Source organism: Ischnura elegans, chromosome 1 (assembly GCF_921293095.1).
Source record: "Ischnura elegans chromosome 1, ioIscEleg1.1, whole genome shotgun sequence".
In the NCBI taxonomy this organism is placed as follows: Eukaryota; Metazoa; Arthropoda; class Insecta; order Odonata; family Coenagrionidae; genus Ischnura; species Ischnura elegans.
Window position 1 is genome coordinate 109,157,825 of NC_060246.1, and position 144,179 is coordinate 109,302,003.

Consider the following 144,179-nt stretch of genomic DNA (forward strand, 5'->3'; position numbering starts at 1 on the left):
AACTTAGATCTTTTGTGGGAAGTCCGTTCGAAATGGAAATGAAAAGTATCTCTCAAAGTCTGCCAACGAAACACACCCATTCATTGAAGTATTTTCGAATATATATTTTCAGTCTGATGCAAAGCTTTGCCATTGAAAAGGACGAATATTATGACTCCCAGGAGACTTACTCATGCGCCAACTGGTGGTCGTTAATCTCTTGAGAGAAAGGAACCGCCGAGAACAAAGGGAGGCGGAGGGAGAATTAATCACGCATGTATAAGAGGAGGATGCAAAGCATGGGCTCTTGAATGTTTTCCTTCCTTGTGTGTGCTGGTCCTGCTTTAGCGAATCCGAATGAGATATTTGAGAGAGGATATGGCACATGTAGGGCTAACCATTCGTAAATTAAAGCCTAAGGGAATCCTTTAAAGTTGATTAGGTTCTTATTACATGCGGTGGTTTGCATGTATGAGCTTAGATAGATGGGATTTATATATTAATTCCTTACCGTTCTTGTAAGGATTCAATGAAACCTCAGCCATCAAAGATTTAGAAGAAGTAATATATTTTACGAAAAAATGTAAAATTAATGATTTTGCACGACACAAAGACGAATTAAAATGATTATATGTATGAAATCAATGGCCGAGAAGCTTATTTTTTGTGGGAGAGAGAGGCATAGAAATGAGAAATGAGTTGCATTCCACGTTTAATCAAGGCATACGACCGGTTTCGAGCACTTCTGTTAATTATTACCTATCGAATGATTCTGGATTTTATTCATGTCAAAGGGTTCTTTATAATCTTTAAGAAATACTTGTGGAGTGCGATATTTGAGATCTGTCTTTAGTCGGCCAATGATCTCTCCAGGGGGAATATGGAGGTTATGGTTGGTGAGAGGGAGAGAGTGAAGGGGAGATGAGAAATTGAGGGAGAGAGAGGGAACAGTGGGCTGTATCTTTCGATGTTTTCTCTTGTCTGGAATGCGCCATTGCCGTTTCCAATTAGGAATGAGAAAGAGGCATACGGAACAAAGGGCAGAGCAGTTGTTGCCAGGGAACAACGCGCAGCGGCATCGATATAAATTCAGCGACTGTGATCTTTACCGGATCTCTTAAATGCTCTCCGCTCGGATTATTGCGAGGCAGGCCAGGAAAACCCTCCGCATTAGGTAGGCGGATATTCCCAGGAATTCGCTTCCGTCTTGGTGCACCTACGTTGAACATGCTTGGCGCTAAAAAAAGAGATATTTTTCGCGGATATAGAGGAAAGGGTATTCATTTTAATTTCCAGGGTCAAGTCTAAGGAGGACTCTTTCATGCATCTATCTAAAGGTTATTTAAATACATACGTTATTTTGAATGCCAAATTTAAGTTATAGGTGGTTTGACTCGATCATCTTGAATATTAATCAAAGTTTGTTAAGACAATTTTTCATAGAAATAAAACTAAGCTACAATTTTAACTCTGGAAACTAATATTCAGTGATGAGATAATGGCGAAACTGATGAATAGGTTTTCACCATCATAGTTAGCATTTCAAAAAGGTAATTCATTATAAAGTCGGTAATTTCCATTTTCTAATCGCCTCACATCCTAGTAAAGTTTTTCATTGCTGCCAGAGAGCTTGCTCAAGTCTCAGAATTAAAACTGAAGACATTCTAAGAAGACTGTGGAAGTTATTCGATATCATTTCTTGTCCAGCCTGGTTATAACAATTTATGTGTGATACGAAAACCTGGCGAAAGTTTCGTTAAAACCATTAACTGTTATATTCCTATTTCGGCTCTTCTAAACACTTAAATTTGTCTAAAAATTCTGACACTTTCCATTCCCCCAAAAAGGTTTTATTTATTATCTTAAGTAAATATTTACGGTATAAGGAAAGGATTTTCATTTGAGGTAAAGGATAGTCCAAGACATATTTGCCCATAAGGTGGTGACTGAAGGTGGTTCACGGACTGATGAAATATGCATGCAGAGGAAATGTATGAGCAGGTAAAGGCAGCCTGTACAGCCGGACAATGCAAGGGATTACAGGGTACATAACATTCGGAATTGGAAGGGGCGTGGAAATAACAGATGTTTTGATTAACTGCATCGATTGAGAACAGTTCTCTTAAGGATCGGAAGGGCATCACCAGAGTTCTCGTCCTGACAAAGGTTGGAGTTTTATGCCTGCGGAAAAATTTTCCTGGAGAACCAAAACAGGATGGGCATCCTTTTCATTTGATTTCTTTAATCATCTTGGGAATGAGAGAAGAATATTTACCGTCAATACCAATAGAGGACCATCAATAACGGCGCTGAAAATCATCAGATTTAATGAAGCAAGAAAGAGTTAGTGGCATAAAATTTGAGATCTCTCACTTCGAAATTGTTTGTGTTACAAGTTCAGATATTTTAAACTCTCCCCTTGAGTTGGTGATTATGTTTCAGGGTTTTGTTTTAAGCTCTTTAATGAAAACGGTGTACTCCTTGGAGAATTTAAAAAAAAAACTTGTAGTCAAAGCTAATAAATGAAGAAAAAGGAGATTAAAAACCTCGAAAGGGACACAATTGGTATCGATCAGTATACTAGACAGAAGGGGTATAGGGCTAAAAATCCTAGCACCCAAGAAAAGATAGTCAATAATATTCTTCAATTTTTCAATCAAGTAGGGGGATTAATTGACGTCTGGCCTTTTAAGAAGATGGTTGTGCTTTTCGGACGCTGTAAAATCATGATTTCACATCAACTCGACGCTGTAGAATAATTAATTGCCTAGAAAAATAATTAAAATGTAAAGTTTTGGAAATTCATATTTTTTAAACAGTTCGCGCAGTCACGTATGAGTCTCTAACAGTCAATCGGACAACTTATTACTGTTAAGAAAACTTTTTCGGTACATTAGTGCATCCAATATAGCAATATGTATAACCTCAAGGCAGCAACGGCATTGCTAACTCCAGATCTCCTATAGCAGTAACGACATTCGTCATCTCTACGCGTATGCTTTTGCTTCACTCCAATGACTTCCACGGATTCCCTAATGTCGGTAGTTCGAGAAAACGTTTTAGCAGATGGGCCATGTATCATCCCACTGGGGCTCAACCTCCCATCCGAACCCTCGCATCCTCCCAAGAATTCCGCCTCTCGTTCTCTTTTTCTCTTCATCCGTTCGTCGCCCTCCTCCTTGCCATATGTTTCGCGTTTTTCTCATTCCTCCATTTATCTTCCATTCCATATCCTCTTCTCGTACCCCTCAAATGATCCCTTTATCCCCGGTACAAATATTTCGCTCACCTTTCTTCTCTCACCCTCGACCAACCCACTCCAACGAAATTTCCTCATGAATTCTTTTACGCAAATGCAATCTCTGAAGAATCGCTCACTGATGGCGTATTCTCATTCGTCATGAAAATCTCTAATCCAAGCAACGAGGCGGCATTTCAGCCCCTTCGAAATCAAAATGAGTGAGAACATAATGAGGTTGGATAAATTAGTAGCCAGTAAAAACTTAAAAAGCGGAATTAAGTGGCATCGAGCTGAAATGTTTTAAGAGCCCCTCGCAAAATTCTATTCCCCAAAGTTTGGAACAGTGGTAAGTAATTGAAAGTATATGTAATTGTAAGTGTAAACAAATATCAAATGCGGTATACCTTATGAAAAGTAAGTATAAAAAAACATCTTACGCGGCACGAATTACTATAATGAATGTGTTTTCAAGCTTTCGCAGTAAAGATGAAATGAGGCGGTAGTTTGATTTCCCGTTAGGTCAGAGTACTTTTACTACTATTACAATACAAACTAATTAGGTGCTGTTTTCAGTAAAATGGGAAATATGTATTGATATATATTTAATAACTTCACCCATCTCCTCTTATTCCCTCCATCATCTCTTCGCTTTGGAATTACCCTGTGCATTTTTTAAGCAAACCATTTTCGGATGAAACGCGCACTGATGGCGTATTATCATGGGTTGCGAAAATCTCCAATTCCAGCATTAATGCGGCAATTCATATTTCTCAATATGATATTTAATGAAATCATACCGTGCTGTAATATAATATTAACTAAATAAAATTAAAAAGAATGAAGCAGAAGTATTGAATTTCAAGCTAAAATATTTTCAGAAGACGTTGTAGAAATCTGCTTTAAGAAATGAAAAACAGAACTTTTATTAACGGAAAATATGCTGATTGCGAATAAATTCGAAAAAATGTGGATGTTTTTAAGCGTAATGAAATCAATAACTACGACTGTTAAATTTCCGATTGTCGTCGCAATATTTTTACCATTTAAATAAAATTAGGAATAAGTATTAGTAAATGTATAATTTCAACATTTTTAATTTAAATGACAGCTGCATAAAATCATTAGCAATTGAACTCATAAATTATGAAAATTTGCACTGAATATCATCAGCTTGGATAATACTCTGCTTTTAATTCTTTCATTTCGGGATTATTCAGGTGATTTTTGCACACATTTTGCCAAAAATTGCAATTTTTACACAAAAACGTGGTTATCATGGGTGAAACAAATGTTTTACGGTTATATGGCGCTGGTTTTAAACCACAGCTGAAAGGAAGAAATTGTCTCTGAGGACATTCCCTATATATCTGAAAATCTATATATCTTTTCAAGACTCATTTACAATTTTTTTCACCTGAAACTCGAAATAGTATTTCATATGAGATAAAAAACAATTAGTGAAGGTAGTTATAACTTAAAACAATTAGAAAATCTAGCGAAAATATTTAATTTGTTAGGAGAATAAAACTGATTTTTATATTTACTTTTCGCAAATTATTCCTTATAACTTTTTCTTCGTGCATACCTATATCTATAAAATATTAATATGCTGAGTGTGAAAACTGTGTAGGATCCATCAAGCAATTTGTTTCAAATTAGAGACTAGGAAATTTTTATAATTCAAGCATTTCCTTTAGAATTGCAGCGTATTAATTGTTTTTATCCTATTCCCTTTCATATTTCCATGTTTGGTTTAGTGAGTTGATAAATGTTTATGCATACACCATCGTCCTCATCCCAAGGAATAAAGTTAAAGCTATTCTGAGGAATGCATGTGATCAACACTATGTCCCTCCGATTTTGCAAATTTGCTGTCAGAGCTTTTACTAAAATACAGGATATTGCCCGGAGAATGTGAAAAACGTTTTGAGACGTGTTGGATCCAAGGTGAAAAGGAGGCTCAGTGGTGCAAAAACGTGTTATCATACCTAATGGCTTTGGATAAAATAGCTTTCGTACCTCACGTGAAAAGTTAGAATCGACGAAAGAGTATTTGAAATACGAGCAACGACAGTGGAAGCTTTCGCAGGAACTCCGATAGATGGCGGCCCACCCTCCCACAATGTGTCACGTAGCAAAATTAGATGAATTCCCGCCAAGAGCAGTCAAGTAGTGATTCTCCACAAAAGAGTGGAAGATGAAAAGCAACCAGCGGGGACAGTTTTTTTTATTTCCAGGCTTTTTGCGATTGGATGAAGAAGATACCAACCAGAAATACTGTAATAGGCGTCAAGCAAAGAAACTAGCTGAAAATAAACTTAAAATGGTGATTGTTTTACTGATGTCTTAATTAAAAGTAATAATTTAATAAAATCACTCTTCGTGCATATTCTTTGACTGAGTGGACCATAATCCTTCTGAAAAAATCTTTTTCTTTAATTGAAATATATGCCCAAGTTAAGAAGAATGTAGAAGAAGAAAGTGTGCTTTCACGTGAAATATTTATTCACACATTTACACGAAAATGGTTTTACGTTAAAAATTACGTTGAAACCATAGTCGTGTAAATTTGTGAATTAATATTCCATGTGAAAGCAAAGTTTCATCTTTTTTATTCTTCAGGATGAATCGCTTTCACAAAGATACGCCTCAAACCATCAATTTTGCCAAAGTTAAATTTCGTCGCAAAATAGTCATATAAAATAAATATTCCTTTGAACCGAGATTCGAAATGTATGCATCATTTTTTTTAAGAAGAAAGAAATATTCGAAGAAAATTCATCCTAGCCCTGTCAAAAACAGAGTGGCTGTTGATATATAATTAACTCGAAAATTAATCAAGGATGACTAGAATTTCACGACGTCATTGCAAAAATAATAATCAGCAGCATGATTTTCCGTGATATTTTGATCTAATGAATTGTAGGAATTTATTGGGGAATTATTCGAATCCTATGAGTTGCTAAAAAATAAATGAGATTTAATTCGAGAAATACTTCATTGAATGTGAATGCAATTCGTAAACAATGAAATTGAACAAATAAAAGACATTTTACTGAGAAGGGAAAAACAGGCTTTCCATTTCATGATCCCATTTCAGTCACGATCACATTTCGGTCACTCATCAATATCTTCTTGAAGTGAGGGGCTACCTTTTCCAAAAACCCATTTTTCTCTTCTCTATTTTGAGTACTTTTTTATTTATTGTATTTTATGAGAATAAGTCTTGTTTTTAAATGGAAAGATTTTTACGTGACGCAGACTTCGCTATGCGAAAGAAAGCTTCACGTAATCTAAAAATAAAACAAAATCCTCTCGGGAGGCTGAGTTTCTTTAACCGTATCCGATAGAGAAGGTAAAAAGCTGGCAGTTAGTTTCTGACACTGGATGCCTATTTCGTTGAGCATTCAAGGAATGTCATGAATGTAAAAGAGGCCAGAAAGTTTTCCTCTTCAAAACAAACGCGTGAAAGTAAACTGATGAAATGCTCTGAAGGGGTCGTCGAAATTTCTCAGGGTGACGGCTGGAAGAGTGAGGAGTAACGGTGGTCCCCGATCGAGATAAAAAAAATGAATGCGTCAGATGACAGCGAGTAGGTTCAGTCGAAAGCCATTTTCATGCGCACATCACGAAGAGAAAAGGGAAAACAAGGGGTAGCGGACGTGAGATGTCGCCCTGACAGGGATATATGGAAAACTCTGCAGAAACTCGTCGCCTACTCTACGAACTGTCAACCCCTGCCCGTCACCTTGCTTTATGCTCCTTATTCCTCGCATCCCTGAAGTAACCAGCTATTTTAGTCCAACGGTATGGGTGTATTTCTAAAATAATATCACCGATTAAATTTTTATCACTACCAGTTTCATAAAACGAATTCCTTCACTATGCCATTGCTGATATTTGATTGTTCCACCGTCACAAATTAAAAAAAAATTAGAAAGATTTACTTGATTCCTTGAGCATATAATAAAAAAACCCTACACATTGTCGATGTTTTGATGAGTGACATGATTTTCGCGGAATAGAAAAAGCATTGTACTACCTCGCTTTTCGTCAAATATTTCTACATATTTCTGTTTTAAATGTCGTTTGCCTCATTATTTAGGGATTTTTTTTGGTACGCGCAGGTTTAGTGGAGCAGAGTCGAATGAGAAGGCTTTCACTAGCGCGCCAATTATATTGATTCCAAATGTATTCAGTTTCCTTCATCATGCATCGATGTTTCGAAAAATTTTAAAAATATTCTTATTCAGCAATTGTTGATTTACGTGTTTACCCTTGAAAAAAAACCTGTGTTATTGTAACTGCCACATGAAAACTAGAACAGTATAGAAGTTCACAATAGCTATACTAGATCCATATAAAATGACCTAGCATAGTCTCCAAATGTGGAAAAAATGTTCTTTTTTATTTCATGCTTTTGTTTACTAAGGCTAAATTATGTTTTGTTCAATGTTTTTACTCCAAGAGCATCACACGGACACGGAAAATCTCGCGATTTGGCCATGATTCTCGCTATTGTGTCACTACAAGCAACACGGCTACAACCGGTTAAAAACACCTCCAACTAAACCCACATCTCAGCATTCTCAAATCCTTCCTCCTGCGGTTCCAGAGATCTTTCAAAGTCACCGAAAACAAACTGCTATCTCCCCTATGGGATTATACCCCATCACCCTCATCCAAGCACCAAGTCCCGAAAATCGCCCTTCACCATTCCCATATTCCCACCCCATCTAATTAATTAATTATCGACACTATGACATGATTTCACTGTGAATTTCAAACAATCTTGAATCCAAGCAATCCAGAGTCACTCAGTAGACAGCTGCAAAGCTGGGAACCTGTGTATCACAATTGAGAATCGAAGAAAAGGTAACAACCGGTAGCCTAGCAAGGTCCACCTGGGTGCATAGCACACCGGGCTGGGCTACCGGCTGGCTGAGACAAATGGAGGAGATGGTGTCATTGGGTTTTAAAATACTTTATTTATACTTGTATCATAAAATACTTTCTTTAAAATTGTTATCTTTACGATCATTATCAATTATAATTACAACTAGTGAAGACTACATCATTTACATCCAGGCCGCAGAGTTCTAACATTTTAAATTACAACTATTGGATAGATTCAAGGTGGTAAAAACTTGAGATAACGTAAATCATTAAAAAAAACCTACATTTTTTCCCTTGCTAATAAGTGAGAATACTTTAGTAATGAGTTAATTACAATAAACAAGTCAATTTTTCCCATGGTATTTTGGCGAATTTCGTGTCCAATGAGTTCTCACATTCAGGAATATTTAGATATTTGGCTATATGATACTGAAAACCATATAAAAAGTAGGGGAGGCATAAAATTGGAAAAATGGATACATTAGGGAAATGAGTGTACTCAGAATATTGTGAAGGTGACAGTAGGAATATATGTCAAATTGGCCTGGACTAAATTCTAGTGAAATATTAAGATTTTGATGGCATCAATGATCGTTAAATGCATTGCGCGCTCTTCTGATTTTGTCTAGACCCTCTACAGAATTTCCCTACTTTTGATAGGTCATAATTTTGGTTCAGTTTAACCTTCCTTTCAAGTCCACGCATACGACTCCTATCTCTCACCACCCTGTCTGCACTCTCCCTTCTTTCCATTTCCGTCTCACCAGATGCCTCTGCTATCTGCGCCCTGAATCCAATATTCACTTCAAGCCATGTGATCCGTGCAAAGTTTACGCTGAATACGCACTCTAATTGAGTTAGTTTCGTTATTGACCCTCTTGCGTGTCCATTCTTTTTATCGCAATTTTGACTTGGTTATCTTTCCTTTTCCTTTCCGACCAACCAGCATTAACTAACGCAGATTTTTAACCCTTTTATCGCCAATGTTTCTCGCGCGACTCAACCTGGCTAGAATGACATATCTCCACGTATTTATTTGAACTTAGTGCGATTTATATCGGAAGAAATATTCATATTATAAAGACATAGAACACTACCGCCATCTCTTGGAGTTCTCGCGAAAAAATATTTTCATCAGTGTTAAAGAATATTGTCATCTCAAAATTTGAATTATTGACCGATTTAGGGTTAAGGCAAGACAGTCTCATTTTCACATGATGGAAATGCAAAGACCGACGGACGCGCTATTCTGCCGCTTCAAATATAACCCCAATTGAGATCGATTTCTGAATCTTTGGTGAATCACTATTTGTATTATTCCAGAAAGGTCTTTCTCTGTCATTTCGTATATGCTCCGTTACAACTGCATCATCAGTAATAAATGAGGTATCTTGTTAAACGTTGAATTATCGGCTTCTGATGAAAATTACAATCTCTATCTCTTTCACCAATTATCCATTAATTTGACTTAAAAGCTTCGATTTTTCCATGTCAATTACTCGCTCGAGGTACATTGACTCCACAAATTTTTTTATTACAAACTTCAAGAAAGTTTTAAAACTCGTTAAATCCATAGCTAAACCAAAGAAACGTTACATTAGTAGGTAAAAACATTAAAAATAAAATCCACGAAGTAAGAAAAAAGTTAAACGTTCTTTAAAAGAGACATCGTGTGTAAGGGACTTAAAAGATAACTCATGTATCGAATAAATAAAAATATCATGTTGAAAGTATTCACGAATTATTTGAAACGGGAATTGACGATAAAAAATGAAAACAGTAAGAAATTGATATAGTGTTTATACATGGGTGAATGTTATTAAATTGTTATGAATAAGATGCTATTTATTAAGCTGTAATTTATTTTGAATATGAAAGTTAAAACTTGTGTGATTAGGAGCTTGGGAAATTCAGGAACAATGGTTCCAAACCTTAGTAATATTATGTGTAAAAGGCACAAGCTCAAACTCTTTCATGAGAAATAACAGAGTAGAAAGAAATCAAAAGAAATTCCTTGATGATAATCAATTCAGGCGAGTTCCTTGTTTCCGTCCTCAATATAAGTGTATTCTTTTGAAAATGGATCTTGTTCGCCTTGGCAGCAATGTCTCCGTCTTTCGCTCCCCGCAGTGTCTTTGATCTTTTCTTATTAAATCTCGTGCCTGACATCGCAATCCTTCCGGGTAATTTACTCCCACGCATTTTTCTCGACGCTCCCTCCTCATTCACCGCGCATCACATCCCTGGCTCATTTTCCGGTGCAGCCACCCCAATGACACCTTTCCCTTACTCTCGCACCCCATGTTTCGGCATGCATATTGCTTTTTCAGGGATACCAGCTTGCCGAGGCAGCCGTCTACCTCCTACCCTGACACCCTCTCCAAAAACCTCCCTTCTCCTACCTGGCTTCATACTCCTTGCAATAAGCACATCCTAAGGACGGTGCCATTTTTTAAGAACCCCCCTTCAGAAATTGTTCCTCGGAAATTTACCCCCTTGGACGATTTACCATCCGTGGAAAAAGTTACCCTCCGGACTTCAGCGAGAGGAATTTATGTTAAGGACATATATGAGAGAAGAGTTCTTGTTCTCGACTGGGCGAACTTTAGTAACCTCCGGTTCGAAAATATTACGCCGCTGGACCCTAGTAAAGTTTTATCAATGATGGTGGACGGTTTCGAGTGCTCTGTCTGTACCCTGTCTTCTTTTCCTTTCCGGTTCAAAAAGCACGCGCCCAACATTGACACTGTGCGTATGTATCGCCCGCCGCCGCTGTTGTGCGTTTTCGGCGCGTGCGCCGGGATAAAGGGGAAGGAAGGGGAATGTCGGGAACGGGGATGCCTTCGTCCATTTGGCTGCTCACTCACTCGCCCTGTGTCGGCCGAGGCGAGCGGTGGCGTGTTGAACCTCGACCTGTTTTCATCGAAGTCCTTTCGCTGCGGCGCGGTACTCCAGCGTAACAACATAGGAGGAGACGACGAGCAGTTAAACAACTTCGCGGCGGTAATTGGGCTGGTTCCCTCGGGGTGACAACCGGTGCGAGCCCAAAGAAACAACGTAGCATCATCACTTTGGATCAAATTAATGCGGGTGCGTGTAAAACTGAGATCGAGGTGGAATCGTTCGCGCGACCGGTGTGTTGTCCTTAAAAGAAGTGAAAGCTAAACTCTATTAAGGCTGAGTGAAATCGTTGCGTCCTTCTTCTTAACTCCCTCTTATTATTTTGCGCGAGAAATTACTTCAAAGTATATGTATTCGCCCTTTAGGAAACCTCTCCACGGTTCCTATCCTCCTATCCACGGATGCGATTTCTCCAGGGCGAAGAAAGTGAAGAATGCACTACGTTCTGTGGATATCAAACGAGAAATTGGATACGAGAGTGAACTTGTGGTGCACCTCACCCGCACGGGGACTCCCCTTTTACGGACCAGAGATAACCGTCTCTTCTTTGCTGTGGCGATACGCTCCGCCGATCACCTGGCAAAGTTTCGCCGCGCCCAGCCGACAACTGAGCGGAACCGCTCTCCGCAAGTTAAAAGGGAGGAAGATAATCCCGGGGGACAATGCGCCGGCGCTATTATTAAACTTAAGCCGTTTTGATTTTCCTCTTTGGACCCTCCGGCGCCGTCTGAAATCACACGTCCTTCATATTTCGCGAGGCAAACAAAATTCCCCATCTAGAATAAAGAACTATTTTTCAGCTACCTCTAACAGCAAAAGCGAAGTAAGTATAGTAAATCGTGACTGGTTCACACAAGAGTGTCTGGAAAATGGCAGGCGAGTATAAGTGGAGTGGATAAAATATTCATCACGCTAAGGAGTGGGAGGTAAACATCCTTCCGGGGCTCGTTCTTGGCGCCGGCGATTCCCCGCGTGGTCGCCAGACAGTGGACACCACAACATCCCCCCCTCTCCTTCGCCATTTCCCCACATCCGTTCGCTGAAAACACAGTGGTGGTGATGACGGGAAAAGGCTTTTGTTGGCCGACGCACATGGAGACCAATGCCGCAACGGAAGGGATTCGGAGGACTTCTCGTGGTTTGTGCAAACGGTGAACAAAATACGAGGGCGTGCAAAAGAACCTAAGCGATTTCTGACGATGAGTGGAGGACTGGAAAGTGTTTTGGTCATATCATGGAAACCATTCGACGAACTCGATCGAGGTTTTTTGTTTTAACGAGATTTGGCAGGAAAAATAAAAACAATTCTCAGGGGAAAAACTAAAAAGAGGAAACACGACTGTATTCTGGGGCACTCTTTCGCACGCAGGCTGCTGTTTACCCGCCACTTTCGACAGTCGCTGGCGCTCTTGCGATCTCAACAGTGCTTCGTGCTTCGCCACATGATCTATAGAATTGAAAAGGAGAATGAGAAGGAGGAAGAGATGGCGGAGGATGGAGGGAATGGACTGAAACTTTGTGATCAGAATGGAGAGGCAAGCAGTCTGGGACTGGTGTAGTGACAGTGATTGAAGAAGCAAGCTGAGGATAGAGGGAAATATACACTGTGTCCTCCCGCTGTGCTGATTGCGATTGATCGGGGTCTTCTGAGCGGAAGTCCCCTCGATCCTCGGTGAGGGATATTCTAGGCAGGCGGTGGAAAGAGGCTGTCGGCGCAGTGGGCGCCTACCCCACTGCTCTTCCGGTGCGGCGAGGGTGAATGGTGGACGGCTTCTGGCCGCTGACCGTCCCTGCTGCAACACAGGCCCTCGCAATGGCTCGCTTAGACTTGTTGGACCTGTTGCTTCTGATGCTGCTTCTCACTGTCAATGTGCGGCCCTCAACTGGAAGAGGTGAGTCGAGACCCCGGATATCGGGCTGAGGGGAGACTCTCATGTTAGGCACATACATGATACAGACATTTAAGGTTGTTGATGTTGGATATCAGAACCAATATTCGCTCGGAGACGATTTTGACTGGTCAAAGAGGGAATTGCGAGAATATTTTTTCCTTATACATTGCTCCAGATGGTTTCTTTGATGATATTGGCCGTTTCGTTTCAAAAATTCATGCTTTGTATTGCGTGTTCCCTTATTCAGCAATTAGTAGCTCAATGAGAGGGTAAATCTTCCCATGAAAATTTCATTATTGGTTCTCTTTAAATTAGTATTTTACCAATAAAATATAGTAATCACCTATTTTTTTACTTTTTAAATAATGTTAAAATTATTGATTGATAAAATAAAATTAATATCAGGGAACAGGTAAAGTTTTACTATGAAATTCTAACTCTTGACGCTTAAGCGATTAAGGCGGCAAAGGAGTAAAAATACCGGCAAAAAGTTGGCGCCAAAAATTAATAACGCCGCACAGTGGGCGGAAATCGAAAAAAGTGTGACAAAACCCTAAATTTTCACTATTTTTTTGGCAAACAAAAATGGTACAGTCCGATAGAATAATGTCCAAGGATTAAGGAACTATGGCTATTTCAATATTTGGTTCACCCATTAAATCATTGGAATCCGTTAAAGACGAGAAAAAATTATAAAAAATGTCAATTCTGAATTTCTGCAAAAATCGAGTATTTACTTTCGCTATTGAGCCATTAATATGGTTTTCCATAAATTTCAACCCATATTTTGTAAAAGGGTAAACCTTTCCTAAGAATTACATGGGATAGTTTATTTATTTTTATCAATTTTTCATATAATAATTAAACATTCAAAAGTGCATTGTTTTTGGACTATTTTTGACATAAAGTGGAAAAAAACTTTATGAGGGTGACGAGACTCGATCTTAAAATTCATGTGGAAATAAAGACCTGAATCTTGACTATATGATCCAAAAGAAAAATCTTGCTCCAACTTGCTACCTTGCTTGTTGATGGGATATGTATAAAAAGTCAACGCTGCCGCCCGGCCCGGCCGCGGATTACCCCGATTTGGTTTTTGCTCCAGTTTAAAGCAAATAATGGTTCCACCACTATTATTTTTACCCAATTGTTAGGAAAGATGTGAAATCTAAAAGTAAAGGCAATATTTTGTCCAAAAATATTTCGTACTCTCTTGTTGCACATAGAAAGCAGAAAATTCACCGCTGCCGCCGGTCACCCATGAGCCCTATGAGGACGTGTGACCATACGTCGGCAGAGTGCTTTGTTCCCTTATTCGTACTTATTCTCACACACATATGTACAGGGGATTTCCCGCACTTTAGGTCCCTTCAAACTAGAAATCCCTCCGACCTTGAGGAGAGGGAAAGAATCGAAGCAGGCGCGGTCAGTGCACACGACCGACAGACCGCAATTGTTCCTTGGGGCGGTAATCCGCTTCCACTACTAGTAGTTCTCTAAGTAACACCTCTTGACTACTCCAGCTTATTGTTCCTTCAAAATGTGGGGCTCTTGAATTTGGTGTTTGGGGCTAGGTTGTTTCTTTGAAACTCGCCGCTATTTGTTTTACCACCGCAGCGCACGTGCATCGGTTATTGCCATCCAAAAGATCGCTTCTCTGGAACACGCTAGTGAACGAGTTAGCTGGCGATTTACCGGGCGGTTTTCCCAAAAATTCACACGTTCTATTGTCTTAGATAATGTCTTACTTCCTCAGTTTTACTCATACGGTCAGTCTAACTTAGCTGGTGAGTGTTGAAACATCGACGTCTTTTAGCCACAGTGACTACTGACAGAGGAGTTCTCCTAGGTGAGCCCATCGATTGGTTACCGGTTGTCGAACTTACTCTAATACAGAGAGGTCGCATACGACGGAGGGAATACATGAATCGGTCACAGGTATGATTAACACTACTAGTTGTCGAAATATTTTATGTCGATAAGGCAACGTTAGAAAAAGTAGCAATTTTTTGTGGCTTGTAGATTTAGAAGCTTTTATCTCCGACAGGGGAGAAAATGAAGGGGAGGAAAGTGACTCGAAAAGAACTGCACGATGCTATGTGCCAAGGAATGGTGTAGACGGTAGAGTCGAAAAAACTATTGGCATTCAAATTTCTATTAAAAAAATTAGTATTGGGGGAGATGCAGAGATAAAGGATTTTTTGGGAAATTAGCTACTTCTAATTGATGAAGATCGTTTCCGCGAGTATTGCTCTTCCACTGCCGCCCTTTATGTGGAGCACTCTGAATGGTATTATATACCCCCAACTGTGCATAAGATTCTAATACATACATGGAGCGTTTATTGTAAACGCAGCAGTGCTACCCATTGGACAATTGTCGAAGGAGGCCCTTGAATCGAGGCACAAGGATATTAGGAGGTTCAAAAAGCAGCACTCCAGAAAAATTTCCAGTGCAAAATTTTATTTTTCTAAGACTTCTTCTATCTTCGGACGCAATAGTATCCTCATCAATCGATTCGAATCACGGAAATGTGAAGATACCTAAGGGAGCGAGGAACCTCCTTCTGATTGACGAGAACGCAGAGTCAGATGGAGACGAGATTGATTGACATGACGAAGGCCTATAACTGTATTTACTCAGGTATGCATTATTTCCATTTCATTAGTCATTCATTTCAGAAACAGAAATATGGTTTTAACTTCTAATGAAAATAATCGAAAAATACTTGCATTAATTTCCGTGGAATACATTGGTAAAATCCATATCCTTAATATTACATAGATACCACGCATCTATACATTCTATGATGTATCGATACATCACGGTTAAGTTGTTTAGGGTTATGTATCAAAGTTTCTAAGTCAGTGATAGTACTTGTATGAATATAATAAGCATCTAACATGCAGCGCTTTTAATATTAAAATTTGGGAATTTTTACTGTTTCCGCCATTTTGTTTTAGAGAGGCCCCTGATTGTTCTAGAGCAAAAATAACATTAGAATCGGATTAAGGAGGTAAAAATAATTCAAAATCGAAAAAATCGTGGATCTACGTTGAATAATAACGGAGATATTAGTTTTGTCAAGCTTTTTTCGATTTCCGCCCACTGTGCGCCGCTCCTAGCTTAAAATATCGGTTAAGCCAGTATTAACGTTTCAATAGGCGTTTCAAAATGGCATATTTCTGATATGTGAAATCAACCAAAAATCCACTAATCTATTTTAATGAAAAATACAGAGATGGCTGAGGAAATGATAAAATCTAGCTATCCCCCATATACTTGATATCAAATGCGTTAATAACGTATATAACGTAAAGATTTCTTTTTCTCAACAAATAATGCATTTTCTTTGATATAACGTGATGATAATGGCATTCTGACGAGGTTATTTATCCAAATCCGAATGTGCCCTCTTGCCAGCCACAAGGTTTCCGAAGGTCAGTCTGTTAAGCCTTTATTAAGTCCCTGTTAATGAGAGAACCAATAAAGTTTGTTATTTATATCCTGATAAATTTTAGGTGAAATATTACTGACCAGCCCCCATTAGTTATATTCACACATATTACCCATTAGGATAATTTTTCAATCGATAAGGAAAATTTTTAAATCATTTTGCCAATATGATGTTTTTTAATTGGTTCGTGCGCTTGAATACGCAAACTTAATATTAATATGGGTAATATAAGTACTTAATATTAATAATTTTGCTCATTCAAGTACACTAATAAACATATACTTGGCTAAATATTTTATAAGTTTTCTTTGTTGATTGATAAAGTAGCCAAATGCGTCGTGTGTGTGAGTAAAACCAATTGGGCCTGGTTTGTAAAATTTCATCTGAATTCCTGCTTTTCTCCATTTTTCCTAACATCGGTCAACACAACATACCACTCAACAACTTACCATTGATCTCTTGTCTGCGTCCCTCCCATTTCCTGTGTTCCCCGTGATCTTAGTCCCCATTAGGACATCCAGAATGCCCCCCTTTTCCTTCCATACTTTCCCTCACCCATTCCTCCCTCTTTCCACGCCCCTAAGTTCCTCTCATTCCCCTTCTCATTTTACGAACACTCAACCACCCTACGAGGCATTTTCAATCACTTCCACCCCTCTCTCTCTCCTCCCATTCCCCCACCCTCCAAATTTCCTCCCCTCCTCCACAATACTTCCCTCCAGCCTCTTCCCCCCACCCCTTCTTAAACGAAAGAAATAATAATAATATTATTCCAGGAGTACGAACGTCCCTGATTCCCGAAGCCATCGATGCAACTATTCTTAAAATTCCTCCTCCATCCCAACTCCCCGTGGAGATTGATCGGCCCTTTGACTTCTTGCTCACCCTCCAAAAATTTTCCCCTTCTTTTCCCAACGAAGCAGAAAACCCCACCTGGGACGGACCCACCAAACTTTTGCATTTTTAGGTTTTAGGCAAAGGTCTCAGTCGAGGGAGTAAAATTTGGGACGAGTTAAAATTCTCTGCACGTAAAAACAAAAGCGTGCTTTGATTATGAAATATTGTGGCAGAGAATTTGTCGGGAAAGCAGGCGGTAGGGGAATGAATTGGGAGGAATGAAGACTGGAGAAATGGGGACTCAAGAGACTATAGGGGTGGTCCATGAACTTATACTCGGAGGGTGGGACAAAGAGTGAGTGGAGCAGAGAGGGGAAGGAGGGAGACAGTTTTGTTTTGAAGGGAGGGAAGTGTGTGGGAAAGAAAGGGAGAAATAGGAAAAAATGATGTTCAATCCATTTCCTGGCCGGGAGAGCGATGGCTAAACTTCGGCCGGCTCAGACGAGCGGAAAAACAGTGACGACGGATTCGCAAGGATAATGGACCTGGCTGACTGCTTTTTTCGGCCATAAATTTGCAAATGAGCGCCACGTCAATGGTGATGGTGGTGGCCTCATAGCGACATTGCTAGGAGTTCTTCCAAAAAGGTACGTCTAGACAAAAGCGATTCTCCCCTTCATTGCGAACGCTGTGAACATTAATTTTGGTAAACAATCGCCTTAACCGTGGACACATTGGGTCGGACTACTGGCCCTCGGCATTGTATTTGGGGCTATTGGTCAGTCGCATAATCATGGGAGTTAATTGGTAAACAACATTAGAGTACGACAGGCTCATAATTCTATAGCTTGATCGGGATCCATGGAAATCTATAGATAGCCCTCATGTTATGTTCTAGATTCTGTATTCGATGAAGCACAGGGGGAAAAGGCGTCATCATTCATCATCACATGAATTCACTAGCTCGTGTGACACTTCTTTTTTAGTTGGTTATTACGTTCAAATGAAATGTTTCGATTCGAAATCAGCATGGTTTTGAAATTTTGATTACAGTTTTAAGCGTGAGGCACAGTAAAACTTTTGATTATAAGCCGTATTAGAAAGTTGGAATGATTATTGCTTGCCATTAAAATCATGAATATTTGCTTTTTACTCAACATTGGTTGCCTGAAGCCCTGGCTCCCCCAAAAATTTTCACATATTTGCCTACCTTTCGTTTTACTTGTAAAAATATTTTCGTATAATATGTATTCTGGAAAGAGCGTTTTATAACACTTTTGAACGACTATATGGCCATTGGCTCTCATAACTCCTCTATATACTGAAATAAATATATATTTCCAAAATAACTTCAGTTGCCAAACAATAATGAAGGCAAGCGTTAGTTTATTTAAGCCGCTAAGGCCTTTTATTTAAAGCGATGTCTATTCGCGATTAGTCCTTTATATCCTATTCACTATCTATTATTTTCTCCGACATACAAATTTTTTTCTGGAAATATGAAAGCCTCTCGGTTAGTAAAATAAATCCAATAAACGGCTGACTTATGAAGGAGCAACGTTGCATAAAATGGTTTTCCGTGATGTTTTTCTAAGACAGCAAACAATATAACTACATATGTGGGTTTAGAAACTATAAAAAAGGATTACCGTGCATAAAGGTAAAAATAAGGTAATTTCATATAATTTTTTTTCGGAATGTTCGGAATTTCTTCGGAATGACGCACAGCGCGCAATTAAACCACATTAATATTTTTATTTAAAGTAGTATGATACTTCTTCTTTCTTTTCGAAGCATTTGAGGTCCTTTATTCAATGCTTTCTCGAAATGCGATTGGTCCAATGTACCCTATTGCCTGCTAACTGTACTTCTATATATTCGATTAATCGAGGAAGTAATCATTCAGAAGAATCATTTATATAAGCTCCAAATCGATAATTTAGTTTCGTTATAGCCACCATATTTGTAAGAATGGACGCGATTGGATTCATGCTGCATGTTATCGATATCAAAACTGTGAGAGGCTCACGTTTTGCCGGAAATACGTCCGGAGGCGGGAAGCGAAAATGGAATTGGTATTTATAGCGGAGTTTCGGGTGTAAATTAGAAAGATTTAATCGCGTAAAATATTTCCATTTCGCGGTTTTCGCATCCCAAAGGAAAATGCTCGGACGGCATGTTTTACGATGTCCACTCACACCCCACACATCACACGACCGTTTTGCTACACACCCACCCCTTCATTCCATACCCACAATCCACCGCTTAACTCGCGCTCATTGCCTCCCCGTATCGACGCCGCATGCATTATTACATCCACGCATCTATTTTCGGCATCGGATTTCCGGTGGATTTCCGATTAATTAGATGCCTTAATCCACTGTGTCCACACGCGGAAAAGGAATTGCTACAAGACGGGGATGTAGGAAAACCACTCGCCAAATGCTATGCCCTCCATTTTTAATTGTACTGAGTGCCCTTATTTTTTCATCATATGCTATCGTATCGAAACGGAAAAAAGACCACAAAAGAATGAAATGGTGGAAAATTTAGAAAACTGTTAGGAAATAATTTTTTGTAAGAAAAATGAGGAAGTCGCTAAATTGGCGATGAAATGATATTTAACCTATCACATTCAAGGTTAAATATGTAATTGAAAACAATTCCAAATTCAGTGAATCAGCATAAATATACAGATATTCATCGCTTATAATAAATCTTTCAGCCTTTCGCGGGAAAAATAAAATTGCAAAGACGATGAAAAAGCTCATGGACTAGTTGAAACTTTTAGAACTACTCACGCAAATATTTCATTGATTTCACTGGTATTCTTATGTCTACCCTCTTATTCCAATGTATAATATTTTTCTCAATGACTGTCGGCAGTATGCGAAAAACCTTGTTATTTGGAATTTTCAGTGTGAGTTGTAATAAGCACAAGTAATTCAAAACTTTTACGATGCCAATGAAATTAATATGCATGCAAAAGTCATGAATAATTGCAGATTAGACAACTTCGGTGTTGTGATTTCAAGTAGACGTAAAGCAAGAGAATAAGCCTTCAAAAGATGAGAAAATAAAATGATAGAAGTCTTAGAGGGCATAGCGAAAAAACTTTAACATTTTCGAGGGCTGACAAAGGATGTCACGAAGGAAAAGTGCCACTCTATTAATTCTCGCTGGCGGTTGAAGGGTTAACGACACCTCTAGTTGAGGGAAAAAATGAAGGATAGAAAAACTGAGGTCTGATTCTTGGCCATAAGCGAAAGAAAGAGATATGGATTGGAAAAAAATTCTACGTAAGTAGGGCTTGAGGGGTGTGAGTTAAGATTCGATGAGACGAGGAAAAAAAGCGACAAAGGGTAATTTATTCGGGGAAGGGTGTGTGGTGGTAAGGGTTGAATTGGGGCGGAGGGAAGGAATGCGCGACCGGAATCTTTGATTTAGCATCTTATGCGACAAGGTGACGTCCGAAGGATTCCCCTGAGTTATCCTTTGGGATTGAATAGTGAACTGAAAAAAGCGCGGAGTCACCTGATTTTCTGGCCAAAGGGATTGCGGGAATGTACACAGGAACATCTACGTTACTTATTGCCGAGCTCGCTCGGAGAATTCAATCGTGTCCCAGGAGACCCCCTCTGTTTCCTCTCGTTCGATTTTTATTTATACGAATTATTCCTTGGGAAAGCCTTTGATTCCTGCTTTATTTGGTAAAATAATTATAGGAAAGATTATTAGGTTAACGGAACTGTAGACTAAAATACTAAAAGGAATAAAATATTATGCACTTGAAAATGATTTTGTAACTGTAAAACTTGTCGGGCGAAAATAAATAAAGTGGAAATATCGCATGCCTTATTAAAATAATAATAATAATTTCCACCCCATCGTGCCACTTGTCATAAGAAATCCTCGATGGCTTCGGAAGAAAGAATAGTTAATGAAATGAATTAATTAAGAGACGAAATTAAAGCTTAAAAAGATTATTATTGACCAATTTGGTGTTTATGGACGATAAAAGGGACGACTTTCAAATATCTGCTGTCAGCAAGGTTAGACATTTGTCCCACCAGAACTAGAATTGATCTTGTCATAATTCATTTAAGATAATCAATTCATAATAAGGACGTCGATGCTCATTGAACTTACCAATCACCCCCAGTTTCGGTATTTTTTTCATTGAGAACAATTGAACACAACAGAAGAACTTATTTTTTTCATTACAAGCTCGGTAGTGTGATATTTGTAGCATATTTTATTCTTTCGTTCGTACAACCTACACCAAAAAGTAGCTCTTCCTAATCACAGTTAAAATGAAATTATCGATAATTCTCTTTTGTTAAACTATTGCCAAATCATATTTCATTCATTTTATGGATAAATATTGTTGTCAGTAATAGTTGACTGAATGGATATATTTGCAGATTTATAATTAGGTAAAATATATTTTTTAATTCAATTTCGAAAATGAAAAAAAGAACGTAGTGCGCTTGACCTGAGCACACGAATCAACTTCTGAGAATGATTAAATAAGGGATGATGAATCCATATTTTTATTTGAAAGCGATAAATGAATCATTCCTTACCGGTGAAAGTGATGCGGATCAATGGGAAAAAATGTCTCATCTAGGTGCAAGGTGGAAAATTACTGAAGACAAATCTCAAAAAATGTCAAGAATGAGTGAGAAACTGGAAGTCTCTCGTGGAAGAAGGATTAGAAATAAATTCATGGAGCTTTAAGGGACTAAGATGGAGGCAGAGAGGGGGAGGTGTGTCAGTCCAAGGCCATAGATAGAATAGAATAGATCTATCTATGGCCTTGTGTCAGTCTTCGCCGAGCATTTGGCGCTGAAGGAAGAGAGTTTTATTGACGGACGCGAGCCAAAAGGAAAGACGATGGTGGGGAAGAGTGGAAAGGTGAGGAGAGGAGATCAAGGGTGCTCTCGATCGACTTCAGCTCAGTCAAGTTTTTCCTTTGTGGCACTTTGAAGGATAGATTTGTGTGCGGCAAATCGTTTTTCATCAGCGTGGGAAGGAAGGGTTACCATACTTTCCCTAACGAGAGAAATATTCAGGAATAGGCCGTACATCTCTATCAGATTTTAGTCGTTATGAAAGTAATCAAGTAATTTTTTTCTTTATGTCATTGGAAATTAAATAAAAAATGGCGTTCTGTGTATTTTTTCAGTAGACAGTATTCAGTTGTTAATTTTTTACATTTATCAGGTAATATTATCAATCACGATATAATTAGGCAAACTAATACTTTATAATAGTGTCTAAATTTATATTCTTGCCGTATAAAATCTCAACTGGTGTTTTTGCGGCAGGCATGTGGCGATTTTGAACAGTATGATTTGAATACAAGAAATTGCAGCGCATTAGTATTGGCTTATCTTCTTTGTGTAACGGAGGCAAGGAACTTACAGAGAAAAGAGCGCTTCTCCCCCTTCACCTTGCTCGTCTCATATTTTCTGATTCCCCAGCTTCCCTTTTGGTTATCTCGACGACATTGCCATCTTCCCCTCCATGAACCTTTTTATCGTTTCCAATTTCTTCCGCGACGTCTGGAATTTTACAGCTCCCATCATTTCTTCCGTAGACCCTCGGAACAAAACCACTCCTTTCCGACTCCACTCCTTTTCCTCTCCTTCGGGAGAAAACATCCTATATTTCAAATAAGCGCGCGGATTTTTCCCGATTTGTGATACAATGTATTTTGCCATCCTCTTCCTTCACGTCACGACCCTGATCTTGCCTTGCCTCGTGGCCCTCTATATACAAAATCTCGCCTCTTATATCCCGAGCCATGTTCCCATTCGTCGAAATTCTTTGAACGAGCATTCAAACATTTTGGTGCTGTACCTCAAGCGTTACCTGAAATTACCATTGCGTAAAATTCTCATTTTTTCGTTGCTTTCATAAGAAAAGTTAGCTTATATCGTATATAACTGATCGAATCAACTGGAAGTTCATTTTACCTTTATCTTTCGAGGTGAGACAGAATTTCTTGGCGAACTAGATTAAAATGAGCAGGTGTAGTTTGAGGTATTTAGACTATTATTTACTTGGAATTGACTCTTAGGGAAAAAGGATTTTAAAAACTAAATTCATGTAAAATATTGCGTGATGATATGTTTTATAGTATAATAGGAAATACACACATGCATAAAAGTAATATACTTTCAAGGAGTAAAAATATTAAAACTAGGCGTGGGTCTACATTTATTAAGCTCGAACAAAGATGCATAGAGATATGAAAGAAACGGAATTTTCATTTGAGAGCATTTGGGTGCCTCGGAATTCATCTATGACATTAGAATGAAGATCAGAAACTTTCAAACATTCATTGGTTTGGCTTCCGGAAAGACGTTGCTGCAACTTCATAAAATTGGCTCTATGTTGGACTGATCGTCTGGACTGTCGACGCTTCTTTAGAGAAGTCTTCCTGTCAGATAGTAGGTTTTTATTTATAACATGAATATGCATGTCAAGTGCCGTGCATCAATTCGTCTCGGAATCCGGTTTTAGAAAGAAGCGAACATGGAACCATATGGTTCTTTGAGTGGGCCTTAGGCAAGAAACATTTGAGTGAGGATAGGGTATGAGAGTGACGGTGTCTGAATAGGGTGAGGAGGGGTAGTTGTGGCAGAGAGAAGAGAGAAGATTGTAGGCGGGTTCTATCTCCCCCACACCCTGGAATCATTGATAATTCACGGCGAGGTCCAATCAGAGCGTGTAATAAAGGGAAGGCAAGTACGCAACCAGAGACTACGCAGCGGAAGGCAAGGCTTGGAGTCGAAGGAAAAAGCTTTACACCGCTGAATGTCAGGAGTTGTAGAGAGGTTCAGGAAAGGATTGTGAAGTATAATGGCGGCGTGGGATTTCTCGTTCTGCCGAGATCGGGAGTAAATGTGTTTCCTGGTGGTACCAACGGACTGAAATGGGATCACGACTCATGGGAGTCATACGTAGAACTTTTTTTCGTCGCGGAATCACGTATTTCTTCGTATGTTAATCGAGTTTTCCCGCGCTATATCTGGATTTATCCGTCCCACGTTCCTTACGCTCGCTCTTTGTCACCCAGAATACGCACGGTCTTTGTCGCTTTTCGAATTCAGGTGATAAGTATTTTGTCAGTTTTCCTATCCCATCTCTAGAACAGGCTACATATAAGGAAGCAGAAAAGAGAGCAGTTTTTGGTGACTGTGTCTTTCCCCACGCTCTTCCGGTTGGATGAGTGCTAAAATCGTTAAAGCCCTCAAAATTGCTCGTTGTGTATTCACCCATTTGAAATCGAAGACCCTATGTACCGATTGGTTGAAGCGGGCTAATGTTACAGCGGGACTTTTGGGAACAATAATGACGACTGTTATTTACATCATTGGTTGTGTTAAAGTAACTATTTTCATTGAGAAAACAGCAATGTCACGTCTATATTTTTTACTACATGTATTTAACTATACGTATATGTACGGGCGACAGGCTAAGATAAAAATTAGGATATTTACTTATATATAATATTGTGTAATTTATTCCCTTATTTTTATCCGTTAGAATTTTTATAATTATTTATGTTCATAGGCGTTTCTTGTTATTTTCGGCCTTTTTCGTATTTGGTTGCTTATTATAATGACAAAAAATTCGATAGAAATTATTCGGTTATACATACTCCTAAATATTAATGCTGCATCACTTTTGAACGTTTTCTTAGGCATCCAATTAATTTAATTGCACAATGTTCACACCCACTTTTGATTATTCAATGCATGTAACTCATTATGCGAAATGGATTATAAGAAAACGAAAATAATGCCTTGTGGTGGCGATCAAGTTCAATTGAAATAGCAGCTGGAGAGATAATGCATATCTCACCATAGAGAAAAATCGGGGATCATGAATAAAATATGTTTATAAGGAGAGGAAAATCAAGACCTCCAGAACAAATAACCACTCCTTACAATACATTAGTTTTTACTCCGGCAGCGTAGACTTTTCTTGGAAGACGATAGCGACATGTGCATAATGCAGTACTCATTTTTTAATAGTATTTTACAATGCGTATAATTATATTGTTCCGGTTACAATTTATCTCGCATTTGTGTCCCTAAATATCATTTGTGAGAATTTGTAACAGAAATAAATGCATAAATTTTGCTCATAAAGGACTTGTTCCCCCAAGCAAATACCCCCCAGATGTTAATTTTACCTAAATCTCTTTTCTATCATTTAACTAGTAAAATATAATGCAATGGAATGGTTGGACCCAGAGCAATGGAATGATTGACGTTCCTGTCGCATGCTACGAATCGGTCTCCGATTTTAATCACTCGTGAATCACTGCATTCCATGCACGGCCACGACCTTCATTAATTTCCAGCATCAATAATTTCTCCACAGCATTCGATGCTTATATTTTATGTTCAAAGGAAGCTGTGATTTTTGTAAAAAATACCACAACTGAGTAAATCGTAAACGTATCATAAAAAGTGGCACTATTGACGGGATTTGAAAAAGGAGAACGACATACGCGTAACCACGAGGGGAACTTGTCCCTTGCGCGGACTAAAATTTAACTAAGAACATCCGCTCGTTCTCGCCAACAATAGTCATACCCACACCCAGTGTCGATGTTCCTGCCATCTTCTGCGCGCCAGAGGGTTCATCTTTGGTCGGAATCCCATATACCCTTTCCAAACGCTCTCAACGTTCCTGGCGACCGCTACAAACTAGTACCCGATTTTAATCACTCGTGAATCACTGCATTCCATACACGGCTCATGCCACGACCTTCATTAATTTCCAGCATCAAACTCTTTTTCCCTATCCGAGACAACTGAAATATCTCATCCTTTCTACCACATTCCTAAACCCGCTAATGCGACCGCGGATTCTTTTTGTCGGACTAAAAATAAAAAAAAAACTTGGGAAAAAGTATTTTTTCCTGAGCCCACAATAACTCCCGCGTTCGGCTCACTCATGGAATGCGTTTGTCTCCCTTAATTCACCACTTCACCAGACGCTCTCTCCCGCTGCAATGCATCAAGCCGTCTAGATTGCGAAAACAAATCATCGTGATTCGAAATAGGATTCAAGGAGCACATGTTGATCAGTCAAGATGTCGAAAAGGGCCTTCGGAGGATAGCTTTAAATTTTCTGTGCCTCATACATTTTGGGCGGCAGAATCTGAATCCGATGTGTGTTAAAACAATTTCGTAACAAAAGATTGCTAATGATGGCATAGAATTTTGTTTGTAACTTGAAATATATCAAACACCAAAATACGTTATTGAATGGAAAACGTTTTGAACACTTGGAATTTGCATAGTGTATTTACTTTTCGACTTTTCCAACTTTTTAGATTTATAATTTGCTAACTATTCATCATTTTGGAAGAAACAGAAGTTAATATTAGGATAAAATTATTTTAAGGTAAAAACACAGCCATCGTCGGGTTTTATAGGCAAGTGCGGAGAATTTGTTATTTTGTGGAGATAAGGGAAAAAAAAACATTTTTGTAATGCCGCTGGAGTTTTAAACTTTTGTCGTGAAAATGTTCACATGGATAAAATTAGTAGAAAATGTATATACTTTAACTTATAACTAAAAGCTGTTCTAAATAGTTGATAGGTTCCGACTTAAAAAAAGCTACAAAAGCAACAATTTTTTATATATTTTGCAATATTGCGTCTTGAAATTTTTGTTTACAAGCATCAGATTTGGATTCAGCAGCCCCAGACGTATGAGGCATTGACAACTCAAAACTATTTCACATCCTCCTGGCGAAAACATCTTGACTGGACTAATAAAGGCCTCCTTTTCGAAGGGGGAAAGCCGCAGCCATTCGTCGTATCCTGAAACATCTTATGAAGTATAAGTTGGGCGAACATGCAGCGCGTAAAAATAATGCGGGTTTCTTAATTCCAAGGGGAAACTGGAACTGTTATCGTTGCATTCGGTCTCACGCGGTTGATGAAGAAAACACATTAATTGAATGACAAATCGATGGCCGAAATTTATTTCGCAGGTCATCACGATTATCTTATCGGCTGAATATCCTTTATAACTCTAAAATTGTTGAAGTCAAATCATTAACAGTGAAAAACTTTGATATTTAAAACCATAATTGCAGTCGATATTGAAGTATTTCCCCTCCACTTAAGATTACAATAGACCTTGAGATTTTTCATTGAGATTTTTAAAAAATCGATGGAAGTCATTTCTATTTAAGTAAAATGCTCGTGGAAATCGAAATTACGTTGTTCTTTTCAAACTGTATAAATATGAAATTTCGTTTTTGTATGAAGCGGGATCAAATACACGTTAGAACATTGTTGATTGATTATTTTATTCTATAATCCCTTATTTAAAAATTTTCAGGCGTCAAACTGGAAAGTTGCGAAGTTTCGTGGGAATTTTAAGCAAACTTTGAGGAAGCGTCATGTCAACCTGCTTGTTCACTTCGATTGGCGAGAGCACAAAATAAAGCCGAAACCTTAACGCTGTTCCAAATTCACTCCGATACAAGAAAAACTGGGCCACATGAGCAAAAGCCTTCCTCACCAATGTGCGGACCCCGACCTTCCTACCACCACTTCGCACAGCACTTGCTCGACCTAATCACCCAATCCACTTACCCATCATGCCCTTCGGCTGCTCTCTGTCGTACCAGGGAGGAATCTGTGATGAAGGCCTGCGTGGGTGGGTGGGAGAGATTGTGAGAATCCGCCGAGATCCGGCGAACCCCATCTCACCCGCCGTTCTCCAAACCCAATCGCACAATTGACCGGAACTGTGCGAGTATAGCCTGACCAGACAAAAAATGAGTCCTCCAGCATCCTGCTGTTTTCATTTTCTATTTGTCTGATTTTATGTCGTATTATTTTGGTATTTTACTCAAGGGTTCAGCAACTTTTACGTGACTGCGGCTTACATTACATTTTATTGGCTGTAAAACATGTAAATGCTTGGTTTTCTCAAGATAGGTATTTCGATATATTACCAAAAGACGCTCAAAGTAAAGCTATTTACTACCTCAATCTCTAAGTTTTTAACCTAAATTTCGAATTGTAATTAGCTAAGTAGGCTGCAAAAATATCTGGAGGACACATGTGGTGTACCGCACCATTTATTTCATGATGGCGATTAAGTTTAGTTTACCGAAACAGCTATTTAAATAAGGTTTAGCCTGTTAATAAATATTCATTGATTGTGTCCAGTTGTAATGTTTAGTTTTGAAAGTTCTCAAGGGAATTGACTACATTTCATCTTCATTCTGAGATGTCATGAATGGCTAGAATTTAAATGATAAATGCCCATCCTGCTATAACACAAAAGGATTGTTTAATCTAAACTCGAATATTTACACACCGTACTCTTCAGTCTTTTCATCAAGGCGAGGAAGAAGAAAAGTAAATCACCGTTTTTATGCATGCTTCCATTTAAAACCTAAACTATAGAACTAAATTACTTTATTGTTTTTTTTATTAGAACTTGAGAATTCTTAGAACTCAACACCTCCGTCCTCCAAGTTTCTCCCACCAATTCATCCTCGATCCGCCTCCGCCTTCTTTTTTCCCTTTTTCTCTCATAATTACGTGGTAGGAATGAGAGTAAAACATATTATAATTCTCAACCCCACCTTTAATGGCGGTATTTTTCCTCAATGGCGTCAGAAAGAGAGAGTGGGTGGAGTAGTTTTTGGTGTGAGTGAATGAGTATGAGATGTAAAAGTAGAAAATAGAGGTGCGGTTGTGGATAGATCCGATGCTCCTAAAGATAGACACTGCCTATTAAACAGTTGATGTGTAACTTGGCGGGGAACAACAGAGGAGACAATAGTACACTTTGCTTCATACTGCCCATTCACGTGGAAGTAATTAAAGAAAACGACAGGCAATGAGTAAACAATTATGAATGCTCTACTGAGGAGCCTCCCTAATCTTCCATGGATAATTCATACACATGGAGATAACCAAATTAGATAATAGAGCGGGAAGAGTAATGGGAGGGAGAGCATGAAAAGCGATTAATTTAGCCTTTAACTAGACACAGAGAACTCGTGAATACTTGCAGCTGCGTGAGCAGGAAAACAAGGCATTGAAAAGTTTAGTAGCGTGCCTTGAGGGAAACTTTAGTGGGTTCCTCTTTTCATTTTCACTATTGCTTTCCATTTCATTTTGGAGTTTTTAGCAGCTTTTTGAGCATTGTGGTCGATAACTTGAGAGAAAAGAAGCCTTCACGCGATCTTATTGTTTTCTCAAAAAAGAAGCGGTTGAATTATCGCTACTTTTCCGGCGTAAAGAGATGAACCAGAAGAAACTCGTCCTTTCATCCCGCTTCTTCAATCTCGTCCTTCGCCTCGATTTTTTTCGTCCCGTCCCTCCACATTCGTCACTTTGAAACGACGAAGCGGTAGGGAAAGAGACGGAAACGCCGATAAAAGATTGCAGGGCGATAAAGATGATGGGTGTTTCCCATCCACAATAAAGTTCCCTCCAGGTAAGTTCCACATATATCCGAGCTGCTCCTCCGGCGCCACCCTCGCTCCCTTCCCCCCCCCCCATAGTGGATGGACAAGGATGACTGGACGATAGCGTAGACCATTCCATACGTTCATCGTCATCCGCTTATAGTTGGATTTTTTCTATATGCGCATCCACTCGTTGTTTTGCAAGAATACCACGGGGTTATCCATGCCGCAATATGGAGTTCTAAATGCACTTCTTTTACTGGTTATAGCCTTCAAGGACCCTTAAATATCATCAGCGAGAACAAATGTCTACTTACTTGAAAACGAAAAGAAAAATATAATAATGAATTATATTAGCAAAACACTTTTCATCAACTCGATAAAACCTCATCCGCTTGAAAATAAATGGCCCTACCTGTATCTTAGGGCTTTGTGCAATAAAAAAGCCGAGGTGTTTAAATAATTTTGTTTTGAAAACAACGCCTTGATTAAACCGCGAGGGGCACCCAAGTAAACGCGCGAGAGTGGCATAAAATGAGCCATTCCGAGAGTGCAGCCCCTGTTTACAATCTCCCACGGCCGTTACCTTTGGAAGCCAAGGAGAGCGCAGCGGCGTCTGGACCCTTTATTTCCCCAGGGCTGCCCCTCGCCACACCCCTTCTACGCTCCCCAATGAATCCCTCCACACGAACCGAAAGAAAGAGATGGGTTGCTCCTATCCTCGTCTTCCCTTCTCCAAATCCTAAGCCTTGGTGAAAAGTACCGAGTCGGGGTTCAAGATTTAAGTGAAGTTGCGTTGGGGACGTGCAACTGTGGGAAATTTCGCGTGTAGAGGAAGGAGGGATGCGCCCATGCATCATATTTTACCAGAGACTGCTCCCTTGCCAGAGGGGATTTACCTCCTTGCATTCACAGGGGATGTTGCGTGGGAAATAGTGGGGTAGTTGCGTGTGCTATTTAAGGGGATTTAAACGCAATAGAGAGGGCGCAGTGAGGAGAGCAACTCTTCTTTGAGTGGCCATCCTATTATCTCATCCAATTATCTCCATAAAAATGCACCATTCTCTGCCTTATTACTCCGCGTAACCACCCCCAGTGTATATCTTTTCATTATGGCTTGAAGTAAAGCGCTAGATATTCATCCGAGTAGAATGTTTTTATAATCATCATCCATGGAACACAAAATAACCTTTGACTATTCATCTCTTTTCTTGCTTAAAATAATATAATTTTTTGGAATGAAAAGTATTTCGGCCAGTGAAGCCAGCTTTCAACGATGCCACGAGTAACAGTTCTTTCGGAGATGAAAAGGAACTCATCTGAGGGGCACTAATATCATACACTTCTTCCATCAAGTAAGCTTTCTTTTTGGTATGTACTTATCGACGTTATGGATCGTAGATTCTTCCAGTAATGGCTATAAAACTACTCCAGTCTGGCATAGTAAATTTAGTTAAGCGAATGTAATTTGTTTGTATAGGAACGTTTTCAAAATTCCCCTTTAAAAGATCATAGAGAAAGCACTTTTTGTATAAAATAATGCCGTGGAAGCATCAAAGCTCCGTGCGCCATCAGCGTGATTACGGCTCCCAACGGCAAACATGATTCCGGGCCATGTGGGGATTGCACGCGATATCCTCCTCACAGCATGCGTTCCATTCTTCGGTGAGCGAGCGGCGAACGATCACTTTTGGGCCCCTTTCGAAGGGAAATGTAAGCAGGGAAAAACGGAGAAATGGGGAGATGTGCGGTGTTAAGTGGGAGATGTGTAAAGTGTGTGTGTGTATTTGAGTGCTAGGGTGGAGGAGAAGATCCTTTGGCTGATGGTTGGCGAATGGATGTTAAAGGGGATGGAGACGAAAGAGGGGACAGAGTTAGACGGAGATAGAGAGAGAAGGGGCGAATACAAGAGGAGAAGAGTTTTCTCTTGAAAAGAAGAATTTGAGAGAGGTTGGTTCTTCTTTGCGTGAATGGAGATGGGGAAGGATCAGGCGAGGTATGAAGGGTGAACTGGGAAGGATAGATAAAAATGAGAAGGCGTGGGAATAGGTTGCGTGAAGAGGGGGTGGGATGTAAGGGTGTGGGGCAGTGAGTGAGGGCGAGAGGAAGAGGGTGGAAGGCGGAGTTCAAGGGTCAAGAGGAGGGGTGGCAATGGAGGGAAGTGCTCTCTTCACCACGGACGAAAAAAGTGTCCCCTCGACCGCTATCCAGCATCAGCGAGGAAAAAAGGGGAATGCGAGCAAGGCTCAAGAAAATATTTGGCTTAATACCACTCGGTGAGGAGACAGGTAACTGACGTCACTTGCACCGATGAGGGAGTTCAATGCGAGTAAACAATAACGAAAAGTCGATTTCGTAGAATTATAGTTACATTGCATGGCAATATCTGGTAAACCGCATGCATTACTAGAAGGCTTTGAGGCATTCTTTTTCTAATCAAATGAAGACGATTTGCCAATGTTGGTCGAAATCGTTGACCAAGGGAGCAAACACCTGGTCGAATATGGGTGGGAGAAGACACATAAATCACGGGTATGGCAGATATTATTAATATTGTCCTTGTAATGGTAGCTCTGAGACTATTTTTAATGGTAAGCAGATTGAATGACTTACGCAAAAGCTGATAAATGCAAAAAATTAAATATGAGGACCATTCATCACTACTCGTGATAAAGGTCAGAGTTATTATCTAGGATGCTGAATTTCACACTCATGGTAATTGAGAAACTCTTGGGTCCCTTCCGTAGGGAAGAAAATATTCAAATGCGTGACATGAAAAATCGCAGTGCTTCATTTTGAATTCAAGTGCACATTTGGCAGTCTATCCAGTTTCACATTTGCGGCAGAAACATTCTCGTCTCCCTTCATATAGCTCAATTTGGGTGCTCAATGGCCGCTTGGGCATTTCAATTTCTATGCCAAAATAAAATTGAGTGAGGTATTTTTCATGTGAAAGACTTTCTCTGCCTTCGATGGAAAAACATTCCATAATCATAGGAACGCGAAAAAAAGAGGGACATTAAATTGTGAGACGGATCGGCTGCGCCCGCCTAATAGGTTTCTTTTTTATTAAACCGGGCGGGCGGGGAGGATGCCGCTATCGCGAACGAGTGGCATGCGCTGATAGGGTTTATGTATACAATATTTATGGTTGCGATAAGTTGGCCTACCGATGGGATGGTAGCTCCGGGAAGGGTGATGGAGGCAAGAGGTCGGCCAGCGGCAGCTACAGCGGCAGTGTTCTCACCTATTATCTGGCGGTCTGAATGCGAGTCCGTTCCGTAGTTTTTCTTCTTCTGCTTATGCCCTTCCTGAATTCCTTGTCTCTCATTCTACCCTTACAGTCCAGTCCTACTTACTAAATTCACTCCACTTCTATATCCCGATTCCCGGTGATGAATGGGTGAAACTTACAAAGACTGTATTATCGGAACCCAGTATTCTGAGGGAATCACTCCCTTTTCCTAATTCCCTTTTTCTTATCTTCCCTCTTCCGTGTGTGAGCGGGAGTATTCCTCTCACACCCTTCTCGCACTGGCGCCCAATTTTTCTGTGCTTCCGTTTAGTCCTGGCTTTGGCTAGTCTCCGGAGGCGTCACCGTCATAATAATAGTCATATGAGATAAGGTGGGGAAGGTGGGGTTGCAGACGGAATGAAACGAACCGATTCGAAGATGAAGAGAGGTTGGAATGAAAAATAGTGGAAAGAGATTGGCAAGGCCTTGATTTGACAAAGATAATCAATGTGTAATTTTACAGACGGGGATGTAAGAAGGGGTTGTAAGTGCATGAAGTAGCAAACTATGGGAGTTTTGAAGGAAATGGGAAGGGAGGAGAAGTGGAGGATAGAGGCGCCGTCTACGCCGCACGGCGCCAAGAAGTGTGAGATAAAGGAGGTTTGGTTGAGAGCCAAGCTGGGGAAGAGAGCTTGCGAACGTAGTAGTGGGAGCAGTAAATGGTAAGGAGCTCTGGGAATGTGTTTGGGATGGAGTATAGAGGAAGGATGGAGGAGAGCATTGCTTTAAAGAAAGAAGTGCTTTTCGTTTGAATTATTCATTACCTCTTTCATCGGCGCCAAAATCAAAAAGGGTTTCTCTGTAACTTGACCGCTCGCTTAGGAAAGATATTGCTTCTTGTCTCCAAATACTTTGATATGCAATATATATTACAGTAAAATTCTGTAACGTTTTTAAGAAGCTAATTTGCACACCATTCTCTGCCACAAAAGTAAAAAATTGGCCTCGGGGACGCGAGAATTATCTGTTAATGATATTTATCGTCTTCATCCAGTAGTATAGAATGCAATTATTTTTTTCGAAACAAAGTTAAGAAGTCCTGCAGTTTACAATTAAAATAATTTTTTTTTAGACATTATAAAATCCTTCCTCTATCCTAATGCAACTTCAGGGTAAATTTTTTACAACCATTTCTCAGCTTGCATTTGTAAATGATCTATTTATCGTTCGAGATCGTTTGTAAAAATAAGTTTGGCGTGAATTTCATTTCTATCCATGAAGGTACGAATTGTTTCTGCTATAACTGTTTATTGTGCTTTTAATATTATTTTAAGAAGTATTCAAGCCTCAAAAAACAGATGAATATGAAATTCTTTCATTGCTAAAAATGGCATTATTTTCCGAACCAAAGGCATTTTCAAATTAATCCTATTCTCACAAATTATTTTCATTACCTAGGCAGTTTTCGTTGTACCAATGATAATTGCAGAATTGATTAAATTAATGATTCATAATTGCGCATTGACAAAAATTGTAATCCGTCAAATTCTCCATAAAGTATGAGATAAATCTCAGTTCAAAATTCGTCGAAGTCTGACGTTTTATTTTTCCGTGGGAGTCCCTAGTCGTTGGATGGTGAATTGGGGAGTGCGTTGGAGGAGAAGTCTTTATGGCACGCAAATTTGAAAACCGTCTCTTCCTCTGGTATGCACTTAATCGAAATGACAAGTGTGAGCCCTCCTCTTCCCCAAAGCGCTGTAGACTTCCCGATGGAACAAATGTAATGCTTTCCATCGCGCCGTGTCGCGCCTCGAACAATGGTGTTCGAAGCGACGGCGGAACAGCTTTGGAAATTGCAATTTGACTCAATGGGGAGAAGTCGAGTGAGATGCTGCATTGATGGGTTTTCAACCGGGGGAAGACTTTGGTAGAACAATTGAGAAAGACTAACAACGTAAGTTTCAAGATTGGCATTCATTGTCTTGCTGATGATATGATTACTAGAGAAATAAGAGAAACACAAAACATAAGTTGACTTTTTTTCCTTTCTTTGAAAGTTGAATTCTATCTTAGAACTTGAACAAAAAATACATAGAAAAACCATATTGGTACCCAATTGATAGCTCATAACGGTTTTCACCAAGTAAAATTTTGCAAAACCTACCAAAGCAATAGAAAGCATGACAAAAGTTTCAATGGCTCATCAGCTTCATATTTCGACGATTATATGATGGAATGGCGATAAGATTTTGTTTTTATTCCAACTTTTGTGAACGTGGTAAAATCGAGAAAGAGATAAAATCCCTCTAAGCATCAAATCCTATTCATTTTCCAATCCCAAAAATTAGTTATATATCCGCTGATTTTGATTTTTGTCTACAGATTTAAGTAGTTAATACACATGACACTGGAGTACAATATATACGTATGAGATGATTCTCTTACTATCCCAAATTGCTATCCTAGTTTTTTTTCGGAGAATGGATTCCAAATTCAAGTAACGTTTGAAATGCTTATCGGGTGGAATCTCTCCAAAATTTTAATCTTCTTCTCTTTTCGTTTCACATTTAAGTTCATCCGTTAGTTTTTTAGAAAAGCTACATTTATGTTTTCTGGACTAATACGGCAATGCCTTTAAGTATGTTCATAATTATTTTTCGTTACGTCTTCTTTTCCTTCATCATCAAATGCTTCTTTCTGGGAACATGACATGCGTTTACAATAGAATTTGACTCACAATAGCGAATACACTGATTAATTGGACGGGAATACTCAATGTCACCATGGAATTGTAGAACTGATTTTATTAAAAAATGAAATATAAAAAATAGAAATAGTGAATGAAAATGGAATGGGCTTTGAAGTACTAGATTCATTATAAAGGATGTAGAAATCAGGTGTTATTTTACGAAATAAGTCTAATAGATCAGTATTTACTTCATATTGCAATATTATTTTCATATGATTTAATGTAGAAAATATTTATAAGGAGAATCAGAGCAATACATTCTTTAAAAAATCATGGTAATCGGGGTCATATATGGTGATTATATCTTCATTTTAACTCTTGTCCATGAATTAAGAGAATGTTGAGAATCACGGGTTTATCCTCTATTTAATACACAACATTTTCAGAGCCCATTCGTTCATCCGTTCCAACCACTCGGTTTTCTCACTGTTTCTCTCTCCTCGTCACCTCCACTCGCATTGCTATTCCGCAAACACACCCAACATCCATCCATCCTTTTGCCTCCATTCGCATTCACACACCATATCAAAACCCCCTTCCATCATCTCATCCCTCCTCTTCCCCTTCTCTCTTCACTCTCACCTCCCTCCTCTCCATTTCCTCCCCCTGCCACACCAAATCCCATTCCACCCGTCTTCGTCGTACTCTCACTTCTACTCCCCTCATCCACACTCCTTGGAAGTTAGTGGGTGTTCTACTCTTACCCTTACCACACCTATAATCAGCTCCTCTTTTCCCACTTTTCTCGTTCCCGCCCCTTCCCACAACTCCAAATCCCCCTTTGGCACATAGGGGGAGTCACTTACGATCCATCATCCCACCGCTCTCACCTCTAACGGAATGTCCGAAGTCACCTCCTCGCCCCACCTTCTGCGTTCACCACCTCTTCTCCTATTTCGTCCTCTGGGCATTCTTCGCCCCTCTCACCCTCCCTCGCAACCCCATACCTATATGCACCTCTCTCCACACTTCATGTGTATCCTTCTCTCTATATTCCCACACGTCCGCTCCGCAGTTCCTAATACGCCCCATCCCCTTTCCGAATGCAGCCCGAACCTCCACCCTTACAGTTGCCAACTGTCTTCATTGCTCACACACAGACACACATCACCTTGCCCTGCGGAGCAGTTCCTTCTCGTGAGACTCACAGTGGGAAAGGGGAGAATGGTAGAAGGGGCGGCTCATTCCACGTTAGTCTCCATGTAAGATCGCAATTTTGTGTGGCGTCGTCCATTCGAGTGGGTCCTTACACGCCCCAACGACAATGGGGAGGAAAAACGCCTTTGCGAAAGAGGTGACTACATGCAGCTGCTACCCCGTCTGCGAGTAGCTAAGGAAAATAAAAAAAGAACCTATAGTACTTTCAATCGTTGGAGAGATATATGGCTACTAGTTTTGTAAAGAAATACGAGGCGACTAGAGATTTTTTTATTTCGAAGTTAGAATATTGGTTCGGGTAATGGACTGAATCATCAAGATTTTAGAAGATGGAGAAGATAAACCAGTGTCAGAGATAACGTGAATAATAAAGTGATATTTTATCAAGCTAAATTTTATAAGAAAAATATGAGGTAAGAAGGTACGGGAAATAAAATTATAGGAGAGAATACTGAGAAATCCCGTTAGCTAGAGAAATTTCGACGAAAGTAATTAAAAATAGGCTAACGGAGCCCTACAGCTTGGAGGAGAATAAAAATCTGATTTTTATTTTCCTCCAAGTTCTCCACCTCCTCTGCTCCATGTTTTCATTCTGAAAATAAAAATATGATTTTTATTTTCAGAATGAAAACATGGAGCAGGAAAACAATGATGGTAGCATTTGAGCGGAGGCTTAAGGCTGCAAAGTTGGAAATCTTATGTCAAGACTCGGGACCTGATGAAACGCAGGAGAAGCTCAGCTTTCGTAGTATTTGGCTGGCGCCTAAAAAATGATCTTACAACGGTATAACTGATGCGTCTCTTTCACATACTCACGCCCACGACTACTTCCTCTCCCTCTCTCCATTTTAACTTCCTTGGCGTTCCATTACTGCTCCCCCTTTCTTCGTCGACAGCTCTGGCGCCCCGCACTGTATGTGACCTAACACACGCACCTACCCGTATACCTTTCCTCCACCCAACTGCGCCGTGCCCCCCCATTAACTGCTTTCCTGAACATTCTCGAAAGCACATTCGCCCATAAGTCACTGAGGCTGCTCCATGGGAATACGTATCTATGGACGCCGAGTCCAGTACTGAATTATTAAAAAGCATTCCTTCGCTGGAGAGAAACAACTTCCTAAATATATTTACCTACTCACTGTCCTGAATAAATGCTCCCCCTGATTAGGTACCAGTTTCTTGCAATTGAAAGCACGCATGTCAGAGTCAACAATGATTGAAATTTCAAGCCATCAGTGGCCGTGTTTTTTATCGGTTGATTCCTTTGTTTCCCCCAGGAAAGAGAAATTATTATAAATTTCCGAGAAAATAGATTTGAAATACTGGACTGGGAAATAAGAAAATATGGATCTATCAAGGTCTCTAAAGTTTGCATGAAATTGTTTCCACCGAATTTTATATATCTAACGTACCTTTGCGATATATTTTATGATGTGCATGGTTGGAAATTATTTGATTTTGAATTTGGTATCCTTATTAATAAATCTTACAATCAGAATAAGAAAAAGAATATTTATGACGTTTTGAAAATAAAAGGAAAAAATTAGCTAGTGGTGTACTGGTTGAAAGTTGATATCTAGTGTAACAATACATGTAACTATTTTTTCACATTATACATCATCATGAAGGTTCACCAAATGCGACAGCCCCTATTAATTTACAAAAATTCTGCACAATATGCTGCAATTATCGATTACAAGTTTCTTGCCAATATTAACTTAGTTTTATCATTTCATCACTGGCAATCCATAACGAATGATTTTCAAATAATAATGAATACCACTTGATCATAAGGAATGAACGCATTGTTCCATTCTCCGTCGCTCCATTCCACTTAAAGTTCCACGTGACTCCTTACGCCAGGATATTGTTTCTACACATCAGTCTGACCAGACTTTCTCTGTCCCTCTTTACCCTCTCTGGCCATCTATCCCCTGATCCCCCGAGCAACCCCTAAGTTCCTCTGAATCACCATCGTCTTCCATCCAAACGGCACGAAACAACAACCCTCCCCATCATCCTTCACTGTCTTCAACTTCGTAATCTTTTTCTTCACTGATATTCTCCCTTAGTGTCTTTTTTTCTCCTCAGGGCCGGCTTCTGACCTCTGGCGGCCCTGTTGCTAAAATTTTTCACGCCACTACCTTCCATCATTCAGTTCCGTAATGCTGAAGTAAGGAAATAAGATTTATTCTCGTAGTCATAGGTAAATATCGAAAATAAATTGTTCTGATTTACGTGCAAAAGCAAATAGTTAACTTATACTCGCAATTGTCTGTTGTTTATTCATAGTTAGAGAATATTAAATGCATCTTGTTTAGTACACTCAGCTAATTTCTACTTTCTGAGGGCTAAAATTTGACCACGCGCCCGATCGAAGAACTAAATATGCTTAATTTTCAACACCCATTCATCGTTTTAACCTGTCGATGAGGATAAATAATTATGCATATATGTATATTTGACGTTTAGTTTAAAAATTTTAATTGATATAAAATTTAACAATGCATCGACATTTTTGACTCCATGATTATTTTTCTCAGTGGTGCATCCTTCATTATATCATCGCCACTAGCGGGGGCACTGAGCCCATCGTTCAATATTTCCTCCCTTCCGTTTCTCGGTTTCATTTCCATCCCCTGGCGTCGCCTCCTCCTCCGTTCTCCGCCTCAAACTACGCCCTCTCATTTGCAACGTCTCGCCCGCTTCCTCCGAATCCCGTCGAGAAATCATCCAAAAGGGAATAGGGTAGTTAGGCTGAAAACGGCCTACCGCAATTCGGGCCCGCTCCATAGCACTACAACTCCTCCTGGCCGGGAGAATACCCTCTCTTCCCTTTCCTCATCCCTAAAGGAAGCAAACCACCAGAAGGGAAGGGAGCCAACGAACTCTCCACGGGGTGAAACAACAGCGGGTAGTCGACATGGACGTTAAACAACGTGGGAGAGACGGAGTTTGGAGAAGGAGGGAATTTGAGTATTTCTGTCAGTTAATTCCTGGGGTCTGTTTGCTTCTCTTCCGTTCCAGTCCGGTCGAGGACCCGTCGAGAGGTTGGAATAAGAGTCGTTGCGCAGTTCCCAGGTTATGTGCGGTCGGAAAGGGATATAATTGATCCTGAGAAATGGACAATTACGCAGGTGGCCCCTTCACCACTTGTGGTTACGCACAAATCATACCTAGCTTCGACCGCTCGAATTCGTACGGAAAAGGAACGAGGACTCTGGCCGTTAATACCCTCAATGGGCTGAATAACTTCTCATATAAAAGGAAACAGTAGGAAGTATTGGGTGAGCTTGAACCATACATCCTCATAAGTGATCTTTCGGAAATATCATTAAAAATAAGTAGTAGAGGTAGAAATGAGCGTTTGGGTGCGTCGACGGCTAAGTTATGCTGCACCACTACTCAATAATTTGGTTCAAATAGTATAATAAAGGAACCGTCACTGTAAAATTTATTTACATAAAATAGACAGGAACTTTTAAATTTTATTAATTAGACCTATTTACTTGAGAAACAAAATTGTACTATTTAAATTAGTAGGGTGGTCTCCAAGAAGGGATTCAAGGTCTCCCCTACATTGAACCATATACGCAATTCGCGGTATTTGTCGCACTCTACCAGGATATGTCATTAAAATAATTAATAATAGTATTTTCGTTAAAGGTAAATCCTCTAGACGTGAAACACGCTAAAAAGCTTCATTATATATATGAGATCCTTAAAAAAGTTTTCACTTAAATTAAGATTGTCTCTCTATCAACGTAGGCATTCAATGAATTAATATGAGCAAAATAAAAACTCTTGGGCCCCTTAGATATATTTCTTCCTGTATCAGTAAATTTTATTGTAAGAAAAATAATGGAATAATCATTATAAATTTACGAAACAAAAGCAAATACATACATCTCTCTAAACGAAAGACTTTAAAAGTTAATTATAATTTTTACCTTAAATAATAATCGTAAAACAAGATAAGATTATGAAACACCTTTAAATTTGAATTTTTTAAAATACTATAATTTTCGGAGGACTAATATTCAGAATGCTACGGTAGGAGTCCCTGGGATCCTGCAACAAAAATATTGGAACAAATTTTCTGTGCGACTATTGATAACCCGTATAAAATATTCTCTTCAGTGAAGGATTATACACAATGTATCTTGTTCGATTAATCACGCAAAGCTCTCTCTCATACGTCATGCGCATTGGAGCGCAGTGCCGATTCAATCTGGGCGATAGAAGGTATTCATCGTAGAGGGAACGGAGAGGAAACTTATTTTTTGCCCACGGCTGACTTTGATATCCTCCCGTAAGCCACTCTTACCTCTTTCATGGAGGTGTCAGAGACTCTGAATCCATTCATTCCGCCTCTGCGACAGCAAGAAATTACTTTGCCTCCGGGTATCCCCCCTCCGTGTTCAAAATTCCAGATCATTCGAAAAAGATACGGGAGATATCATTTCTGGCTCCCGGGGTTTGCAATCGTGTGAACGAAATGGAGCAGATGAAGGGAGAGGAAGGGAGCAAAGACTTTTAAATATGTCAATCTTCGGCTGGCGGCAAACTCTCACGGATATTTCACGATATCCACCTCCTGCGCATATCCACTAAGTATCCACCATCGGGACGCCCTGCATTGCGAAGAGGTGGAAAAATTTTCCCATTCATTCTTTGACATTCCCCCAACCCCGTATCCGAACTCTTAATGCATCAGGCCTTCTACCTTTGTCCCTCCACACCCTATTTGGCTTCCTCTTCACCCAATCCACTCTCCGTCCACTCCCCACCAACACTTCTTGCATTGTCCTCTCTTTCGCTCGCTCGCTACTCTCTCTCTCTTTCGTTCTCCGTCTCTTTTTTAACTCCCCCTGTCATCCCCATTGTCTGCCCTCACTTCACACGCGTACACATACAACCCTTTCCTACCCGAAAACCCTGATTACTCTGTTGCATTACTTTGGAATGCCTCCAACAGAGTGTCCGTTTCAAATCCTCGACCGGGCGGGGGAGTCTAACAGCGCGAAGGGAATACTTGCCTCGCGTGTGAATGTGTGTGGTGTGAAGTTGATATCGGAATATGTTTGCATTAGAGAGAGGAAGTCGGATTGAAGTCATGGGGGTTTTGGAATGGGTAGAAGAGAGACATGAAGTGTGCGAAGGGACCCATCGGGAAGGGAATGCGCAGAATAAATCGGACTTCTCTCTTACAGTGGAAATTGTTTCTAAATCGGAATCATGAGTGAGTCCCCTCTCCGGCTCCATCGATTTTTTTCGCCCTATTTCCGTTCTTCCCCACACAATTCTTCCGAGAGCGTTTAAAACTTCAACTGCGTTTAAGGAGAAGATCGGCAGGGGCGGGATGAAGAGATTTACAGGCACGGGGATGGATTAAAGTACTTTTCATTTAACTTATCTTGGATGGTTAAAACTAACACTGATCACGTTCTCATATTATGGTATGCAACATCCTTGTTTTTTTCGACATATTTGGTGGAAAATTTGTTCGAGGTAAATGGGATGGAAATTACTTATGCTTTCACTTTATTGCCAGTTATGATCATTTTTCTAACCGGTTATTTTGTTTAAAAAGCTATGCGTATGTTTACAGCAAAAAAGTTTTTCTGCGTATCAAGGTTTCTTGCGTGGTAAATTTTCTTTTGGGCAAGGAAGGTATCGTTATTGATACCTGATATGTCTATATATCCTGGGGACTAAAAAAGAATACTCCCCTCTCGTTGCTCCAGATGGACGATGGCTAGAACAAGGGAGTGCCACTCAATATTTGATTGGAAACCTATGTATTAATCGAAAACATGTCACAAACAAATAAATTTATTTTATTTGCTGTTTTCAACAGGTTCCGTATTGATAATCTCATTAGTTACCAGTGCTGAACATTTAACAAGGCATTTATTTATGTAATTATTTTCTGAAAGCCTTGTTATATATCTAATAATTTTCATTTCAACATATCCAGAGCTGTATTTGAAAGACACTATGCAAATTCTGCTCATATATATTTGCGTAACCACTAATTGTTTTGACGTCGTGATATTATTTCAGAAACAGTGCAATTCTCACCGAAAATTTGTTGGTACTACCAGCTCAATGACAGTTTCCTTAGTGGTTTTTGAAAGTACGACAAGTTCATTACAAGATTTAAAACATTTATTTTTAAAGCCATGTTCAAACGTGTAGTGCGTAAAATAAAGTTTTACTAGTGGAATGCTTACAACATTATTCATTTATGATCGTACGGTTCCACCAGACCTTATAAAAACACCATGAAACCGGAAAAAAACAAGTTATATTGATTATGTAGCCTTCTATATGCTTGGAGTTTTTACATATCTGTACGGTATGTCATAGGCATTTTTCACTGTATAATTCTGCATAAAGACTTTATAGATATTCGTAAGCCTGAAAATATCTACTTTGCGCTCAAAATCGCACCATAACGTATTTATGAAATCACATGTGGATATCGGCCAACGCGACGTCCCATAGTGTCCCATAGTCTTTTATTTTTTAAGACATCGTTGGGACTAGGGTGGCGAGTAACGTATGAGTGGGAATGTGGAGATTGCATTCCCAAGTTGAGCCTCGTGTCGGTGTCTCGGCATCCGATGATGCCCGATGGGAGTGGACGGAGACGCTCGGGTGGCCCCGAGGTATTGGCCGAGAATGACGCCGCACTGACATAGTATTTGACTCACGGCTCAGAGAGACTGGCGTCTCGTGAATGCGTTAACCGATCCCCATTCCTCAAATATTTACTTGGCTCCTTCACATTCTAAAGCTTTCAATACGCCAATATCTGATTTGCATTACCAACCATCGTTATTTTCGTTGGATAAATTTTCACCATCGCCTAAGTTTTCAGCCAAAGAACTTCATTTGATCAACGGCCAATCAACGGTTTCCTGAACGTACATCACTTAGAGCTCAATGAATGACGTATGTGTTCGCATTTGGCTTTCTTACATACTCAGTGTTCCATTTTGAATGCTGCTTAATTTGCTCTTAGTTCACCCGTTTTAATTATGCACAAGGGAATTTTTAAAAAATGGTTAGTAATTTTGTTAAGTTCGGGAAATCTTAATTTAGTCTGTAGGAAAGCTGGAATTTTTTAATCACAAAATGTAATAAAATTGAAGCAGGTCTGGAACTCACTTGTTATTTTCTTTTTAAAATGGATATCTAATTTGTGAAAGTGCACCGAACGAAGGATATACTCAATGAAAGCCATTCTAATTCGAATAATACTTGATAAGTGTAAAGGAGTAGTTATTATGCTTCTATAGAGCTCAGAACAAGTCACAGTGGTAAACATAAACTGATTGTATAATTACAGGAAGAATCTGAATCTACCCATGTCACCCCTCTCTTTGATTGGGAATCCATCCTGTCATTTCACCCCTGGCTCTAAAGGGTTTCAATAATAAGCGCCCGTTTTACGCTTGCTCTGATGCCTGGGTTCAAGATTTTCCCTTCTTAAGGTATCTTTTAAAAGACGTAATTTATTTACCCTCTCACAGGGTAGGCGAGGGAAAAGGAAGGATGGAAGAATGGATCTCCGCTTTAGTTTTCTTGTGAGATGAAGTAAAGAATGATACACTCTCGTTGAAGTACTCTCTTCCTTCTCTTAATTATTCCTCTCCTCGCCGTTTTATTTATCTTCCCTCCTTAAATCTCGTTAAATGGCTATAAAAACCCTTTTTCTCAATCCCGAAGAGGAGGATTGGACCAGGGAAGAGGAAGTTAGGGTCGCGGACTTAGCTGGGATGGGAAGAAGAGCAATGAGGTAAGAGAAAGGGGATAAAGAGAAGGAGCGAAGAGGGTGTGGAAGGATAAATAATGAAAGGATATATGGCTCGTGGGCGAACGGGACCCCCCCTCCCCCCGCGCGAGAGCGTAAACAAGACGGAGATATCGGCGGGAAAACCGAGAGTTTGCAGGGAAGAGGGAAGGATAGGAATTAAAGAGAGGGAAGAGACACAATGAGAGGGTTGGCGTTTAAGTGTTTGGTTTCAGGGATGATGGAAATCGTTGTTTAGAAATTGCAACGGAAGAGGATTAGGCGTCGGAAGAGAGGCATGTAGGACCAAGGGAGATGACTTAAGAGTGAAAAAAGACGTGAGATGGGCTTGGGAGAGAAATGCAAGTCAATTTCTTCCTCTTTAAGAAGAATTAAACTTCTCACCCTTGCTGGCCTTTAGTTGTTGGTGCGGTGTTGCCCGCTACTTCAGCGCTGATAAGGTCACTGGGCTGGCTGTTAGTGAGTGGCCATTCCCGCCGGAGAAATTGGCCGGTTGTATCGGTCCCACCTGTTTGGGTCGTTTGATGCCAATATAACGATGGTTTCGAATTCGTTGGTCGCTGCTCTCTCGAATAACGTCGTCACCACATCTTTGAGTCTTCTTTTAAGCGGCGGCTTTCCTGTCATTTATTGGAGGACGTCAATTCCTGCCCATTTTAGTGTCTTCGTGATGAGGAGAAGAGTATTCCGGATGCGAACTTGAAGTCTATGGATTCGCCCGCGCTTGCTTACTCCTCACTAGACTGGATGAAGTGTAGTTTTGAAATCAGGATTTTTCGGTAGAGGCGGAGACGGTTTGTGGTCGAGATGGATGAGACGAGGAGGAGGCGATGGATTGGCTGGGCGGTGGCGTTTGGGGGAAGATGGTGCTGGTGCGCTTTGCAGTCTGGGAAGAAACGATATCTCTTGTTGATGCGTTCGCGAGGGGATGATGAGAACTGTGATGGAGGAGGGGAGACACCCTAGTGATGGAAAATTAGCAAACGCTCAGTGGAAGCTGCGATTCGAAAGGGGTGGTAAGAAGACACATTGAATAAGCTCCACGGATCTTTGTTCCTGACGTGTTCATCATTATCGGTAGTCAGCAAACCTAAAATTTCTTTGTCGCATCTCTTTACTAACCTTCGCTAATATTTTAACACTTGCACATCTTTTACTCCATCATTTTCCACTTTCTTTATTTGTCTCATTTTGGACTCTCCTTCTGTGTTATTTCATTCTATTTTGTCTATGAACCATTTTGTATATGAACGCATGGCTTCGTATCATCATTACTAGCCATGTCACATTTTTTACCGTTTCTATATTACTCTCTTGCATTCAACACTTAAAAAAATGAACGGAAAGCGTAATCAATTTATTTTAGATTGATTTATTAACGGAAATTTATCGCTTTCTCTGTCCATTGCGTTGAGAACTCGTGAAACTTAATGGCTTCGATGCTGTGATGTGCAATCAATGTTCTATCTAATTCCTAGGTAATATTCAGATCTATCTGATTCAATTTTCTTGGGTACCATTCGTGCTGCAGAAGGAAGGGGTTTACTAGGAAACCTGTGGATGAGGTTCTCAAGCGCAACCACCCCAACTGATCCCCAAGGACTATGACGCCGCCAGTACTAGAGGAGTAGGAAGCAGGGTTATGGGTGTGCGAGTAGTACTCTTTGATCGAGTCGAGTTTGGTCATTTATGGATCTGGCAATATGACTACATATGCCACAACTTATTCCCCTTTTTCTAATCCTCTTGGACTGGCAATGTCCACTAAAACCTGAGAGTTACATATTTTATTCTAATAATCTAAACAATTTTTACGTATTGTCTCGATGTTAGAGCAAAGAAAGTAGGGTAGGGTATAATATTATTGCACATCTAAGTGATAGCGACGCAGACGTTCACTTCGATATTCCGAATATGCCGCCTGGTTGGAAGACGGTCGGCCGCCACGGCTGACGGAAAGGTTGGCGCAATGTGATGTGCAATCAATGTCCTACTGATGTTCAATGGCTACTAACTGCTACGTACATAGCAAGCTGAAAATTCAGGGCCAAGGCATTAGAACGACTTATTGATTTTGTAAACGATATTATTCATAAAGGTTCTATGATATTTCTTTCTTGACTTTCATGATAGCGTATCCTATCGGCATATTTCTGAACTTACTGGCCTAGGCATCTTTGTAACCGAAACTACTCGACTCGACTCGATATTCGTAATGCTACTCGAATCACTCGAGTCGAGTACATGCTACTCGATTCAACTAGAATTTTCGAGTACTCGCACATCGCTAAGCAGGCTACGAGTGATTACTCCATCTCACGGAGGAAGCAGGTTGATGGACCTGCTTCCCATGGACGAGCGAATCCTTAATCACTAAAGCTCTTAGCTACTTGAAAAGGATGAAACCGTGAGGCCTCCTTCGGATTAGCTGCTCTTTCGTGGTGATGACTTCGCCCTACTTCACGGTATAAAAAACCTCATTCATTCCGTGTTATTCTTTGGCAGCAATGCGCTTACTTAAGCTACTCGATGTAACGATCGGGGGAGAAGGACCTGTATCAACTCCGCGTGATTACGGCTTCATTGCTACCGGTGACTGTCATCAATCACTTAATGAAACGTTCCCAAGCAAAAGCAAGTAATGGAGATGGTGAATATCGTGAAAATATAAAAATCTGACAACTCACCCTTGGGAAAGCTACTTCGCTTATCGCAAGACTTTCCATAATGATCCGAAAATTATTCGTATTCGAATGCAAGATATTCTGAATATTATTTGCGATAGGTATTTGGGGCCCCATCCCTGTGTTTTGGAGTCTATAACTTTTGCGCTCGAACAAAAAATTGGAAATCCCGGTGCGAATGCCGTTGATTGATTTGCGTCCACTAACTCTCTTTGTAATGAGTACAACTGGAAATCGAAGTAAACTAGCCTTCAGTCATGAAGTGTCGCATGACGCTGGCTCTTCAAATTCCATGCACAAGTAAAGGTTTTGTGGCTAAACACAAAATGGTGCCTTTATGGAATAAAATTTAATTCCCTAAGTATTTTTGCTGGGGCTTTTTATGCTTTCGATAAGGCGGATAGAACAACTGTTTCTATTATTCCCTAGGGTAGTGGAGTAGGTAATTTCTACAATCATATTACTAAGTAGCAAACCTGAGCTTAAGGTGATGGCGTTATTTATAAGCTTTAAAGTTATAAAGGTTCATCGTAAGAATTACACAATATTCCTTTCAAAAATAAAATGTATTTAAAGACGCTGATAAGAACAATATATTTTTTCTGTTCATTTGAAACTTTCGCGGTAGTTTTTTTTATAAAATAAAGATAATGTGCATAAAAATAATCATAAAAATATAATTAACTTATTCAAAACCATTTTGAATTATAAATAACGCTTAAATTTAACGCTTACAAACATCAATGGTATAAAAACACAGCGGTATTACAGACCGCGCGCCACTACCTATGTTAAAAAGAAGAGCGCCACTCTAGGAGTATTGAATTATCAGAAGATTGAATAGTTATTTCCCAAGGAAAATTCCTTTTCAGGCCTTCATTGAATGCTCCATAGATAATTCTTTGCATTGAATGTTTTCGTCCAAATGTGAGGTCTCGTATGCGGCTAGCTTTGCTTCCATCCGTCTCCATCAAGTCTCCGCACAGACCCCACCACCTCATCTTCCAAAGCGATGAAGTGTGGAGTCCCTCTCGCTCGGCTGCTGACCTCGCCCAACCTCGCTTAATTCCACGCTCCACGGCGCGGCGTCTCCTTTCCTCTCCTTCCCCTGTCCTCAACTCCACCCCACTCTTCATCTTCCTTCCCTTCATCTCCTAATGGCGTCACGTACAATCAATCGCCCTACTTTTCTTTGTGTCACTTCAGTAGACCAATCTACACATTAAGTAGTCCTCCTCCTTATCTCTTCACTCCCCCTAACAGAGTTCCTGGACTCAAATTCGAGTATCTCATCTCTTCTCCTCAACCCCTGATATCTCGACATATCTCATTTTCTGGCTCTGGTACACAGCTTATTTTTTACGAGGTGAATGATCGTTTCGGTAGTGAGAATGGTTCTTTTTGGCTATAGATTGTACCTTTCCAATAAAATTTATATTTCGTTTTGCTTCAGAATTTGGACAAACCATAGCGGCTGTCTTACGTAGAAGACAACATGTATTCGGAGTTATGACTTATGAAGCTTGATCCACCTCTATCCATCTTTGTGAGACGTAGGATAATAGACTGACAATGAGAGTTTTTTCTTTTAACTAGGCTCAGTGATAGAATGATTGCTTTGCTCATCATCTATTTCTCGTTTCATTCGAGCTTCACCAGGCATTCTATTATGGATGCAATAATTAATTTTTTAGAAAAATTAATTCTCAGGCTATCTCGAGCAAACAAAAATGTCAAAGGTTTTTCGAATTCATTTTTTCATGATTGTTATCAAATGAGTTGTATTTACTCTGGACGTTCTACTTCTTCTATTTATTTTCGGAAAAAAAGAATGTATGATAGATATTATCATAGGTATTTATTTAAACCTTTAGATATGATTTTGTGAATTACACGCAATTAATTTTAGAAAAAGTACGATTTTATGATCAAAATTATGAAAACTAAGGTTTCGAGAATCACCAAAGCTAAAATGAATTAAATACCCGCCAGTATGAACAAATAAATCAATGCTGCCTGTATAAAATAGGGTGAAAATTAGTGAAATGACTCCGTAATCAGAGTATCAATAATAAAGCCGTAAAGGTAACTATTGAAAAATGGCTTATTATCTTATTATCGTAGAATTATTCTCTGATGGTGAACACTCAGTCACTCAGGAAAGCGTGGATATCAATTTGTTTTCCCTTATTTGTATTCCCTGATTAATTGCTCTCGGCATTGTTCTCATACATTCAATGCCTATAGCCGAACAATACCATCACGCTGATGAGAGATATCTCTGGGACAGAGTCTCTTCTTCCATCAGTACGTAATCCCGGATGCAAGATTGGCAGCTGGAGGAAGAAGTAGTCTCCGCGATCCTTAAGAGGCATGCGAATGCCATTCATCAGCCTTTCGCGTTCGTCTCCTTCCCTTGATTACCTTCCGGCCCCAACGGACGCAGCATGCTTCTTGGTTGATAACCCCGTTCAGCAGACTCGCCAAAAAATCGCGTCTCCTTCACGACCATCATCCTCAATACCCTCCGATGCAAAATTCTTAAATTCTACCTCTGAATGCCAACTCTTTCGCCACGGGATTAACTGCCTTCTTCTCACCTCCATCCCATACCTCATCCGTTTATTCCCCCACCCTCCCTTTTAAGCATTACTTTTGTCAGATCCCCCATTTTTACCTACCAGTCTCTTCAACTCCCCACCATATCTTCCAGAACTTTCCGAAGACGCCAGGTCTTTTTTCATACAACGAGGCAGGAGTGAAATGAATTTCGACCCTCTGCGGGCTTTTATTCGCGTCGTCGACTCGGCCAATCAAAATTCATTTCGTCCATTTCTTCTCGATACCCGGGACAAAGTCGATCCCCATCTCCATCCAACAGGATTGAAAAAGATTTCCCAGGCACTCTACGGGTATTTTGAGAAAACGAAAGCCTCTTTCCGATAGAGAAAGTGCCTTCGTTTTTAGGTAGATTTCTTGAGGTTCAATTTTTTTGCGCCCGTAGATCACCACGTGGAGAGCGACCCGCCGCATCGTAATCCGATGAGTTTTTGTAAGCGGAGATTATTGGCGTTTCCACCGCTGACATAACAAAGAGGCCATCTATAAGTATCTGTAGTTGCCTCCACAGAAAATCTGAATGACTGCAATGATAGCGACTGTCATTATGGCTCTCAGAATGAATGAAATGACATCCGTATGCAATGGATTCCCTTGGATGTGGTGTAAGGAGTAAAAAATATTCTAGCCTGATCTCTGACACTGCATGATAAATTTAGGAACCCTATAAATATCTTCTGACCCTTAGAAATATCGTAAAAGATAAAGTGAATCACTCATCATTCTGACAATTTTTTTGGTATATGAATCAATACATAACTGGCAAAATAGATGATAAGTTATAATTGACTTGATTGAAAACCTGAGGATACAAGGTATTGGAGACATTAATGGACTCTTTTATTTAAATATTTTAATGTATTATCAAAGAGTATTCCGTTTGAGCTATACGTAATCACAATGTGTTTTGTCGGAACCTTGGTATAAAAAATAGTGATTTTTTTAAACAGAAAAGAAATGTGTTCTCAACATGTAAATTAAGTTCCTTCTAAAAGTGAACCGGCTAAAACATTTAAATTTGTGATGTTAAAAAGAGTTACAATTAAAAAATGATAGTTGAAGAAAAGAAACAAACCATAAATCCCTGAAATCTGCTTTATTTCCCGTTAATGCTCACAGCCATCGACCCTCTGATAACCGCTGGATGAACGATCGCTTGCCATGAAAATTGATGAATGCAGCAGCATCGATATATGAATAATTGTGCGGCCATTTTTTTCCAATTTGTTGTTTCTTCGGCTACTTTAAACCAAGGTGTTTCACTCCATTCATCCGGCAAATCTAAAAACTTACCAAAGTATTGGGTATAACAAGCCTATTTGTAAAATTAACAAGGACAATGGAGAATAGGCATACATATATGATTATACAGCGCTGAAATGATCAGTTAGGTTGGGCCAGTCAGAATTATTTTTCTGAACTTTTGCAGGGATGAAGAGTCTTTGAAGGGAAATGTTGAGGAAGAATGTTCTCTATTTGTGAGGCGGCAACGGTTGATGATTTGTGAAAATTAGTTTACCGATAATGTGTAGTTGGATTCATATATAATAACAACACGTAGCATAAATTAGGTAAAGTTGTTCTCTTGGGATGGAAGACAATGATGTACTACGGTTCATTTTTTTAAATTAAGTAATTCACGAAAAAGGCCAATTTTTAATATTCCCCTTGTATTTTATCTAAAAGAGCTAGTTTAAGTGAGGTGTTACATTTTAATCCTTCTGCAAGAAAGAAAAATGTTGTGGGTAAAAATTCCCAGTTTAAAAACCATGCTAAGCATCATGTTTTCTATTACCATATTCAACTAATTGTAAAATAACGTTTCACAACGTTCAAGTCTTCGACCGCTCAACAACCAACTTCAATAAACGGTTCATTCTGGGTTCAAAATAGCTGGCTGCGAGAAAACAATTTACACTCTTATACGCTATTATCTACATTAATACGCCAAACTATTACTATTATTTTCATGAAATTTTTATTTTAAAAATTAATTTCTCGATTCCAAAGCTCTAAGGGGCAATACTGACCTAGTGGGTAGAGTCTTTGCCTATACTCAATTCGGTACCCTAATAAAGATTTCTGACACCTTAGCCGCAAATTCTCGTTGTGCGATGTAACCCAAGGAAAGAACCCGCCCCTACCTTGAATGCGCGAAGTTTATAAGTCCTCCCGTAGCCTGCCTCTCCGTGGTCTGATATGATCTCTTAACTCACCCATGAAAGCCGACCAGATTGATTAAATGGCTATGGTGCCCATTTGATTAGTGTTTTTTCGTTGAAATCTATTTTACGTTTTGGTACTAATCTACATCTTTTAATCGCATTGATAATGCATACCTTCTATAAGAGACATGAAAATAGAATAAATCGGAATACAAAATACTTTTCCTTTGAAGTTATTGTTTGAAGTCCATATTTTTAACAAGAAATGACAATTTATCGTAAAAGACTACAGTAAGAAAGACTAATGTCAGAAAGTGTCGCATTTAATAAGTGCACAATAAAAAATAATTTTTATAAAAAACATTATATCTTATTTTCAAATATTTTCATTTGCATTACCATCACTCTCACTCACTCAGTGATTAAACGGGAATGGTTGTTTGCATAGGTGAGGGCAGCGCTCACCTTAAACTAAGCCATATGCGTGTGAATTTCACGCATTCAGGGTAACCAGAGGGTATTCAGGAGGCCAGTGCTTTTCCTTGCCTCCCCTATGGTACCGTGCACCCATACATTTATATATTTTTTATATTCATATTTCATAAATTCAAAATATAGCAATGAACTTTGATCCACGGCTTTGCAGTGTCATTAAAGTAAACGATCGTTAAATTTGGGAGATTCTCCCGTCCACTTATAGCGCACAATGACTTCGCCGATGTATTTCTCAGTGGACACCGCGACTTGTCCCAGTCATTGCTTTGCAGAATACATACAATCGCTTACAATGCCACCTTCCATCCTCTGCCACCCCTTACACCCTATAATACACTATACCACACACGCACGACCCCTTCCTGTGCTCCACGGAAGCTTAGTGCACTCTCCCAACACATTAACCCAGTGTTTCCCAAACTTCTTCGAGCCACCGCCCCCTTGGATCCATAAACCTATACTCAGCGCCCCCTGATCGGTAACTTTAAAGTAATAATTAGAATCATAGACTAAATAACCAAATGAGTAACATTGCAATAGTGAAATTAAAAACAGTGAATAAACGAATATTTATTTAAAATTCAATTTATGTATAGATTTCATAGCACATTTATGCAAAAGGCTTAATGCACTATGAAAGGAACTTAAGTAAGATTATACTTTTAACATAAAAATATTTTGTCCCCCTGCCGCCTCCTTAGCTCTTTTCGCCCCTAAAGACTAGAACACCGCCCCCCATGGGGGCAGTAGCGGCCACTTTGGGAACCACTGCATTAACCCTTTGCCACTCGGCTACACTGCGCCCCGCCACATCCCCGCTGTTTGTTTGGTTTGGTCCCCAGTGAAGCGGAGGCCTTGTCATGCTCCCGCTGATGAATAAATGCGACCTTCCTGCTGCTCTTTCGAGGGCATGAGGGGGCTTACTTTGACAGAGGGTGAACCCAATTAAAGGAGCGCTGAGTGGCAATCGACTCTGGAATGCTTTTCGCGTGATTTTAAAGGGGGCGTTTCGTCTCCACCAAAATGTCTCACTATCTCTCTCACCACTCGTATCTTCTTCCCTTCTGCTCTTTCTCTTTCCCCCCTGACATGAGACGTAGAGAGAGAGAGAGAGTCTTTCATGCAAAAGCAGAGGAAAAGTTTTGCCGGGCGTCGTGTGGATTACTCTCGTCTGCCCCTCCCCGAGTTCCTGGAATTATTTTTTCCCCTCGCTTGCTCATTCCGCTGCTTCCTTTGAGGAAAAGGCTAATGCCAGGCGGGCTATTCCCATCGGAGGTTATGTTAAACATTGAGCCGAGAGAGCGCTGCTTGTGTTGGCGAACTCCGAAAGAGACGCATCTGCTATTCACACGCTTTGAGTCGATCTCTTCCGCATCACATGGTCAAGTACTCCAGATTTCGTGGGAATACTCTAGTTTAAAAAACTCAAAGTGATGGAAATAACGTTTAAATAAATTATACCCTTTTTTATCTGCTCTTTTCTTCTTTGATTTAGATAAGTTAAAAGTACCATTCCATTATTTTCTGAGATGTACATGCTCTGCAGACGAGAATTTCAAATTTTAATCTCAGAACATTAGATGAGTATTGGGAGTGCTTCGATGGCTTAAGTCATTACCAATAATGTTTTAATGAATAATTTATTACTTTCTTTAACCGTTTCCTACATCAGTGGCGCAGTGTTTGTGGGATAAACCACCCCACCAGAGCTCAGAGAATTTTTTAATAAAAATATTTAAGCATGACAAATTTTGTGATTAATATTAGGGGGACGGATGACTCACAGACAAAACATCAAACTATTGAAACTGCCCTAAAACTCACCATTTTTGATCATTTGCTTTAAAAAATTTCTGGGGGAGGGTCCCCCACCTCCCGCTTACTCTGGCGGGTACTCAATACCCCCTGACTCTTCAGTATTAGTTGCGCCTAAAACCTCCCCTAGACTTACTTCCTTACCGCGCTGCTGTCTAGCTTAATTAGGTAACAAGCAGAGGGAAACTAGCGCGAGGCGAATATATAAGTACGCACGATTTTATACTTTCCTTTTGCATGGTATTTATTAAGTTCACTTAAGAAGCTAAACATTGAAAAATGTAACTAGAAATTCGAAATGATGACTACAATATTTCATGTTCGATTTTTACATTTTAACTTATTTTCCAATATAATCAGGATTTCCAGTAAAATATAGAATTATTTGAATAAAATGATTGATAAATATATTAAAACTTACGTTTATAATAAATGTCTTCAAATAAAATTGATGTAAAATCTATCACCGCGCAAGGATGATGGTTTTTGGCGATGCATTTTACGAATTGGTAATGAAGCAATTAACAAATTATTACCCATCCAAACAGTGTAATTTGGTTTCTTGGTAAGAAAAAAATGCAGATAAAAGTAGAAATCCTGCTTTTTGACTGCAAAAATTTATTTTATGTAAGATTAAACAAGTTTAGAGAGGAAATAAATTATGAAAAATAAAGTTACAAGTTATTGAATGTAAGATTAAACTAGTTTGGAGAGGAAATAAAATTTGGTCTTGTATAACTGCTCTATTTTTTTATAACCGGTTTTTATAAATCTCAAAAATATCAGTCTCCAAAAAGAAGAACTGAAATTTTTCTCATTATTGGTGAAGATAGGTAAATAAGAATCTCTTTTCCTGATTGTTTACCTTGTGAAAACATGAGCGTAACTCGGTTATCCACACTAAAAAAGTGTGAAAAAGAAATGCCTGTGTTTCCGAAAATAATATAATACCCCATTCCCTCTTCCCCTCTCACTACCAAACCCTCGTGTTTCCTCTCAAATCCCTCTTCCTCCGTTGTTTTCCCTCCCTTTGCTTTGCATCTTTGTTTTCCCTCGCAGGGAATTCATTTGATCTTTCCCTCTGAGTCAGCCTCGACCGGCTTTTCACGCGAGTGTCAGTAAATTAATCGACAGCCCTCAACAATTTTTTCTTCACGATTCTATTTTTTTTATTTTCCCCATTTTTTCGGGAACCCATCCGCAATTTTTTTCTTCCGAACAAAAAATGTGCCCCATCTTTACCTTTTTATCACAAAACCTTATCACTCTTACTTGAAACGCCATCTCTCATCAATGAAATTTAAAAAAATCCCTTAACGAATCTCTTTCGTTCGGTGCTCTCTCTTCTTTTGTTGTTTTTTTGTCCTTGAGCAGAAGTCAGGAACAAGAATGTAGATATTGGATTCTCGACACCGATGGTACTGAAATGATCGGTCATCTTGAAGTATATCATTTAAATAACTTGTATAACTAGTTAACGCTGCATCACCGGTATAAAACTAAAAATCCTCATTCGTGAGCATCTATACATGCCTGAAACATGGTAATAATTTCCGAAACTAAAAGAGTAATAAATTTTTTCACAGGTGAGATTTTTATTCTTCATACATAACAAACGCTGTTTGTTTTACGATTTGCGTGAAGGCAGTGGAAGTAAGAACATCGTTGTGAACATCTGGAAAGGAATGTAGGCTAAGGAATGAGCCGCACATGTGATGCGTTACCTGCAAACATAGGTTCGTATATACATTGCCTCTAGCGGTTCTCAAATGTCTTCCATCCGCTGCTATAGCTTCCATTGTTTCATTGTTCACTTGAGTAGAAAGCGATGACACTTGGGAGTGGATGAGGGAACGCCTTTCGCTTCGCATATTTCCTCCCATCATCCCCTTCTTCCGCCTCCTCCACTTCCGCTGTTCGCCGATTGATGGAGACGACGCAGCGCTCGTCAATTTGTCTTTTAGTCGCGTCGCTCGGTCACCTCGGGTCGCCGGGAAAACACCGGACAGGAGCCTCCGCTGACCCAGAAGGAATTCTTCTGAGAATCTTCCCTTCCCCTCTCCCACATGACGATGTCATTAGCACTAATAACCGTGAGAAAGCCTTCCATCACATCATCGCATCTGTCCAAAAGTATTCGTTTCGACGATTACTTCCGGTAAGCAATGCGTCCCGCTTGATCTAGCAAGCAGCACCACGTATAGAAAATATCTCGGTTCGTTTCAGATAAAGCTGTAATATCTGGAAGTTGTTGAAATAATTATTGGATATGGTGTCAAAATAACTATAAAAGAGAGGGATTGATAAAAGTAAAATCCTTTATAGTTTAATTGAAAATATGATTGATTTTGTACGGATTCGAAGACAATCGTTATAGGATGACTCAAAGCTTAGGGATGAATGAGCTTTAACGATGTATTTTACGTTACGATGTGAAGTTGTTCAAGCAGTTAACAAATTTTAGTGAACAAAACAGTATAGTTTGGCACCTGTTTGAGAAGAAATGCATACAAGTTAGTACAAAACCTGCTTTTGAATTGTAAAAATATATGGAGGGTAAGACTCAGCTAGTTTGAAATGAAAAGAAATATGTGAGGTTTTTTCCTGCAGTATACATCCAAATTTTTTCCAGATAAATTCGATACCTGACTTCATGAAAAAAATGAGTATCGTGATGACTCCATGAAAAAATGAGTGAATCATGACTCAAACACGTCCACCGAAAAAATCAAAAGTAAACTTAAATTGCTCATATTAGGTGGAGAAGATTTTAAGTTAAGCTTGTGTGTTTATTGATTATTTGGTGTAAATATAGAGGCAACTCCTTAAGTTATACTAAAAAAGTTTCATAAAAGGATAAACTCTGTTTATAAAAATAATTTCATTCTTTATTCCCTTTCTCTTTTACATTCCCCCGCGTTTCCTCTTTCATTTTCCCTCCCTTTTCATTGTGCCTTCGTCTTCCCTCGCCTTAGCATTATTTGGACTCCTCCTTTAAGCCAGGAACGGACGATTTTTCACGCGAATGTCAGTAAATTAATCAACAGCCTTCTTTTCCTCTTTTTATCTCAGTTTGTCATTTCATTTTAATTTACCTCCTTTTCCGAGAATCCCTCCGTTAAGTTTTCCTTCGAGCAAAAAATATGTCTGATATATACGTTTTTTTGCAAAACCTCATCACTCCCCCTGGAAATGTATAAGATAAGATAAAAAAAAATCCCTTATCACTTCTCTTTCCAACGGTGCTCTCGCTTCTGCTGTTTTTTGTGCTTGATTAGAAGACAGGAGCACAGAAAGAGACCCTGAATTCTCATCACCGATGACCCCGAAATGGTGGGTGATCCTGAAATCTCATGAATAGTTAAACGCTAAATAACTCATGCATAGCAACCCTTGATAATGAGTATTTATGCTGACTTTAAACCTAATAATCATTCCTGAAAGTTAAAAATGTAATGAATTTTCTCTCAAAAGAGATTTTTTTATTCCAAATGATATATTTTTTCTACTAATCTGCTGCTTTTTTTGCCATTTGCGTGAATTGCACGAAAGTTTTTAGACATATGGAAGTGCTGGAAGTTTATGAAATGAGCCGAAAATATAGCATATACATACATATAACCCAACGGTTCGCCATTATCCTGCATACATACTACTGTTGTTTTTTTTTGCCGTTTTTATCATCAGAAGGCGACGACGCCCTAAAGGAAGTGAGCAAACGCTTCGCATTTTTCGTCTTAGCATTCATTTGTCTTTTTCTCCCCTGATCCGCGATTGATGGCGACGACGTAGTCCTCGCCAATTTGTGTTTCAGTCACGTCTCTCGGGCACGTAGGGTCGCCTTAAAAACACCGGACAAGACCCTCCGCTCAGACAGAAGACACTCTTCCGAGAATCTTCCCTCCCCTCATTCCTCACCTGACGATATTATTAGCGCTAATAGCCGTCGGGAAGCCTTCCGTCACATTCGCGCGTCTCTCCATCGCCGTCGAAGGCGGCTAAAGGATTAGTTTCGACTTCCGGAAATCAGTACAAGTGGCGACTCGGAGGCTAACTAATGATGGCTGTTTTCTCTCCCGAAGAGATCTTCTCCGTGGTGGCGGTGATTTGTTTAATGACACCCCATTTCCCGGCGAATTTCCCGTGTCCTCATGGGGAAAATTAGGCATATAAACGTTGACAAACCTATAGAAGAATGAACTGGTTGGTGTGAGTCCAACGAAAATGTCGCAAATTTCGCCTTTAAATTACAAATATTAGACATATATATGTTGAAAATTTTAACAGCTATCATTTTGGAAAGAAATGTTTTAAAGGAGGTTAGCTTCTAATGAAATGAAAAGCTTCGAAATCTGCTTTAGAGTCTGGGAATGCTTTAGTCATATGCTTAAAATATTATTCACATTAATGTAAAACATACTCATATTGTACACTCGACGTTAGGTAATGATGTAGAAGTAACTTCATTATTGATGTGAGAAAGGTCAACAAGGATGTATAAATCTTAACAATGGTTCTCTTTTTAATTTTCTGTAGGCGATTAAATTAAAATTTGAGGTGAGCGTATTTTCCTGAAAATCAAAATTTATAATCTTTCAAACAATATCCGTGTACCTGTTTTTTACTCAATATATTTCAACAAAAATTAATTCTGAAATTTAAGAATATGTTGAATCGCGAATTATTCACACAAAATATTTTGTCTCAGCAAATATTTGTGACAAAATGTTCCCAGCACATTGTTTTAGGACCTGATGCATTCATTGAGATATAGTAAAAACTGGGAATCGAAACCTTTTAGAGAAAATAGGTTATATTTCGAGAAGTTTTAACAAAATAATTAACTTTAATTTCCGTTGTCTTGTGTTGAAATAAAAACTAAGGGAAGAAATGGTTTTTTGTTGTTTCTTGTAATGACTTATGCATGCATAATTATGTGACTCATGGTACCATTCTGACAGTCATTGTATAACTGGCATTTTGCACCCATGATTGGGTAGTAGCGGCGAGGTTTTGTCCATGGTACTGTTGTATGCAGAGTGCATCGCGCGCATCAATTACCGTCACTTCCGCAACGCATTTCCGATTCGTCGTAATGCCCTCCGTAACGACCTCCGACATTCAAAAGAGCGTGCAAGTGAACTGAATGATGAGTATATCTCCATGACAATGCCGCAAGAAAGAAGAATAATGCCGATCCTGGTTAAGGCTCATGGGGGACCTCTTTAAGGGCGAACCATGCGTGATCTGAGCAAACTTAGCAAACCCATTTTCTCACACCCCAGCGGCGATGGTCCATTGTGTCCCTTTGGACCACTACGCCCCTATTCGACCCTTTCAAAACGAACCGAGTGCTCGTGGCGTCCGAGATACATTTTTGATCTCACTCACCCCCGCTGTAACGCCTATTTTATATCACAACGCTCGCCCTCCTTCACAACTGTCACCATTCATTACTCACTGCCGACCGTCCGATGTCCAACCCCTTTAACCGTCTCGCACCAACAGCGACCCTCGCCCCCCTTACCCAATTCATACCTCCCCCTCCTTACCCTCGACTCCACACCATTTACGATCCTGCCACTCACCTCCTCCACATTTTTTCAGCCTCCCTCCCAGTTTATCAGCACAATAGCACATGCCATTTCACCGTTCCGCGTGCATCATTTCCTCCGCTTATTTCTCCTATTTCTACATAAATATTTTGGTTAGGAATTAGCTCATTCCATCCATTAAAAAATCTCTTTCTAGCTCCCGGAAGTGGAAACTGTAGGATTAATTTGGCAAAATGAAAAAAAATGGTTGTTACTTTCGATATAGAAGGACGTTGAAGAACAAAGAGATCGCATCCCACGCAAGAAAAGTTTTGTTTAAGAATAAGAGGCGAACGTAAAACCATTTAAAGACTCCTGATGAGAAGATATAACAAAATGCGATTTTTATGCAATCATAGAACGAGGGAGTAAAGTTTATCCAGGAAAGTTTTAGCTGGAAGACAGCACTGTAATTGATATCGAACGACATAAATAATACGGTCAAGGAATTATTTTGAAAAGCTAGAAAAAATTACGCATAAATAAAGTCATTAAAATATCAGCAGGATAGGGGTTCTCCGCCGAAACCAACCTTTGGTTTAAAACCAAAGGCGATTATGACAGCAGTTGTGCAATTAATACGAACGAATATACAATTAAGGAACACGAGATGATTTCACAGCCTTTGAGACAATATTCTCAAACTCGTTTGATAACTTTTTATTCTCTCCTTGTTATTTTTTTATTGACAAAACTGTTTATTTTATTGCGAAATTATCTCCGTCTTTGATTTAATTCAGTTCTGCCACGCAGTTTTCGGATTTATATTTTAGCTTGCAGATGAGAGTTATTCATAAAAAAAACCTTACGCGCGTCCCATGAAATATGAATGAAAGCAGTGGCACTGCGCCTTTGCAAAAGTTTAAAGTAATCAAATGAAAGCTAAGTAGATACAAAATAATATAACGTTTTGTAACAATTTGTGTTCTCCGATCTTAAATTCATCGCTGTTAACCGAAAAGGCTATGAAAAAGGAAACATTTTCCTCTCACTCACCACTTGTCACCAGCAGTCTTTAGCGCGGACGTGAGGATAGGAACAAAAATGGACTGTATCTCGAAGAGGATGTCGCATGCGTTGGGAGTAAGAAAGTGGCTACGGAGGAAGTGCCATTGTCCCTTGTTCGCACGGCTGCTAATTGGCAGTGCGCCTCCTTTCCCCCCTCGTCACCCTTAGTCACCCCCAGTCATACTCTCACCCTTATTAAAAACTTATTTGGGTTTTTGTTAACCCAATTGAATAAAAGCAGAGTTGATTCAGAGTGTGTTTATGAAAACATTCACGCGTTAATATAGTTTAATTTTTTTAAAAAATTTCTCCATTTGCTGTTAAATCACTGTGAAGAAATTTAATTCTTACTCCGATAAAAAATAATCAGTTACGCCTTGCAGTTTTCCTGTTTACGTTTTATCCTATATGAAACTTAAACTATCAGGAAGAGGTAAATAGCAATTGGAATCAGGATAGGCAAGCTACCAATCCTTGTGACCGATTCTCGATTGAACTAAAGCTAAATTGATGAATTAAATTTTAGCAGTGGAAAAAAGTTTCAAGTTGAAAATTTATCTTTTACATTAATTTTTTCGAACCGGAAAAGCTACGAAGAAGAGATCACTGTCTCCTCTTTTCCTCTCACTCACCTTTAACACTGTATTTCGCTGCAAAACTAGATAGAGGGCTAGAAGTGGACCGCAGCTCGAAGTGGAGTGAGAAATTGGCTTTGCAGGAAGTGCCCACGCCCCTCGATCCCAGGCAGGCAGGCTGCTAATTGGTAGTGTGCCATCCTTCTCCCCCTTCGTTCCCCTTTGCTGCCCCAGACTCACCCAATCTTAAACCCCGACGCCCCATCCCGAAGAGAATATGGAATACGTGCAGTCCCGGGCGCGATTCCAAGGAAAACCGGAAATCAGCAATCCTCCCTCCTACGACATCATTTTCCAGCCATCGTGCTCAAAGGGTGAAACCCCCTCTGCCCTCCCTCATCCCTCTCTCCCCTCTCCCTCTTTGAGGCTTGACTTACTCTTCAGGGCCAAAGTTCTCTACTCACGACTGCACTTCGTTCAAGTTCGCTGCGTTTACGATTGTAGTTTTCACTCCGTTACGTCCTCCATTACTGAAAAACCGTCGAAGGGATTGATTTTACGAATCAAAGGAATGGGTATAGATATTACTCTATTGAGATGAGATCAATAGAAAGAAAAAGGTAACGCTTTGAGAATTTTGAATAGGATTTAGAGTTCCAAGGATGCGAAGCTGATGATTCTGTAAGTTCAAGAGGAAGTTACTTGTTAATATAACTTGGAAAAGATTGAACTAGAAAACTTTTTGTGACGGGTGCTCGTGGGAAGAGAATTCAATTCAGCATATGTTAGATTTAGAAATCATTATGATTGGAAATGTCTCCGATATTTGCAATTATTCAATAAAGGTCGCTTTTTTCTCTCACGAATTTTGCATTATTCCTACTCACAGTGCTCATTTAGTTTACATATAAATAATCCCAAATATCTACTCATAATTTACTGCTTAAGGAGACGATTGTCTTTCGGCTTTTTGAGCTCAACGCCAATTTTCCAAGCCTCTTCACTTAAATATCACCTGCTACTACTAACATGCTAGCATAACTTTGAAGTTTATTTAACTGGGCAAGGCATATTAATCTTGAAACAACCTTGAACTACATCCCCTGAAGAAAGCTTTTCAAAACTGTTCAGATAAAACCTTGTGACCCGAGTGCGATTAAATAACACCTTGCTTACATTTATTCTGAAACCATAATCGACAATGAATGACATATTAAAATACCAATTCTTAGAAATTCCACCGTCTGAACGCGTTAGTAAAATCTATTAATAATTATTTCAGCATAAAATTTCAATATATCAAACTCCTCGAGAATTATTCTACAGAGTGCTTACCTCCACCATTCTCCCCAGCACATCTCTCGTACCCATGGTGACCAAAATCATTCCTCCATTGTAATGGCACGCTGTCTATCTTGGGACTTCAGTGTTCCTCTCACTCCTTACACCTAGTTTCCCTTCACTCCGTTATAAAGTCTATGGGGCATCATTAGGAGGGGAGTGGACGCCACACATCCTCCTACCTGTCCCCTCTCGGGGTCCAATCCTTTCTAGATTCATCCTAGTCATCACCTGCCTTCCTCCTCTGTTCCACCCAAGTTATTCCCCTCCTTCCATGGAACCAGTCCAATCGTTTAAATTTCTGCTTACCTCACGGCCTCACAATGTTTGACAGGGCACTTTTTCCTTGGCCTATCCGTACACGAGGCCGCGAAAAGGCAAGCGAATAGCTTCTCAGCTTTTTGAAAGTCTGGGAATTGGTAAGGGAAATATCATAAGAAATAATTTTCCTCCAGCCGTCATGACGGCCTCCTCTGGACAGCTGTTCTGAAAGCCTTGCAACAAAAAACATCACCCGTAAGCGCATGTTGCGGTGTGCATATGATATTGTTTTAATTTGACACGGATACTGCTGGAAAAATGTATTATTAGCAGAAAAAATATCATGCGACATACATAAGCATAACGGAATTCCTGATAACTATTCGCAATTTCATGAGACTCGGTAAAGGGATATTGCACTTTAAATCACTGTCAAGGTAAAGGGCCCGAAGGAATGCGTACACAATCAAAATATTTGTGAGAACTTTCTCCAGAAGAATCAATTGTCAGTATACTTTATTTCCATGACTTCTATTAATATTAAAAACTGTTCTCTTAAAACAATTGAGTTTTTCCTACATGAGAACAAATATAGTGAGATAACACAGGATTTAATCGACAAATGGCAGGTTAATTTCCGCTTAAAACGAAAAGGGTGGGCAACGGTTGCAGAAATAAAAGTTTTCAATTGTACTGCATTAATCATTTCAACAAAAAACAATATTTTTGCAGCACGCCCGCTGATCGCCTCTACAGGTCAAACGTTCTCTATATTTTTCCAAAAGAGGAATATCAGAATTTTTCCCCAATCATTCATGTCCTTTGAACGTGATCGCCCATCTGTTTGTGTTCGTGCGTTCACTTCGGTGGGTGCGTGCGTGCGGATGAAATTGCGGGGTCACTCCTACGCGCGGTCTCCACCGATGAAATATGGATGAGACAAAAAACAAAAAAAAAGGCGAAACGCTCTCCGCTGGTGTTGAAAATGGATGGTACAGGCATGTGCGTGGGGCACTTTATCGTCATTACTCTTGCGTTTTGCTCGTTTGTTTTGTTTCCCCAGCTCGCCAATTTTTTTAAATTAATAAGGCATTAAATCATGCCGCGTATTTTCACATTCGAAATCAGAGGTAAATCAACAGAGAGTACCCGCCATATTAAGCAATTCAGACCGGTTGATTCGTGAAAATATACTTATTTCTTCCCTCGCCCCCACAAATAAATCGGTGGAAGACTATTTGCAAAGATTCTCTGATGGAGAAGCAAAACATATTATCAATCCTTATGTAATGTAAATTAAAAAAAAACGAGAGTTGTTCATTTCCCAACACAAAATGACAATATAGCTTAAAAATTTCAAATGACGACGCAAATACTACACATAACCACGTTATGCGAATGTAATCCTTGAAAAAAGATATAAGGACATTTACTATCAAGTGAATATACTGACGACCGATTAAAATCGAGCAGCATCCATCCTAATAGCGAATCAACGCTGTTGCTAATTTAGCTTCGTGAAAGAAAATGTGCATTTTAATATTCAATATCACGCATTATTTTTACCTGAGTAGTATTTGAATAGACTGTCGTTGCCCACGTACAATAGGCCAAACGTATTTTTATGAGTGAATGATAAAAGCAATATGTAAACCCTTATCTGATGGATTTAGACATTTAGGGGTTCTATTAATATTACCATCAATTATATCACTATATTGCTATTATTATATTCTTAACATTGTTATATCATAGAACCATCCAAAAATTGTCGATAGAGTGTAATTCCCCCATATCCATCAGACGACTATCAGTCATAGCCTTACAGCTGCTGCACTCTCAGATAATGTACTAGATGTGTTAACTTATGATTCAGTTTCTGGTGACGACAGCTTTGAGCCTTTAGGTATCGACGAAAGCTATTTACATGCTTAATTACCAAATTGAAGCAACCCAATTGGATCAAAGTCATCCTCTTCTATCAGTGCCGCTCAGTGTTCGCCTCATAAACTCACGTCTCTCCATTTGGCCACGCTTCCTCTCGGCCTCAATCTAAACTCTTCTCCTCAAGTGCCAAGCCAATAACTTCCCATCTTCGCACCATTTACTCCTTTCAATTTGCCTCAACAGAAGTTAATTAGCCGTGTAATCAGTGGTGCGATCACCGATACCCCCGCAAACATTGCCTTGCGGGAACGCCGCCCCTGGAAACGCAACCTTCTCTTCTTCCCTCGCCGTCGGCCCTCAGTGAGGACACGCAGCGGTGGGGAGAAAGTCAATGATAGTGGGGAAGGGCCGAGAGCGCGCGCGTCTTAATTTTCTCCTAAACTTTTTTTATTTTATGTTAAACTCTTCATGTTATCACTTTCGTTACTTTAAAAAAGAAGGTGTCAGTTGCTTTGATGATTGAAGAGCAGGATTTTCGCGCGGAGTGGTCATGAATGTCCGATTCAGAGTGCCAGAATGATAAGACTAATCAATGTGAGAATGACGCTCCAAGGAAGCCTTACTGTGCAGCATTAAAAGGTGATGTTGAAATAAGATAAGTTTCGTGAAAAAGTTGACACATACCTCCCTAATTAATAATTCTTAAACTAAAATTTACAAATTGTAAACAATTTAATTTGTACATTTCATGGTTTGGTCAGGTTGTAATGGCATTCCATGAAATAAATATTCCGGATATTTGATACTTAATACTTTTTAAAGCAAAATTCCAAAAGAATATATTCTACAGTTCTTTTCTCAGACACAGGCTATTGTATTTTCCTATTTTCTCCTTGAATAGACTGAGGTAAAGAATACATGACTCCATTTAAAAAAAAAATTCAACTGTGAGTCCAAACATTGTTCCCTAACTACTCCTTCATCCTTCCATTGTCAGCTTTCACATCACTTGGCTTGGCATAAGGAAGCATTTGGGATGCGTACTCATTCTCACGCATCCCCTCGCCCAACACCCCTCCTGACGATTTCCGTCGCAGTCTTCGTTAAGGACCCACGCTCCTCCCATTATCCTCTTCATCCCAATAGAGAATATCTTTCCGCGCCACCCACTGGTTACTCCCTCTATTCTCAAATGGCAAATACCACTGCCCAATATTTTATAATGACTCCAAGGCTTCTCGCCGTCACAATGCCGGCCGTTAAACTTTCCACCCCTTGCCTCCTCTTCCTCCTCCACCGTCTCCCCACCCTCTTCAGCCCTCGTGCACCATACACCGCCCCCTGCGATTTCGACCTTGCGTCGATCGTTCAAGAGATGGGAGCCAAACTCTCCCTTCCTTCCCAGACGGTCCTCCTCCAAGGGATGCTCTCTCTCTGTTTCCCTTCCTTCCCGATCGCCATTTCCTCACACTCCAAACTCTCTCCTTCACATCCCGTCCTCCTCAAGTGTTGTGCACCCAAACTCCCATCTCCCATCTCATAGTACTCTGCAAACCTCTCTCACACACTCTCTCTCTCTCCCATACAGCGTGGCCAACTTTTCCTTCTTTCCCACTAACAGCCTGGGGGACGAGTGGCTGGATAAGTGGAAGGGATAGTGAGAAGATAGGAAGTCGTATCATTGACTCTTCGTGATGGGTGGCATTGCTTCTTGTTACGGGATTCATTTCTGTTAAGTCTCCTCTTCCGTTGAACCCCTAAATTGCTAATCCCATGAACGCCATTTTTTTTAAAATTTCTATTTTAGCAGCGGATATAATGGGGACTATAAAAGTAGGAGCTATGGAGGAATAAGGAAGCTTTGTGATTATAGAATTGTAAATTCTTATATTTTCATGATCGTACCGAGGAGCTCATTATAAGAGCCTAAGGAATTCAGTTTTTGCTTTCCTCATAAAAGCTATGACGAAAGAAGAGGGTTAAAATCTGGCGATTGGACCCATTAAGTACTAGGTGCAGCGGAATGATTTGTCCATTACCATAAAGCGCCTTTTGGTATGAATCAGCCTTCACCACCTATATTCTCCACACCTTCTCTTTGAGGCTGATAGGATACTCTGTTTTTTTATCACGTAGGTACTTATGAAATACGTTCAGTATAATTAAGTGCTGCCACACTAATTAAGTACCATGCGTGCTGAGAGGTTCATATTCATTAACACTGAGATGCTGAGTTTTTTAATTAAGTAGGGAAATTAATCGTTGGATACCCTCGTCTGGTGTTTTTATTGACCTATGACAAGTTTTTCAAATACTTCCCAGAAAAAATGCGTTATTATCAATGATTAAATGCAGATTTCCGATATCAAGATAGATGAACGCTGATTTGTAGGACGTAATGTTTTGAGGATATTATATATGCCACACTAAAATGAATGCTTATTTCAACAAGTATAATCTATAGAGGCAATCAATTTTCTTCTCATGCGCGCTCTTTTCATAAGACGTGGGTGCGTTTTCAGGGTGACAAGAAGGCTTTTTTTAAATGTGGCAATAAAATGAGAAGTCAGTTGTTAAAGAAATAATGGCAGCGTTACCTATGTTCACAGACTTATTGACGTGAGAACATCGTAAGCATAGAGTTTTTCTCTGACTGATAAAAATATTTTTCAAAATTCAAATTTTCAGCTTAACATATTTAATAATAATAATAAAAATAATAATAATAAATGCCTTTATTCGGGCGAGGTTGAGACTAAGAAGTCCCCTCTTCCACCTAACCCCTCCATAGCGTCAATGCAAACGTATTAAAAAATAGTAGACAAACGTTTATAATACAAAGGATATACAGTATATAATATTTGTGAAATGTCAAAAATATGAACAACTGTAGGTATGTGAAAATTTTGTGGAAAAAATATTTCTGTTTGTGGGAAAAAACATGAGGATAAGGGTGTACATGAAGGGTGTACAGGAAGGAAGGAAAAAACCCACTGCAGGAAAACACCCACACAAGAAGGGGGGCGTGAAAAACCTACGAAAACCTACTGAGTGAAAGCGTGTTATTTGTGTTTGAAATTCGTGTTATTTGTAAAATACAACATAGTCAATGAGGTACAAAGTATACACAAATATTACACATGCAAGTAAGATATAAAATATAACATATATATACAAGCATTCAGTGGTACATATCACTTTGTCGTAGGTGCTGCTCAGTGTCATGTATATTCACCAGCTAGTTGTGAAGTGAAAAGTGCTCTGTGTAGCCACCTCTTAAAAGATGCCAATGATGATGAGTTCCTAGTTGAAAGGTTAAGATTATTCCATTCCCTACACACAGTAACGGTAAATGATTTGTTGTAAATGACAGTTCGGTTTAATGGTTAATATTCACGTACAATTATAGCAATTCCAAATTAAAAACGTTTCAATGACTACATTGTAATTTACGCTGAGACTTATAAACACAATTACCTACGACGAGCCTCGTCCTGCCGCGAGCTCGTCTCGCCTGTTGATGATTGCGTGTAAGGGTGCCTCACCATAACCTGTATTTGTCTGCTATCCACCGATTCCGTGCTCCGCCAATATTGGACAAAACTGGCCAATCTTCACCCATTAGCCGGTAAACATTCACGGGTGAGCGGATACAGTTACTGTTTCCGAAAGGTGGAAGTAATCGGCGAAAGTGCGTGTCCACTATGGCTATCGCCTTCCATCCGGATTAACTGAAAAATATACTTGCCTGAAAAATCACGTGAGAGCTTTCTTTTTTTCGGAGTTTTCTTTGGAAAAGGTAATGATGCAAGTGCCTACCAACTTTGGACGATATTGTTAAATTTAGGAACCCTAGCAGATTCGTGGTTACCCTACTTGATGCTTTGATAAGGAGTGCTTTCGCATGAGGGCGAGAAGCCAGTAAATTTGCGGCGCTGGGAACTTGGAAACCCGGAGTAAGGTCTTTCGTGTCCCGATTAACGAGCCGAGAAAATTAAATCCAGTTCGGTCTTTAAAGGTCAAATCGTTTCTCTGCCGTTCCCTTTAAATTCATCTCTATCGCCTCTTCCCTTTAAAATCCTTTCCGGCCCGTAGTTCCCTCATCTCATAATACCTTTCTCTTGCTATCTCCATTCTATTCAAGCGAAACTAAAATGAGAACGAAGAAATAGAGGGTGTCTCATGAGGAAAGTAAGAGAAAATAGAGAGAAAAGATGACCAAATTTCATTCAGCCCTTAAAAAAGAGATGCGAGTTCTGTTCCATGTGAGAGCAGAGAAACTGTGGAAAGAAGCGTCCATAAGCCGAGTCGTGGTGATAAAAGGATTCTGGGGAAAGTATTTTCTTCCCCCTTTCACAGATTGTTCAGTCTGCTTCCTCCCAACACCCACGGTGACATTACCCCTACACAACCGCCAACACCTCTGCGGTGTGCCGGCCTCCTCAGACTACAGACTATACCATAAGTCGCACCCTTCCACAGTGGTCCCAATCGCTAATATAGCGGGAAAAAAGTCAGTTTTGCAACTTTTAAAAATAAAGTCACCGTAGGTGTAGCGATATCCGCAATTAAGTGCTTCATCAAGATTGGTAACTTTTACAACGTTTATATAAGTTATAACAATGTTATGCAGCTGCAAAGTCACGCGTTGAGATTGCCTACCCCCCGCCTACACCCAGACGGTGGCTGACTCGCTAGCATTAACACGTACCTGCTAGATAGCAATAACGCAAGGAACGACAATTTCTAACGGGATATGATAGCCATTGGTATATAGCATTATTTAGAGTGATTTTTCTTCAAATATAATTGCTTTCAAATACTATATTTTAAATGGCAATCTGTCAGTCTTTTAAACCTCGATTTTTATCGACTTCAATTGTTTAGTTCACATTGGAACGCTTTCCGCAGAGGCCCAAGAAGTAAGCATATTCGGAAATTCAAAGAAAATCTCGCGCTAGAATACTCAAGAAAGGACATAATGAGAGATATGGTTTTTTGGGAATATCCCGCGTCAGGTTATTAAAATGGCCGACGTTTCTTCTCCTATGCCGGAGACCTCACCAGGGCGAATGACCGTGTTGTCTTTATTTCGCATCAATTGAAATGCGAATTAAAGACAACACGGTCATTCGCCCTGATGAGGTCTCCGGCATAGGAGAAGAAACGTCGGCCATTTTAATAACCTGACGCGGGATATTCCCAAAAAACCATAAATCTACAAACATGGACCGCGAAACCTTTAGTAATTTGATAATGACAGATGTTTTTAACCTACTAATAGTCACATCTGATCCTTATGTTTCCAGTATTAGTTCGTTGCACCCAAGGCATTGTTATTCCCTCTTGATGTATGTCAGACAGCTTCTCAGGGAACCAATATTACCTGTACCTAATGAAATAAGTAATGTTAAAGAGATGGAGGATGTAGAGTCGGTAAATTTCGGAGATGAAGAGAATTGGGAGAGTAATAATGATGAAGGTGACTAATATTCCGCAGTTCACATTCTGTGAAAAACGATTTTATGTGTAAATCCTGTGTTTAGGAGTATATTTTTAACGTAATTAGTTCATTAAATTAAGAAAAGCGCATTACTATAGATTTTTTAATGATTTTCTGCATATTTTTCTAAGTGTTGAGTAACACGAAATTATTTTGTAAATTAAATTTTAAATTTTTTTCATAAAAAACCACCTTGAAAAAACCTATGATAGCGTTATTTTGTATTTTTGTCTATAATTTGGCAATTCTGAATGTTTTCACAACAATAGCTCTAAGTTTTTTGGGAAAAAAAATTTTGTCCCGCTAGATTCGCAATTGGGACCACTGTGCCTTCCTCTGTCTCACCCGCTTTCCGAAGAAGTCCGGCCGTTCCATTTAATGTACGCCCTCCTTCGCCAAAACCACCGCTGTTTCACCACTTGAACAGAAGTATTGTGCAGCAACCTCCCTCGATATAACAAGATTCTCGAACATATCGTTATTAGCAATAATATTAGAACTCTCCTGGTCAGTCGTAACTTCCTACTTGGCCGTCAGCACGGCATCCGGAGAGGTAGATCATGCGAAACAAAGCTCGCTCTATTTATTTTAGACTCCTTCAATCTGGTAAATTGGGAAGTCAAGTTGACGCATGATTTAAAGAAAGTTTTTGATACGGTGCCTGAAAAAAACTTTTATACAAATTACTGTCATGCGGATGAAACGAAACAGTAGTGAATTTGATACGTGACTTTCTGAGTGATCGTAAAGAAAAAGTAATTCTTTGGGAAATAGCTCTGATGTAGCGAAAATAACATCAGGTGTTCCACAAGGTCAACTGGGGAGGGTTGCAGGATGCGGTGGCGCAGCGAGGGGGGGGGGGGGTTGGGGGATAAAACCCCCCCAGCGCTCAGAGAAAATTTTAAGTTTAATCTATTTTACTATTTGGATCAGTATTACTAATATAATAGTGTTAGGGAGTTAGGAGGGAGTAGTTAGGGAGAGAGAATTTGTCAAATATCCCTCAGAAAGCCGTAAAACCCGCAATTTGGAACCATTAATCTTCTAATTTTTCTGGAGTTGGGCCCCCGCAACTCCTGCTTACCCTAATGGGTATGCAATACCCCCACACCCGTAAATATTAGTTGCGCCTAAAACCCACCCAAGCCTTAATTCCTAGGTGCGCCCCTGGCAGGATGTATATGAATTACCTATTGCTCACTACTTTCTGAAGACCCACCGAGTCAACAGGACGAACCCTACCACCTCTTCCCTCACTTCCCCTCCCTCCATAAGTCTCCGCTCAACTCTCCCGGGTCCATTTCGACCCCTCATAAAATGTTGAGACCGCCCATTCGGCTTTCGTCGTCATTGCCACTCAGAATTGCACCATCTTTACTCGAGCCTTGACCTTCACGAGCGGGAGAAACATATTTTACGACATAATGCCAAGTTTGGAGAAGAAACATTCTATCCTTGTCCACTTACCGGGTAAATGAGGAAATATCTTCCACATTGCAGCGAAAGTACACAAACACATATCTAGTAAACCAGGAAAAAGTGGCTGTGGAGAAAATATCCTAGCTTCTAAACAATGAAAGATCGTAGGGTCCGTATGATTAATAATTTAACTGCGAGTAGAATGGCTCCATCTAACCCTATTCTATTGTTGAAAAAAATATCGTTGAACGAAACATTTTCCTACGTAGAAACATTGCTAAGCTACTTTCCCGGTGAAAATTGAATGGCTATTTAAAATGAAGGCCATAAAGTAGTTTGGTGGGATTCAGGAAAAATAATCTTATCATACGGCGAGGTTATTTAAACCAAAGAGTTTAAATTATTCAAGCTTTAAATTGTATTCAAACCTTTAAATCAGAGATAAAGCGTGGCAGAAACTTATAAAGTTAGCACATTGTGCTTTTTTTGTTAAATATTTCAGGATTTATGAATAAAACTAGCTTAAAATTGAGTTCGAGACCGTGCGCATGAAAAAATCGCAGGTTGCAATTCTATGGAACACGCAATCCATGTTCTATTTCGTTACGTGGAATGTGTCAACCAAAATTTTAGCCAGTCATTAGACAAATTTCCATAGGTGAATAAAATTTCCCATTATAATAAACAATAATGCGCTACCTTGGCACCTCTAGTCTGTCTCAGCGAAATCTCCTTCCTTCCATTTCTTTCCTTGAATTTGACTTTACATCGCACCCGATTCAAAGTCCCTCCTACCATATTTCTTTAAGGAGATTCACAATTTATTCATTGCTACCGCCCCCATATCGACTATTCAAACAGACTATCTCTTCTCGCCGTCATTCATTAACCATCTCCCTCTGTCGTCCACAGATATCCCAACTCTTCCGTTTTCCTCCATCTTTCCGATTCTTTCATTCTTCTCCGCTTATCTTCACTCCCTTCTGTGTCCCCAACACTCTTGATTTTTTGTGTGATAAAAGTGCTGTAATTTTTAGTACATGCTTCATGATTCTCATAAATTACCTCCTTACATCATCAAATGGGAGGATATTTGAAGAAAAAATAAAAAGAGGAGTAAAAATATTATGCTCTTCAAATTTTTATTATCCTCCTCTTTGTTTCAAGTGCAGTTCCCTCTGTGTCGCTCTCAGTCGCCGCCAGCGGGAATACTAGGTGTCTGTGACTTACTTGATTGCTCGACAGGGGGACTTGTTAGAGAACAGAAGGGGAATTTTAGGTAATAGTCGTACGAGTGGAACGCGTCTCCCGTTACTATGGCCTTAACACGACGGCGGCTCCACATTAACTTCCCCTCCCATTCGCATAGGGGTTGGACTGATACCGCTTTCTCACCCCACCACTCCTCATTGCCAGGTTGAGACTCATCGCACGTCCGCTTGCTCTGGAGGTTGCCGACATAAGTTGGAGATTGCTTTCCTGCCGAAGGGGCAAAACGATCGCTTTTGCCGACGAAACACGGGACACCGTGTATGAGTACGGCTTTATGGTGGATATAGAGGGGAGGGGAGGAGGAGAGGTGTGTGGGGGACGGAGGAGAGGGGGTTGTCATGGAGATGTACGATGTAAGATACTGTAGCCATGTAGCTCATCGATTATAAAAATGACCCATTGATTTGGTCTCTCACAAACATCGTCTTATTAAGTGATTAACTATGCCTCATTTTTTGCAAGTTTTCGCTGACCGTGGATTCTACTTTTTACTGCTGCTATACAGCCGAAATATCTTGATAGTGACATTAGAGCCAATACTATGAATGTCTTATTAAGGTATCGAATAGTTACTTTCTCAGACCATTGAAATTGAGTACATTGATTAATGTTTTTGCGTTGATAAAATGAACCGCCAAAAACCAAAAATAACTTTCAGAAATGATATCTATATTAGTCAATATATCTCAGGTTTCACACCTGGTGGGGTTTTCCATCTCTCCCTCCAACGTTTCGCCGAACGACACACTCATCATCTTCAGGCTAGAGAGCCGTGTCGCATACTCGAGATATTCCACCCCTAACACTCTACCTTTCTCGCACACCGCGTTGTGAGCTTTAAACGAGGGACATCATTCTTCGAAGGGGAGACTCAAACTGCTTCACAGCCCCGGGGTCTCCTTTCTCTTACGAGGGCCGGGCCTCGTCACCTCCCCTGCCATTCACCACGCAAGACAACCTCCCCCGTCTTCCAACTCCGCGCACCCCGAGCGGTTTTGCGACACGACACGAGTCTGGGGGTGGATGAGAATGAGACGGCATATCTCATCCGTTTCCAGCCACCCCTTTCCCCCCATCACCAACACCCGAGAGACAATGAGTAAAATAGCACGGCCACCCGCCCCTGAAAGATGTCCTGTGTTTCACTCCCACCGCCTTGTGAGTGAAACACGGACCGCCATTCCGATAACAATCGGAAGTTTTGAAAAGGAAGAGAATGGGTGGAAAGGGAGAGAGTATGTCTTGCAAGAGAAGGAGAGAGATTTTGTATGTGTGTAAGAGTGGAGCAGATTAAATGGTTTTTGTGGAGAGAAGGAATTTTGGAGGTGGGATCGAGTGGTGAGGGGAAGAGCTGAAAATCTCATTTCGCCATCGCTATCGAAGGAGTAGGTACTCTTCGAAAATGAGTTTCAATATTTTTTTCTCCTGGCCAATGAATTTTCTCATCAAAAGTAGTGACTATGTTTCTCTGAGTGCTCAATCCGCTTGTTTTTACGTACCTCATGTTATTATTTCCAATTGAAAAAATAAATTACATAATACTAAAATAGAATATTATACAAATAAAATGAGGGAGCCATAATAGTCAACAATTTTCTCTGGATAGGACATGATATAGTGCTCCAAATTACTTCGGCAACGCACAATTTAATCTTTCGTTGTCATAATTTTTTTTAAACAAAAAAATAAATTCATTGTGAAGCATTTGTATACGAAACTATGCGGTAGATTTTCCATAGAAATCGAACGTCTCACGGTGGATTTTCCAATAGAAATATTGTGAGGTATACTGTGATAATTTAGTATGTGAGGTGAAGTAATGGACAAACTTTGGATAGCGAATCTATGTGAAGTTTTTAATGTCTCTCTTAAGGTCATGAAGATTTGATTTCAGCGATTAATACAAACGCCACGGAACCGTAAAATTATATTTTTTCGCAGGAGAGGACATAATCTAGAGCTCCAAATTACTTAGGGGGTGACTTTTTTAATCACTCGTTCTCATAAATTTTTCGAAGAACAAAAATACTATTAACAATGACGCCTGACATGCCTTTACATTCAAAGCAAGATGGTAGATTTGTTGCGGAACTCAAATTTTTCTCTCCAAACTTTGAAAATGATCGCTCAGTAATCTTTATACGTGACACTTTCATCGATATACTGCCGGTGTTTGTATTTCATAGTTCAAACTTACCGGTTTTTAATCAAATAAAAATTCAGGCTGTTGTTTTGCATGTGCCAGGGCCGCAAATACGCTCCCGGAAAAAAACGTTTTAAGCCTCATCTTTCTCTTTGCATCTTCAGTTCCTCTTCTCTGATTCGGTTGAGAAGATTTGAGTCGTTTCCTTATTTTTATTTTCATTCATCCCGTTGCCCACGGCGGTCGCTGTTAGATTTCAGTGAGAGAGACGAGACACACGGAGAGAGAAACACCAAGTGGACCGTAGAAACCTCTCTTGATTCCCTGCCTCGCTTCTTCTACTCATTCCAATCCTTTTCCTCCTTCAAGCCTCTTCTCTTTCTTCGGGTCCCCACTTCTGTCCCCGACGCGTGCGTTGAGGCGAAAATGTCACAAAAAGCACGCGCGTTCCCTCGCCTGTGACAACGCGCAAGCACCCTCCAAGTACGAGTTATTCCTTTTAAACGTCTCGTTAGTCTCTCGAGTGCTTGTGGGTTTTTGAGGGAAAATACTCATTACGCGCTCATTAAACCGCGCGGTCTTTGAAAAAGATAATTTACGCAATGAAAATGGAATGAGGCCGGATTCCCCGACGACGATTATCAACGAGAATTAATGAGGGGAGAGTCGCATCAGCGAAATGAAATCGAGATTTAGAAAGGAGATGGATGCGCGAGGAAGCGCTTCTTCTCTTTACGCCGACCACTTCAAACCCCTCCTCTCCTCTTTCCTGCGCCTCTACCCCTTCACCCCCCCCCGTTCCTACCACCCTCTCCATTCCTCAAGCGCTTTCCTTTCCGAATGAGCAAGCCCAAGGCTGTCTCTCTAAACCACGACGTTTGCCGCCGCTCTCGACAGGACAGCCTCCGTTTTACATATTTCCTCATCTCTCTTTCTCTATGCCCTTCAACCTCTCTTCTACGCCTTATATTCTTACTCATCCTCCGCTATTTCCTTATCTTACCCATGTGCATTCCTCTCTTTCCCTTCCCGTATCTCGGCGCTATCCCGATCTACTTGTAATAGTGCAGTAATCCCCTTGTAAGCCTTTTCAAATGTGGTATCTCGCTGCTCTTGTTTCTTAAATGAGGCGTGCTATGTTATCGAGGAAGTCACATCATCCCTGTGCTATGTCTTAAGCTAGGATATTGCCGAGGCATTACAATGAATGCGTCGAGATGATCAAACCGTAGCCAAACAGAGAAATAGGGTAAGTGAGGGATGATGTGAATAGTTGACGACAAGAGAATAATATTACCCCCTACAATATTGATTTCATGACTAGTGATCCAATTTGTAACTTGTATAAAGCTGCCACATTCAAAAATAAAAAAAGCTAAAAAACGGCTTCATACTTACTTGGCGCTGTTACAAAATCTTACCCGCTTTGAATCCCGAGAAAAGTTTTTACATATTTCGTACAATTTGGTGTGCATAGTAATCGAGCTATCATAACACACGAAGTTTAGAAACCGTTTTACATGAATCACAATTTTTAAAAACTTGCTATTTTGTACATAAATAATAATAGATTACACTTTCATCTAGAGAGTACATCGATCGTCATTATCTTTAGATTTTATTGAAATCTATACCTAACTAGAAACAATCTCTCCACCAAAATCTCACCATCACTTCCTATTCGAATTTTTCTTCTTGAGGCAGGGATCAAGATAAGTGAAATGTGATTTCCCTCTCTCCAAGACCTTCCTTCCGTCTGCGGAATATCTCCACCCCGTCGGTACAGGCATGTTGGCCCTATCTCCCCTATATCAGGTTATCTCCCCTTAATCCACACACCTCCGATGTGGCCTGTCACCTGTCCAGTGGGCGCCTACCCCTCTCTCACCGCCACAGCGCATATCTGCCATTTCCCCTAATTAACCGTAGCGTGCACAAACGACTAACCTCAAAGGAACCATCACCAAGCACAACCCACTACACCAAAATCTCACTTCCCCCAAAAAATCCGTATGTGCACTGTCCGGCTTTGCCCACCGCCATATAGTTCTCCACAGAGTCAGCAGTCATCCCCTCACCACCACCCTGCTCCTTGCTACGGCCGTATTTCATTCCTTTATCTTTGAGCTTCCTCTTTAACTCCCCCTGCACTATTAACCCCCCAACCCGCCAAACGCAATCCCTCTTAAACCCCGTCCTCTTTCACACCCGCTCACAAGCCTCTCTAATGCCCTTACCCCATTCTTACTTCTCTTATACTCTCTACTCCCCCCATTTGGGAATCCCCGTGTCTCTCCTATTTATCCTCCCCGCCTCACCCACTCTCAGCCCATCACCCCTTTAACTCCACAGTCCCATTAAAAAAAACTCACCTTCCCTCCGTCTGCATAACCCCTCCACCATCCTACCCTTCGACTATATCAGCCCCCACACTTTCTCTCCCTCTTCTACCCCATTCTCTTACCCTTTACACTCAATATATTCTAATTTTTTTCAATTTCATCCATCCGTCAATACCGAAGTACCTGAACTTTTTATCTAAAAAGGCACGATTAACTTTCAAATGGAATTTTCAGATCGTCGGCGTTGAGAATATTTCTCGCTCAGAGCTCGGCCTCGAGCGGCCCTAACCGTCACTGTGATTCCAAATCCCTGACTCCCGCTTTCCTCTCTCTCAAAATAGTGAGAGTGCGGGATTAAAGACCAGAGCAAGGGCCCTGGGTGTTGAACATAGGCCAAAAATTGGCTTTAAATGTATGGAGAAATCTTCTGCAGATAATTGTTATTTAGGCATCCTTAGCCAATAGCAGCTTCTAAATGCATAAATATGGGTATTCAAATAAACAAACACTTTCCCGAAAAAATATTAATTTAAATTTGTTTTTGCGGTATAGAGATTCCAAAGCACTCCATAGAATCTATCTCGGACAAAAAAGTGCCCGCAAGACACAGAATCGCATGGAGGATATGGAAGCGTGGCAGTTCTTTCCCACGCGCCTCGGAGGCACGTGTTCCTCTTACAAAGAAAAATAAATCACCCTCTTTTATTTTTCCTGGAAAAAGACTGAATTACGGCTTTGCTGGCCGTCACGAGGGGTGACGTTAATCACTTGCGGGACGCTTTCCTCCCCACGCTGCTGCCGGGAGCTCGGAATCCACCCACGCTCCCGTTATCTGCTCAGCCAATCGGATATCGCTACATCTCCACAGCTGTGGAGCCAAGGCTAGATGGATCCGATATTATCACACAATGTCCGGTTGAAAGGAAGAAGATCGCCCCCACTTCCCTCATCTCCCATCTCAGGCGTGGGATTTAACGAATGAATAACGGCAGGTATGTATGGAAAGGGGAGAAGGATAATATCGTACATTTACCATAGTTGATTAGATATTTGGGAGGAGATGTATGGGTAAAAGCTCGAATAGAACCTTTAAACGTTGCAGCCTATGGAATAAAAGCTGAGCTCCTCAATGAAATCCTGTGACCCTGGAAAAATGGTGATATTGCCGATTAAACTAATAGGGAAAAGAGAATTGGAAGCCCAAGTTGAAGAAACGCTTTCACTACTTTTTCTAAAAGCAATAAAAAATGCACTAAAAGAAGGGGAAACTTAGTTTTATGTTTTTAATTTCGACGGCGTAGGCAGAGTTATTGTTTATCCATTTTTCCTGTTCCTATACTGAGATATATGGTACTCTCCCATTATTAAGAGTAATAAATACCGTTAACGTAAATTAATTTTTGCATTGAAATAAATTATAATGGATAGCTCACAATGTTATAATGGAAAGGGAAGATGATCTCCCACAACTCATCCATCTACCATCTCAGATGTGGAATTCAATAAATGCGTAGCGGTAGGCACACGTGGAAACGAGAGAGAGGATAGATGTTGCGCAGTTGGTGCAAAACTCGGTACCTACGCTCAAGGTGATCATTTTCCATCGGTGGTATACAGGTTCCCATTTTTCTCCGACAACCGTCCGTTTTCGTACACTAATTCTGTTGATGTGATATATCCCGTGCCAGTTCCCGTACAACTCATCTCTTTGGCTCTCTTTCTCTAAATCCAAAAATTTCCTCCTCCCTTGCGTTTTGGGATAAAATCACAAAGTGCAGCCTAGTCCTCATTAGTTTCCATTCATGAAATCCGTCTCGGCCCTTCGGCTGAAAACGAAGAGAGGGGATCAGGGAAGAAAAATAAACACAATGGCATTGAGTCTGAAAAATATGAAGGCGGATGTTGCATTTCAGGGGATGATTGATCTGGCATATTGACGTCTTCCACGAACGCAAAGGCTAATGAGCCTAAGACATCAATAGCTACAGAACCCATTACCGGCCGAGTAAAGAAATACTTGAAAACATGTATTTTTTCTCTTCATTTTACCTAATAACATGCTAAATAAGATAAATTGAAAATATGGGCCTTCAAAAAAATTTGCTTATGGTAGAAAAAATGTTGCGTTTTCGCAACGTTGGCCGAATCCGTTAGCTGTATGCAGTTATGCAACCCGCATTACAATACATTGCCGTCTCATAGGAATATGCTGTTTTTACTGTCGGATATAATCCTCTACCTTTTTATGCCACGTATATGACAAATATTGTCATATTGGATAAATAAAATCCTTAGATATTGTGTTTCCAATGAGATGTTGTTGTTATTTGACCTAAATCCACTATAAAATAGACATGCTTTACGGTTTGAAAGAAATAAGTCGGAGCGAAAATTTTCTCAGAAGAGCATGTATTTCACATTTTTTATTGACTTTAATTTTATCATTGCAGATTAAATTACAACAATTAATGGCTAGTAATGGAATAATTAAGCATTTTGGGTGCAATGGAACATAAAATTTCGTACATTCATACATGGTTTGGCTTTTACACTGTTTCGGCAACTACTGAATTTTTTTTAACTCTATGGCCAAATTCGTCCTTTCATGCTTCACGAATCCGCGATGAATTACATGGCCTAACTTTTTCTATGTTTATGGAAGCGAATTCTATAGGGGCACGTCATCTACTGACTGATTCACTTCACTTTTTAGATGCGTCCCTCCTAGATACGATTTGAAGTCTACCAGTGAAATTTACATCCGTTGCATAACCTGTACAATCTCCTGGCGTTAGGGCAAACGCTGTCCAGTAAGTTGATAAGCTAGGACCTTTTCTACCCTGAATTCTAGTGCGGTAATTTGCATTTGCGTTTTCAAGTAGGTCCACACCTCCCATGTATTTACCCTACTCCCCAATAACACGAATAGTATTTTCTTTTATTAACATATAAAAGTATGTGAAATAGTATTTTCTTTTTCCTGCTGAAACTTTTCCCTGTGCCCAATGGAAGCAAAAAACTTGTATTGCTGTCTACAGGGACAATCTAGTTATCATTCCATCGAACAATACTAAGACCTTCGACTTTATCAAATGTTTGTTTTCATGTTCCTCTCGGTTTCACGTCAATGGTTTTATTATATTCTATCAGGCACTCCTCCGTTATATTTTCACGGATGGCTTCAGTGACAAATAATCCTATTTCTTTCAAAACAATAAATAGTCTTCAAGATGAAAAGAAGTTATCGAAAAACATACGATGATTCGAGGGATCAGGGATAATCTTGAGAAATTCCAGAATAACACTTGCTTCCAAGCCTAAATTTCGATGGAAGTAATTTTCTATCGCCTGGTTGAACCCTAAAACCGTCTGAATAACATAAGCACCATAGTTAAAAGCAAAATATAAAAGGCTTGTTTTAAAAGAAAATTAATGCACTGTAGTGACAGAAGTAAGGTAGCATTTGCTCATTATTTCAAAATTTATGTCCAAATAATTCGAATTGTAATAATTTTTACTTCAAGTCGTCAAATTGAGGTCATAATTTACAAATCTGTCATTTTTTTCCAGACAGGAATTGTCTAAAAAGTGTAGATTATTTTTTATTTATCTAAATATGTTTTGGTGCAATCATTTCCGAACCAAATCTACGCCTTATCTTCTTCATTCACCCAATATCCAGTTGCGGAAGTTGGTGATGTCGCTGAATAGTGAAGTAAGGAAGGACTAATTCGGATTGAATGTACAAAGTTTTGTGTTCCATTGCACCCGAAATGCTTTCATGTAATTCATAAATAGTCATTATTTGTTGTAAATCAATCTTTTGTGATAAAAATGTCAATTAAAAACTGGAAAATACGTTATCTTCTGTAAAAATATTCGCTTTGACTAATTTCTTTCAAATCGTAATGCATCTCTATTTTATACTAAATTTAGGTAAAATAATGCAGCATCTCATTGGAAATATAATATCTAAGAAATAGATTTGATTATTAAATATGACGATATATGTCAAATACGAGGCATAAAAAGGCGTAGGAATATATCTGACAGTAAAAACGCCATATTCCTACGAGACGGAAATAGGTGGTAATGCGGGTTGCATAACTTCATATAGATACCGGTTTCGGCCAACGCACAGTGGGCGGAAATCGGAAAAAGCCGGACAAAATTACAAAATGGCTTTTTTTGAGTTATAAACTTGAAACTTCGCAGGCATACTCAGAAATGATTGAAATTTATGGATATGTACTTCATTTGACATAGATCCTACCCGTTACTGAGATACAGAGGCTCAAACGTGAGCAAATTTCCATAATAACGCCCGTCTTCAATTTTCTCTGAAAATCTTCCAAAGTAAGTGGATGGTGAAGTTATGGGTGGATTCTTGCGAAATAAAAAACCACATAATCTGTTGGCATGGTGTTTTGTCTTTAATTTTCCGTAATCTTAAAGAATACCGTCCAGAAATTATTACCGTGCAGTAACAAAATGGCGGATACTGTTTTTCGACAAAGTTTTACATTTAGGTAGAGTTTCAAATAGGTTTTCGGCACGGTCGCGCGGAGTAACTTATATGAGAGCATTTTTTGAAGATTTATTAAGGTTTTTATGCAGTTTTCTTTTGAAATAAGTTTGCGTCGCCGGAAATGACATTGATTTTTCGACCGCGCGGCAGGGTTCGTCACCGCGCGTCGGGAGTTGGATTAGCCGCGACGCGGTAAGGTTATTGAAGCTGTATGGGTTTTAACGCTCACCATTCACCGTTTTTATGTTTTTCTTCAAGACACCGGTTCTCAAATGGTCTATGGTGAAGACAGTGGAGGTTTTTCATGCGATGTAATTGCACGTTTCATCGAAGTTGATTCCGTTTTCTTTGGATACGATCGAAGACCATACTTCTATTAAAAGCGTTCAAACCTCGAAAAAGTGAGTTGTTTTCCTGGGACTCATACACAAAGACCTTCCAGAAAGATACCAGCTGAGACCCTTATACCTTCTTCACTCTCCGATCCCTGACCCTCAGGATTCTTCTTCGAAAACGGTCGTTTTATGACACCGCGGAGTGGAGCCTTTGACCGTCTTAACGTTTGAGCCTCTGTATCTCAGTAACGGGTAGGATCTATGTCAAATGAAGTACATATCCATAAATTTCAATCATTTCTGAGTATGCCTGCGAAGTTTCAAGTTTATAACTCAAAAAAAGCCATTTTGTAATTTTGTCCGGCTTTTTCCGATTTCCGCCCACTGTGCAACGTTGCGAATACGCAACATTATTTTCCGGATCTGATTTTCGCTTAATGTTGACTCCCTGACGAAATATAAGCTTTAATATCTATTAATTGACATTTCTACGTCCACATGGACGAATAAAAAAAACTTAATAAAGGGAATAGTTACTCTTAGGAAAAATTATTTATCTTGCTTAGCAGGAGACTAGAAAATTGACACATTTTGAGTATTTTTTTTAAATATCGAAATACTTATTGAATGTAATTATAATCTCACTAAAAATCAGTTTAAACTTATTTTTATCGAAAAAAGCGAATTCTACAGGAATAAAATTCAATTGGAACATTTTTTTTGCATTTCTCAATAATGTTGCATTTTCACAACGTTGGCCGTAAATGGGTTAATCAACGCGTGGCTTTGGCATATCACTTTTAAACTCAGCAGCGCCTCAACCTGATGTCCTTAAGATTCCCCTTTGATGACTGGATCTTTTGTATCATAGCTTAAACGAGTCAACCAATAAAAATTTTTAAATAAGCGTACATCCATGCCTACATTGTGAGATAAAAACTGCGCTCATTATAATGTACTTGAAATTTATATTTCTTGTAAATTTTATGTGATTCTATTTCACAAAACTTGCCCTAATTGCACTACTAGTTTGCTGCGCACTATATGTGAGGCTTATACATTGCAATTATATATTTAATATTATTATGTTTTACATTAGTTTATTTTCAGCTTCCTCATCACGTCTAAAGTTCTGAGGGGCCAACTGTTTTCTATAGTGTGTCCTGACAATTTCCCGACAAAATTTCGGCAGTCACCGATCAATATGCCTGAATCAATGTACCTATTAAGACTGCGTTCCAGTCTATAAAACGCAAGTTTGCGGGTAAAAATAACTTAAGGGAATAAATTGTTGCCTGGGAGTCTGATGTTGCTCAATTAAGGCAACTTACTCGCAAATAGGTATTTTAAACGTGCATGCTATGGAAAGAAAAGATGGCAGATATTACTAAAATAAGATTTAAAATTTTCCGGGAATTCATTGCATCCTGGTTAGTCAACTTTTCATTTCTGAAAAATGAAGCAAGATAAAGGCCATAGATGTTCACTGTTGTTACCAGTGTGAATAGAATACAGGGTTTCCATTTTTAAATGTGGTTGCTGGAAACATTGAATACAGTATTTTCATTACACAAATCATTCATAGCTAAAGTAAAAATCGATGGGTATTGAGCGTTGCTAGTTCGCCTCTTGTCTAATAGCATGACTCTAAAATACCAAATATTTATTATATTTTTGCGTAGTTTGATTTATATAAATAAATTACTGTCATCATAACGTCAATTGTGCCCAAACAACCTTTAAAAGCATCTTAAACTCTTGAATGTCCTTGTATATCCTGGCATAATTAATCACTAAAATTAAATTTAAATATTTTCGGCGAAATTTATTTATTGGATACCATATTTTCTTCTTTCGCAGGCTGCAACAAGACTATCCGCACCTCCAAGGTAATCGGCAGCCCTCGTGTCACGATAAGCAACAAGGGAAAGCCAATTCACTGCGTGTACCGCCTGGAGCCTCCAACGATCGACCCCCGGGACGTGTTCGAGATCGCCTTCCGCCACTTCAACATTCCCACCGTCTCGTCCGAGACCCCCGTCGACCCCTGCTTACCCGCCGCATATCTGCGCATCGCCGACGCCGGACGACCGCCCGACCAAGTGGGCTCCTACTGTGGCAACCTGCTCTCTTCATACACCTCCCACGCATCGCACCACCCTGGCCGAAGGCGCTTCTTCCTCTCGCCCGCGAGGTTCGGCCCGATCGTCATCGAGTTCTATGCAGAAGAGTTCAGCCCGGAGACTCGCTTTGAAGCCGCCATATCGGTCTTACCGCGTCGTCTTGCAATCGAACGGCACAAAGAACTCGCCCTCCCGCAACCTGGAACCCCGATGTCCCACGAGAACGGCCAATGCGACCGGATTTTCCTAAACTGCCGCGGCCCCTGTGACATAACATCTCCGGGGTACCCAGGGTTCTACCCAAGGAACGTGACCTGTCGCCACAGGGTTATTTACAACGAAACGTCCGAGATGGGAGGGAGGATAGCGGTGGGTGGGCAGTATTTCGATGTGTTTGATGTCGGGGCTCCGGAAGTGCGTCACCTGCAGAGGCCCAGGGGATGGCGGCGTAGGCGGAGCGGGGAACAATCCGAAGAAGTCGCGGTGGACGCGTGCCCCGGTGACTACGTGGCGGTCAGGGATTGGCTGGAGGGCACTTCCTCCTCGGATGAGATCGCTAGGTTCTGTGGGAAGGGCCTCTTCCCGTCTGTGGTCGCCAGAGGCAGATCCGTCATTGTCGAGTTCCACTCATCGCCTCACGGATCGATGGACCATGACGGTTTTTACTTAACTGTGGGCATCGTCAGGCCGGGCCCTCGACCGCGGGTCGGCGAGGTCATGCCATCTTCTGGATGTTTCTGGAAGTTCACGGCGATGAAGGAAGGCTTCCAGGGTGAATTTCACTCGCCAGGCCACTGGTATCCTCCGGGAACTGAATGCACCTATCTCATTGAGGGTAAAGTGGGACAGAAAGTGCGAATTTACTTGTCCTCCTTCCAAGCGAAAGGGAACACTTGTGATATGGATCGCCTAACTCTTTATGACGGCGGTGACCTCGTGGGTTCGTACTGCACTGGTGAACGGACATCTAAGAAGAGACTAAAGGGGATGTTCAGGGATTCTTCGAACAATTCCAAGGGCAAGAAAGCGGAACAGGTTCCCTCGTATGGAAATTCCCTCTCGCCAGCGGAACCTTACGTATCCCATAGTGATGTAGTGAGATTAGTGTTCCATAGTGATGGGGGGTCCTTCGACGGGCGACAGTTCATTTTCAGCGTCTCGTACGCGTTTTTGGAGGAGGAGAGGTTAGGAAACCAAATGCTAGTGGGTTCCAGTGGTTGCCAAATGTTGGTGCGAAGCGAGGACGCTATTTCGGGTCCTTTCTCACTGTTGGCAGATAGGCTTCCGCTGCTGTTGGCAACCAGGACCAGGTCTTCCAACTTCGATGGTAGCGCAAACGAAGGTGATGGCGACGAAAATGACTCAATGATGGCAGATACAAGTGGCTCGGTTGACTGCTACGCCCGTTTCGTCGGTAGGACGGGTGAGAGGGTTAAGCTCGAATTTCACAAAGTGACATTTGCCCACAACAGGTCCGCCACAATAACATCCTGCGATAGCGAAGACTTTCCTATCACGGACGACGTGATATATGTAATGGACGGTGGTCAGCATCATCCGTCGAGGCCACTAGGCTGTATTAGGTCATCCACTTTCTTCGACACGCACGACGCCCCGATTGTATTCTACTCCAGTGTCAACGAAATACGACTCCGTCTGCAGCTACACCGGATCTCGTCTTCTGCCCACGCGGATCCTTCTACATATAGATTTGAAGGTCTGTATCACTTCCAGAGGGCCGATTCCGGCTGTGGAGACTCCTCCGAGTTGTCTCAATCTGGACATCACGGAGTGATCAGATACCCCCCGTTTTTGGATGCCACTGATGCCGACGACGTCGAAGCAGATGGACCCTTGCACTGTTCTTGGTCAGTGCAGGTCACTCGGGGAAGGCAAGCAATTTTAAAGCTACAATACTTGTTCCTCCCATCGGACTGCCGCCTAAACAGAATAACGATCAGGTTCTTTGGTGAAAACCCCGTGACCGAGGGCGAAGTCGTTCTCTGTCGGGAGAACGCCACTTCGCTAATGGAGATACTTCCGCCGGATTGGGGTCGACCATGGCCAGCGGGCTTAGAAAGACTCGGTGCCTCAGTGGAACTCTGGTCGCAGTCTTCTAGGGCCCGTGTCCGCTTCGCTTTGAGGTGGAGCGAGATCTCTCCGAAGAAGCTTATCGTGGTGCGGCGGATGAAGAAAGGGGGCCTGGTTTGGGAGGAAGAGGAGATGCTTGACAACCCAGACTGTGATTTCGAGTGCCCCGACGGCATCTCCTGCCTCTCCTCGAGGGCGTTATGTGATGGGTCAATTGACTGCCCCCAGACGAACTTCACCGGACTCCCGCTGGACGAGCGTTGCGACGGGGGATCGAACCCAACGAACGGAGAGGTGGATATCGGAGCCACGTTCGCCGCCCAGTGGGTTCTCTACGTTGCCGCTTCAGTTGGAGTGGCGTGCGTGGTTCTCTTGCTTGCGCTCTCTATTGTCATGGTGATACCCAAAAAGCAGGGATCACAGAGTTCTCTCCTGAGGTCCTCTCTCAAGGGTCCTGTGAAGTGACGTAGGCTAATCGACGACTTCCACGTGCCTATGATGGTAGTGGTGATACTGATATAAAGCGAAATGTTCTTCCTCTCTCCTGAGTCATGCGTGGCAGTTTAATGACTCGTAGGTCAATACGGGTGGACATTGCATTCTGGGCTAATGCACGCTAGAGTGGCTTAAAATATCATTTCTTGTTCTCATCTCTGAAAACTTTGACATCCAAGAAGTCCGTCAAAGTGAATGGTATTCTTTGAAAGGAACGTTGCTGTCTATCAAACGACTTGTGAAGTTGTTTATTTTTTCGACAATTTCTACAGTCAAACGCCTAATTTTTACAATCTTGGAATATTAACATTCATGGTAATGGTAAATTAAGTTCCATTGCACATGGGGAAATACTGGAATTAGTTGAACAAGGTCTGTTGCAGCATGCAACGGCGGAAAAATAAAATAAGCATTCATCGAGTCATCGATGAATTCGTAATTGTCATCATTTTAGTGCTGGAATTTTTTTATAGCCACGGCATTGGATTACTCAGCGAGCATTTCTGAAATGATTTCCTTTTTATTACCTTCTTTGGAAAACATTGGCATCCAGGAATGGTGCGGAGGTGGTATTTGTTCATAATGGTCACAACTGTATCATAATTCAAGTGGAGTAGTTCGTTTCTCAAAATCTTTTTCAGACAGAGGCAAAAGTTTTTGCCGCAAAAGTTGTATTTTTAGGGCGAAAAACACACCAAGTGGTACATGTATTCATAATGAAGAGTGACGACCTACAGCAGTATTCACCTGATGCCACTGCTGATAACTGATTCATTCATATCACATTATTTCTAGCTACCAAGCCTAGAGTAATTTTCAAAAGTCATAATGGATGTAGTATTCTTCTGAAGTTTTTGATAGTTTCTCTCGTTAAACTACTGCAAGTTTTCAAGCGATACTTGGTCTTCAGAGGTGGTGCTATCCTTCACTGCCAGCCTTGTCATTTCATTCAAAATCAAATCACCGTCGTCAAAACCGTCAAAATCACCCGTGATGAAATGGGAACTCATTTTATCTGTCACTTAACTTTGACGGCATGTATGCTTCGATCCGGTTAACTCTTGGGAATACAATGTGCAGGAGGTCGCCATGAGAAACCCTCTTCCATTTTATAATTTAATTATTATGCATTTTTCGGTACTGAGTTTATTTTTTTCTGTACATTAAAGTTACTACGGACGATAAATAAAATGTGTTAAAAATAGCCCAGAGAAAATTTGGAAAAATACGAGTACATCTCAATAAACTTTAATGTTGCGCATTTTCTCTCATTACCTCAATAAAATGAAATACTCATTGCTGCTGGCGTGAAGTGAAATTAACTGCATTTTAATGCTCAAAATAATACGAACTCAGGCGATTATGGTATTTATGCGCGTTAAGATACTTTACGGGGTACAGTTGTGTAACGTAAGCAATAAGTTATTCTAGCAAGGTTAAAAAAAATGGAAACAGTTTTCCGTGGTACCATTGAAAAATCGCCCAGACACAAGAATTTTGGTGACTTAAAGATTGCGAAAAAAATATTTGGGCCAGTCAAATCTTCGATTACAACAATTTTCGTTATTTTATGCATCGCATTAGGTTAATATATTTTGGATTGGATGATTATTTCTCCCATGTTGCACATCTTCTCCATGACAAAAACACAAATGGTAATTTCCACACTTCAATTCAAAACTCAACCATGGATTCATTTTCAAGGTAATGAACCTTTAAAATGGGTTTTTATCACGGATATAAGGAAGTTCTACAAAATGAGGCGTGGAACGGTTTTAGAGATCTTGATTTTATATTGCTTTAAAATTGTGGGTGTACATTCACCAATGTGCACGGGTAAAATACGGTGGTAAGATTTCGAATTGGATGATTGTCAAAGTGCCAAATGAATAAACTGTCCCTAAAAATATTCGAAAACGGAAAAAGTTAACTGAAAAAATAAGAGGACTTGTTACTGGAGAACATATTTGAATTACTCATTGCCACGAATGATATGAAATATTTGTGTTTCCATGAGATGCGAGCTATTATTTTACGTGAGTTACGCTCTTTATTGTACATGAAAATTTTTATCCAAATGTTTGATAAAAATAAATATAATTTATGAAATTTTGTTTAATATCTTTTTCAAATGAAAACGTTTTGTTGACGAGCTTTATAGTGGGAAATGAATACATCCATTTCTCCCTATTTCATGTTCTTGATAATATAAAAATTCTTTACAATTACATCAATTTTTACGTTTGGTCATCACGTTGGATTATTATATAAAATGTGACGTGTTACGTGAATGTTAAGCTGCTTAAGAAGTTTCGAAAATAAACATTTTTTTTGGCTGTTTTGAATAAATAGCCATTGTTTTCCCTGATTCTGGGGCAGAAAAAATCCTGCAATGGTAATAAATGAAATTGCTGCGTTTGGGTATACATCCACCACTAGATTATCACCCTTTAACAACGGTAAGTACCATTCATTGTAAGCAAAGACTTTATGCCTGAATTTAGATGTAATGTAAGGAGTGGCATTTGACGGCCGTGGTTGTTGCGATGTACTTCCCGTCTTCCTTGATCAAATCATATCCTTTCAAGTATTGCTTCAGGTACATATTTTCCCTAAAATATCATATCTATTCTCTACATAAAAAGCGTTTAAACTCGTAAGTTTCATTTACGATTTCGCTACTTAAGCTACCATATTTTTTATTCAGAGTGAAATTATCCTCAGTAAAATCGGTCACACCACATTATTTACAGTAAGTAATCAATCGTTGTGAAAAAAAATCGCAGGGTATGTTTGTCCCACTGGATCTTTTTTATTCCCTAATATAAACTCCAGAGCACCCGTATAAACTCAATGATCGTTTCATATACTCGTGGGTAAATCGAAAACTTCACCCACAAAATTTGGAGCTCTCTCTTTCTCAGCAACGGTAAAAGGGGCATCAATAAAGTGCATTTTCCATACAATTTTCGCACCAAATTGATATCATATGTTCTTTCAGACATGAATATTTAATGGTTTTGTTTAATAAATTTTAAATCTACTCAAAACTTCTTCTTGTCCACTATATTATGGACCTATATGACATTAGGATGATTTATACATCAAATACTCCGTAATGAAGGAAGTTAGGATTTCTCTTTTTGTGATGCCTTTAATTTAATGAGTTCAAAAATAAAATTTTTTTGTTCTGCTTTGCAGTACCAGGTAAGGGGAATGAACTACGGCTAATGATAATTTCGCATAAAACGTAAAAAAGTATCGCATAAGGTTGCTACCAAAAACTGGAATCCAAGGAGGAATTGATGCAGGTATAATATTCCGAATAAGGGTGGAGTGAGAAAAAACCACCCGGTGAAGTGAACTATCTTATCAAACTGATTATTATAACGCGCCACTACTACGGTGTCTTGAAGTATAGACAACAGAATCACGGGTGTAATATTTATATTTCTCTCAATGGAATAACGATAACAGTTTTTTTTTCTTTTCACGATTTATTTCAGGATAATAGACCAAAAAAATGTAATTTGAGAGAGTTAGTTGTCTAGTTAAAAAATATTATCCCGATAATACCTCAGCATATCAAGGAGTCCTAAGCTGAAAGAGCACTTTAATTTTCAAATGCCATTTGGTAACATCCGAATTTTTTATGTATTGTAGTACAGTACTTTATTTTATGAAAAAATGACTAAAATAATGAAGTACGCAAGCCCCCACAAAAAAATGTAGCGAAATCAATAATGGAACATCTGGAATAGAAGAGAAGGAGAAGTCCTTCAATGCACAGCGATGTAAAACTCTCGCTTAAAATCTGAAACAATGGTAGATTCCGTAGTTTTTTTATTTCAAACCTTAAATGCAGAAATAACTGCAGTAACGCCGGGTAGCCGTCACTGTAATTATTGAACCGATGGAACTCTCTCCCTCAGGTCTTACCTCGTGCTTACTCCCCTACTATCCATCCCTAGATGACGACAGACCGCTTCGTTCACGATCGCTGGTGGCCGTGGCTATTATCTCGACTTGAACCTCGGCCTCAAAAGCCCGCATTGTTGCTAAGGGATTTGGCTCGTACGTTGCCTCATCCATTTTATCGCTCTCTAACCCATATCCTAATCGGGAAGGAGGCGATGGGACTTACTGCCTTTGGGTTGGTTCAATCCTCAAAGCCTTGAGAACGCATGGTGCACGACAATATGAGCTTTTAAATCCGCACGGATATCGGCCCAGGTCGTCGACTACTACGGGGATATGTATACCCACACATGAAGGCCGTAGATCGTATAGATCAGAAAAGAAAGATCTACCGTTGATCGAGAGATTTGGGCAGGATAAGAATCCGATATGTAAGACCATCAGGGATGTGGGAGAGTTCTACCCGTAGCTCCTCACGAATATGAGTTTTCCCTTATTGATTATCATGCTGTTTAAACGTGCTTTTCAATAAGTTCAAAACCAAGATACACAAAATAAAAGAAAATCGAACCCCGCACACGCAAACGCAAGACGAAAATTCTCGTTTCGTCTTCCTTAATCGTAACACTGGATTCCTTCGGCATTTACATGAAAAGTCAGGGCTTCCGGCTTTCCCGATAAACAACGTCGTGAGGAGACCGTCATCGAGATAAAGAAACACGGATGATGTGGGGATGAGAGCCCTCGTATTGAGACGGTGAGGGAACGAGGGAGAAAGAGAGATAGGTGGAAGTGAATGGGTTGGAGAGAGCGGGGGAAAAGGGGTCCATGGGAATAAATCATCATCCGGAAACCAGAATCCCTTCCGATCCGAGCGGGATCGATTAATACCAACGGAGACGAGGTTCGCCTACCTTACATATGAGGACGAGCGACGGAGTAAGACGAGAGGGATAGCGGATATTGGTGTTTACTGGAGAGGGAGTGGATGTAATGCGGTCGAGGCATGCAAGAGGGAAGGGAGTGAGTTCAATGGGAGATGAGATTTGTACAGATCGTGAGACAAGGAATGAGGAAGTTGGGGATGAGGAGTGTGGTAGTGGGTTGGATGAGGGGATAGAGGGGCCACCGTATGTACACGAAATCGAGCCAAAACTGCCGATTTTCAGAACCAAAAGTTAATGGATTCGATTATAATGTTTGGTCACCATTACCATCTCTCCTGAAGGCACCACCAAAATTATAATAAAAATTTTGGCCAATATTTCACATTAAAAAGGTAAATTCAAGTAATTCATTTTCCGAAGAATCGCATCCAAAATAATAAAAAAAATAAAGACATATTGACAAATATCTATTTTATACAGCGTATTTGAAAATGTATTATTTTTAAATTGTAAAACGCAAACATATCTCTTTTGCACTTTACAGTTACCAAGAAAACTGTATTTCCTGGGTAACCTGGAGCCTTTACGGCATTTTATTTGATGCAATGGATTTTAAAGGACGTATTAACGTTTGACGAAAATGCGCTATAATAATTGCCCCATGTACTTTTGCAGATTCCTCCTAAACACCCTTTATGGATCTGAATTGAATCGTGGCGTTTTCACTTTTCTGTGAAAAGTATACATTTTCGTGAAGATTCTTTGAAGTAATTATTGGTTTAAAATTTAATGTATTGAAGCAAACATATCTTCAATGTGTTGCTGTTTGTATCGACGTTTTAATCCTTTTTTAATCGCTTGCTGATAATGGGAGGCAGGTGGGGGAAAGAACAATGGGTAGATAACGTTGCGTTGGCAACGTGTGGGAGAGAACGGCAGAAGTCAATAGATGTAGATTCTAATTGGAAGGGAAAGGGTTGAGAGTGGAAAAACGGGAATTGGGAGAAGGGTTGGAGTAATTAATATCAGTGATAAGGCGGGCGTTCTGCATTAGGGTTGGGGCTCAACTCTTAAACGAGTAGCTATAAGGTTCAAACACGTTGGGGGAATACGTTGGGCCAGGAGTACGAGCCCCCTTACCACTATTTATCTTCATATCCAGGATTTGCCTATCCTCCGTTTTTGCTCTGAAAAGCATTTATTCCTTGGTTTTACGATAAGGACACTCCAGGGTAGGCAGAGACGTGGGGTTTTGCCGTGGAGTGCGAAAGACAAAACACTGATAACGGATCTGATTCTCCAGGAGCTGAGCTGGTAATCTCTGAAATCAGACCCTAATCGGAATCTTAAGCATTGCCATGGAAAATAGGATGGCTAAAGAAAATTTGTTGTCCCATTTCTTCCAGAGGAACCCAATTAAAGTTGCCAAGTGGTCTAAAAATGATATTGCTATTTAAGTTTCAACTAACATGATAACGTTAACACCTGACTCATTGAAATTGAAATTTTGGTAATTCGATTGTTTAGAAATAACAGAAGTTTTTCTTCATTAATGAAGACTATTTTTAATAGAAACTTAAATAATATACAATCAAATACAAGTGAAAAAATAATATAAGTTATCCTTTAAGATATGCAATACACGTACAAAAACATTCTCCAGAAATGCTAATTGGTACGCAATCAGGTTTATCAAAATGTATTTTGGACAAAACTTAAAGATAGTAAAAATTACTAATTAATGGCATTATATTTAGGTTTCTATGACTAATTGTTTTCATTTCATGGAGGTAAACCTTCAGTTTTATGCTAACAATCATTGGTATTTTTTCCAGACTTTGTCACTTTAAACCATGTGGAAACATAAATGGGATCCGTCAGATATTATGAAAATAAATATGTTTCCCATATACCTTGAACCACCCTAATGGTAGATGCATAAAAAAATAATTTCGGCAAAGGTAAAAAACAATTTAAACCGTTCCCCGATCAAATGATTATGAATGCTTTCCACAAAGTTGTATTTTTGAGTGGTGTAGGTAAATAGCCTGGAGAGTTTAGGCCTAAAAATTAAGATTTTTATGTTTTTGTACGTGATATGCTCCTCTAATATGCTTGTCATTCTCTTATGCGACACAATGAAGTCCTAGCTAAAGCATTAAAAGATGACGAACGCAAATATTCTTTTTTAAATAATTATTTATTTCTGAAGGAAGACCGAGAAATTTAATTGAAATAAAAAAATACACAATAATCTATATATATAAAAGAAAGTCGAAAATCGTGTTAGTTAGAACACTTATAACTCGAGAACGGCTGCACCGATTTCAATGAGATTTGGTTCTTTGGATTCGTCACAGGCGGGGTTAACATATAGGCCATTAAAAAAAGGATAATTTCACAAAAAAAATTCATCTCTTTCCTATGGACATGCATTTAGGAGTTATAGTAACACAACAATTGATAAGTCGGTCAAAACTACAAATTAAATAATTAGTTTTGTTTTTACCACTTTAATAACTGAATTTAGTAACAATATAACATTTTAATTACTAAATATATTCAAAATATTAATTAAATTGAAATTACATTTTTTAAATTTAATTCGAGCTGATTGTAAGCCCAGCCGTGGCCCAGCTCGAGTTGACACTTCACTACTGTGTTTGTAAACAAATCTCCAAGCAATTGTTGACAAACGGTAATGTCCGTGTTCCTGTCGAGGAATCGAGTAGTTTGCTCATCAACAAAGAGTTCCAGAATATGATTGATCACCAAAAGAATCAAAGATGGTTGATTTAGCGAGCAAGAACGAAGATGTGGATGACTAAAACGAGGTAAATTCAAATAGTTCGTACTCTGCATGGATTCGAATCTTTTAAATGTGTAACAAACGAAGACGAAATCACCAACTATCTATCTGAATATTTTAAGTCCTTGGACGTACCTGGCTTACCAAGGCACGATTTACAGAAAAATGTAGTTTCTGTGCTCATGATCTTTCGAAGCCTAAACCAACCATAACTATCCAACGGAACGTGTTTGATCATTAAAAAAATTGGTGATGAATGTGATTCACGCAACTTTACTCAAAGGAAAATTCAAAGGTTAGGAAGTCCTCATTCCGTTGATTCCATGATCTCAACTCATATGCCCTTTTAAGCTAAAACGTATTCAATTTACAATTCGTGTTGCATTCGTGATAACGATTAAAAAATCGCATGGTCAGTCTTTCAGTTTTTGTGTTGTTCGTGCTCATGTGCTAATGAAAACCCATGATTTTCTCATGGTCAATTTAGCGTGCTATGTTCACGAGTCGATAAACCATCCTCTGTATTTCATCCTTCGCTTCATGTGCGTAGCTAGGATAGGGGGTTTTGGGCGCAGCTAATACCACGGGTCTGTAGGGTATAGAAAACTCGCTAAGGTAAGCGGGAAGTGTGGGGGCACTTCCCTCAGACATTTTTTGAGATAAATGGTTCAAAATAGTGGGTTTTGCGGCTGTGTGAATAGTTAAATATGTTTTGTTTGTTAGTCACCCGTCCCCCTAATATTAATAACAAAATCTTTCATTAAAAAATTCTCTAAGCTCTTGGGGGGGGGGGGAGGGGGTTATCCCCCAAAACCTCCCCTCGCTGCGTCACTGCTTTGCTTCGCTATATTTATTTAGCTTCATCCGCTTCATCTTGCGCCTGATAACAAAACAAAAACTGTTGTTTCTCAGAAGGTGCTTGACGCAAGACATTAAACCCGAATGTGTAGGGCTCACCGTGGTGCGTTTACGCATGCAGTACGTTTACGCAGTGCATTTTTTCCAAACAGAGATACTAAAACTGGCGCGCCTTAAGTCATTGAATGCGAATGCTGCTTCATAGGGGCTTTTCTTGCACGATTTTGAGCATCAGTCAAGCGTCGGTCTGGGGTCGTGTCAACCTGCCCCCTGAATGGGCCAAGTGTATGCAACAGACTTGGACCTAAAAACATTTTTTTACAGCTAATAACGCAAATAGCCAACAACTGAATGCGTATAATTTTTATTTCATGAACTGCTTTATTAAACCACAATGCCCAAAATTTCTTAAGCTAAAACGTAAGAAAATTTGTTGAAAAAATCCGCGTAAACGTGCTCCGATTCACCCTATGTAGATTCAATAAAGAAAATGTCTTTCTGACAAGCAATTTTGGTACTCATTTACGTAGTTTTATTGAATTTGTACCCTTATTTTATTATAATAAATTAAACATGATTAAAAACGATACAGCCGCTCCTGATTTATAAATGGCGTAAGTAAACTGTAAGTTCATTGATTGTTAGGCGGTACGAAGTTCGCCGGGTCAGCTAGTACATAATAAAATGTAATTACTACGTGGTAACCTCATCGTGACAATGCGGTACCATTTTCCATGATACATGTGTGATACGGCAAAAGAAAAACCTTTTACAGGTTGAACAGTTAAACGAAAAACTTAAAGTTCTTAAAAGAAAAAGAATAATTTTTGAGTTACTATTGTTCATCACAGCGTATTGTTGATTTTAGAAAGGATAAATAAGTGCAATATTCTGTTTTCATGAATATAACAGCTACACACTAATACTAAATGATAGTCAGCAGATTTAGTTGGTTGAAAAGGACTGGCTTTTACCAGCAATAACATTTTGTAAGGAACTGTGACAACACCTCTTATGCAGTTCGAATGAATCTCGGCGTAATTGATCTTTAGCATCACAGGTTATTCAAGTATTGCATTGCTCAAACTCCATTTTTAAAATTATTATTTCTAGCAAAATTGCTTTGCTACTTCCTTCCCTGAAGCCATGGGGCCAATACGTATATGACACTGTGATTTTCAACTACATGATGAAACCAATATTTCTCAGTAAATAATAAATGGCAACAATAGTAAAAAATCCACACAATGCTTTACGTTTGGATGGGTTAACACTAGAATGCCGGGAAATTTGTATCCCCTAGAATGCCGGGAGGGTGTCATTTTGACACCCATGCTTTAATATGCATTTAACGTTGCAGATTAGTTTTATTTTGGAGTAGATAGGGTCAACTTTTGTTTAATACTGATTTTTTGCCCTAATATTAAAAAAACTTAATGTTTTAATAGAGTACCACTGAAGTAAAAACTTTTTTACAAAAAATACTCTCCTGGAATGCGGCATCCATCGAAAACATTGCGCTGAAACGTCGGAGGACGCATGAAGGTGTAATAATACCTATATTTAATCATTGAATACTTTTTTATAAGTATTTGTTGTTCACTGTAATTGGTTAAATTTTATGTGCATAAAAAATTAAAATGAATACGACAGGATTGAATAGATAGAATAAAATGAATAGGACATTGTTTTTCTTTTTATTATTATTGTTAAATTTTTTCATTAATTTTTCGTCATAGAATGTAGAAGTGTGCTTCAAAAGACGAAAATTAAAATAAAACCATTGCGTTCACAAAACTACGAAATTTTAAAAAATAAAATACAAAAACCTCGTATGAACCCAAAAAGAAATCGAATGCTTTTTCATACAGACTTACGAAAAGCTTCATCAAAATAGTAGATTCTCTACATTCTCGCACTTTTGGTCTGTTTTGTCCTTAGGTTTACTGACTTTTCACTAAATTTCAAAAAGCAACAGTTCTGTTTTCATTGCATTTTATCTATACTTGACAATCCCTAGTCAGTTCTGGATTTGGTTGCCAGATGTTCGTTGACTCAATGTAAGGGAAAGCAAGCTATTCTGATAAATTTTGTAAAAATAATTCGGGACATCTTTTGTGAAGTTATTTCCTTCTATATAGTATTCAGGAATTTATAGTGACCAAGTAAAAAGTATTCTGGAAAGAAAAAAACAGGCAATTGCCTGTTTTTGATCAATAATATTTACTTCAAAGTTGATCTCATTACAACACCTTACAGTTTCGGGCGATTTGTTAGAGTTGTAACTAATGTCAATATGAGGGCGAAGAGATCATAGAACAAGAACACATTTTTTTCTGTTTGCCCTGATGAACAGTAAGTGTTACGTCACCATTTTTGTTCAATTTAGTTGATTACAACTCTTCCCGAGAAGCTTTTATTTCACCAGGTATTTCCTTTCTTCCCTTATTTACGGTTCCCTAAAGGCAAGTACCCTTTTGTATCGAGCAGAGCTAGCAAAAGTGATGTGAAACAAATGCTAGTGGTTACATTCCTGCCCTTGCTCATGTAGGGTTGCATACGTTTCAATACAACATGATCTGAAACGCGATCGCCAGCTTGACGAGAGCCGTCCTTGACGCCTCTGGTCAATCTGGAAGTTATGGAATCAGTTTACCAAATGCATGCTGTCTTTATATACTACAAACCAGTATTTATGGCCATACTTATCAGGCTTTGGTGCCATGAATTGCTTGAATGGACATCTAGCTTTGCTTGGAAACAGCTGTTCGTCAATGGTTATGTTAGGCCCAGGTTATGATTCCTCAGCATGGCCATCTTCTTCTTACGATCTTGAACAAGGACTTGACGTCGCCTTGAAGTCTACCCAGCGCCCCTTCCACGTCGGCACACCATGTCACGACCACGCACAATTTCTTTCCTGTCCGATAACCAGTGCAGATCCAGTAATTCAATTATGTGTACATGCGTATTGTAAAATAAATATGTGTATCTTTCGTGATTAAATTACTAAACTGAAATATACAAAACACTGAAACTGACCGTGCTCACTATTTTCATCATTCTTGGATGATCTAAATTTCACCTCCTGTGCAACCCAATCGTTGCCCGACTCAACATCTGCATCAGACGCTTTCTGCGACACGTCTCCAGAAATATCGTTTAGTATTTCAATACTTTGCTCCGTCGTAACACGTCTATGCAGTGCCATTATCAAGACAGAACTGCCAAGGCAAGTCAAGCCGCTGGTCGCGACCATAGCGACCCAGTCCGCCAAACACGCGCGCGAGCCAGGCAGCCGAACACAGAGGCTCGGCAGCAGCTAACTGCATTGACGCGCGCGTTACTTTACTGCAATTTTTCAGGGCATAAAAGTGTCACCTCGGTAAAAATATTAGCTGGTTTCAAAGTGAATCATTTGCAAAAGGCAGCGGAATATACTTACCTTACTAGCTACTAAACTTTTGAAAAAAGTAGTATACAGCCGATGCTCATTGAAATTATGTAAGACAAACAATCATGAAGGTAATATACTATACTAAAATATACTATACTATACATAAAGGTACTACACATGAAGATAATGTACTAAAATATACTAATTTGACAAATAATTATTAAGCCGCATCCTACGAGACACCTAAACCGAAGAAAGAAGTGATATAATATACTGGGTGTCAAAATGACACCCTCCAGCATTCAAGGTAAATTTGAATTTTTGAGACGAAAAAAATTAGGGGGGGTATCCCTTTTACTGTCGTTTTGTTAAGATCTAAAAATGAATAAAAGTCACGAAAGATTTTTTTCTGCAACACTCTCTAAGGGCCAGCTCCGTAAAAAATGTACGCGTAGGGTGTCAAAATGACACCCTTTGGCATTCTAGTGTTAAGCTACGTAAGATTCCATCAAGATACTGGAAACCTATGCGGTCGCCCATCCCGTTTGTTTTATTGGAGCATTTAGTATGATAATAAACCATTATTTACAACTTTGAGGCACATACTTGCGAACAGCTCCAACCAAATGTATCATTAAACGCTTTTGTTCTTTTTGGAATAAATAAACCCACTGCGAAAAGAAATACGTATTTTCCGTAGCAGTAATTTCGTCAAGTTGGTTCTCAACCTAAAAATCTCTTCTAACCTGTCCCGCACTGGGATTTCTAAGGCTAAAAAAAGTAAAAAAAACAAACTCAAGCTTCACATTAATACTCCAAACGCTTCCTCAACTTTGGTTAGACTCCAAATGAGAAGCGAAAAACTGTGAACGTAAGAATTGAGAGACGGAATGTGGTGGATCGCGGCGAACCAGTCACAAATCCCCCCTCATCCCACAGAAGAGTACGCCACGCGATAGGCCAGAGGTGAATGTAATAACTAGGCAAGGAATTGCACGCGAGCGAAGGAAAGGAAAAGTATGAAAAAAAGGCTCTCGGAAACGAGAAATGAAGAAGGGGGATGACGGATGAAGCGTGCCTTTAAGGAAGAATGTGTCGCAGGGTGAGAACGAGGGAGGTAGCGGGAGGTGGGGAAGGGAGGGATTGGGCGTGGCGGGCGAGGTGGCATTGTCGCCGCGTGGCTGCGGATGGAGATGAGGGGGAGGAGGCTTTGGGGGTTTGGTTCCACGGGGGCAGTTGAGATGGATTAGGCTGGGATAGGGTCTGGCGGCAGCCAAAGCGCTGACTGTGAGAGGGGATGATATTTTTTGGGCGAGAGGATGGAAATGGTCCGTGCCCGAGGGTAGGCGGATCCGAGTAGGGGGAGAGGAAAAATCCTGGTAGACAGGGGTGCAAAAGGGAAGGGAGACTCAAGAGTTGCATTCATTTCCTTTGGGAGCATAAACTTTAGCCAGTAGATACCTTCAATTAAAATTCTAATTTTGCTTTTTATTTGAGTGCCAAGGGAAATGAATAACGTTGATATTTTACCAGAATAAAGATTATATATGTGACACGTAAGTTGTATTCCTTTTTACAAAGTAAATTGCTCAGATTGTTTAAATGTAAGCTACACCTGAGTCAAGTAGTTTGTTGCACGTGCCGTATACATTGACACTCCAAGCATCATTTTACACGTCAAGTAAGCTCATTTTTCATTTGGCAAATATATTTCGTAAAGCTTAAGTTATATCTACTCAGAATTTATTGAGGTATTGTTATTTACATTTCAGGATAACTGTTAAAGAATGGTGAACTTTGACTCCTATTCTATCGTCAAACACCATTATTAAATACATTGTATATAAAATTATTGGTGGCCACCACTCCCACTTCACGTAAAAACGGAGGAAAAAGTTTTTCCTCCGTTTTTACGTGAAAAAGTTTTTGAAAAGGTTTTAAGACAAACAGTGACGACTGCTCTTCAGGAAAAGTCATCACTCACTCAGTGATGACATCAATTCTCAGTGATTCACTCCGAAGGATAGTTTGGTTAGGTGCGGGTAGATCTCACCCCGGAGTAGCCCAGAGGTATGAGAGCTTTAAAATTTCAGGAGCTTTACCTTTCCATATTTCAATTTCTGTTTGGGGGTGACCGAAGGCGTCACTCTGCATTTGAACCGGCGACCCTTCCTTCAGCAGTAAAATGATCCATCCACTAGTCCATCTGGACAAGTTATAGAGATAGTAAAATTTGTTGAAAGATACGAAAATATTTTTCGTTAGCTTTAACTTTTTTGTCTGAACCAGGAAAAATCACTTTTCATACAATGTGTCTTCAAATTATTGCAGAATATTATTATCAATTAACCAGATCTTTAAAATAGTTACAGGCTTATTTACGTTTATTATAGTTATTATTAATAGTTACGGGCTTACGTTTCCTGACTCCATTTTACGGAATATATAATGAAATAAAATGCAGTAACAACAACAACAGTAAGTAAAAACAGTAATGTGGAAACAGCGAGATGTATGAGAATAAAGCAGAACGGAATAATTGCTACTTCAGGGCGTGAATCCACGATAAATGGTCATTGAGGAAGTCTTCGATTAATCGATGGAATATATGGAGTGAAATAGATGAAGTAGTGATCCACGAGTTCATACTTGCGTGCAATGTGTAATACTGTATGTATAACACCCGGTTAAGGCACATTAGCTATTAGGAAATTGTTAAGGAATCGTGACATTGCATTATTTAAATCTGGAGCTGAAGCAGCATTTAATGGATAACTAACAAGGGGAGTCTCAGATTTCAGTCAAATTTTGTAGTGTTGTAGTCCATCGGGAGCTGTGCACGAATCACCTCCCATATGGGGTTACATAGTCAATAGTTTAAACAAAAAACTCTGTTAAACATTTAAAGGTCTATTATATTCCCTTTGTAATGACTATACTTAAATCATATATGAGCGATGGCCCATTTACGTTCATATCTTGGAAGCGGCGTTTTTTTCATTATTTGTTTCTACTATTCATTTTACAAAATTATATATATTTATACATTTCCATGATTTTCGATGAAAATTTTATTTTGTAAAAGAAAATGTAGAAAATGTTTTTACGGAAATAACTTAAACTAGGCTTCCGTGTGAAAAAAGGACAAAATATCTGACGATTCCGCATTCCAAAAAGATTTCCACGCAGAAAAATTAATTTTCAAAAGATTTCTTTTGATTGTATGATAATCTTAGATAAATTCTGTCGAGCATATTAATAGTAAGCTCGATTGGTAAGAGATTAAGAAAGCCCATTCAGCATCACTCTACCGCTCAAAGCTAATATGTCATTGGCCTATTGACACTGACACAAAAAGTCATACGAGAGAAGAATCCAGACACTACGCATTGCGATAACTAATTCTTACCCCATAACTCCCACCTTTTTCACGAAGTTAAATACGTTGTTATGCATAGTTGAAATGATTTTAATGCAGAAACATATGGCATGCATGCGAATAGCTGATTATTTACATTTACCGTGATCAAAATATTTACGACAGGAAAAATGAAGTTGAGTGAGATTCTTGAAATTAAAGAATTAAAGTTGAAGAATTAAAGTTGAGAGAGATTGAGAGGCCTGGCTTACCCATAACCAAAGAAACAATCAAAATGCAATAAAGATAAATTTAATTGAGATATTGTGTAAGGGCATTAGAATTTCAAAAATTAGGTAAGATTTTTGATCCTTTCGTGAATAAAATGCCTAGATAATCTCATAAAATAGTAAAACCCGTTGTGAAATGAGTCAACCGTAATAATTATTTTCAAAAAGCAGGAGTTGTGGAAGTCCACTAAGAACTACTGTTGAAAAAGTGAGTGGACAAGGGATGAAAAAATTTGTGCCTGTAACTTCCGAAACTAGTGTTACTTCAAATGAGGCTGATGTATCTTTCACTCATTTTGGAGAGTTCAGAAGTAATTTGGATCTGGGATCACGAGTTTGCTTTCCAGTAAGAGACAGGGATGAAAGGTGGTGGGATAGGCTGGCCGAGAGACAGAGAGGTAAAGGGTCGCTTGGGCGTATGTGCTGGTTTCAGTCAGGGGGAAGGTGAACTAAAAGGGGGGGAATTTGGCATACTTTTCTCAGGAATCCTTTTGTCACCGAGAGGGGACGCTGCCGCTAATGGACCGCCCACACCCCTTGGTTCTCTTCCTCTTCGGCTACTTCACCGCATCCCCATCCACCCCCTGGGATTGTGGGTCTCGCATTTCTCCTCTCCGGCGGACTCTGAATGAACTTTGTCCTTGCCTCATCTCCTTCCTCCCACGCACGCTGCTTTCCTTCAGCGCCTCTCCTCTTTCAACCCTTCGTGCACCCTCCAAATACCCCTTCTTAGAGCGCGTGGCTGGGTGAGGAATGGGTGCGGCTAATGAGCCGGAGGAAAGGCGACACCCAAGAAAAATCGGGAAGAGTTCTAATATAAAGTTTATCATGTTCATAGTTAAAATCAATGCATAGTCAAATAAAGGCTATTCTTTAGACACCAGCAGTTCACTGCTCTTCATGGCGACTAGACGACACGTTGGGAAGCCACGTTTGTGATTACCATTGTCAGGGATATCGACATTTTCAGGTGGGCGGAGGGCGATTTCTGTTCTTTCCTCCGCGTTCCCTCTCCGCGTTTAAGCCGTCAGTCAATGGATGGTTTCATGGCCATGCTGATTTAAAAATTCTTTCGGATCGAGATTCGATCGGATAAATTAAGGATCGAGTGGACATTTTGCAGTCCAGATAATATGTTAATGTTTTGAGCCATTTTAGACGATTTAATTATAAAAAAAGATTACGCAATAAAAGCAGGCAGTCTTGGGATAAGTGGACAACGGGTGCGTGGAGCGTGCGAGTACATTATTATTCCTTCCCTTAATCATTCATTCTCCAAATTCCTCCTCCCTTACATCAGTGTCTCAGATGCACACTCTCTCATTACCATTGAAGCGAGGCATTTTTTCAAAATATTACTGGAAAGAGTTCTCCCACGTAGAGTTTCTTGAGGAACTAAAGGACGCAGATACGGTAAGTAAATGGATGTTTCCCTTGGAAGTCTCAAGGATGCGTAAGCCTTCGCCAGGGGCTATCCAAGATTTCAAAGCTCGAACCCAGTAACTACTAAGTGTTAATGTTTCATTCATTGAAAGAAATTCTAAATCTATGGGAAAGCTGTGGCAGAGAGCAACAGGCTGTTAAATTCAACCGGTTGAGGTATGTTTACATGGATTCATAAAATAAAAATACTTTGTTCTATTCCACACTTTATTTTAAATGGTACGACCCGGGTTTCCGCATATCATGCCATCACCTGATGATAGTATGATATGCAGAAACCCGGGTCGTACCATTTAAAATAAAGTGTGGAATAGAACAAAGTATTTTTATTTTATCATGAAGCAGTTCCACAAAGTAACACCGGAGACCGTGTCTTATACTTACATGGGTTCTTTGAATGCAGAATTATTACCTCTCAATTACAAGAGAGCTAGGAGAATTAGCTACTGTGGTAATTTAAGTACCAAGTACTAATTTCTGTCATCACAAGTGTCAAAAGAGGCTGCTATGAATTTTTACCTATTCTCTCGAAAAAATGGTGATGGTCAAATTTAAAATATTCCATGGCACAAACCTTATAATGCCAAAAGGATCACTGTTACAGTTACACCGATAAGAGTTTGATATATTTTGAACAGTCACTCGGAATAGGTTCATAAATGTTTCACAATATTTATAATTGATGCTTAATCAACAACATGGAAAAAGCGCAACATAATTGCGATAGAGATTTGAGACTATCTTCGGGTAATCATTAATTTTCTTAACGAAACATATTATCGTTGATAAAGAACAAGAAATACCCTTTAACAGAGAAATACATAAAATTAACGATACTTAACGCTGACTATTCACGTGAGTTAACTATGTGGTAATGAACTGAAAGACGCTAAGCAGCGAACAAAACTAAATTAAAATACTTTTTTATTACCTCGAAATAAACGATAAATTAGGCGAAAAATTAATCCAGCTATTATAAGACATTCGAGGAATTAATTAAGGTGCGTTATCATTCATTTAATAATAGATTTTCAAAACTCATATTTAGATATTTTTGGGGGAAATACCTCCGCGACTAATTTTGATATTAATTAATTGAAATTATTTCGTCAATTAAAATTAAAATTTTTATTCAGATTCCTGAGAAAAAGTGTGTACGAAAGGGAAAGGCCATACAAAAATCATCTTGCATCTATAACAAATGTGCCAAAGTACCCAGCAATAGTTGGTATTTTCTTAATATTCTTTATTTGAACAATAATAATAGCCTATCGCTGTTGCTATTACACTAAGTAACTTTACTATTTTCATCTATTACTGCTAACGTTGGTACAGAAAAAAAGCTGCAAATGTGCAACCTAACATAATCAGATTCACAGGCGTCATGTCCGTCCTTGAAAACAAGAAAAGTAAAGATTCTTGACCAAATTTATTATTATTTTCTGTTAGTCTAATATTCAGAAAGCCACTGGAAGATATCATAACAGATAGCAGTCGTAGCTTATATTTATCATTTTTTATTAATCCTGGCAACCAACCGGTCCTTTTCCCTTGTTCTTATGTATGTTTTTTTCCATTTTTTTGTAAATCACGCCGCGGCAACCCTCCGCCCTTTAATTCCTTCTCTCCCTCCACCGTTGTACCTTTTGCCCTCCAAGCCCACTCTTCCTCAAAAACCACCCTCTCTCATCTTTATCATCTCTCCTCCCTCCTCACTTTAATAACACTTTTAATATTTGGCAACACTCTCTTTAGGCTCTGGTGTTCACCAGGCAAGGTATGCTGAGATGCTGCGCTAAATTACTTCGTGGAAAGGGATGTACACCCAAGTCCCTCTTCCCTCCCACACATCGACCACCCCCCAGGGGGAGGGGGAAACAGGGCAAAGGCCAAAGGAAGAGACAGGGAAAGAGAGAGGGCGGTTAGGCGTGGACGGCAGATTACATTCCCTGATGACAAATAGAAGTGCTTGTAGAACGTGACCTCATGTCTTCCCCGTTCCATTCCCCCCCACTTCCGCCCGCGGACAACTCCCACTTTCGACCTCCAAAACCTTCTCTACTCCATTTAACTTTTCTATACACGTCAAGCATTTGGAGCCAATTTTTTGAGAGGGTAATATATGCATGTCAAAATAAATAAAATAGTAACGACAGAAGATCGAGGAGGGTGATTTTTTCACAAATATTAAAAAAATTAAACGCGTTGTCCCTTGTTTGGAAAAAAGTATAATAGAAAATAATTATTTTTGATATGATATTTTGCAGCTCAAAAAATAAGCACAAGAGCTACATCTACCGTAATGTATTCATAAATGGCATTCTCTGATATTTTTATTCCTTGATGTATGCATATTTATTCATGGCTCTTGAGGAGTTGTCCGAGATGATAAGATAGACCTAATACATTTCACTGTTTAGCGATTCACGGTTCTGCACCATTCGGTAATTACTCCAAAAAATAATTTAGTAATTAAGGCCTATATAATTCATAAAAATAATGTATTATAACCATCTCAGTTCTTTTATCTACATATTTTAACAAAAGATATTGAATATTGCACGTCTAATCATATTAATGTGGAGTTTTATTTAGCTTAGGAAGTTTTGATTGACGATTTAAGCATGAAGATTTACCGGATTACAGCTATGAAGGTAATTCTAAACCCAAGCTAAAATTAATTATCATTCATTCAATTATCGGAGCACCGTAATTTCTGTGATATACTTCTACGCTTGAAATAATGATGGGTGGTTTAAGCTGAAAATATTAAATGGTTAAATTCCATACCACTATTGGAATACCTATCTGCATTAAATAACGTATTTATTTTCCGGATTTCTGCAAAAACAAAACGTGTATGCTTCTCGGGGTATGTGTGGATGAAATTTAATCATATAAATGCAGAAAAAAATAATGACACAATTTTTTTTAGCTGTTGGGTTCGCCTGGTCAACAAGTGCGCATTTTATTTGGCCGTATTACTTGGCTGAACTTAACAGTCTTCAGGGCATCTAATTTTGTAAAGCTTCATGGCACCGAAATATTTTTTCTAACTGCAATGAATCGTTTAATCTCATTTCCGATAGAAATTAAAAATGTTTTCGATGAGTTAAATGAATAATGCGTACATTTCCAATAAAAGATTAAAAATCCATCAGGCAAAGAAATTCTTATAAGCAGTCAGTTACTCAAACACCCAGGACTATTTTCGCATCTGTAACTTTATTTTACATTTACTTTTCTCATGACCGTTAATAGCCCTGTTAGTCTGTACTATTGGGAAAGAACCAGTCCAGTTAGAAATAAACTAAATTAAAGAATTAAATTTTCTTATTGAATCCAGAATAAGCATCAGCTACTTTTAAATAGAATACTATAGTTCTTTCAAAGTTGTGAGTAATTGAAACAGATTGAACAGGGTTATGAAATATTAGACCTGCACTAAACTGAAGAACAGTTTTCCCGATGCACATATTAAAATAGCAGTTACTGAGAAAAAAACTGCCCCATCAGCCTAATAGAGGGGTTGAAATGATATTTTGATATGGTAATGCTTCAATTTTAACCTGATCTCTAAAATATTTATTAGCATTTTGCAAATGCTGTGAGAATAATAATTTTTTTAAACAAATCCCAAAATATTTGTACCTATGTGAAGCTTTCAATGATTTGTTATTGGTAAACTGATATAAATAAATCTTCAACGGACATGATTCCATGATTGAAATTCTGACTTGATTCATAAGTTTGTGTTATTTTTATCACTACTAAGTTTCTACTTAAATCAGAATACGAATTTTATTGAAAATCAAAATGCTAATACCACGCTGCGAGAGTGATGAGAACTTATTCTGCAATCTCCAACTTTTTCGTATATTAAAAATAGAAAATCTTGTTAATTTATTGAACGAGGCAACTGTATTACAGAATTATTATTACTGGTATACATTGTGACTATTCAAAATCTTAATATAAGAACAAAAATGAAGTAAAACTCTTTCTGTTGAAAAGGAAATGTTCGAGATATATGCCCAAAGGTCACTCTTGTGAAAAAAACCTGTGTACAATAAGAAAATTAAATGTAAAATATAATACCCTAGTTAATCAACATCTATACACCCGGTGCTTCATCTATCTGAAATTTCAGTGCCATTTTTCAAAGTATCTCATTTCATATCTTTGCAATACAGGAATACTAATCTGGTGAATACCAAAGTGACCCCAATGATGAATATATAGAAATTGAAGGTGATTCCATTCAAAAGGTATTTGACCGTCATGATAATATTTCGATTTAGGCAATAAAAAAATAATATGAAACCACCCTATTTACACGGTTTTTATATTTCCTTATTTTCCAGCATTCCTGAAATGTCTAGCTTATACTCAAATCCGAACGTCCATTCGCTCTTCTTGTCCATCAACTTGTCCCCTCGTCTCCAAGTCTATTCTTCCAATTTCCGATAAAAAACATCTCGCGAGTGCTTAAATAGCCCCTGAGCTCGGACACCCTCCCTCGCTCTTCCCACCCGCAGCACTCCCTCTGGTCTGATAAAGGGTGAGATGGGATGGACAGATTGGGAGGGAGAAAGAAATGAAGTAAAAGAAGAAAAGGAAAAGAGGTTTGGGAGAGATGGAGAGAGGACTCTCCACGAGGAAGGTGCTCGTTGCTGGATGGTAGTGCATAGACTAGAGATGAAAACCCGTTTGCGACGAAGTTGAAGGAATGATGGACAGAGAGAAAAATGTGGGTCGTATTCTATAACTTGACTCAATCTTGAGTTCATACGATTCACATACGGTTATATCTAAGTGCGAGAGATTTGATAATGACAGTGTGTACTGCCGAAACCTGGGTCGGTATTAAAAACTCTTGTGGAACATACAAAAGTATATCTTCATTATGTTTCAAATCTTGACTTGAGCTTGAAATCAAACCCACTTGAGGTAGAGAGATCACGGAAAAATTCATTGGTGGTAATGGTAAAAACTCTATTGGAATTGGTGGTAAAATGTAAAAAATAATACGTTCACCTAAACTATTGTCACTTACGGTCTATGATCAATGACCATGGAAATATGTAGGCAGGGGTGGGTTGGCTATTACGGGGAGATAAGGAGTGGGAGGGGAGAGAAGAAGGCAGGGGTGGGGGATAGTTGAGCACTCCACGTCCGAGAGACTTGATTCCTACGCCGTGACCGCGGATTATCCAGTAAATGGCACGCCGAAGGCAGGAGCGTGGCTGGGATTGCTACCATCGGATGTCAGATAAGTATCAGTTCAAATAAGGAAGCAGCAGCGGAGAGGCTTTGGCTGTAGGTCGCTCCATTTTAAACGACACGTTCGGGTAGCATTTTTTGTTCACGGGATGAGGAGTATGGAGGAGCTCTTTATCTATAGAATGAGAGATGCATTATGGCTCACTGTGTTTGGTGTCGATGCGTCATTGCTTCAACAGTCTCAGTACAGTCCATAGAGCCCCGTATTCAGGCAAAAGCGTATCGAATATTTGCGGCTGATATTCGACGCCAGTTTTTAGTAGAATAATGTACAACATAATGTCCACTGAATTACATTTTATCCCAAACCACACGAAGATATTTGACGTATGCAGAATCCCTATGCAAAGGTATACGCCAGCGAATACAGCGAGATCAATACACTCACTTTTCGACGCTTTTCATTTTCCTTGCCACATGCCAAATGAGAATAAGTAAATTTTCAACGATAGGCAAAACTGTAGCTCGTATATAGCATATAGTTTAAGGAAATATGTATAATTTTCTGCATAAGCACGTAATGGTCTTTCAGGTAAATAGGTTAAGAATTGAGGGAAATTCGTACACGTGAATGAATACGGAAAAAGTTAGATTCATATACTTAAACTTTGACGCTTGAGTACCTTTATTCCCACCGGACAGCTGAGTGAAATTAAATATTGGCGAAACATGAACGGCAAACGTTAGAGTCTCGATATGTCCACAGACATTGAGTTCATTTAGAAATTCCAAGAATCTCAAATAAAGTTTCTCCCTAAAAGACTGGCATTTATATGCGTGTTAACCCAAATACAAGTAACTATTCCTTGTAAAGTATACAGGTTTTCCTACAATATACTAAACGCACTCCATTGCGGTGAAAATACACTGTGAGCACCTCCAGAAAGTGTGATTATTGCGACTTAGGGACATTCTCAATCACACCTCAAATAATAGGGACAATCCTCAAGGAAATATAATGTGATTAATGATGCATACAGATTTATATTTCTCACATTTGCACTGATGTTATCTCTTGGTGTTAATAGCTTGATGCATCCTGGCTCCTATTGTGTACGTCAACGAGTATTACGCCCAATCGTTTCAATTGTTTTTCTTCCCCTAATAGTTGCTGTCTCTTATCAGCTCCATACTATACTTAATTTCCTACGGTGAAACTAATTTCTTAGACCAAGGGGTTTTGAATTTGATTTACCTTGTCACAGTGTCCCGATCGACGGACTAAGGCCTACGAATACGGGCAGGTAAATCGATTACTGGAAAAAATCTCCATTCTGATAAACATTCGAGGGCTTTCCCGGCGAATGCTATGGATAAAATATTCTCGGATTAGGCACCGAGTAAGGCTGTATATGGCCTTAAACATTCTTACCTGGTACCATTCACGAGAAGATTCTATCTATCTCCATTCTGATCTGCCTTTCAAATCTGAGACCCCCCTCTTCAAACTTGTTATATATTAAGTTCACCAAACGCTTTTGACTCCAGTGTGACTTGAATGTATTTTCTTCTCGAGAGTTCACGCGTTACACCTCAGTTCAAATAATCCCATCCTTTCATCGCCTGCTTGCTAATGAATTCCCTTCAGAGAAAAATAGCTTGTTCTAGCTGTCTTCATCTATTATTTTTCCAACATAATATCACTTTTTCTCATTCTCTTTGATAGTTTTATTTTTAAATGAACTATATTTTTATTTTTACTACCATTGCTTCAAAAAATGTAAAAAAAGTGTATGACTTTATGCAAAATTTATCATTAATATGACTTGAAACAACTATACTAAGTATACGGGTTTCGGAAGCCGATGTTAATGCCGGTTTTATGCTTTTATGGGAGAACACATTGAAGGTCTCAAATAATATATCGGTAAGCATAGGTAATCGACTCATGATAAAGTTGTCTAATTAAGCTAGGCACTGCTTTTAAATATCCTCAAAACATGATTGAACATCGGGAAAAACGAGGAATGATGGTGAGAGTAATTTAATATGTTGCAGCTCAATAGGGACGGAGTTTGCAACCCTGAAATAATAATAATAAAAAGTTTACTGTGTTTTGCTGAGAAGAGGCAAATTATGTCGTTGTTAAGCCGAAATATTTCTTGGAAACGCGCTTCGCCCCTAGGAAAATTCGAGGAAGAAAATTCGCCATGAAAAGAAAGCACTTTAGCAGGTAACATTTATCGCCGCCGTGGCGCTGCCTTCGCTTACGCCATGCCGTAACTCTCCCCTAATGACTTTCACAGAAGAGAAATGTCCGCGCCCTTCCGTGTGCCAAGAGCATGTGTTACCATCCTCGGGATTTTATACGTCTCCGCCCTTTTTAAGCGCGCAGAATACGCGACTCCAGAGGCAGTCAATAGGAGCTCGTTCAAAAAACAGAAATGAAAGTGAAAACATTGATACCGGGCCTTTCGAGATGAGGTAAGACATTTTGAAATCCTAGCGAGGGCACAATCGTTTCGGACGATATTTGGTAGAACAGCAAATAAACAGTACGTCCTAAAATCGTACCTAATGATGACACGCTATTGCTAAATCATGTGTTATTGGTTACATTTGATAAAATTGTAGAAAAAGCATTTTTACCAATTATGTTTAAACCCCATTTAGAGATTTACCGAGTGAGAAATTAGGACGTCGCTGGAAGAGTTTGAATGAAGTCTGTCTAAAATACTTAAAAGGCGATGCAACTAAATATATGAGACATGGTAAACTAGTGAAAGCAGTCATCAAAAGTTTACGAAGCGGAAATAATAGCATTGAGAATGATAGCATTATGGTAATATAAAAAGGGTAACGATGGATTTAAAATATAAAAATTCGTAGGAAAAAGGAGTGAGGCGATGCGTCACATCAACCTGTGGATCGTAAATCGATGATAATGATGATGAATGAGTTACCCAATGGCTTAAGTTTATCAGGAAGAGGCTTCGTTAAAGGAATCACAACGTGATGCCAAAAAAATCAGAAATCGATCCCTTCATTTTGCGTGAAGAGACAATGGAATACCGAGTTTTTGAATGCTTTTTCTGTGCAAGTTGGAATACACGACCGAAATTTGTTCACGAACACAGTAGACTGGCATGAAAGTAAATTAACGAGAAATACTTAATTACATTCTATAATTTTCCTTTGATTTTATAAGGGTTATTACTGTAATACTCAAGGGACCAATCTTGGAATTTATTAAGTGTTACCTTTTATTTTCGAGTAGAAAAATTCGAGAAGGTGTGTTTAAAAACGGCAAAGACCTTCAGTTGTTTTTCTTTTACATCGCCATATATAATAGCAACGTGTTTGATTACACAAAGCAAAGATTTTTCCTTTTCTTGTTCAATATGTATTAGCACCAACGACAACATTTAGCTATATGAACAAGAAAATTACGCTTTAAACCGAGGCAGTGTGACATCTTAATATATAGCATTCTACTCTTAAATCACTTTTTTAGTGATGCACTATTGGATGATTAATATCGATACTACAAGTAACGACATAAAGTAATACGATTTGTCTGCATATGCATAAAGTAATATGAGCTGTATGTGTCATCATCCATCCATATTTCAAGTCGGTCGACTGTCGGATATGCTTTTTATAAACATCAGTTAATATTTGTCTCATGTTGTCGATGCTGGGAAAGGATTGTAAAGTTGTAATGAGCAAATAGAAGACATTAGATTCATACATTGCGTTGTCCATGAAGAATGAACGTACTACATGGAGATGTGTGCTGCGAAACTCTTCCGCTTTCATTGGAATGTCGCTTGCGCTCAAATTTCATGGCGAACATTTCCGGAGACATGCCGCCCGGTATCTTCCCGGGCGCAAATTAGTTCCTGGAAGTTGGGAGGAGCATTTCCAAAGAGAGGAATAATTAGGAAACGGAAATGAGATGCAAACAAGTTAGCCGTTAGTATCGGCGGGAGGCGCAAAACAAAGGACGATGGTCAAAGGATGAAATAAAAGAGCGGAAAACGAGCGAAGCCGAAATGTATGGAAAAGTGCCAAAAGAGGGGATGAGAATATGCCAACTTCACGGAGTGGAAAAAAATCTGAGGAGGGTGAATAAAACACGCCACGGAGAGGATTCGGGAAATTCAAGTGGAGAGGGCCCTTGTCATGAACCGGTGTATTACTTCGCTCTCTCTGAAAGGGGCTGTAATGCCTTCTAATATGAAACTCTGCGAATCGAGACTTGCAGAAATAAAGAAGAGTCAGGGGTTACAAGTTAGAAAATTCAATATAACTAAAATAAAAATGAATGCAAAAAAAATTAAAAATAACAACCTCAATTTGTGACTCCAGTTTAGCGTACTTACTTTAGCGGAAATGATATTTTATTATTCTATTTATTTTAATTAGTGATGGTGAATCGGTGTTCTCTCAAATTGAGCAATAGTTATCTAAGGAGCTCTCAAATACGTGCAATGTAAAAAGACGGCACCACGCTTTAACTTACTTGAGAATTTTTTATGAGTCTTTAATTGCTACCAATGTTTACCGAGACATTAAAATAGTTAACACACACACAAACTCATTAGAAGGTAGCAATACAATGGTATCGCTACCTCCTATTGAGTTTAGTGTTTAAGAATATAGCTACTGGTATACTCACTCGTGGAGATAGAAATATAATCCTTGATTTTTATTTCGATTTCCTTTCGTAAATTTTAAACGGAAAATATGCTTTATTTTTAAGTGACAGCCATTTTAAATCTGTTATCCATTTAAATCACTGTACAACAAACAGCCTCAGGTTCCATCCCGTAGAAATATTTGGTATTCATAGCTGAATAATTATTTTCATCATCAAAAATATTTGATTTTTATTATGTAATGATGTATTGCCATATGGATATTATTTTACATTAAAACTCATGAAAATATTGACTTCCTGTAATCATTATTATTACCTAGTATGAGAACCATGGAATAAATCATGTAATTAAGATGATTTACCTTCAAAAACTTCGTCCTCTCTTATTTCTTGAAACATCGTAACTAGTGCCACTGATTACATTGCTTGTAAAAGTTCATAGACAGTCGAGTAATTATTTCATAACGTAGGCAAAAGGGTACACTGGAAAATATACGATAAGTAGAATTCGCTCGTTAGTTCTCATTACTAATATTTTTCCCACTGTGATTGAAAGGCTGTTACCGTAGATTAACTCTCGAAACTCAGGTTGTCGGTCCGGAAGCGATTACTTGTCGGGTCGAAGTTTGATTACCTCTCATTATTCCTCAAAACCGGGAGCACTTCTGTTTACCAAACTCAGTCGTAATTAAAGGTGCACTTACGTTTTTATACTATTCGTTCATGTCGCAGCGTTATCGATTCCTTTACAAGCTCAATTACGTCACCTGGGTATGATTCTACTTTGGAGAACGTGAAATTCGAAGTTTTGATAATTAAATAGGAATTTCAAATGACGATAAATGCGATTTGATTCTGATTGTCAGCAGTATCAAGTGGTACAGACTACTTTCCACTAATCACCATAAATTCTTGCAAGAAACCATTTTCAAGAATGAATTCGAACTATAATGTAATTCTCGTCTCTCCTACTCTAAAAATTCAAAAAGACAAAAAATGAAAAAGACTTTTAAGAATATTTTCCTGAAGTATATGTGTCGAAACCATAGTCGCTAATGATTGTCATTTATGGGACATACAGAATGAATTTTCTTTTCCTATATGGTGAGCCCACAAAGTTAAGCCTGAAGCGTTAAAGAACAATACAGCATCAAAGGACAATATACCTTTAAAGAACAGTACAGGTGTTAACATAAAAGATAGTTACTGCGAGCGTGGTTCACTGGATTATGAGAGGAAGAGACGTCTGAGAGGGAGGTTTGAGAATCGGGGCAGGAAGGACACATGGGTGGTAGTAAAGATGTTGGAGGTGGTTCCTGGGACGATGTGGTGGAAGAATGGGTCGCGACAGCTGCACAGCGGCCAAGGGGACAAGGAATGACAAGGGGGAAGAAGAGGAGGAAGGGGGAAGCGTTCCTGGGAAATGCAAGCGGCGCGTGAAATTGGAAGGGGAACATGGAGATGGCGAAGTGGGAGGAGGGGAGGTGACGATAAGCGGCACCGATGATGACTGGTCCATTCCCTCCTACCCCCCGAGCACCCCTCACCGTTTCCAGAACAAAGGCAGTCTCCCTCCCGCCTCCCGGATATTTGCCACAATGAATGCGGGATGGCGTTCTGAGCGGGGCGAGAATGTCCCCGGACGTCGCAAAGGGCGGATGCGGAAGTTCGATCCAAGTGACGGACTATTCGTGGAGTGTGTGGCCCTATTATTAGCCCGATGCTCGATGAGAGCCTCTGCTGCTACTGCGATTAAATCACTCCGAAATCCAGACGGGGACCGGGACAAGGAATGAGCGATGCCTTCAGGCTCTTTTTCGGACAATTACGGGCAGACTTAACCCTTTCATTTGAATTTCACCCTTTAGACGAATCACTGGGGAAAAGGGCAGAGACCCAACTAGCTATCAATTCATTTTGCCCAAACTCCATCCGCGCCATACCCTCTAAGCTAAAGGTAGATGAGAATAGTGCCACGCACAGATGGTGAATGATTTTCACTGATAGATAGTGGAGATGAGGGAAACTCGGTATTTCTTTTATCTTTTTCCATTATTTTTTTCTACTCGGCGACGCCTATCACTGAAGTGACTGATGTCGCAATTAGCAGTTCTTTTCAACAATGCGAAAACTTTTAGTCAGTGTTGATGGGTGCTATGATGATAAGGGTACTATCGTGATCGTGAAAAAATGGGAGCATCACAAGTATGCTCACCAACTATGGGTACCTACCTCCTTCTCATGGGATATGGGCCGAGAAAGCACATCTTCCTCTCACCATAAACCAGTCCCCATCGAGATATTGTCATCGCAGGAGGATATTTTAAGGAGAGGCACAGGGCGGGATGCATGGATGCGGGATGCATGGATGGAAGGATCATGGGTCAAATAAGCATAGAAGAACACAACCTCCTTTGGGTCTCGCGAAAGGTGAGCTTTCGTGATTTGACCGCACCGACGCATATCACGCTGCATTACAGTAACTCAAGCGAAAGGGTGGGCAGATGGTGGACGCTAGTCCATTATCTCCGTAGACTTACTCGAGCATGGATTTCATGCGCACTGGAGTGATGGGAGTGCAAGGGGATTAAATGACTAGATTCCTCTAGTTTTCACAAGGTATTATGGTTTTTTATTTTTTTAATCTGAGACACACCGTGGGACCGGTTCAGAGCGTTGGAGTTCATTCAGTGGTCAGAAACAGTGGTTGAATTCAGTGGTTGAAGACTGTTGTGATACTTCTAACTCAAGAAATGGCTACGATAACTTTTATCAATCCTGATAGCAGTCACCGAAGAGGGATACCGGATAATCACAAGCGATGTTTTGCTAGTGAAAGAAAAAAGTGATGCAAAAGCTTAAATACTTGATGCATTTTCACAATTTTCTGAAGCTATCACTGCAACAGGAGGTGAAAATTTTACCTTGTATTCATTTAGATTATTTTTTCCCACCACAATTTGCTGCATGACTTTGAGCTTCTTTACTAAGAAGGAGGTTAATCATTAATTATTAACGCATCATATCAATTTTGAATCACCAAAGACATTGTTAAACGAATAACGACTCAATTTTGTAAGATTTTTAGTAGGTTATTAATTGTAAGAAGATCATTAAGCTCAAATATCAAATTGATAAGTTCTTTTTTGTACACATTAAAGAAGGTAGTTACCCTTGCAGGATTTTGAATCTCAAATGTAGATGTTCGCGTGGGATGGCATCAAAATTTATTTACCCGTGCAATGGTCGTGTTTAAGTTCATTCAAGTCTGCTCATTAGTAATTTTAATTGTTAGAAAATGATACAAATGTAAAATTATATGGACTATTCATAATAAAATATTTACAGTTAAAACGCTGAACAGCTGATGAAAATTATGTCAAAAGTTAAGTTATTTCCTCACTGCAAGAAGGGGTGAGCAGAAGAGGGCATTAGAACAATCAAAAAACTTGATTTGAAGCGGAACTAAATTGAGTAAGCGGGATATCGATGGCTAAGTTATAACAACACATATCTCAAAAATAGCAACTTTTCAGGAGAGCAAATAAGCGATTAATTTTTTTTAACTTGTACACTGAAATTAAAAACCAAAAGTTCATAAAACTGAAAAAGCACCATTCATTTGCAAACAAAGAGTTGTGCTTTGCTTGTATTTTACTTTTTTAATGTTATTACACTTTGTTTAAGATACCTGTCTCAGAACGGCCGAATTGAGATACGTGTTGATAGAACTTAGCCATCGATATACTGAAGAATATTGCAGTGGGATAATTGTTGTAGTGATGCAGACCTTGAACTATTTTAATTCATTTTCGGATTTACTGATCCGTGGAATAAATTTATTATTGCTCAACGCGTGGCTAGCAATTGCGTTCCTCCTGCTGGGAACGAACGAACAGGTCACAAAATCCTCCTGGATGAGACCAAAGTCATAACAAGAAGATCTGCATATTATCCACGCAATTTTTCCGCCAAGCAGTGAAAATACCTGAACGGCCTGTAAATTTTAATACATATAATGCTATCGCCTGAGCAATACGTCGAAAAGATTCCTATCCCAAAACATGAATGTGATCATCAGCGCTAAACATATTTCCTGCTAGAATTTTTTGCAATATATTTTTACAGTCTGGATTTTATAAAATGAACTTTTCCCAAGTAAAGACAGCAGCGGTTAATTTTTACCTATACAATTAGCGAGAAATATTCAGTCTTCTCACTGTATTCCCAGCAGGAGGAACGTATCATTGATCTAAACTAGTGCATCTAATTGCTGCAGAAATGTAAAAACAAAGATAAGCAAGATTTTTCAATGATTAATTTTAATTCAGGAATAGAAATGCAAATAATGGTAATAGGGTAGTTTCCTTCATCAAAGAAAACGAAAGACATTGATTGCGATTCGTTACCCACCATTAGTGTATTCATAATATACAAATTATTTGGTTTTAGAAATACCGGTTAAGACGAATGGCAAGGGTCAATTTTCTCCTCATACTAAAAAGGCAAGATTGGCGCCCATGCGATGCCACTCCACGTGACGTCACAGGGACCTAGTTTCTATTAGAGTAGTCAAGAGTTTTACATCGTATGAGATTACCAATGCATGCATGAGGCACAGAGCTCAGGGAAACATTTCTTAATAATCACCTATTAACACTGGCTAAGGTCGGAAAGTTTTCATCGTTTCATAAGGTATTAATAATCCTTATTTAAGCCAGCTAGCATGGTATTCTGCTACCTGCTAGCATCCTGCGTCGTATCAGCGCTAAGAGCCTCGCCCCAAGGTCACCTCACTTGCGGCAGCGGGAACCAGAACGACGTCACACGGAGTTTTCCCGGCATTCATACTTAGCCGTCGCCTTTTCGCGCGCTTGAAAAATTTCACTTTTCATTCAATCGCGAAAAATAGATATGGTCATTTAAAAATCTAAAAGCGTGAAATACGTACTCCAGGAGTAATAATCTTTCGATTTAGGTAATAAAAAAATAATAGGAAACCACCGTATTATTGGAACAGATTCATTGGGCTGTCATAAAAGTTACTGCTATCCCTAATTTTAAAAGTTTCCGTGCAGAAATGAATGACTAATCACCCGATTATTATTGCCCACATCAAACCGCACTATTTCACATTGAATTCCAGATTCCCATTCGAGAATATCCATCAAACAATCATGTACGGATGGTGAGGATTTCGGTTGTCTAACCCTCCTAGAATCAAAGTATATACTTAGATATACATAATACTGGATAAGTTGCAAATGCGTCAAAAGAATTTAGAGATGATACAATTACGAAAACATTGTATTGTTGATCGATGTTATCATACTTTTTTTTACCTTAACTTTTATTTTCAGCGCTATTTGGCGCAAAACATAATATTTACAAAGATAATATGAAATATAACAGTTCTAACGTTGTTCCCTAAATTTCACTATGTCACATTTTTATGGCTAAAGCTCTAAACTTAGGTACATTTGAATATTATGACAATTTATTTCTACATAAAACCTTATGAATAAATAAACTGGAATTATTCATGGATTATGTTGACGGTGATTCAATGTAGAGTATACTGAGTGTATCTAAAAGTTACAAAAGAAACAATGGTGACAATTTGCAACATTGGAAAACATTCTAAGAGGCGTGCCTAAGTTTTTTTACCCTATTTACCGTAACATGGTCGTTACTGTTTAGTTTAAAATAATAACAAAGAAGTACTACCCATCAAAAAATTTATAATGCTATAATGGACACTTTGAGAATATATTGGGGGAGGAGCTAAAATAGGGAAAGTTGCCATTCAAAAACTTGGAACAACATTAAATTATGGCCAGCAAAATTTTAATATTCCTGGTAAAAAATAATGGATATGTAAATGAGAATTTATGGAGTGAAGGAAACGCGTTTGCGAATGGGATATGGAATAAGCGTTTTACCGCAAACCAATCATGGGATTTACTTAGTCAGCATCGAAAAATCAACACGTGGATTATGAATACAAACCTTTTAACTGCCGATAGATTTGATAGTAGGGGAGACCGGGGCACGTTGGCCATAGGGGCAGGATGGCCCAGTCGAGTTAATTAATACAATAGACACTAAATTGAGCTAGGAATCTATCAGAAGGTTGGTAGCACACTTCCCCTTTCTCCACAACACCATTATGACTGGCGGAGCAGTTTTTGACAAGTTGTAGCGATTAATTGTATTTGCGCGCGTTTCAGTAAAATTCTACTCCCAGGTTAAATGTGTGTTATTTAAGTTTTGATCAATTTGGGCCCAATAGTTGAGTACTATAATTAAAGCTCATAGTTTAAGGATAACTTCTGTGTGGCATACAATCTGATTTGCTTCAGTGAGTTTTGTAACGAATAGAATTTATTGTAAACATGGCGATGGGGCAGGTTGGCCCAGCGACGACGGGGCACGTTGGCCACCCGGGCCAACATGCCCCGTCCTATGCATTTCTTCGTGAAATATGGCCTAATTTTCAATAGACGGTCACTTCCATCATCAATTAAGCTTTCGTTCAGGTGTAAATGACTTAATATTATTTTAAATCGGTTACAATGCATGCTTGCCAACAAGAGTGTGGGGAAGTAACATTTGTTAAGTTTTGTTACCTTTTTGGACCAACACATACGTTTATTAGGGTATTTATCGTAGCATGACATTAGCATTACATGTCATATTAGCTGATTTTATCATGTCATACGTTCCTCCTTCTCCAAAGCTAGATTTACATTTTTCTGATTAGCATATATGTCACTTTTTATGCAAACGTGCTTAAGCAGTTCATCCGAGAAAAATGAAAAAAAGTCAAGTGGACTTACGCATTTGATTACCTCTTCAGTAGGAAGAATTGGATTATAATTTAAATTGAGCTCGAAAGCTGGATTACCCCTTCCTCACTTACATGGATTATTTTCTGTTAGATTTTAGGGTAAGCTTGCATCAATAGTCAACTCCAGAGGTTCCGCTTGGTCTGTGATTAGTCGTCTTTGGGAGCGTTGGCTTGCGTCTGAACTAATTAGACACAAATACTCAATTAAATTCACAGAGGCTACTAAAATATAAGCGCAGTGGTGAAGACAGACATCTATTTGAACGCAACATAGTATCGCAATGTAACGCATGTCAACTGGAGCTAAAAAAAATAAAATACGCGCGTCCGATATGGGAAGATGAAGATTCACTGTGCCTAAAGTGGAAAGTAAAGACCTTTTTCGACGGTCCGCCTGGAGCACAATGTATTTAGTGCACAAATTGCAAGCGTTTTGCTCATTAGACATGTGTGAACAATGAAATCCGCGTACTATTTCACAAGAGCAATAATTGTGCTGATCCTTTGTATCTGGACAGTCACAAAAGTTAACTGGTTTGTATTAGCACGCCAGAAATCCTAATAATTTAAAGCTTTCCCGTTGTTTCAGTAAAATGGTTACCTATATTGAAATATATTTCTTGATAACTATTAGTTTTATTTTGTTTTCCTAAAATCATACTAGTTCAGCTTATCAAAAAATACATGGGCCAACGTGCCCCAGCCGCTGGGCCAACTTGCCCCGATGTAGGGGCAGATTGGCCCACCTGTCATATGCCCAGTATTTATTTATTTTTTTAAATTTATAACTTAAATATTCAAGTTTAATTATTTCCATCCAGATTTATAAAGACTGTTCTATAATTTAGCAATAATTTCATAAGGTTAACTATGCATAAATAAAAAATATTTAAAAATGTAAAAAAATCGGGCCAACGTGCCCCGGTCTCCCCTAAATATTAGGAAAATTTCATTTGAATGATAGTGACGAGGAAAAATCAAGGTCACACTCTTACTGTAAACTAAGTTCTAGAGAGTGCCTACCAATATAATCTTGATGTATGCTAAAAAGTTGCAATTGCGTTTAGTTTCTAGGCCATGAATAATTATCAATTAATTCAGTTTTAGAATTTTCTCATTATTTCTATTAAATCGTCCAATGAGTATCATTGAACAAGAGAATTTAAAAGATTTTTTTAACTTGTAAGGAGTTAAGGAAAAAAACTAATTTTATAGCTAATTTTTTTAGTATTATTAAGTTAGCATTGTTGAAGTAAAATTTTAACTGAATGGAAAGGCCTATAATGCCTCTATCTCACATCCGCGCGAAATGGAATAAATTTACAGATACACAACTTAGTGTTAATATTTGTTACTTTGCATTTCATAAAAAACTGATATAATGTTTCATTGCTCAATTTTTCTCCCAATGGCATTTATTCTCAGCACTGTCACAGCACCATCACACAAACCAGCAGGTGCATATTAAATACTACCATGATATAGGCCAGGTAATATTGTTCCTTAATCACAACAATATGTCTGCTTGGCTTCAATACAATTTGTATTTCAAAAGTTTGAGCTCCAACTTATTTTAAATATATTCTAGAAATAACATGAGATTAAAATAGTACTTAGGTTCTCAGTACCCAAAATTTTCATCATTAATCAGAGATTTAGTTCAGTTAGATCAAAAACATGTTTGGAATGATAAAAGCGCTTCCTGAAGAAGAAACTCGCTAATTACACCAGCAGCCACTGAAATGATTAAGATTAAGTTTTTGCCACGCGCACGTATCCATTTCAGTATTTTCGACCGGCATTTTTTTCCACTTTAATTTGTTAAATTTTACCGTCGCGCTCATGTTTCTGAGCTTTCTCATTACGGGTGCTCGTTTCTCACCATCATAGAGACGAAGGAGGCTGTGGGCGAAATGGCCGAGTCGCCCTTAACGAGGCAGTGATGCGAATTTCTTGTTTCATTCCGCAGTTACCGGGTAGATTGATGAGTGGCAAGTCTGGGCGTATGCTAAACCCACCCCAGAAGGGCCTAAAGCCGCAGCTTAATACCTACAATTCCAATAAAAGAGGCGAGAAACAAGTTGGAAACCAACATATCAGGGAATGAAAAAAACATTCTAATTAAGAATGAAGAGAAAAACAGTATTTCCTACACATAAAAAATTTTCTTCGCATCCTATTTCAGATATGATGCCAATTATCCTTGCTAATTACTAGATGGAGAAATGAATTAGCATAACAAGCGAGTTCCCACCTAAGCTGTATCTACCCAACAAATTAATGTTCCAAAAGCCTCCTCTCGACATCCCATGGAAATTTTCAATTCCACGAGGTTCCTAATTAAACCTGTGCGTTCTATTCGTCTTCTTCATTTTCATGGGTCAGAGGATGAATTCAATGATATGGCTTCTTCATCTTATTGCTATTGGCTCGGATAAACATTGACTTTAGTTGAAATTCATCTCATTTCCAAGAGTTTTTAGAGACCACTTCTTTTGCCGAATCTAGATTTTTTTTAGCATGAGATATTATTGCAACGTAATGGTTTCCCTTACATTGAATTACTATTAATATGAAAAATCGAAGTAAGGAAATGATGCAGTTAATGTCACACTGTATTAGACAATGAGAAATATCAAGGGGATCGACAAAACCACAAAATAAACCCTGGTCCACCGTATCCTAGAGTATGCTGCATTTATATGAGAACAAAAAAGGAAAGAGCTCATTAAAAATTAGATATAATGCAAAGTATAGCTGTTGATAATGTGCCAAATAAATAATAAAAGAGAAAGTGTGGCTGAAATGCTACAAAAAATTGATGGGTGACCTAATTACAATTAGGAGAAAAAGGAGCAGAGTATGTGGAATTTTTGTAATTGTCAGCTGGGGAAGAGCATTGGCAGACCTTGAGGGAGGAAATAACAACTTTGTGTCACCATTTCAAGATAAAGTGTGGGTTACACAGTACCAATATTACAATTTTTACCTAATTAAATAGGAAAATACTTGACGGTGTCGTTTTACCAGTAATACTCGTCGTACACTTGACAAAAGAAATAAATATATAAAAGAAAAGGGTCAAGGAAGTAGAGGGCGGTTTAATGTACTTTTTAAATTCTCATGAAAAATTTTCCGCTATCACTGGGAAATGTCTCACCTGTTACTAGCTTTTTAATGATAATAATAATAATAATAATGTAATACTGCTGAAGACCATATTTTGGCACAGTGAAATATGTAAATAAAAATACTAATGACCGCTGATATCAGTCATTACATTAAACTAAATGTTATTCACTATAATGATGATTGATAATATACAACACAATATGACAATAAAATTGTACCGCTGCTATGGAAATATTTTTGAATCGGCAAAAATTATGGTACATTATACTCGTAAAATACTTATTATAATGATATATTTTTTACTTAATTTATTCTTTCTTAAATTGTATTTCAAGAATTTAATTAAACAGACTGGATTAGTGTTTTTAAATTTAATATGCCGAAACCAATCACTTTCAAATTTACAGATGGCTTATTTTCGCGTGGCTGAATAAATCAATGAATACGTAATGTCCTTTGATTTGAGAATCAATATGCCGTTTGGAATGGAACTAAATGGAACCATCGGTTGTTTATTCCAACAAAAAATAAAAAATAAATTACTTTCCTTTTGAGCATTCATACATTCAGAAATAAATTTTAATCGCGCACTCAGTTTGAGCTCTGGATTACAAACCCTTCCATTCCCCTGCGAATAAATAGGCATGTTGAATAACAATGTCACAGCTCCGCGGTAAATTTGCAATGTGAAAATGTGACATCTCTGGTACTTTTGGGCCGAAATTATTGCACGAGCTCAATGCGAGGAATAACATTTTTCTCTCTTATTCTCTCTGTTAACTGGGGGTTACCTGCACAGCCATTAGGGCAAAATTGCCGGCCGTTGGATCTCATTCAGAAGTGCTGGTAGTGAGGTAGGGAGAACAGGGGGGGGACAGAATACTACCCCTGAAATATTGACCCCGGCCGCGATCCTTAATTACGAGCGAGGGCGGGCGAGAGGCTGTGTGGACCGCGGTGGTTAGTCATGAAGGAAGGAAAGAGGGAAGCGGAGCGGAGGGGGGTGGGATAGCTGTTAAAAAAACGAATCGAAATATTGTGGCGATATGTGAATATTGCAGCTTAACAGGATTGGAATAAGCTGGGAAATTTTCAATGCTGCCATACGGAAAAAAGATGGTTACTTTTCCATTGATTGCTATTACAAATACACTGCGAAATATGACAATGGAAGTCAAATATCGAATGAAAATGTTAAGATTCATAAATACCTGCCTATCTGAGTGAGGACAAAAAGGGAAAAATGAGAAATTTCGCACTGAAAAATATGAAAAGATGAGTCCCATGGAATATTAAACGGTTACTCTCAGTTGGCCACATCACTGGTGATATACTAAACAAATATCAGGAGGAAAATGCTCAAGAGAAAGTCTGAGGAAGGTCCCATATTGAAAATCAAGAGCCAGGCATTTGTGGCGTTAAGTTTAATTGCAGGGGTTATGTATAGAATCATGAACGTGTCACATGGAAAGAATAAACTATGTGGAAAGTATTGTACCATATTTAGTAATATTTAATAGGGTAAATGGAGGAAAAGAAAACCGGCTCCAACGAAGTAATTTAAGTTATCTAAAAGCTGCGATAGGCTTCAATTATTTCTAATATGATTCAAGTATCATCAGTGTATCAAAGTTTTGAAAGCCTAAATGCGCTCGTAAACAATGTTAAGTGCACATATTTTAATCTCTGATAATCAATCATCAACCGACGCATTTTTCTCTCTCCCCTCTATAACTGAATATTGAATATACCCACGAAGCTCCTCCAAAAATATCCAATGAATCTGAGATCTTTAGACTGGAAAATTGAAAGTATTAGATTTGAACAAGGTTTAAGATCTGAAATTGCTTGAAGAATTTCATTCGTATTTATTCCCAAAAGATTAAAAGGTTAAACTTTCTCGTATCGAACCGAATAGCTATCAACCCACTACCATAAAATATGACGAATTTTACACTTGTAATACTAGGAAAAGCAATGGATTATATTTATAGCCACCGATTTAAGGCAATTTGCAACTGTTATTGTTATCCATGTGCTTACTATATGATTCCATTCTCACTCAATGCCACTGCTCTGAACTGTGAATTTGTCTTGCTCCGCATGGAGAACTTGCATGTGGATGCATTCATTTCCGAAATTTTAGCGAAGAGTGTGCTCGGTAACGGAAATGACTTTGTCGCACTCTTCAATTCTGACTTCGCCTCGGCGTGATATAACCATAATATTACATTAACCAAACCGTCAAACCTTAAAAACTGCAAAACATCCGAATGCAGTTTTACCTTGTGTAAAATGTGACAAACCGCCATTGGGGTGGGGGGTTCTAGGCGTAGTAAATAGAGAATCATAAAAGATGAGCGGAAACATTGTTGGAGGGTGAGGAAGAAATATCGTCGAAGCTAACACGCGAGGGATGGAGACAAAGCAGGCGGAGCAAGAGGTGGCCGAGGGAAAGGGGAGGAGTAGAGGGCGTGCGTTGTACGGATTGCGAGCGTGGAAGGGGAGAAATCAAAGGAGAGGAACGAAACACACTCCCTTCCTCCTCTTTTCAAATTAGCACCGTGGAAAAATACACCGTCTCACTCTTTAATTATTTCACAAAGGGAACAGCGGTGGCGGTGGTTGAGGTGGGGACGGCCGATGGCTGAGAGAGGCTGAAAGATGCTTGCAAACAAGGGGGAGAGAGTAAAAAAAAGATGTACACTTATATACATGTGTTGCTCTGGAGCGGGGACAGACTGTAAGTGTGGAACGGACGGAGAAATGAAAAAAAATATTAGCCTAATCCTATCTCCTTCTACTGAGTATAGGAAGGTGGGAGTTTATGTACACTTGAATTCATGAGGTGATTGTCATCAAGTTACGAAGGTGAGTTACTACGTTCCAGGCATTGAGCTATTCAAAAGAAATAGCCTCAGTTTATTGAGGCGAATGATCTCATAGAAGTACTTAAAATGAATAAATACTTCATTAAGTGACACATAGTGATCATTTGCCTCAGAGTGGAAACTGGGAATGAAGAGTAATTAAATAAAAGTAAGTACATTTCACGAAAAAGCTTTTTGTTTAAAAAGTCAAAGCCGCTTGCTCGCTTGGATAGGCATGCGAATTCTATCATCCTCGAATAACAAAGGAATTTTAATTCATGTCATATCGGGGTCATGTCGCCTTACCAACGCACGCATCAACGCATTTTTATATGCGCAGGTAAATAGGTCGTGCCTTACATCTCCCCTAATCGCTTAGTAAGGCAGCTTGCTGGATTTTATATTGAGTGGATAATGATCATCAATATCAACGTAAAACTATCCAACGAATAACAAAAGCCAAGCACAAGAAATAAAGAAGGGTTTAGGTGATATGAAAAGTTAATCGGCGGTTTGATGCCAAAAAAATATTTCTATGATAATTCGGGATTTCCGTCTTAAATAAAAAAAATCATAAAAGAGGGAGATAAGCAAATTAGAGTAAGCAATTCCAAAATATGGATTTGGATTTCAGGAGCAGGTTGTCACATGGTTAGACACTGCTGTGAAGTTCAGCGAATACGATAATGAGCGCATAGTATAATGTTGAAACGACGCAGAATATTTTTTATCGTCCAGGGGAAGGCTTGAGAATTTTCTGTCCAGGAGTTTGTGGACCCTGTTTCATGAAAATTAAAAAAAAGCGAAAGGAATTCCTTAGGAATTTCAGCACTCAATACGCCTTGATATAGGTATTCCGTCGAGTGGATAGGGCAGCGTAAGCATCCAATGCACCGCATTAGGTTGCAAATGCTTATGACGCAGAAACGCACATAGTCACTTTCCGTGAATGGGTTAGCTGCGACGATGTGCAGTAGTCTGTGAATTGGAAACTGTCTGCGTCAGTGGCTGCTAATTGAAGAACACTTGGTGGATTTTTGCTCTCGCAGCATGGCGAATGGACAACAGCTTATAATTGTTATTTACCATTTAAATGCATGTAAAATATCCAATTAGACATTAACTGATGAAAAATTATTCTTACAAAAATAAAAGCCTCCAGTCTAAATTAGGTATGAGATTAAGTAAGCTGTTTTGAGTCTTGCCATAGTTATTATTAATTGTTTAAAATTTCGAAAGTCTGTTGTTAACGTAAAAACTTTTGTCGTACAATAAAGAATCATTCAGTGAAGAGGGGAATCGATGTCCTCCTCTTTAAATTGTCGAAATGTGTTTCAGGAAATACGCATGCCTCTCACCAGAATCTTAAAATTTACGCGGGCACGTAGAATAGGCACGGACACCAACAACATTTTAGCTATGGCAAAGAGGGATTTTCACGGTTTTCACCGAGTTTGAGGCTCTCCGGCGGCCTTATCCGCTTCCATTCAACACCCATCTACGAGAAAATCATTACACGCTGTGAATATCAGCATTGGATAGAGGAGCTTAACTTAAAGATGAAAAATAATATATTTGTCCCCTCTGCTTCGTGAATAGCGCTAGCAGATGAGTAAGTATGGTATGATAATTATTGTAGATTGAGCTCTTTCGATATATTACAAATTTACCTCAGCTAAATTACGAATTTAAAGTGCATTTTTGCTTCATAATAGTCATATAGCACTATAATTTGTCCAAATGTTGTAGGTGTAGGAGAGGGATTTTGGCATAATAGTAGCAATTAATGCACTCCAATTACTGAAATACTACAATTCCTGAACACCTGAATGAATGATAGCAATATTTACCTCAAACAGATTGTCTCAGATGTCTCTCTTCTGACTATGAACACCAGTTAGGAATAAGATATTTCATCGAAGGGGCATGCTAAAAGTATAAAAATGAGAAACATACGAGGAAATGATGAACGTTTCTTTTTTATTAATATTCCGTGTAGGAAGGCACTTCAGATTCTAGTGGGTGTTGATATGCCCCTAATATACGCACCCATGGAGGCAACCCTTTGGCTTGCTGCATGTGCGTCAGAGAGAATGAGAAACAGATGTATTGTGGGATAGGGATGGAAGCACACGCAGGAAAAAAAGACTTGGGAAGGAGGGAAGTCGCTAAAATTACATCTCAAGCAGAGAGGGTGCGGAGAGAAATATGGTCGGAAAAGGAATAAAAGATTGGGAGGATTGAAAATGAAAGGGAATGAGTAAGAAGGGGAGAGGGAAATGAGAGAGAGGGTGCTGAAGGTGAGGAAACAGGCGGAGAGTCTTTTTCTGGCTGACGCGAGCTTCGGCTTTTGCGGAAAAAAAATTCTCATGAAATTGGAAGGGGGACAGAGAGGGACGGTGGTCGGCAGGGACGAAGGGAAACTGCTAGGGGCAGGAAATAAGAGTCGTATATTTGGGGCAAAGTACGCTTAAAAATGCTTTTCTTTTAAAAAATCTAATTCTATTTGAAAGAGGAAAAAATGTACCCATATTCGTCAGTAGGTCCAGGGTTGCGATCCCATTTCCTCAATATAGTGCCCCGCGAGAAGGGAAGTAGGTTTTTTGTGAGTCAAACAAGGAGGGGGTTTGGGAGAGATGTTGCCTCCTTGTGGATTGCAGGCAATGAGGTGAGGTGTCTGAGAGCTTTTACTACGCACGATTGCCTAAGTTCCGTCTAACTAACGCTCAGATTGGGAGCTTTGAGACTGTTTACCTGAAGCATGGCCGAAATTCAAAGTTTTGCAGCTAGCAATCCGTTAAAATTTCATATCTTTTCATGCGAAGAAAATAATGGTGCCAACCAATGTTATCTTCAAATTATTTTATTCCATCAATCCGTACGTGATAAGTTTAAGTGGCGTGCATCAACGGAAAACTTTTCCTTATCGATGAAATCCGGCCGAGTTAAAACGAATGAATCAATAAGCAAGACGAAAAGAGCTCTAAGAAAGATCAAGGGGACGGTAGGGTGAGGAGGGACGACAGTGCCAGTTCTTGGAAGGGATTGCCGCCCGTGGAAGGGTGAAAGGAGAGAGACAATTGAGGGGATGAAGTGAGTGACGGTCGAGATAGGAAGGGTGCGTTTCGGGGAGAGTGTATTCTGGTGCGTAGAAATGGAGCCCAAGACAAAGGAGGGCAATGGGGGGAAGGGGCAAGATTGGCCCCACACGCATAGAAGCCGAAATCATGCACGGATGTTCTGTGGCGACTGGCTCATTAACTGTCCTCTGCAATGCAACCGGAGTCGGGGTTTTCGGTCCGGATTAGGAGGAGAATGGGGGTATTGGAGGATACTCTTGGCTTCAGGTGGGCTGGCGGTGCAAGTGGGAAGTTTGCGAATTAGGATTCCGTGCCCTGCGCAGTGTGACGGGGACGTGAAAGGTCGATGCGGAATGATTCGTTCCATTGTTCGTTGATCCATTCAATGTATGACGGCGATTTCCCTTCACTTCGCTTCCGATCGCGGTCCATTGCATTGCAAACGCAGACGCGGAGCATTCCCGGGGATTAGTCGCGCTGTGGTCTGGTGCCGACAGGGATTGACTTTCGCCATTCGACGCGGCGACAGCCATGTCGCAGTCGTTTATGCTGCTTAGCTGGACGGCAAACCCGCGGGCGGACCAAAATGCAGCCAGTGCGTGCGTATAAAAAAATTTTCAAAACCGCTGTATTTTCGTTTGATAATCCCCATTTAATATCATGGTATTTTTTTTTAATTTCGGAAAATGTTAATGTTAAAAATTTTTTTAACATTAACATTTTCCGATACATTAAACACAATTTTATTCATCACGTGACTTTGATTTGTCGAAATACGCAATATTTTTTATAACAATGGCAGTTACGAATAATTTACAACAATGCATTCACCATGAATGGAAATACTGATAGAGGTTTTCGCCAAAGATACACATTAAATACTTTTTAATAGAATCCTTACAGGTTTTGTTTTTATTAAACTTTATTTGAAAGAGGTTAACAAGATAATTTCAGCTACATATGACACCTTTCACTCGTTAGATATAATTTAAATTCGACCCTTCACTAGGCATTCTTTTGTGTTAAGGTCAGTATGAATTAAGACCTGGTGAGGTACAATTAAATGCTACATATTTATTTACAGGTAAATTAAATAATCACCACAAGTATGATGATCAAGTTGTGATAATAGGGTCAGTATAATCTCCTCTTGGAAATTAGACAAAATGTTCAGCAAATTCTAATCCAATCGAATACGATAACAAGTCCTATAATCGACCCACTCTAACATTGTCTGATACTCTAGAAAAATTGTCAAAAAACTAAATTATCAATCCACCTTTTCGCTTCAAATTAATTCCGGGGATTTGTTCAAAAAAAAAAGACCACCAAAATCCGATGGCGTCGCTGCGGAGAAAGATTAGTTACGAAATTTAGTAATTTTAGAAAAATCAAATTATTCATGGCTTGTTGAAAAATTACAAGATACGAAGTATTAGGTCTATAATACATACATTAAGGGGGTGTGACGTCTATCATTTCTCATACGGTAGCGATCGCTGTTGTCTTTTGTTGATTTCTTTTTCTCCCACCGACCGTAGAGGGCAGGACCTTCGCGGGATTGAGAGGGGGTAAGTGACGAGGCAAAGCTAGGCAGTGTGATATAATTAGTGAGTCGCCGCGAGGCCAAGGGAGTGCTTCCCAGTGCAGCCCAGTTTCCGATTTTGGGTTTATAGGTTATTTGTTGTATGCGTTCCCCCACCTGTCCCTTCCTCTTTATCCTTCCCGATGATGAGGATAGCCGGTGAGTTCGATCCCGGGCCAACCTGAGGGGACTCCTAATTCCTTTAGGGATTCATTACCAAAAAACGGGAACCACATTACTTCTTATCGGGCGGGAACTTGTCCCTTTCACCTGTACTGGCGCCCAACCAATTCTCATCCTCGTTCGACCCCATTCCGTTGAGCACGGAGGCAGCAGTGTTGCAGGAGCATAACAGGGCCGTATAGGACGGTTTCTTGAGTGCCTTAATCTCGTTTGCCGAAAAGGTGTTTGTGGTGCTTGCGAGAATGATGCTTGATCTGGCTAACTGTCGCCCTATTATTATAAAATTAGCTGCGCAAGAATGCTGAGGCGAAAAGTGGCCTACAAGCGAATATCATGAGAGGAGGAAAGACGTTTACAAAGCGGGAAGAATTAGAAACACCCAAGAAAAATGACCATATTGGATTTTGCTAATAAAAACGTCTTATGAAAGTGGTGGTTTTCGCACATGCCTGAAATCCAAATGTGCTAGAACTGCTGAAGCCAAAATAAATTAGCGCTGTGTAATATCGACGTAAAATTCATTGCATATTATTATCGCTTTTAATAAAATTATATAAATATTTAAGGTGCTGAATTATCCATGTTAGAAGACTAAAAATTAAGATAAAACATTGGAGACCTATGTGCTCAGAATGTGAAACTAAGGAAATTTTTACTTCAATGAAATTCACCTGACTTCACGGAAAAATGAGCAAGGATTAATTTATTGGGTTCCATTTGCAACGAGGAAAGGGATATAGCAAAACCCGCAATCAATGTTTCAATTTTTAAATCTGCGTCATCATCTTCAATTTCAGTGAGTTGTGGTGTTTGAATGAAATGTCGACAAATTATCCAAGCCGGAAATGATTTTTCTCATCGCTATTTTTTTATGTGTGAATTAGTTGATCAGCTTTATCAATAATGGAAAAGGAACACTTCCTATATTAAGCGAAGTTTCCCCTCGTTACTTGAGTGCTTCTTAATTATTTACTGATCAATATTTTAATTATTTTATTACCTTGGCATCAAATGTAGAACCATAAACACGTGAGGCATCAATTTGCACATGATACAGTGCCCCAAATTCATTTGTTCAACGAGATGTTAGCGTTTCTCTATGCCATCCTTATAAATGAGGGCGTGCCTCACGTTGCCACTCTCTCACAGGCTCCTGTTTACAAAAACCAAGATTTTTTCGGCCGCGGTTTTTATGAAACATTTACTAATTTTTCATGTATTTTTTTAAATGTCAGCATGCGGGAGGTATAGTTTTCAGAATAAATGAAAACCATTAAAAACAAGTTTGAAAATGTCAAATAAACAGCAAGTTACCTACACAGAGTTTTAAATATTTTATTCTATGCATGATTCAAGTTATTTAATGAAGGATTGTTGGAAGGAAGTATTGATAAAACTATGGATTCGAGTGCATTTCCCTTTTGATCATGACAATCATTTTGTTATTTGGAAATATGCGAAATTTGAAAATATGGAAATTTCTTATTTGAACTTCCCAAGGAGTCCACAGTTAAGAAAAGGAAATTTGACCCTTGAAATATAAACCGCGAGAAGAAAACAAAAGACAACAGTAATTCGTTTAGTACGGACAACCGGGAAAATTATTTTCATAAATGTCATCTAATATAACTTACACTCAAGTTTTTTATTTTTCATGGCACTGAAATAGAATATAAAATACATTTATTATACGCTGGGCATCATTAATGAGAAAAACACAATTTACCGATAAGAAATTAATTGGCTCACCAAATAGCTCTTTAGCCGCACGAAAAAGATAACTTGGAAATAGATGTGGAAACGAATGAAAAATAAATATAGCATTACAGAAATTGATGTAGCATTATAATGCAAAAATAATCACTGTATAACAAAGAAACAAGGATTTAAATTTAAAAAAATTCGTAATTTGTGGTTTGCGATTTATTTAGCTCAACATTGAACAGATACATATATAATTTTTTTGAATGCATTATTAGAGCCATTCTGTTGAAAGCCTTCTGGGAGAGAATTCCAGATTCCAGATGCCGTAAAAGAAATTATTTTTTCGGCAGTTGCGTGGGGAATTGCACAACGCAGATTCCCGCGAGGTGTCATCTCAGTGGGTTCTGACCTAATCCTAAAAATTTCCCTGACGTAATTTGGAATTGTCTCCCTGAAAATCTTAAAGAAAGGGGATCCAAGTAAAAATTGTCCGACAAAGTCACGAATATGCCAACCAATGCTGATTCTGAACTGTGATAGGTACATGGGCATCCCTTTCAAGTTCAATACATATCATACACATGAATTTAATTGCTTTTTTATATTTTTATTCAGCTCTGAAGTCATGTCATATTAACACTAGAACTACCGATGGAGTCATTTTGACTCCTCGCCATTTTTATTTCTCTGCCCTGTCTAAAATTTTCCGAATTTCGGCCTGAAATTCCGTGACTTTTATTCATTTTCGACAAAAAATAAGGCTGTGCGATTAAAATAATTCTAGAAAATAAAATAGTGCACGTTTTTCAAAATTTACCTTTAACTACCAAAGGGAGTCATTTTGACTCCCTACTGTATTTTGCTTGTCTTTTCACCAAATAGTAATATTTATACAAGTTTTTATCTCTTCTTATGTCAATAATAATAAATATAAATCAATCAAAGGCTTAAATATACAATTATTTTCCTTTTGGCCCATATTTGCGAGACTTTGAAAGCATTTCTTATTTTACGGGTCTGTGTTTGGATCTACAAACTATGTGAATGTCCCGATATTATTTTACCTTGCGATAAAGTGGTGAATATGCAATTCATAGCATTTTCAAATCCATGTGTTTAGAATCCGTTGTGTCTGTCCCTCCTCCGTTACCCCTTCCTTCTCGCCGCCCACCTTTGCCGCCGCCCGCTAATACTGTGCATTGCGCTGCAGCACTTTTATTTCAGCCTTGACTGCGTGGAAGTTGATTTTCAAATATGAAAAAGTACCTCTGATATACCGATTCCCCAGAAAAATTGATATACTGATGAACCAGGAAAATAAATCAGTAGAATGAAATAAAGTTACTGTCCTAGCACGTTCGGCTCTGACAGCGCTGGCTGCCGGGTGCCGCACAGGAAAACCGTGCGCTGTCCTTTGCATTAGTGAATCCAGTGAACTCTCGAGTGGACTGCAAAAATCCTATGAAGCAAGGATTTCATTTTTCCTGACTGGGAGTATGGCTAGAAGAAGTAGGCGTGAAGAAGTCCTTTCTATGTTGCATTCTATACCGGAAGGTGAATCGGAACGCGAAACAAAAGATCATTTCGGCTGTGACGAAGTCGAGGATTTTATTCCTCAAAACGTTTCTAGTGAGTCTGAAGATTCAGACAAAACGCGTGCGAAATATAAACAGTAATTTACATTTACTTTCCCTTTCATGGGTTGTTACAAAAAAAGGTATTACCTATATACGATCATTTATCGATTCGTTTATACTGACTCACATAAAGCGATGTACAATTGTGGAACCACGCAGGCAAAATTACGAAGATTTTACACTTTCCGATGTGGAGCTAGTTGCATTTATAGCCATATTTTATGCCCGAGGAATATCAGGTACCAATGATTACTCTATTGAGAGTATTTGGTCAAACGACTGGGGAATACCATTTTCTACAACGAACGGCTAGGTTTGTTAACATTTTGCAATGTCTAAGAGTTGATGAGAAATCTAATTGATTCCAGCGGCTCAAAACTGTCAAGTTTGCCCTCTTTTCAATAGTGTACGATAGATTCATAGAGAATTACATTGCTTGTTACAAACCTGGTCCGTACATTATAGTTGATGAACAACTTTTTCCCAGTGTAATTAGGTATATTTCACTCTGTACATTCCTTCTAATCCGGACAAATACGGCCATGAATATTGGCTACCTGTTGACAAGGAGAGCAAATATCTTGCAAATGCCTTCCCTTATGCTGGAAAAGGTAATTCACTTCATGCAGATTGCCGTTTAGCAGTACTGAAACTAATGCAACCATTTCTGAAAAAGGGCGAAATGTTACTGTATATAATTACTTTACCTCAGTCAAACTCGCTGAACAGCAAAAAATCCAGGGTACTAGCATTATGGGAAAGGTAAATAAAAGAGAATAGAAGAACCAAAAGAGATGAAATCACAAATATACCACAAGAACGTCCACTCAGTGATAGCCTATCTACTCGTTGGAAAATACTCCCGACTTAGCAGGTATTCATGGATAGTGTACAATGAGACTACCTAAAACATTTCGCGCAAGACTTTTTAGAAAAAGCTCGTTACAGAGTTGGCTGATCCTCATGTTAGATGTGTTGCGTTGCGTTGCGTGTTCAATGCCGCAAATTCTTCTGACGGGTTTCTGCAAAAAATTATTTCCAGGCAAAACCAAAGTGCAAAAATAATCTATCAGTTGGGAATTGTAAGACCTGCCAAAAGTCTTTGTGTGGGCAATGAAAATGAACAATGCTTGAACTCTAAAGCACCTTAGACAAATGCGTGGCGTATCAACTGCATTTTTTTGCTTTAGTTAATTATCTTCCCAACTACCATGTAGCCTAAGTAATATTTTTGATCATTCAAACAATATGATAAAATGTGTTGAAAAGTCTACGTTTGCTGTTTTATCCAATTCCTCCATTATAATTCTATTAAAACAACATAACATGTAAGAAAAAAGATTTTCAAAGCAACACTGTCGAATTTCGCTTTAAAAAAAATATATATTTTTTTGTTAAAACGACGTCTGAAATATTGCTACTATTAACAAAAATGATAAACTAATGCAATCTATCAATAAAAACAGACATAAACAGCAAAAATAAACAATTATAAGGTAGGAGTCAAAATGACTCCATTCGGTAGTTCTAGGGGGGGTGTCAAGTCCGGTATTCCTAGTGTTAAACAAGGCCTCAATAATATTAGGATAGGTGCACGAAGGAAGAGAGTAATTTTTTTTGGTGGAAATAAGAAGCAATTATTTATGAAGTATTGATTGATATTGTGTAATGTATAGAATCAGAAGACAATCACAAATACGTGTGCATATTTCTCAGCCGTGTAAGTGAATTTACCCCTTAGTGCTTACCGTAGTCATTTTCATAGCATTTATAGATTCTGATAAATGTATTACTTATTGTGGAATAAAAACTAAAAATTATTTATCATAAAAATTAAAATGATAAATTACATTCACTTCGCGGATACTTGATAAGCCACAGGAACCTAAAAATATCTTTCACATTGCGCGCTCACAGAGGAAAAGGTTGGCTTATTTTTTCCCCTCTCGCCGAATCGATAAACAATCGAATTTATAGCATGCCTGCCATGAGGAAACTATAAAATCTTGAATGATTCAATTTCTACCAAACAAAATAAAATTTTCGCAAAGGCAGCTGGAATGAAATGAAAACGCCAAGCCAACAGCGAAGAGAGGGGCATTGGCTCGAGAGAGAAGTTGGAGGTACTTGAGAGGAAAGAGATGGAGCGGAGACACTCATTTGAAAAGATATGACCACACAGCACCAAATACACTCTCGCGAAAAGTGTCCAATATTATTTTTATTCTCTGATGCCCCAGGGTGAGCATATCTCTTTGCGAACACACTCCAGCCTAGACAGTGAAGTAGCCAGGAGGGGCCCGGGGGGTCCGGTCCCCCCCCGAAATATAAAAACACAATTATTGTCCTTCATAAAAGAAAATAAAATATTGAAAAATCAGGAATTTACAAAATGTTTCTTTAACAAATTTGTTTTTTCGATTATGAAAAGCGTTAAAATTAGTTTAAAACCCATGACTTAGTGCCCGGTTTTTCAAAACTTTCCCCCCCTGGTTTTGGACCCCCCCGAACAAAATTCCTGGCTACGCCACACGGCCTAGAAGCATACCGGAGGTCGTTTCTCATTTCTTTCCCATCTCTCATCCCTCACTCACTCTTTGGCCTATCTCTTTTCACTATCCGTGGCCTACTGTTCGGGGAAATACCCGTCTTAGCCCTTATACCACGTAATAAGATTAAGAGCCCCTTAGGGATGGATCCGGTCTTGAAAGTAGATCACGTCGATGGTATTTTCATCACGAACACCGCCAGGGGTCATATAGGTGCACCTTATGCCCTCCACCAATACCACCTCTTTCCCGACTACCACCACCCTCATTCCCCTCTTTTCCACCCCTGAACACCTAATCCCTTCTCAGCCGGCCTCGGTGGCGGTGGGGTTGAATCCTCGCCTGCCAAATCAAAGGTCGTGGGTTCGATTTCCGCCTGGGTAAGTTATCCTTATGCGGGGCATAGGTTTTTGTGCATGTTTGATTGCTAAATGTTAAGTATCAAAAACCACTATGTAAAGGGGACGGGGTACAATCCTTGCCTGCCAAAACAAAGGTCGCGTGTTCGAGTCTTGCCTGGGTATCTTGCTCCCATCCAGAAAGTGGATGTTTGAGATAATCCACTATTATTTGCCGTCGTTCCCCACCGGAAAAGCCTAAGACTCCTTGCACACCGATTTTGGACGGTGGGTAATAAATCGGCCGACCACATTCCAATAGTGAACCATTGGAGGGCATGGGAGCTTGCACACTGACTAACCATGACCCGGTACCGATAAAAAGGCGGTTGATTACGACAACCAAGCAAGTTGTCGTATGACCGCTTCATATTCGGCGTATGTTTAGGCAGCGCTCCACCGATAAAATATCAATCGGTTTTTTATCGACCGTCCAAAAACGATACATGCGCAAAGAGCCTAATAATAGTGCTGTTTTCGGGATTATGAATGTAAAGAAATGAATAAGGTCTAAGCGTACCGATACCATTTATTTCGTAATAATTATTTACTGCCACCACTTTCAATCTTTCTGTCTTGTTCCGGCTGTGCCGCTAGACGTGTATCAATCAGAGTATCAACCCCTCCCCTCCCACTCCTTCTTCTCTCTAGTCTCCCATCTGCCCCTCCTCCCCCCATCCCCCCGGCCCAAAAAACTTCATCTCTCTCACGCTCCGATATGAAATTGCTTTCACTTTTCGTCGTCGCGTCCCTAACGAACGGAAAACATGTTTTGCCCTCCCTCGCCCTGTTGTGTCCTGGAAGCAAAACGAGGCGAGAATGCCAATCAGTTCGGAATTTATGGTCCAGCGCGGATATAATATCATTATGTCATTTCAAAAGGACTGTCTTTTTCCAACGAGAGAGTTAAAAAATTGGGACGTTGAAAGTATTGTCGAATCTCTAGCTACGTGTATTTGTTCATGGTAAAGTTTGCAAAATTATATTTTGATAGGAATGCTTTTTAATAGCAAAAAATATCAATGAAACCATGTTCTTATTCGCGAGAATTTTATTGAAAGATCTCTCTGATACCAATGCTATCCCCGAAGTATTATTGTAGGGTCAAACTATTTAAAGCTTTACGCCTTATTTACGAAAAAATCATGACTTATAACGAGCTGGCGTGAGCATGATAACATATTACTGTCGATTTTAACTTTTCTGAACGCCCCACCGTAATTCTATTGCATCGCTTTCAAGTTTAAAGACGGTATATGGACAAAATGAGCGCCAAATTCTAATGTTAATATCACCATTAATTGATTTTCAACTTTAGAAAGTTTTTCTCAATGACAATATCATTAATAAACTAGAATGCGATTGGGATTCATCCGAAAATCATCTAGTTGAAAAACCTCGTATAATATTTCTGATAATTACAAGGACAGGATTTCCATAGCTACGGATCAAGGAGAAATTTATACGTAATACCAAACATTAATGTCACAACTTCATCAGCTATTGGGAAAGATTGACGGAAGCATGGTATTTTCGAGGGAATTACTTGGGACAGTTTTTGAGTTTAGGATGGGTGTTACAGAAGTGCACCGCAAAAAGTAACTCAACCGATCAAGGTTTGGGAAATATCTCCCCGACGTCTCGGAAATATTTCTTAAAATATTTACAGGCATCGTTAATGTATAAGATACCTTCTTAGTCACTATTCAACTCAATCAGCTTAGATGTCGTCCTCATATCGATACAAACCAACTAATGCTCCTTATGGACCTCGACGATGCTACTCAAAGGCTTACGCAGCCTAGGCATAAAACCTCTCTCAAATATTGATAAAACCAGTAAGATGTTTACGAGAATTCCATGCATTTATCTGTATTTATCCCTTCTACCTTCAAGAGTCAAGCTGGCGGGAAGGTATGCCAAACAAGGTGCTTGAGACCTTTTTATGGCAAGGGAAAAGTGTGAGTGCGATTTATGATAGGAATTTGTTTGGGTCCACTGGGGCTGAGAATTGAAGATGATCCGGATTAACTCGATGACCGGGGCACAGGATAAAAAGGTCCACTCGGCGGGCTCTTGGCCGTGAGACCCGGATCAAGAGCCGTCAGTGAGGGGGGTCAGAGCAGGGTGGGAGGGTGAATGGATGGGCGGTCGTGGGGTGTTGAGGGAACGGGTGGGTGCGACCAGAGATGGAGGACGAGTTGAGCTCGCTGCTGGAGAGAGCGAAGGCCGGGAAGCGCGGTGTTACACTCTCCTCTACAACTTCGTGCCTCATTGAACCCTTTATTTTATCAAATAAGGACAAAGTAATAAATATTACTTTCTATTTTCAATCCAACCCATCAAATTTGTCTTTTGTGTAAATAACAAGTGTCCAGGCTTCACTTAGTTGGACCACATATCATATATATACCACGAAATAACTTACTTTGCAATGTTCCACAAAACCTTATTATTCCGAACCTGGGTATCAACTACTAGGCAGGGTTGACAAGTGAAACGAAACGAAACATTCTCCTTTCGACTTGAAGGAAAACGAAAAGACGAGTTTCGTTCCCATACGACATTAAAATCACCAAGGAGTTTAGTTTCGACATGGCACGAAACTTTAAACTCGGGCACGAAACTAAATTAACCGAAACCCCGCAGCTCATAGTTAAGTTTCGATCTCAGAAGTTGAGTGGAGGAGGAAAAGAGGGAATAGTCTCGACCATTTGATTCCAGACCCTTGTATGCGATTTTGCGTTCACTGTTCTCCTGTTTGTGATCAAAATATGAATGCATCTAGTGGCGGTAGGCCGAATCTCTACTTCATTCAACCATACTTCGTAATCGATGTGTGAGTCGAAACTATTGGAGGAGAAGCACGTGGTATTTCCGGTGCGAAACTTAATCTGTATTCCGTTTCGCCCCAGAGGTTTAGTTTAGTTTCGACCCGAAGTAGTCTCGACTCCGATTTCGTTTCGACCCTGAGTTTAGCTTCTCTGGTTTAATTCTTTTCCGTTTCGTGTCTACATTTGGTTCCCGGTAATAAAACGATTGCAATTTTGCTGGTTATGACTTTCGTTTTGTTTCGATTACCCTCCCTGCTACTAGGTATTCATTATCAAGGTCATAATCTAGTAGTGGAAACTCAGGGGCGGAATGTTAAAGTTTTTTGGAGCATTACGTTACGTTTAAGTACGTTATTTCGTACTGTCTTACTTATCTTCGAATTCCGCATGCTAGTAAATATTAGCTACGGCCTAGATGAAAGTATATTATTTTAAAATTTTATGCAAATAGAGTTGAAAATATAAATGCATTGATACTTGAAGCATGGTATGTGGCTTCATTTAATGACGTAGCTATTTTAATGAAGTTTAAGGCTTTTGTCCCTTTGGAAGCAGCTAATTAAATCGTATTCTTGAATAGATTAGAAGATTCTGCACGATGCTTTGAACCTTTAGGAATATTGCGCAACCAGAAGATATAATCCAATGGAGTTGATAATTTTTCATGAGATTCGCCAGCAACACATGTTGAGCACTAGTAATGACTAGTTTTATTTAGTAATTCAGTTGATTTTTCTTCTATATCACTAAACGAGATGATACCGAGAAAAATGTTTTCCTATCCACCGTTTGTACAGCCCTTTTTTTAAATAAATGATCCCATCTCATTGTACACACGATACTATTTATTTCAAAATAAGGCACATTTTTAAATCAGTACTTTTGATTAAAATTCAGCTTTTGAATGCGTGAGTGACATGTTTATTAAAAAACGTTTATCATGAAACATACGAGTCAGTCTTAACCACTGTAGTGTGTATTTCTGCTGTTTATATATATTTCTTCCCTTTCGTCGTTAATATTAGTCCGTACTGTCTCGGCGCATCAAATATAGCTTTTCCGTGAGAATTAAAGCATTGGTATAGCACCTCAATCGATTATTAAATACTGGGGATATTTAGGAAAGTAACTAATGAGCTCGTATGGTGAAAGCAAAATCCCGCATCAATATAAGTGGTATCGAACCGTGCCAAAGAATTTTTCAATTAATATTCAAGTAAATGGAATCGCATGCACACTTCACTTCGTTCATTTTTGTTTTTCGCTATCAAAACATAAATACCAGGAAACTTTGAAACATGAAAATGTACAATTATTAGATATTATCGATCATTCTATATCGATAAATAGAGACAATTGACTAGTAGTTTCTGATTTATTGACTATAAAGATGGCGAGTGATTTTCCTCCGTCGCCCTATTTGCGTCGAGGTTGTTGTCAAGTATCATCCTTGGGTCAATTAATCTTTATCTTCTTATATTGACAGGCATGCACTTCTTCGGGCGAAAGAACAAATATTGGTAATGAAACATCTCTACTCAAATGCATTAGTCATTTTTCTTCACTTCAACATATCTCTATAGATAAGACGATGGAGAATGAAAATGGGTAAACCCTTGACTGAGAGAGTGATGGTAAGAAAATTTGGAAAACATGTGACAATCAATTCAAGTGAATTAATTTGCTGAAATGCATATTTGGTTGAATGCAGAGATTAAGGGATAATTATAGGAAATTCAGCATGGGCAAAGGGAGAAATGATAGTGGAGTTGAAGATTGTGCCGAAAGATATGCGCTTGAAAATTTGATGCAAAAACTTGCCTCCATGAAAGCTTATCTAATATGGTAGCCATGTTCCAATTAATGACTATTTTATAAAATAAGAGCATTTTAATGAATTTAGAGCTCTTCTTTACATTAGCGAACTCTTGGGAAACATGCTCGTCTAGTTCATGGTGCATAGCCCGTGATTCCGAAAGAAACCAGGCTCTTTAAATTACCCGAGCATGTCAATCTGCTGATTTTTAATCTGCCAGCAAAGGTCAGTGCAGTAGTCTTCAGGTAATCGGAAAATAACGTGGCACATGGTGGAGGAATGGGAAGGGAGAGGAGAGGAAATGCAACAATGAGAAAGATGGGGTTCCCTTTCTAAGGTGGAGTTGGGCGAGTGGAATGAGCGTGCCTTTGGGGAGTGAGTCTTTTGGGGAGCAGTTTGATGGGAGGAGTGGAATAGACGGGCATGGATACATTACTGTGTGTGTGATCTACCGATTTGATCGATAGATTTTTCTTCCTCATAGGAAAATCGACTAAAATTGGTAGCATATTAATTGCGTAAGCTTGGTTTCGCTGATGGTAGGACCTGCCCGCCTTGTGACGGTGCAGGACTCCTCGTCCCCTCCCTTCCTTCCCCGTCCTTCCCCTGGAGGCGTCGTCGGGCTCTTATCGCGGCGGCGCCTCCTTTCCTAGTTCCTTCCCGTCCTTCCCCTTCTGGTGGCAGAGGAAAAAAGCTGATCGCTTATAGTCCCTGCTCCAGGAGTGTATCCCGCGAGCCCGCCCTAAGGGTTTCGTTCCCACTGCTGTGTATGTGGAAGGAAGGAGGGAGGGAGGAAGTGTTGGGCAATGCACGTCGAGAGATGGCGCTCGGGAGAATGAAACAGAGAGATCAACAAGTGAGAGAGAGAGTGGATTTGAGTGCAGCTCTATTTCGGTGCAATGCAAGGGCGGAAACTAAGAAAAAATTTACCGTTATCCACTGCCGCAGCATCCGCTAGTTTAACGCCGAAAGAGTGAAATTAACTGTTCTATAAAAATATTTTCTTCCCACAAATATTACCCTCAATCTAGAAATGACCCTCCTAAGTTCTAACTTCATAATATCTTAATTCATTTGAGTTTTTGAGTGAGTATCTTATACACTTACTATACGCATACTTAAACATTGTTCACAACATACCCATCAGTATTAATTGTTCATGATATGTTGACTTAAGTTTCTGCAGAAAGAAAAATTTTGGTGATACGAAATCTTTTTAGATTCGTTAAAGGTTTGATAGGGTTATTTTTTAAATGTTTCTTTTCCTCACCGGAGTAATAAATAACTTATTTACTCTCTCAAAGTTTTGGGAATAATTCGTTAATACTTTTCACCCGATTTTCCTATTTTATTCACCA

At 39.3% G+C, this 144,179-nt stretch overlaps 1 protein-coding gene across 1 annotated transcript; it reads left to right on the forward strand.

The window, feature by feature from the left end:
* The first annotated feature begins 12,776 nt into the window (after positions 1 to 12,776).
* On the forward strand, positions 12,777 to 87,307 carry LOC124161402. Its single transcript, XM_046537747.1, has 2 exons — positions 12,777 to 12,909; positions 84,489 to 87,307. The coding sequence occupies exons 1-2, from the start codon at positions 12,777 to 12,779 to the stop codon at positions 87,305 to 87,307; spliced, it is 2,952 nt and encodes a 983-aa protein (XP_046393703.1).
* The last annotated feature ends 56,872 nt before the right edge of the window (positions 87,308 to 144,179 follow it).

Coding starts and splice junctions, on each gene's coding strand:
- LOC124161402 (XM_046537747.1), top strand. CDS start 12,777: ATGGTGGACGGCTTCTGGCCGCTGACCGTCCCTGCTGCAACACAGGCC. Junction 12,910..84,488: donor GCGGCCCTCAACTGGAAGAG/GTGAGTCGAGAC, acceptor CTTCTTTCGCAG/GCTGCAACAAGACTATCCGC.